At 32.3% G+C, this 144,179-nt stretch overlaps 7 protein-coding genes and 1 pseudogene across 20 annotated transcripts; 5 read left to right on the forward strand and 3 right to left on the reverse strand.

Annotated features, from left to right (window-relative positions):
• The first annotated feature begins 1,789 nt into the window (after positions 1-1,789).
• On the forward strand, positions 1,790-4,118 carry LOC102624828 (protein NUCLEAR FUSION DEFECTIVE 4). The gene is made up of 2 exons (XM_006468080.4): positions 1,790-3,071; positions 3,544-4,118. The coding sequence occupies exons 1-2, from the start codon at positions 1,873-1,875 to the stop codon at positions 3,968-3,970; spliced, it is 1,626 nt and encodes a 541-aa protein (XP_006468143.1). The 5' UTR covers positions 1,790-1,872; the 3' UTR covers positions 3,971-4,118.
• A 13,778-nt stretch (positions 4,119-17,896) lies between these two features.
• LOC102625111 (putative tRNA pseudouridine synthase) lies at positions 17,897-24,112 on the reverse strand. 3 transcript variants are annotated; one of them, XM_052431514.1, is made up of 8 exons: positions 23,678-24,112; positions 23,545-23,580; positions 22,479-22,591; positions 22,227-22,375; positions 21,637-21,781; positions 19,091-19,561; positions 18,535-18,978; positions 17,897-18,355 (listed from the first exon to the last, which is right to left on the reverse strand). In XM_052431514.1, the coding sequence occupies exons 1-7, from the start codon at positions 23,952-23,954 to the stop codon at positions 18,550-18,552; spliced, it is 1,620 nt and encodes a 539-aa protein (XP_052287474.1). In that variant the 5' UTR covers positions 23,955-24,112; the 3' UTR covers positions 17,897-18,355; positions 18,535-18,549. The 3 variants fall into 3 exon arrangements, with proteins under 3 accessions (XP_052287474.1, XP_052287475.1, XP_006468147.1); XM_052431515.1 differs by having other exon boundaries at positions 17,897-18,406; XM_006468084.4 differs by having other exon boundaries at positions 17,897-18,978.
• Positions 24,113-28,148: 4,036 nt separating this feature from the next.
• Positions 28,149-36,638, forward strand: LOC102625963 (protein TIC110, chloroplastic). The gene is made up of 15 exons (XM_006468085.4): positions 28,149-28,835; positions 28,918-28,977; positions 29,225-29,348; positions 29,445-29,513; positions 29,607-29,705; positions 29,951-30,017; positions 30,443-30,507; positions 30,604-30,698; positions 31,936-32,063; positions 32,143-32,243; positions 33,641-33,857; positions 34,050-34,204; positions 34,867-34,992; positions 35,116-36,090; positions 36,236-36,638. The coding sequence occupies exons 1-15, from the start codon at positions 28,330-28,332 to the stop codon at positions 36,476-36,478; spliced, it is 3,030 nt and encodes a 1,009-aa protein (XP_006468148.1). The 5' UTR covers positions 28,149-28,329; the 3' UTR covers positions 36,479-36,638.
• Positions 36,639-62,226: 25,588 nt separating this feature from the next.
• Positions 62,227-64,794, forward strand: LOC102626253 (cationic peroxidase 1-like). The gene is made up of 4 exons (XM_025095460.2): positions 62,227-62,352; positions 63,021-63,212; positions 63,631-63,796; positions 64,340-64,794. Exons 1-4 carry the CDS (start codon positions 62,305-62,307, stop codon positions 64,723-64,725), a joined length of 792 nt encoding a protein of 263 aa, XP_024951228.2. The 5' UTR covers positions 62,227-62,304; the 3' UTR covers positions 64,726-64,794.
• A 3,460-nt stretch (positions 64,795-68,254) lies between these two features.
• On the reverse strand, positions 68,255-70,142 carry LOC102626547 (peroxidase P7-like). The gene is made up of 3 exons (XM_006468087.4): positions 69,922-70,142; positions 69,542-69,736; positions 68,255-68,914 (listed from the first exon to the last, which is right to left on the reverse strand). Exons 1-3 carry the CDS (start codon positions 70,129-70,131, stop codon positions 68,360-68,362), a joined length of 960 nt encoding a protein of 319 aa, XP_006468150.2. The 5' UTR covers positions 70,132-70,142; the 3' UTR covers positions 68,255-68,359.
• Positions 70,143-85,086: 14,944 nt separating this feature from the next.
• On the forward strand, positions 85,087-87,638 carry LOC102627897 (cationic peroxidase 1-like; annotated as a pseudogene).
• A 3,993-nt stretch (positions 87,639-91,631) lies between these two features.
• On the reverse strand, positions 91,632-93,517 carry LOC102627605 (peroxidase P7-like). The gene is made up of 3 exons (XM_006468091.4): positions 93,299-93,517; positions 92,919-93,113; positions 91,632-92,291 (listed from the first exon to the last, which is right to left on the reverse strand). The coding sequence occupies exons 1-3, from the start codon at positions 93,506-93,508 to the stop codon at positions 91,737-91,739; spliced, it is 960 nt and encodes a 319-aa protein (XP_006468154.3). The 5' UTR covers positions 93,509-93,517; the 3' UTR covers positions 91,632-91,736.
• A 4,066-nt stretch (positions 93,518-97,583) lies between these two features.
• On the forward strand, positions 97,584-109,868 carry LOC102626844 (uncharacterized). 12 transcript variants are annotated; one of them, XR_008050657.1, is made up of 9 exons: positions 97,732-97,904; positions 98,165-100,638; positions 100,730-101,029; positions 101,118-101,205; positions 107,547-107,610; positions 107,892-107,997; positions 108,137-108,678; positions 108,778-108,957; positions 109,256-109,868. XR_008050657.1 is itself a non-coding variant. In XM_052431498.1 (6 exons), the coding sequence occupies exons 3-6, from the start codon at positions 100,034-100,036 to the stop codon at positions 102,045-102,047; spliced, it is 1,749 nt and encodes a 582-aa protein (XP_052287458.1). In that variant the 5' UTR covers positions 97,737-97,904; positions 98,165-98,252; positions 98,359-100,033; the 3' UTR covers positions 102,048-107,540. The 12 variants fall into 12 exon arrangements, 5 of the variants coding, with proteins under 5 accessions (XP_052287459.1, XP_052287461.1, XP_052287458.1 ...); XR_008050661.1 differs by having other exon boundaries at positions 108,137-108,382; positions 108,466-108,957; XR_008050658.1 differs by having other exon boundaries at positions 107,892-108,041; positions 108,466-108,957.
• The last annotated feature ends 34,311 nt before the right edge of the window (positions 109,869-144,179 follow it).

Raw genomic sequence — 144,179 nt, forward strand, 5'->3', positions numbered from 1 at the left:
ACTGAATCAAATTCAAATTTGTTTGGAATAAAAATCAACACACAAACAGTAAGAATCTACCAAAAGTGTATATTTCTCTTTTTGTTACGGAGATGTAACAAATCAGTGATCCATATTTTTTTTTTGTTATTTTTCTTTTTCTTAAAAGTAAAAGAGTGCGGAAAAATCTAAATAATTTATTATTATTTTTTTTGTAATCTTGTATCTCTTTTACAATTCGAATTGAGATGACCCAAAAGAATTGTCTAAGAAGAAGCAGTCAAGTAAATCCTTAGAAGCAGATTCTTTCCTTTTGCGTAGATGAATTGAACAAAAACTTCTCAATTAAACGAATTGGTAGGGATTTGATGTGTTGTTATATTACATGTTAATGCAAGCAACTGATCAAAACATTAATGTTATCAAGGTATATTAATAGGATTTTATTATTATAAGATTGTTGTAACATTCCCTCTTTTTGGATTCTCGATACGTGTTTTTTTTTTAATTATTATAAAATCATAAATATACATATGACAAGAATCAACGAGTATTTGACTTATTTTTGTTTATATTATGCATTAATTTGTGATAATTCATAAGCTTTTAATTAATAAGCACGAACTGGTTGGGATTTGGTGATGCATTATATTATGCATTAATGCATGCATGCAGTTGATCAAAACATTAATGCTGTCAAGGTAAAGGGTGGTGGTCGACATAAAACCACATTTTATGCGCACAGCCACATTAATTAATTTTTTTTTTTTTTGTCTTAACCATGAGGTATTCTGAGAATGGCCCCAACTGTAAGAGACACTTTTAAGTCCGTACCACAACCCAAACTAGAAGTTCCCGCTCAAACCGAGAGGCACATGTTCTCCCAACACATGCGACTTCTCTGCGACTCAAACTAGAAGTCCCCGCTCAAACCGGGAGGCACATGTTCTCCCAACACATGCGACTTCTCTGCGACTCGAACTAGGGAACCAGTCAAGCCACTTAAGGGGACTCCATTGCTAGTGGAACCAACACTTTATTGGTAGCCACATTAATTAATATGTCAATTTTTAAACATAAAATTTTATTTAATTCCCCAATTTTTTTTTGTTTTGTTTTTTTTTTCCTTTCTCTTGAGAAAACAGAACAGAACTTGTGGTATGTGTCATTGTCCATGGCCAACGTTTCTGACTCTCTTTCACACAACTCTACTTCTTCCCTTTCAATTCACTAAACACATGCACATAACTATCGAGATCCAATTTATATCTAACGACGAGATCTCAACAATTCGTAGAGCCGTAACAACTTTTCACATTTTCACCTCTTAGGATCTGGGTTAATTATTTAATTAGTCTTCAAATCGAGAATATTTAATAGATTTAAAGAAACATACAACGGGGATATTATGGATAATTGACTCAAACCCTGGAGATCATGATAGTATTTAGCTTAATAGAACTTATTTAAATCACTCTCTTAATATTTTGAGAAAGTTTTACATAATATGTATGGCCACGTATATTTGATTCTTACCATATGTACTTGTTAGCCAATCAAGTCAGAATTTACATTTGATTGGAAAGAATCTATTATATATATAGAGAGAGAATAATAATCTCCTATGAGACAGTACTCATCTAACTGTGAGCGACACTGTCACGTAGTCTTGTCTAATAAGTCCACGATCTTAATATTGTTTTCAAACTACATATGAACACACAAGAACTTCCCCACAAGCTCGTAAATAAAGAAAATAAATTAATTCACTATTTTTTTTAAAATTTTTTAAAGTCCTTTATAAGAGACGCCCTGGCAAACAGAATTGATTAAGCCCAACGGCCAAGACAAGGCAGTAGTGCATGTACACACTGTAAAATTCTCTTGGCCATTATGCCTCTAAACAGCAACATTCTTCAATGGCTTAGCCTTGTGGGGGCGATATGGCTTCAATCCATAAACGGAACCAACTCCAACTTCCCTGCTTACTCCTCTCAACTCAAGCAACTCCTCTCCCTCTCCCAGCTCCAACTCAACAACCTCGCCTTCGCTTCCGACGCCGGGAAACTCTTCGGTTGGATCTCCGGCGTCGCCTCCGTCTACTTGCCCCTCTGGCTTGTCCTCCTCATCGGTTCCACTCTCGGCTTGATCGGCTACGGCTTGCAATACCTCTTCCTAACGCACACCATTTCCCATCTCTCTTATGCCCATATTTTTTTGCTCACTGTTTTAGCCGGCAACAGCATCTGTTGGATCAACACCGTCTGTTACGTAGTCACTATTAAAAATTTCCCATTTGATCGCCAAGTCGCCGTGGGGATCACGTCTAGTTACCTGGGGTTGAGTGCAAAACTTTACACTAGTGCTGTTAACGCTATAGAAACTTCATCGCCAAACAAAAGGGCTAAACTGTATCTCCTTTTCAACTCTATATTCCCTTTACTAGCTTGCGTTGTTACATCACCGGTTGTGAGAGAGATTGGTGATCATGTACAAGAATCATCATCGTCATCTAGAAGAAGAACGAGAGGTGGGTTTGTTTTCATGTTTGTTGTAACAATAGTCACCGGATGCTACGCCGTCTTGGGAAGCTTGGACTTGTCCAAGTTGAAGACTCTACTGCCACCGGTTAAGAATTTGATTGGTATTGTCATTTGCTTATTAGCACCACTAGTGATTCCATTAGGGGAGAAAATTAGATGTTTTGTTGAGGATAAAAGGTTGATAAATAGAGTTAAAAGGGTGCATAATTCGACCAGTATTGAGGAAGTTTCATCAAGATTGGAGAATGGGGTGGCGACGAAAGAAGAGGTGGATCATCAACTGAGAGATGATGATAGTGATGGGATTTATCATGGGTTGGGTGCAAAGGAAGAAATTGGAGCCATGCTGATGCTACAAAGAGTTGATTTTTGGTTGTATTTTTTTGTTTATTTCTCTGGTGCAACACTTGGCCTCGTGTTCTTGAACAACTTGGGACAAATCGCTGAGTCCCGTGGCTGCTCCGGAACTTCTTCTCTTGTCTCCTTATCCTCTTCATTTGGTTTCTTCGGCCGCCTCATCCCGTCGCTTTTCGGTTACTTTTTCTCAAGGTAAATTAATCAACTTATATCTCTTTTATCTCCCTATTTTTCATAGGCAAAACAGCCGCGACGCCCTGTGGTTTGATTAAGTGATTTGAAAAACACTCTATTGTTATAAAAACAAATGGTTATACAGTCTTAAGTTTTAATTTCTTTAAGATTTAAAAAAAAAATCACACTGACACATGTTAAAATTTGTTCAAAAAAGAGATCCGAATGATCATATGTAGAAACAAGAGGGTATCTATATCCATATCCCTATATAAACCACCACGAAGTGACTAATGAATGTACTTTTCCATTCTTTTCTCATTAGGATTTTTCTTTTGCTTTTTTTTTTTTAATTTATTTAGTGGTCTAATCAAATGGTTGCATCTACTACCGAGAGGTGTTTAATGGGAAAAAAAAAAGCATGTACATGAATATCCATTTGACTTTTGCGCAAGCAAACTTTTAATTTATCTTTTATCTTTTTTTACAGGAGTAAGCACATGATTCCAAGTCCAGCTTCAATAGGAGCATTAATGGCACCAATGGCAGGAGCTTTTATGCTACTTCTCAACGAAACCAACGTAGCTCTGTACACAAGCACTGCCATTATAGGTGTATGCAGCGGAGCAATTACTTCGATATCGGTGGCCACAACAACCGAGCTGTTTGGGACCAAGAATTTCAGCGTGAATCACAACATTGTTGTTGCAAATATTCCAATTGGGTCCTTTCTTTTTGGGTATTTAGCAGCACTTGTTTATCACAAAGAAGGCCATAATGCACACAATGGCAAATGCATGGGAATGGCTTGCTACAGAAGCACTTTTATTTTATGGGGTTCTTTTTGTCTTTTTGGTACATTTCTAGCTTTGATATTATACGCTCGTACACGAAAATTCTATTCACAAAGACATTAAGCCAAAAAAAATACAAAATACAAAATGAATAGAGTCTCGTATATAGAGATTACTTTTTATCACGTTTATGGCACTAAATTAAATATGTAAATGTATTATTGTATGAGAATGTACATGTCAGCAGTGATGTGATTAAGAGGGCAGCAAATACTTGATGTGATTTTGATTATGGAAGTGCCGTGTGGCTCGTGGCTTGTGGCTCGTGGCTTAATAACTAACAACCACAAATTGAGTATCTCTGTGTGGTATATATATGGGATCACGCGAAGCAAATTTGTACTCTTTGATTCTCGAATCTGATAATAAGTGTGTCCTTTTAAGTTATATTTAATATAACTTACAATTATATAAAATATTCATTACTCCATCCGATTCTATTATTTTATTACTCTTTTTTTTACTGAAACTCTAGTTACAAATTGTAATAAATGAAATTTAAGAAAGTCTAATTTTATATAAATCTTCAAGATCTGAACTCTGTTAAAATTTAAAAAATTATTAAATTATAACAGTATAATAATATAATACTATTAAATCATATATTTTAATATATATTTCAATATCCTAGATCTTATTAGTGACACACACACATATGCAAAGTAGACAGTACTCTTGATTCTTGAATACGATGATAATTGTGTGTGAAGAGGGGGGGGGGGGGGGGAGGTCACTGTCATACTTCAATCTTATTAAAGACGAGAAGGAGGGCGATATGATTTTGATGTTGAGTTCACACATCTGACGTCATGATATGCTCATGATGACTAATGTTGTGTCAAATGGGTATTGCACATGTAGTAGGAAAAATTTATATCACATTTTTTTTAAGTATGTTAAACACGTGTTGTTACTAAATTACATTAAATATTACAATTAATATTTATAATTATACTACATAATTGGAACTCTCGTTATACATTGACCCACTAAAATATTTACCCAAATTTTTTAAAGAGTGTGGCTATATGGACTCTGAAAATTACTTTGAACACTCATATTTTTATAAAAAAAAATTATTACAAAAATACCCATGATATAAATTACTATTAAGGACACTTTATTATGAGCACATATAATATTATTACTTTGGACACTCATTTAGGGCACTACAATTAATGTTTAATTTTCTTACTATTTTAAATCTTAAGTTTTTTCTTCCAAATATCTTAAATAAATATTTATAAAGGAAACTTAATATGTGAAGATTTTAACTTTAATGAGGTATGTGTGATCCTTTTAATTTTCTAATTTACAGCACAAATAATCTACCTTGTTCTTCCCCTTCCAGATGGTTAGGTAAGTGAATTGATTGCCGTATGAATTTTATGGAGTTGAGTATAACGGGATGTTCAAATATTGAAATTCATATTGAAGTATAATGTTATGGCTAGCATGCGTCTTTGTGTTCAAGTATTGAAATTTAGTTTTGAAGTACAATGTTATGGCTACCAGGTCCTAAATTCAACTATTGAAATTCAATTTTGGAATATAATATTATGGCTAGCATGTGTCTCGTTTGTGGGTCCTAAAACTACACAAAATAGATTCTTAATTTCTAGCGGAAGAGTGTGTTCTTATGTGCATGTGGCGTGTGTATTCTTTTGATGAACAGACAATGATCATTACTTTAAAATATTTTATAATTTGTTATGATGAACGGCCGTAGTATTTACAATTCATCTTACGATTTACTTTAAAATAAATTATGTGGCGTCTATATTCTTTTACAATTTACTTTAAAATATTTTACAATTTACTATGAAATATTCAGTTGATGAACAGGCGTCTGTATACTATAATTCGTGGAGGACATGGCTTCAACTCAAATTTTCAATGTTAATTCAGAATGCGTAATGGATTATACTAATGAATTCATCAATCATAAGGTGAGTCTCATTTTACAATTCATATGTCTAATGTTCATTTGTTAATATTTATTTATTTATTTTATATGTAGATATTTAAAAGTAAGGAAGAGTTAATTCATTGGACTCGTGAAGTTGGGAGGAAAAATGGTTTTGTAATCGTGATCAAGAGATCTAATTCTGGTAATGGTGCTCAAAAACCAAGGATCACCTTTTGTTGTGAGAGAAGTGGACAATATAGAAACACGAGAACAAATGAAGAGAATAAAAAAGAAAAGCAACCAAGGACTACTGGCACTAAGAGATGTGGATGTCCCTTTACATTAAATGGTAATAAGTTGGACACTGATGATGATTAGGTATTAAAAGTAGTATATGGAGTACATAATCATCCAGCTACTAAGCATCTTGAGGGGCATTCTTATGCAGGAAGATTGTCAAAAGAAGAGACTTTGTTGTTAATTGATATGTCCACGAGTATGGTGCGTCCAAAAGATATTTTATTGACATTGAAAAAGAAAAGTCCCAACAATGTCTCAACAATAAAGAATATTTATAATGCACGTCAAAGGTATAAGGTAGCAGAGATGGGTGGGAGATCACAAATAAGTTATTAAGTAAGTTATCTGAACACAAATATATTGAGTGGCATAGAAGCTTTGATAATACTAATATTGTCAAAGACTTATTTTGGGCGCATCCTGTCAGTATAGACTTGTTGCATGCATATCCATGTGTCTTGTTGATGGATTGCACTTACAAGTGTAATATATATAATATTCCCCTACTGCAAATTGTGGAAGTGAAATCTACTGAGATGACATTTCCTGGTGCTTTAGCTTATCTTGAATTTGAGCGAGAAGACAACTACACATGGGCATTGACTAGATTAAAAAGTATATTGGATGATAGTGCTATGCCTAGAGTCATTCTTAGTGATAGAGACTTAGCTTTAATTAATGCCATTGAAAGAGTATTTCCCAATGCAAAACATTTGTTATGTAGATGGCATATAAAAAAAAATGTAATTGCAAAGTGCAAGAAATTGTTCGTAACAAAAGAGATATGGGAGAAGTTTATGATGAGTTGGAATGTATTGGTATTTTCTTCCAGTGAGGTGAATTTATTACTCGCCTCAATGCTCTACAGCAAGATTTTATATCCTATCCACAAGCAATCGAGTATGTGACATCTACATGGTTGGATAAATATAAGGAAAATTTTGTTTCAGCATGGACAGACAAGATCATGCATTTCGGAAACTTAACAACAAATAGGTATAATTTTATTTTCATGCACCACTTCATAGTTAGCTTATCAATTTAAAATTAATATATATTAATAAATTTTTAATTTTTATTACGAGGGTGGAAAGTGCACATTCGAGACTTAAAAAGGATCTTGGCACGAGTCAAGGTAATTTTGAGACATCTTGGACAAAGATCCATTCTTTATTAGAGTTATTACACACGAACATCAAAGCTTCATTTGAAAAAAGTTTGACAATAGTACAACATCAATTCAAACCTCCTGAATTTAAAGAGCTTCGAGGCTTTATTTCTATAGCTGCATTGCAAATGGTGTTAACTGAGTCAAAGCATGTTAATTCCATTGGTATTGATGTGTCTGCGTGTGGTTGTACAATTCGCAGTACACATCGTTTACCTTGTGCTCATGAGATTGCAGAATATAAAAGGGAAAGTTAACATATACCTTTAGAATATATTGATTCACATTGGAAGAAACTTGACTTGATTCGTAATCATAATAAGAGAAAGGCAGAGGTGAGTTACCGACCGATATTTTACTTGATTGCCAAACGCTTTAATGAGAATGATGATGATACGAAGTTATATATTCTACAAAAGTTGACAGAAATTGCTAATCCTTAGTCTACATCTCTTATAGAACCAGAAGCTAAGAAAAATACACGTGGTTGACCAAATTCAAAAGCTAATGCATCGACCCGTCGTGACCCATCTTCTTTTGAGATTGTTTTATTTGGAAAAGAAATTTGTTCGCCTACAATTGTATTCATGAGACCTATAGTGAAAGTTAATGGAAATAAGCAACCAAAGCAAAAGGTATTATTTTAATTGTATTAGAATTATTATATATATTAGCAAAAGGTATTGTTTTAATTGTATTAGAATTATATATACACACACGCACATACACTTATTTTTTAACTATAGTTTGTATTTTCACATTTTTTTTCCTCACATTTGTTGCTAGGTGTATAAAAAAAAAATCGCTCAAGTCAAATCCATTTGTTAATGAATTTCCAATTGCATTACAATCATACATTCATCATATTAAAGATGCCGCACCTGATGGTAATTGTGGGTTTAGAGCGATAGCCGACTTAATGGGTTTTGGTGAGAATGGATGGTTACAAGTGAGGAAAGATATGCTAAATGAGTTGCATTTGCATATGGAGCATTATAGCCATTTATATGGGACATATGAGAGAGTCAATAAATTAATTCATGCAATATCATATTTTGAGAACTGTCCAGGATCTGACAAATGGATGGCAATGCCTGACATGGGACATCTTATTGCATCAGCCTACAACATTGTGGTATTCCACTTATCGATGAAGCAATGCCTTACCTTCCTTCCTCTTAGGTCTAACCCAATACCTACAGATTTTCATAAAGAGATTGCTATTGGTTTTGTAAATAACAATCATTTTGTAGAGGTATTTTTTTAATATTTTTTTATTTTTGTGTTGAATTTAATAAACAATTCTACTAATTGAAATTAATCAAACATATGTAGGTGTTCTTGTTACCAGGCCATCCCATCCCCCCTGTAGCAATCAATTGGCAAAGATTTCACAGTTTTTGTGCCAAAGGATGGGAGACGATATATAATCATCGCATACAACATTTCAAGGAAATAATTGGTGGCGACGTAGCTACAAAAGAAGTAATAATAGATGTTGACAGCAATTATCAATAGATAATTCTTTTTGGATGATTAATTCTTTTTTGTATGACTATGATTTGGCCAAAGGATATATTGTTTAATTGATTTATTTGTTTGAGTGTATATAGCATTTTCATGAGTGTGTAGAGTAATTAAGATGATTAATTTAAAAAGGATTAAGTGAGGGCTTTTTTGGCATTTTAAAGAGTGTACAAAGTATAATTTATTTTCTTAAAATTAATAGATGAGTGTACATAGTAATAGAGTGTTCAAAGTAATTTTTAGAGTGCATATAGCCCCGCCTTTCTTTAAACCCTCTCTAATATTTGAGGGGTGCCTACTTCACTCACATTTCGTAAGGGGGAGATTGTCTCCACTCAATTGGTGAACAATTGAGAAAGAACTGAAACTAATCTCCATAATGTTCTTATGGAAGCTCGAACCCGTGCACTCACTATTATAAGTGCAAGGCTTCTCCCATTGGACCAAAAGCCAATTGATTATCACATTTTTAAATTAAATGAGTAAACGAAAACTGTAAATTCTAATTTGTACAATTTTTGAGTATATAATGTGATTAATTGAATAAGTCACATGCTCTATATGCTTTATTTTTCATTATTTATATCTTTATTCAACTAATCTTTTCTTATACCATGACAATTTGTGTAAAATAGTAATTAATTGCTATCAATATTTTATTTAATTTAAAAAATTAAAGTGTTTTACAAAACAATTGAGACACGTTTTGATGATCAATTGACAACATTTTGGTAATCAATTTATCATTCTTGTATATTTTGAAGGATAAAGTACATCTCATCCTAGGGATGACAAAAATCCCCACGGGTACGGGTACCCTCGGGAATTTTTCCCATTCGGAGAGGGTATGAAGATAATCTCATACCCAATTTCTTATTTGGGGAGGGGACGGGGATGAGGTGGAATCTCCATCTCCTACCCATTTTCCCATTTTATTTTTAATTTTATTTTTATTTTTTAAAATTACTAGTAAATAAATAATAAATTTTGAATTATAAAATTATAAATGTTGGTAAAAATAACAAATATCAAAATATTTATATTATAACAAATATTAAACTTTTAAGACTAATTAACTAATTAAAGTTCTAAATTTTTATTTAGGACATTAAAAAGATCGGGTAGATTCTATTAGCCTAAAAATTTGTTTTAATTTTAATATTCATTAAATATTTTAAACTTAAATCTATTTTTTTATTTATTTTTAGATGTTATAATTGCCCACAACGAATCACAATTTTAATATCTAATCTAATCTAATTTAATATTTGCTCTTGATTTACTTCGACTTAATTATTGTACTGTAAAGGGAATAGTCCACATTTATAAAGTGCCCACACCACCATTGAAAAAGTTAATTTTGAATCTAAATTTGATTTTATTTGTAACAATTTTGTATTAGAATATTAATTTGTTCATGATAGTTTGTAAAAGAAGTTTGTATCCTTTGCATGTTGCATTACTTACTAATTTAATGTATGTGACTTTTGTAATGGATATTAATGTAAAATATATTTCAAACTTTAATTTTATTTGAGTTTTTTATTTTAATATGATTAACTTAAAATCGAAAATAAAAAAATATATTAGTTATTCGGGGATCGGGGATCCTCGGGAATCCTCGAGGATCCCCTGTTATTATTCGGGGAGGGGATGAAGATTCTCTGAAGTAATTCTGACGGAAACGGAGAGGAGACGGGGACATACGCAAAATATTGAGGATGAGTACGAAGAGATTGGTCCCCTCCCCTCTCCTCCCCATTGCCATCCCTATCTCATCCTAAAAATTCAATCTTGATAAATAATTAACCCTTTATCTTTTAAAAAAATGGACAATCAAAGTGATTCTCGGTAAATTAATTTTTATTTAAAGATTCGAGCATTACTTTCCTCATAATGATTAAACCAAATTAAGTGGCTTGGGTAGACTTTTTATACGTTAGCTTTGAGCCTCACGAACCATCGGCTTAGGTACAGGCTTTTTTTTGGTTGATTCCCAGTCAAGAACAATCTTATATGCTCTGTTTGTGTGAAAGTGTGTACCATGTCATTTTTATTGATGTAAATGGAAGGATTTAGGCAGTCTAATTATTGGTACACCTAGCGATATGATATAAAACTATGTATGCCGATAGAATAAATGTAACGAATAGACTGCACTTTAACTATTCAATAAAAAGTATCCACTTATTAAGTTCAGTTTTTAATCATTTTTTTTTAATTATAAAGAGATTGTCAAATTAATATATATCTTTTACGCTTTTACTGTTTTCATAATGATCAATAACTTTTTATAATAGTATAATTTTACAATATTATCTTTATTTTTAAATATATTTTATTCATATTTATTATAAATTAAATAAATCATATAAATAGAAATTTAAATAAAAAATTTTAATGCTAAAAATAAGCAATATATATGTTACAGTGTGAATAAAAAATTAACAACAAAATATTTTCTTATATTTTTATTATTTTTTAACTATTTTTTATAATAATAAATATTTTATATTTTTTAAATAAATTATCAAATAAATGACTCATTTACTCCTCTCTTTTTTTAAAATTTTGATGTTAAGAAAATATTTGAATATTATGTAAATAGTGTGAGAATAAATAATATATATTAATTTCAATAAATGATGAAGTAACAATCTCTCTTTCCTACTATATATTGATAAGACGTAGTAGTGATCCTTGCTATGTATTGAATTTGATTAACATTTTAGAATAAAATCGTGGTCTTCATTATGACAAGCACTCATTACATTTGTGTTTAAAAGAGTAATGAATCCAAGGAGGCAAAAATATCGCCATAGGGTAACACTTCGTTATCATGAAATAAAATATATCAATATCATAATGTCAAATCAATCTATTGGCAACTAAGTGTGCGAAATCCTTCCTTTGGTGTGATATGCAGATAAAATATTTTAACTCTTTTTTTATTTTTTGGTTCTTCCGTGATGTTGAAGTTTGTACATAAATTAAAATTATTTAATTTACGTGTTAAAAATTGTATTTCTCTTTAATAGCGTGTTTGACCAAATACGAGATTAAAAATTTTCAAAAACTCACAATTCTACATTATAGGAAAGTGTTAATATATATCCTCACTTTTTTTTTAAAGGAAAGTTCAGGAAATTCTCTGTGGTAAGGTGTGGGTGCGATGGTTATAACATCGAAATAAATAAATTAATTTTCTTATGAAATCAATGATTAATGGATTTGATCATGCTCATAAGCAAAACTGGTCTTTACCCTAAAGCACAACTAAGATGTAGAAAATTAATTGGAGAAATTAATTGGGCAAAACGGAATATAATAATTCATTATTAAGGTAGGTGATTCAAAAATTTGACATTTAATCATTCTAATTATACAAATGATTAGTTAACTTAAAATATGTATATACATATTACAATTAAAATTTAATTAAATTGAAATACACTTGCTGATAATCATTAATGTTCGGCCTGATCACGACAAATTTAGATCTAATACTATGTTGAACTGTGCTCAATTTATAATAATCTTTTGCCACATGTGCATATATAGTAATATATGGTTAAAGTTAATTAATTTAATATTTTTATTAAAAAACAATCAATTGTATCTTTTTTAAAAGTTAAAAAAAAGATCCGCTCAATATTGAATCCAAATCTAATCACAAAACCATATCTCAATTATTTCAATTCAAAGTATTAGATTATTTAACATTTGCCATATACGGTCACTCCAGCCTTATTAATGCTCTCTTCATGTATTTGAAAATTTTGAGAAAATTTGATCCTAATTAATCCTCTCTTTTTTTTTAAAAGAAAAGAATTATTAACGTTTTAATGGAAACTTCGTGCAAATTAACAATTATTGAAGCACAGTCCAAATGTTTGAGTTCATTGTAAGTCAAATTAGACTCACTTTTTGTCACTTACGTGTCAAATCTATTTAAGTGATATAGTTAAGGAGATGGTTATCAAAGCCATGACCTAAACTTCATGCGAGCAAACAAATATCAATCCAGTCATTCGGTTAACCCCTCATGAGTAACTAACTGTTATTTTATTTTTGTGAACATTTCTGCTTTATAATTTTTCTATAAGATAGATGTAGGGGTAGGCGCGATTCGGTTCGGTTCGGTTCGATTTTTTACTAAATTTTTCATAATCGTTCGATTACGATTATTTTAAAATCATAATCGCGATTAATCAAATTACCGAAATAATCAAATACTCGATTAATTGAAATAATTCGATTCGATTCGATTATTTCGATTATGGGCCTATTTTGGGCTTTTTAAAATTGAAATAATTTGATCTCAAAGGTATTTTTCTTTTTTTCCCATCATCAACCTCCACCTCTTACACTTCCTCCTCATCATAATTTTCCATTCTACACAAACACATGCAATAACATTAATCAGCCTTTTTTTTCCCCAATCCAACAATCCCAACTCGCTTACCTCCCAGCTGAAATTGGCAATCACCAATCATAAACTTCAATTTCAAAAGCAGTAATACACATCAGCACCTCATTCATAATATTAATCATAACCTTTACATCTTGTTTTCTCATAGTCAAGAAAAGAGGAAAAATAGAAAAACGAAAAGAAACATAGCAAAAATTTAAAAGCAAAAGGTAGCATCCATGAGATCCCAATCATAACTAGTACATTATGAATTCCAAAAGAGGATAATTGATTATGCATATATTTTCTCATCACAGTCCTGTTCGGCAAACAAAAATAGATAGATTGGATTCCCTTCCAATTTGATATATTGATGCTTTGATATGATACCATTTAACTCAGTTTTCATTTTTCAAATTACATAAGATTTAATAATAGTCGTAGTTATTCACTTATTCTTTTCAAAAAAACCAAAATTTACAAGTTTTTGCGAAAGGGAAAAAAAAAATAGATCTCCTGCTAAAAGATACTAATATTCAGTTGACGCTATCGAAGCTTGTACCAACGTCCTGAAGCTTGTACCAAGTGTATACCAAGAAGCATACCCAATTTAGTTGTTTTTAATGCATAAGAAGCAGTATTAATAACTTTCTAGTCAAACCTAGTACGAATTCAAAACCACATTCGTTTTCCAACACTTGCTCCCACCAAGTCAAACCCAGTACGAATTCATGTCTAATTACCTTTTCACGCCAGCAGTAGCTCAAGTTCTCTGCAAAAACAGCTCAAGCTCAAGTAGCTCAATCTACCAGCAGCAGCTCACAACAGCAGTCAGATGGCAGCAGGGGAGCACCGTGACGGCAACAACAGTTGATAGTAGGTGACAGCGGTAGGTGACAGTGGCAGCGGGGACGAGAGTCGGCGATGAGCAGCGGTAGCAAATCAGATTCGTGAAGGATGAGCAGCAGCAGCAGCAGCGGGGACGAGATTCCAGCGGTGAAGGGGCTGCGGCTTTGGTTTTCGGCTGAAGAGTGAAGTCTGTGAAGATCAGAAGATGAGAAGAATCAAGAATGTGTTAAATTAGGGATTGTGTAAAATTCAATTTGCGTTCGGTACTTCAGTTTTTTCCTGTGGTCGGTTCAGTTTTTTGGTTTAAAAAAAAAAAGGGAAAATCGAACCGACTGATTTTACTATTTATGTTAAATTATTATTTTGATTTTTTGGATGTAAAAAAACTCTAAAAAAACCAAACAAACGGTTCGGTTTGATTTTTTATTAATCAGCTTTTTTTGCCCACCCCTAAATAGATGGATGGTGAGCAAAGTCCAAGTGAATATTCAACCCATATATTTTTTTAAAATAAAAAATATTATTTGAACATTAATAAAATAATAAAATAACATAAACAACAACACTGTAGTATCATTTTGTATGTTATAATATTACTGTTACATGAAAAATATTCATATTTTTATTTTTATGTTATTTTATTATGGTGATCTTCCTAAATTTAAATTTTATTAATTAATAAAATAAAACTTCCTTTTGAGCACATTTCTCTTTTACATTTTCACGAGGAAAAAAAAAGTTCAACAATTTCTATCCGACCGCATCCCATGACGTGTAAGAATTTGAACCAAAAATGTGGTTTAAAAAAATAATGTGACACGGCACTATGATTATTTTCTAACCTTCCATTCTAGCTACATCGATTTTGTGGGACTTTTCTTGAGCCCACACAACAAATGAACGGCGGAGAATTGTTAATGCTACTACTATCGTTAAACCTCAATATTTATTGGAGGCTTTGCTGTAAAATTATGAATTTTTTAGTGTCTTATGTAGCTATATCTACCCCTTTATAAACTTTTCAAGATTCTCCCTTAATCAGATTGTGTATTGAGTAAAAATTCTAAGTCTTACGTAGTAGTTAATTAAAAAAAATCAAATCTTACTTATATATTATCATTAAAAAATACATAATAAAAAATTATTAAAAATTTAGCAGAGCACAAATGCCGAGAGAATTGTATTCTTTTATAAACAACAATTGTTTGTTGATTTATTATTAATTGATCATAAAAGAAAAGAAAAGAAAAGAAAGACGGGAAGGAGTACGATGATGCCACATAGACATACTACCGAATTAATAATAGTTGATTAACAAAATTATTACCTTAAATGGAATTTATTTTAGCAGCTTAATTAATGCCTTGTTAGGAACGATAGATGAAAAATTAAATTCGGTCAACACAGACGCGCGTCCTTGATACATATGCTAATAAGCTTTTGTCATCCTAAATTTTGAACTTTTTTTAATTTTTTTATTAAAAAAAGAGAATCCTATTATTGTTTTAATTTATAATATATTATTTTTCAAAAAAAAAAAAAACAAACAAGCTTAAAAGATTAAAGAAATGAACAAGTAGATAGTGTCATATTGAGGCCACATTCAAAAATTGCATGAGCGATTCTCTACCACATAGATAAAAAAAAAATAGTAGCTTACAATTAATTAATTGTACCTTTAATCTGGACATTGAACCTTTCAAGAGGGTATATTGATTGTTGATGGGTCCATTAAATGAATGAGTTCCATGTTGCATCTCTATCTGGGATTGCTAGCTATCTAGGTGAAGGTTACCAAATTAATTTTTGATCGTCTTCCATACGTAGCAAATAGATTTTGATGGCTAATTAATTGTGGGTCCCCTAAATGGGGTTGAAGTTGGGAAATAAGAATACGCTTGAGATTGAGGTTGGACAGCTGTACAATATCAAAATCTTTGGTAAACACTAACTGATGTATCTTATAAGTTATATTGATATGATTTTTTATTTGTATAATGAAAAATCTATTATATCTTTAATAATTTTATCAAAATTATTATTTAAAAATTATATTTACTACATATTATTAATTTTTATTTGATAATTATAGTTTTTTTTTTCACAGCAAGTGTAACTTGAAAGTTACACCACTTTAATCACAAACGAGACCTAAATTAAGGTAATCTATGAATACATTTACTGTATATAATAACAACTTTGTTTAACATTAACTATACGATATATAATTTTTTAAGACTTTAATAAAATCTAAGATCTTAAATTAGATAAGTACTCCATATATATATATATATATATATATATGAGTCTTGCTTCCGCAGTAGTGATCTAGGCATTCTCAAATGTTTGCCATCTTGTGTCCAGGATCGCAACAAAACACGTGACATCTTTTCCATCCAGGAATAATGGTTGTAATCCTATCCCATGCCTTACGTCGAATGGTTTGACTTCAATTGGCCTTGTGTACTTGTGGTTGTAGAAGCCTTCTCCACTTGTTGAACTGGTCTTATTTATAGCCGTAGACTCTTTTGTTTCCCTTGGATTTCTCTATCAACAGTGCTCCCCAATAATGGTCACTAGCATCTGTTTGTAAGATGAGCTGTCCATTGTCAGGTATCTTCAATGGCGGAAGTGACTGACACTTTTGTTTTAGTTCCATCACACCTTCTATCTTATGGCCTGCGCTTGGCAATAGGCCAATTCAAGCTTGAGCTTGGTCAAGATCTAGCCTAACACTGACTCACACACACACACACACACACACACACACACACACACACACACACACATACATGGGCTACTTCTATCTTATCAGAGCGCTCACTAATACCTTCTATCTTATGGCCTGCGCTTGGCAATAGGCCAATTCAAGCTTGAGCTTGGTCAAGATCTAGCCTAACACTGACTAAAATGAAGCACCTTGTTCTTTAAAAAGCTCGACCCTTCAAACTAAGGGTCATGTTTGGGAGCTGATGATAATTTTTTTTTACATTTTTTTAATGTTTAGATTCTTTTTTAGAATAAGACTCTAATGCTTCATTTTTCTTATTAATAATTTTGTATTATTATTGTTCCATTTTTACAATAAATTTGGTTGCAAAGAATTTAATAAATTATTTTTTATTTAGCTTTGACAACAATACTACATGCAACAATATAATCAAATTAACAAATTAAATAAATTAAATATAAAATACTAAATTAATACATAATAGAGGTAACTGTTAGTAGATTTTGAGTTGTGATCACACGTGTCGTGAAAGTATTTTAAGTGTTTCATTCTTCTAATTTTAAAAGTTAATTTAAATGTAATCAGAGTGTAATCGATTGACCCGAATGTAATCAAACTTGATCCTTAAGCCTTGACTCAACTCTTGACCCCTTAAATTCAGATTAATTGAGCTAAGGACTGGGGTCAATTCTTTTTGCCAACCTACCATAACCTATAAATAAACATTTCAAAATTGATTTTCATCAGGACAGTGAAGTAGCGTGGACAAATTTTATTTACCAAAAATAATTTCAGCTTTTTACTTGAGCATTTTCATTTAATTTTTGTGTCTAATGCACTCATTTAACGCAATTTTATTGATGAAAAATGAAATCTTTGTCCTAACGGTTTGTAATTTATTCAAAGTCTATGGGGCACAAATAAAAAATTTTACCATAAGGCAAATAAAAAATTCACTTGAAATTATAAAAACAATGTTGTTAAAAAAATTATACTCGGTGTAGACACCATAATACAATTACACCATCGAACTACTAATGAAGAATAGTTACACCTTGTGTCTGTAAATGCAACAACAATTAATAAGATTAAAAAATAGGAACACATGCTCGATTTGCACATTTCAATATAATTAATTCTCTCCCTAACTGGAACTCACTTATGAAGGATAATCTCGATAAATTTTTAATCATAAATATCAGTAGAATTCTAATTATAAAATATCAACGTATAAAAATTAAAAGGAAAAAAAAAACTCCCTTTCGAACGTTTTCTCGGCCTCCAGATTCTGTTAGATTTTCTGCCCTTAATTAATTAGAACTTAAGAAATAATAATAACTGTACAAATGCCATCAAGCTTATTAAGATTACAACAACATTCTTAACTAACCATCAATCATCAGCTAAACCCATATTGCATGAATCACACGAAGCACAGGTAGCAAAAATGGCACTGTTGTGGCAACTCCAAGTCGAATTAGCAGATGTACCGTGCTGTCAATTATCAATGACTAAATGAAAGAAGAAGTTAGCTCACCAAATTTTGCCCCAGTCTGCGAGCAACAAGTGAGGGAGCAACTTATTACACGAAATAGGGGTTTCGCCTAATTCAACAATAGTCAGAACATAGAGCTGTAAACTGCTATTCAATTCATTTTTTGCATGTGTTGGTCAAAGAAGAAAAATCAGAGGTAATCAAACAAAATAAAAGCCAATTGAGGGAGCAACTTACCAGTTTTTCATTGAGTTATACAGTTATGGCTGATTCAACAATGGTTTTACCTTCAAACCTTTTTTCCTTCCACAACTGCCAAGCGTTTCGGACTTCATCCAGCTGCTCATTTGGAATGCTTGTGAACTTCTCCAAATTCTCAATCCATTCCGTCCATGGAGATTTTGTTGCATCCAAGAATTTTGAAACTTCAGGAAGCATCACAGATGTGTAGAACTCATCAACCATCTTCAGGATTTCCTCTGATTCAACCATTGTCTGCATTTCCGGTCTGGTCACACCAGGCCTTGTTCTCACAGAAAAACTGTTTGCCCTCAAAAACAAAACTTCAGATGGAGCCAAGGGTAGGACAATGCGAGAGTGCTTTGCCAGAGATAATGTCAGAATATCTCTTGGGAGTAACTTGCGCTTCACTGCCACAGCAGTCCCAACCATTTTGCGGATCTGGTGAGCACTTATACATCAGCATTAAGGTCAGAGATTAATGGTCAAACGAATAGTTAAAAGTACAGACTATGAAATCATATTTACTAAAGCAATTCTTGAATAAGCTTGCCTGATGCAACATGAAGGATTCTCCCGATATGGAAATTTCAACATAACCAAATCCAAGTGATTTCTCCAGCTTCCCACAAGAACAGCTAAAAATCTTTCGGAAGTGGGATGCACTTAGTTTATCTGCCTCATCAGTTTCATACAACCATCTTGCACGAATGACTGAACTCGAGTTTTGATCTTTCAAACCATTAGCATGCTGATTGCAGCAGTCTTCTTGGTGCACTCCAGACACCATAGAATTTTGATTTGCTTTCTCATCATCTGATGAAATTTCTCCTCCAATCCCTAAATCTTCTTCTCCATCACTTTCTTCAACCTTAGAAAACCCATCTTCTTCTCCCTCACTTTCTTCAACCCTAGAGAACACTGCATCCTTCGATGCTTTTGCTCTTTTTGACACACATCCAGTCTTATGGGGTTTTCTCCTGTACTTGGATCGTTCTGTATAATTATGGAAAGGATGTTCTCCCTATTCAAAGGGTTAACCCCAAACAAAAAAAAAAGAAAAAAGAACAAGCCAGCTTCAGCTGCATGAAACCGATTGTAAAGTTACCACCCAACCCAAAAGCTTTAACAGTGAACCAACTAAAAACATAGCTTTTCATAATTAAAATTTCTATGCTAGGAAGAATTGAATATAAGACAACTTTGCTAACTTAGCTTTAATACCATGTAGAACAAGCTTAGAGTTGAAATGCTTATGCTTCTAAACACAAAAGCAACAAAGAACATGCATAAGTTAGTGAAAGCCAGCATCCTAACAGGGCTTTTAAAGATGGAAATGTGAGAAATCTACTGAATCAACAACAAATACGACACTTATGTTTGGAGCACAAAAGTTATTGTTTATCTCAAAAACTGTGAATAACCAAATGTCCGAATCACGTCAGAAAATCTGAACCTGAAATACCTGCTACAACCACCATTGAAATTCTGTCAACGATATAAAGAAAGATTCCAGAGCGAATTTTGATTCGACGTAATTGGATAATGCTAGGCCTACTGGGATCTTATACGAATCAGTTATGGTAGTCTAAAGTGACTGGCCAAAAAGGTCTTGACTGTTTAGTTCCATGAGCCATTGTTGTCTCTGGTTAACATTTTCGAGAAATCTGTTTCCGCTGTATTAAAACTATATGTAGGCATGAAAGTTATTCTTTGAGCCATGAATGAAACAATTAAAAAAAAGTTCAGCTTTCTAAACTATGTGACTGTAAGATGCAAATCATGCAACGTGTGATGCCAACGGATAAATTAAGACTCTATTTGCGGTTGTGGTTTGGCAGCAAAGCTGCTTTTGATGCAAAGCAGATTTTACCCCACACTCCCACAGCTGTTGATGAAACACCTAAATTAGCCTTAATAATTTATAAAAATAATTACTTTTTATTTATTTTATTATTATTTCTACTTATTATAGAAATAAATTATTAAACACTAAACCCAAAAGCAACAGCTATCACTAGCGTCCACCACAGACCATTGCCACCCACTGGTTGTACATATCCCTTGAAGTTACTGTTGGTACCGTTGAAATCATCATCTCATTTACAAAACGGTATAAACATCATAAGCGATTGATAATCATTCACCGGCAAATGGCGATATAAGCGTTGGTCACCATATAAAGCCACCTTTAACCACAACAATATGTACTACACTGCCCCTACAGATTTAAAAAGTAGATGCTGCTTAGTAGAAGGTGTTGCTTTCTCACTCGCTGTCATCAAACTGCAGCATGATTGGTTGTTTGACTTTGTATCCCCATTTCTCAGCAAACGAGTCCTCAAAGATTGATAATATTCATATCATTGTGGTAAGAGAGAGATAAGGTTCCAACAGTACCAACAATGACTTCAGCAAACATCTGTAACCAACAGCAAGTGGCGAAAACGGCGTCCCACTATGGTCAGTGTTAAAATTTTATTTTTTAGTAATTAATTTAAATTAATTATCTATTTTATAAAAATCAAAATATTAATGCTGAATATTAAAATTAAAGAAGAATATTGTGCATTGTACAAATTATGATATTTAATAAATAATATGAATATTGTGCATAACATAAATTTTTTGATATATAATAAATATAATAATATAAATTGTTTTTGAAGTTGCAAAATTTACCAACTTCAAAAGCTGTGTTTACCAAACACCTATCGACACAACTTGTGCTTTCTTTTCATAGCACCATGAACCTGAATGGAACCTAAGTGACTAAGTGTGATGCCTAAATCATCATCCTTTATATACAACTTATTTGACAACATCCTCTATACCTTAATTAGTAGCCACATTCAGTCCTGAATTCTTTTCAAATCTTCCATTCTACACGTATTCCTACTCATAAATCTCTAACCAATCACAGAAAAAGAAAAAATTGTAATTTTGTCCCACATCAATATGCTCCTATAGCATAGGCTGAGATTCATGATGCCATTTCAAATCTTCAAGAAAGCAACTTAGTCAAGTAGCAGCCAGAAATAATTTAAAAAATTAGAGACGATGAGCAGAAAAAATGAGTAGAAGACTATAATGCCACACCTCGAATTCATTTAATATAGCATTAAAGTCTGATATATGACTATCGATTTCAGCTGCTGTAAGCTGACTATTGATTCCAATGACCTCAGCAGGAAGAAGGTATGAATATTTCCGGAGATTACACTCCCTTCTAGGATCAAAGCTCCTAAAAGGAGATACCACAAAATTGAATATTAGTAACAACAGCTTAGACCAGTGAAATTAGTATTCATAAAAAAATCAGTAGACTTATCAGAAGTCTTTGTTCAGAGAAAAAATGCATAGATGGGTTAAGATCTAAGACCAATCAAAACAACATCGTCCTTTGTCTAACAAACTATTAAAACGTTTTGGATCATTGGAGTTTTCTTTATGGTCTTTTGTTGCATGGGAAAAACTTTTTGTAAGCTTAGAATCATGAAAAAGGAAAATTGTCAATCTGGAACTTATAAAAGGTCAATAATGAAGATAACTAATAACTGAGAAAAAAAAAAAACAAGGGAATAAGGAAGTTTCATGCACATAATTATAACTACATAATCAGAGAAGAAGAAGAAAAGAATTCATTCGGTTTGGAAATCATAAGTAAAACAACAAACTCAAGGTCTCACCTCTGTGAAGGTAAAATGCTGAAAACTTTGATATTTCTTGGAAGATGAGCATTAACGCGTTTAGCAAGATCAATGCCATAGGGGTCATCCTTCCATGCATCTGGAGGAATTTCCATTTTGAGGCATATCATGGTTGCCAAGGAGTGAACCTATATTATTTTGCACAATGATTTGAAACCAAGAACAATAAGAAAATGGTACATTCCAAGGCACATGCAATAAGGGAACATTCCAAATCCAAATGTAACTCACTCCTTTATCTGTTCGGCTACTTCTAGCCCACGCAATTTTCTGCAAATTTCCGTAGTTACTCTCACGGATCCCACCAGCCTTAAAAACTGCAGTTTCCAATTCCCCTTCAATAGCTACATTCCAAAAATGCAATGCTTTAACAAGATCCATCGATGCTAGTGGACCCAAACACATGACATGATCAATGCCTTCAAAAGAAGTTTACTTTCTACCATAACAGTTCACTTAAGAAAACCAGTCTTCAAAACTCAAAATAACTAATTGTATCATCTCATCATTAGAAAATGCAAGAAACCAATGGGATTATAAGATCTGGATCAGTGTTTTTGTCTTTTTGCGCATAAGGACATAGTTTACCCATTTGTTCAAAAAGCTCCCTGCCCCTACTGCAATGACTGAAATCAAAATTCAATATAACAGGAATAATTTGGTCATTTCAGCAATGCTGAGAGACTTTTTGGGTAAAAATCGACATGTATGCCCTTTATCTTGTAAAACACAAGGAATATAAAAAAAAAAAAAAGATACACAAATTTAATTCAGAAATTTACCAATTAAGTGTCTTATATAGAATCATTGTCAAAATTAGCTATATAACAAAATTTCTTACTATAATAGCGACATACAGTCAACTTGAACTAAATTATCCTTAAAACAAACCAACCAAACCCAACCAACTTGCAACTCTCCATTGCCTGCATGAAGTGAGGAACTCTTGCGGACAATGGAAACCATTGCCCGCGTGACATGCGGGTGATGGCTACTATCGCCCGGAGATCATCACCCACCAAAGTTGAATAACTCTTGCCCAGCTCTTGCAGGCGTCGCCCCACACCACACCTTGGGTGATGGCAACCATCGCCTGTGTCAAAAAGATTTGGTTGGATTGTTTTAAGGGCATTTTGGTACAGATTGGCTGTATGTGACTACTATAGTAGAAATTATGTTATATGGCTAGTTTTGATAATGTATTCATGAAAATGACTAGATAAGTAAAATTTTCAATTTAATTAATGCTCGAACATTTTCAAAATCAAATAAAGAGTTAAATATTGAAGAAGCTTACTGGATAACGAATGCTCATCTCGCTGCATTTGCAGACCTGAAATGCAACAATAATAATAATAATAACAACGATAAAAAGAGACCACTTTTATTCAAAATCCAAAATTAAAATAGAAAAGATGAAATTTATTGACCTCTGTAATCGGTGCCAACGTAACCGACGCGCAAGGCGACTTTCTTTTTGCGGACAGGTTCCCATTTGTCGTCGGAGGAGTTTGGAGTGGGACGAGTCAAAGTATGAGAAACGGACGGTGAAGATTTAGATGAAGATGAAGCGGGACAGCGGTAGCAAGATAAAGGTAGGAGATTGACGGCTGAGATTTTATTTGAGAATCCGACGGTGGAAAGTGTTGAAGTTATGCTCCTGGCAGACCACGGAGAGTGCAGGAGTCGAAGTGGGTAGATGGCCATGGAGTTTTAGAACGAGGGCAATTTTGTTAATTTGATTGGATATGTTTTACATACGTATTACGTCTGGATGTTTCTATCGAGTGCCGACTGCCGAGTGCGGGAGCGCGAAAGAGTAAGACTGCCACATGAATAGCCACGGTCGGGTTGGCGCTCGACCCATTTCAGTGAAAAGCTCAACGCAACCCGATTCGAAGTTTAAATTTTAACCGATGCGGTGCCCATTAAAATTTATCATTATGGTAAAAAAGTGATAAAATTTAATAGTTGATGCATCGTTTGTAATATGCCCATCACTATTCAATTTCATTTTCATTGAATCAATTGTATAATTTTCTAAAATATATTAATTGATTTTCTGAAAAAAGAATTTTAGCAATGCTGTTGGACGATAAAATTTTCACAACAAAAACATACCAAGTTCTGTATAATTAACTATCGTAAGATCAAATTTCCAACCTATTTTTTCTCTCTCTCTCTACTTTTCAATTTTATGCTGTCAAAAGAGAGCTCTCTATTGTTTTTTTCTTAGTGGTACTTTCTTATAGTCTTTTCCTTTTTATTTTGTACCTTATTCTGTCCTTTGACTATGTGAAATAGGTATTTTCATGGAGTTAGATCCATGTAGACAACGATTTGTGGTGGCTGTAGTTTTTTATTGTTGTTGTTTGACATTAAGGTTTTTTTTTTTTTTTAAAAAGATTAGAGCTTCCAAGCTTGAAAATGTGGAAAGATAAAACATGTAGATTGGTCACCAATAGAGATCTACTACCTCTATTAGTTGGTAGAGCTAATGCTAGAGGCAAAGTCTCTCAAAGGGCTAAGAAATATTGTTAGTGCTAGTTACTTTAATTTAAGAGTATTATTATAGGTACAAATTCTTGTATATATTTATTTTGTATAAACTGATGTGACATGATATAATTGGTTGAATTAAATATCTTTTGACCCACATGATTTATTTTTATTATTTTATATTTTCATTCAACCAATGAATTAATGTCAAATCAGTTTTTACAAGATAAGTTTGTATAAAAATTTGTGGCTATATCATAACTCTTAATTTAATATATTGTGTGCATGTTTAATGGAGATATTTGTTTTTGGTATTTAATTGCTCAGTTGTTAGTATTTTAACCATTTGTGTATTGCTAATTGCTCAATCTCTAAAATTTTCTTTTCTTATTTCCCTTGTTAAAAGTATGGAAAAGCTATTCAGAGAGCGACTATCCAAGCGGCGGATGGACCTTTCTCAATTTGCTTACTTTTTTGGTTTTGGATATGGAACCGATGTTGTTTGTTGCCAATGAAGAAATTTGATCTACTTTTTTTAAAAGTATAAATTGTGATTTCCCCCCCTTTTAAAGATCATTTAATTGTTTTCTCACAAGAAATTTATAAAAGATTTGTACCTTGCAAAGTGAAAGAGTTTACGAAGATAAAAATTATTTTTACTTTTTAATAATTTTGTACATTGACAAAATTGAAATTATTATAAAGTGATTAATGAGTCTACTGAGATAAAATAAGACAGTCAAATATCACTACTCTTTTTTTTTATTATTATTGAAATTGAATTCTCCGTACGTGCCGCCTACACTTGCTTTGACACCACATGACTCGTATGACAAATGGGGATATGTTGCATCGGCCCAATACAGGATGCTGGGATGTTGGCCATCTTGAGAGTTAACAAACAATAAACATTAATCTATGAGGGGCTATTTTTTTTTTTATTTGAAAATAATTTTACATGATTGTAAAATAGAGCTTCTATCATTTTTGTTTTCAGAAGAAAGAAATTGCAGTAATACAAACTTGTACAACACAACAATAATGATTATATTGACCTTAACTGTTTTTTAAACCTTAATTTTAATGATAACAAACAATATGGTAATGATTCATTAGTTCTTAAAGGTCAAAAGTTATTCATGTGAGATCAAGCTCAAAGAAATTTGTGCTCATCAAGTCAAGGCTCAAATGTGAAGAACACTAAATTAGGTGATGTTTCACTTTCATAGTTCTTGTAAAACTAGTTTGGCTACATTCATGCATGGTTAAGCATTTAAAAGCTTAAGTTAATAATGATCGTGACATTCAAATGTATCTTTTTTTTTTCCATAAGCTATGTTTTCTATATTTGAAGAAAAATGGAAGAAAAATGTTTTATCAAAATGAATTGAGTATATAGATTGATTTGAAAAAGTCTAGAAAAGTTTTGATGTGTGGAAAAGTACGAAAAATTTATGCGATCTTAATGCTATTTCTAAAAATCTAAAAAAGGACCTATATAATAAAGTTTCAAAAGTTTTTAGGTACTTTTGTAATTATTAAAAAGTTTAGGTCAAAATATGAATAATGAGAAAAGCCCAAAGCGGTTAAGTAGTTTGCTTTCTAGAGGCAAATCAGCATGCCGATTTCGTGCTGATTTTGAATTTTATGTTCTTAATTGCTAGTTTTTGCTTAAATTTATATAAACGAATTTTTGTAACTATTAGAATGTGGGTTAAGCACAACAATTTCTCTATTCTCTCAACTATAAAATACTATTGAGTTTTCACTTGCTTTCATTCATAATCATATACAAACTTGCTTTAGATTTGAATATCTACTCTTGTCATGAGTATATTATTTGTAAAATTTATTTCTTTCATATTGAGTGAGTGTTGTGAGGCACTTGAGTGTAAGAGGTGTGGGATATAAACCTCTGATGATTTGTTAAGGTATATTGACATCGTGAAAACAACTGTAATATTTGGAGTCTCATGATATAAGTGTATGTTCTTTTTTACCTTGTCTTTTAATTTACTTGATTGTAATTATTGTTGTTGTTGAGTGGTGGTAAAAAATAATTACTTGATTGTCTTTTATTTACTTGATTGTAAAAAATAATTATTTTTTTATTTCTTTTTATTTAATCGGTAGAATTATGCCACATCCATTTATATAAATAGTTTATTTGAAAAGTTGGTGCATCAATAATACTCTTACTCAATTGTAAGAGCTCACAAACAAAACCATGCATATGTCTAGTACTAGGTACTTTCTCATCTTATTCTTAAAAGTTAAATGATTGAGTACTCTAATGCGTATTGTAAAGAATAATTTTTTTTCAAATATTGAGAAATAAATTTTATTTATTTTATATCTTAAGGGTGCATTTCGGATAGCTGCATTGTCAGAACATAGTTGCTCCACTCAATACAACTACCCTAAGGCACTTTAAATATTTAAATTGGGTCATTATCTAGTCTTGAGGAGGATGGCAATGGATATTTCCTAATCGGGTTTATCATTACCAAACCCACATCCACAAAAAAGTTAAATTATCAATCCCACCCACAACTTGTTGCGAGTTTTTAGTTTTTTTTTTAAAATCTATTAGTTGCGGATTTTAACAATTACTAAATTCACATGTAACCTATAACGAGTTTTGCCTGCACCCTACAGCGGCCATAGTAGCAACATATTTATTTCAAATCATAACACCATATCTAGAATCATAATACCACATCCAAAATATTAAATTTATCTAATTATTTTTATAAAATATACTTTTTCTAATGCATACAAATATGCAATTAAATCTACATAGGTTATGCTTGAGTTTTTTTATTAGATTTGTAGCTAAGTTTAGGTAGATTTTTAGCCAAATCTGACAAATTTAAGACATACTAATTTCGATTAATATGTCATACGTACTATGAAGAGAACGATATGAATCAAGCTAGCAACAAAAATTATGTATTTTTATAATTAAATACTTTTATAATTAAGAAGATTAGGTTAGGTCTCGAGCAACAAATGGCTATTAATAACTTGGTCTATGAATTTTTGTAATTAAATATTTTTTAATGTAATTTTAAACAATAAAATTATCTACGGCAGATGATTTTTAAATGGAAGGACTTAGATAAATTTGTGGGCAAATACTATGTTACAATTAATGTAACATACACACTCAACAACAACCACACAAATTATGTGGGCCCATAATTTGTGTGGTTGTTGTTGAGTGTGTATGTTACATTAATTGTAACATAGGGGCTCCCTAAATTTGTGGGTTTATGAGTACCGTTACAATCCCGTCTCGAGTAGACTAAAAATCTGGAGAGAAATTTAGCCTATATAAACTGACTTCAAATAAAACGGTCCAAAACTTGCAAAGGCCCAAAACGGCAGATGATTTTGTCCTCTTCTTGACACCACGCTATCTCATTATTTCAACTCTCCCTTCCTATGTTCCTCTTCTTTTTCTTCTTCCTTTATTTCTTCGTTAAACCCTATTACCCCTACACAAACACGCACACACTCACTCCCACTCCCTCTCTCATCTCACCAAAACGACATCGTCAGAGGGAGGCAGCCAGCAATCATGAACAACTCTTCTCTCCTAACAACCCCCACTTCAAACCGACCCCTTCTCTTCTCCCCCTTCCTCAACCCTTCTCCTCTCCCTAAACGCCGCCGTTTCAAAGTCTCCTTCCCGCGGAACCGCTCCGCTGCCACGTCAGCATCTGCATCAGCTGAAGCAACACCAACAGCAACTCCATCTGATAATATTTGGGGACCGAGGAAAGAACTGCAGGGCATACAGCCTGTCGTGGATAAGCTCTCGCCGCCTGTAAGACTTGCCACGTCGGCAGTCGTCATCGCCGGGGCTGTATTTGCTGGGTTTAAGTTAGGGTCTAAGTATGGCGGTGGGTCCCGCAATGTGGCAATTGGTGGGGCTGTCATTCTGGGAGCTGCCGGTGGGGCAATGGCCTATGCCATGAACGCGGCCGTCCCTGAAGTTGCGGCCAAGCGGTTACATGATTACGTGGCCGATTGTAATGATCCTGGTGCTGTGAAGAGAGAGGACATTGAAGCAATTGCGAGCAAGTTGGTTTTTAAATTAATTTTTTTTCTTATAATTACTATTATTTCTTATTACTTATTCTTATTTAAATGTTTAATTTTTCAGATATGGCGTGAGCAAACAAGATGAGGCGTTTAATGCAGAGCTTTCTGAAATATACTGCCGGTAAATGATGAAGAAAAGTTTAATTAGTCATCAAACATTGGATTAAAGCTTTTTGAACCATTGGATTATTTTCAATAACATGAGCAACTATAAGGCCTCAAGAGTAGTGTTCGATATATGTATGTGTCTGAATTATAATTTACAAAATTGATGTGAAATGGGAAATTAATTTCTATTCATTCATCTATTTCTATCGATTATATACATTTGATATGGTTCACTTAAAGACCTTCAATTTCTCCTTTAGGTTTGTGACTTCAGTCCTTCCTCCCGGAGGTGAAGATCTTAGAGGTGATGAAGTTGATAAAATTGTTCAGTTTAAGAAAGCTTTAGGTATTGATGATCCAGATGCAGCTGCCATGCATGTAGAGGTAATCTAATATTTAATTATCTGGAAACACAATCTTAAGAATCCGTATGCATGTGGTATACAATCTTAAACTGTTGTTTTGCTTATTGGTTTGTAGATTGGACGAAGAATTTTCAGGCAAAGGCTTGAAGTTGGAGATCGTGATGGTGACATGGAACAACGTTGGGTAATTAACTTATAATTTTGCTAGTGTAAATCTTTGTCTATGATTTTAGTTAAGATATGGAGCTTGACCATTATTAGTGACTCTCCAGTGCAGGCATTTCAGAAGCTAATATATGTTTCCACTCTTGTCTTTGGGGAAGCATCATCATTCCTTTTACCTTGGAAGCGTGTTTTTAAGGTCACCGATTCACAGGTATTCTTTGGTCTATTATGCTTGCTTGTCTCTCTTCTGTTATTGAATTCAATGCCATAGGGTCAGAAACATAGTCGGTTTTGCCCATTAAAGTTATTAAAAGTTCCACCAATTCACAGGTATTCTTTGTTCTATTATGCTTGTCTATTTTTTGTTATCAAATTCATTGCCATAGGGTCAGAAATATATTCATTTTTGCCCATTAAATTTTTTAAAAGTTCCAACATGTATTTTTCTCCTTCTAGGTTGAGATTGCCATCCGTGATAACGCCAAGCGCTTGTATGCTTCTAAGCTAAAATCGGTTGGCAGAGGTAAATGCATAATCTTGTTAAGGTCTCCATCAGTGAATGTTAATACTTCCTTAATACTTCATGAGGAAAAAGGTTTTGATAAGCGATATTTTTTTTTTTAATTTATGTCTGAGAGGATGTATTGTTAGTCACCTTTTTGGTTTTTAACATAAAATGATTTGTTTGATTATGTTGTATTGTAAACTCTTATCAAACTGATAACCCATTTATATTTAACGCTACCAGGGTTGGTTAGGCCATGTATTTTAATAAATTACGAGTTCAATTCTCTAGACTTTTTTACAAACAACTTGTAAATGAATTATTTTCTATGCTTTTCGTATTCTGTTCATTCTGGTCCTCATAAAATGCCCAAGTTAAATATATTTCCTAACACTTGGATACATAATGTATGCTAACAAAGTTTGAAAAATATTTGCTTACAGATGTTGATGCAGAGCATATTGTTAGACTAAGAGAAGAACAGCTTTCGTATCGTCTTTCCGATGCTGTACGATTTTATCTTCTTCACAGCTTATTACTTTTAATTGACTCCTTCTGGTAACTGGTCTATAACTCTAGTGTATGTGATGTGTTTTATTTTCAGCTTGCTGAAGATTTGTTTAGGGAGCATACACGAAAATTGGTTGAGGAGAATATTGTAACTGCACTCAGTATACTGAAGTCCAGAACAAGAGTAGTGTATGACTACTAATCATTTGGCTTTACTTGTGCTCATATATAATATCATTGTGTTGTCAAGCCTATTTGGTCGTCCTTTTCTTCTTTAAGCAGTTGTTTAGAGTCTTCTTGTATTGGTGAGTCTAAACAGTAAGGTATAATTGGTATTTTGTGTTTATGTAGTATTTGGATAACTTTATTACAAAATTTGAGACAGCACAAACTTTTTTGTAGTTAGTTGTGTGAAGGGAACACACAAACACAACGCGATTATTAAAGGGAAACACTTCTGGTAACTGTGTTAAGTTAGTATTTTTAGCCGCCGGCCCAACAAGTTCAGCTTGTTTAGAAATGTTGAACTGCCTTAATCTGTTTTCAATTCACGAGTTCAGCATGCTTAACAATTTTAGACAATTACAACATGTGTACATATTGACAATTTCAACATGCTTAACAGTTTTAGACAAATCCAACACGTGTAACACATTTTGACAATTTTAGTGCACAGTAGCTTGTTTTCTGCAATAATTTTTCCAGTACCTTACAAAACTAATTAACCAATAGTATATCAAATTTCAGCCTTTCTGCTCTTGGAAAAAATTTTGAGACTTGAAGGTAGGGTTAAGGCTTCTATGTTATGGGATTGTGCAGTTATGGCTATATTTTGGGTCCTATAGATTGCAAGAAACGTAAGAATTTTTCAGAACAAAGTGATGGAAGATTACATGTTTGTTAGGGACACAGTTAAATTCTGGGCTCTCTATGGGCTTCTTTATTTCGATTAATTGGGAAGCAACTATGGTGTAAGTTCATTAGTTAGAATTTTTTATCTTATAGGATTTGCAGTTCTAGGGCTTCATGATTTTTGACTTCTATGGACTTATTGTCCTTCCTCTATGTAGATTTTTACATCTAGTATACTTATTTTGTTCCTGAGCTACATACATACATACAGTGTATCGAATTTTATATATTGCTAATACACTTTATAAAGTCATTAACTGATTTGTGATACAAGCAGGCTGAGGGCCCTAATCCTAAACTAGATAAGATTATTAGTTTTGCTCAGGTCAATCTTAAACCACGAACTTCTTATTATGTTCATGTGCCATATCTCCATATATATAATAGGATGCTCATAGTTTTGCACATGAATAAGCATTGGGAGTAGCTTTATCCATGACTTGTGAATTTAGAGTTTCCTTGATAATTCATCCATTACATTTACAGTAACTAATATTGTAATCTGAATTTTCAGAAAGGGAGTTGCACAAGTTGTTGAAGAGCTAGATAAGGTGCTGGCTTTTAATAATTTGCTGATTTCTTTAAAGCAGCATCCGAATGCAGATCGCTTTGCCCGTGGGGTTGGTCCGGTGTCTTTAGTAGGTAAGAACCTTTTTCTATTTGATTCAATTTAGGGCTTGCAATATTCTTTTTATGGTACTAATATAAATTTTTGGTTTAGGTGGTGAGTTTGATGGTGACAGAAAGATGGATGACTTGAAGCTGCTTTACAGAGCGTATGTAACAGATTCTTTATCTGGTGGCCGCATGGAAGAAAGCAAGGTGAACATAAACATTTTTTATTTTCCTCAGTATTTTCTACTTACACTGACATTTTTTCTTTACAATTTTTTCTAAATAGCATTTAATTGGGTCTTGTAGGGTATATTGAAATGTACTTAAAGCAAGTGGTCCTCATACTTTTTGTATAGAATCCATGTTTTGGTTGTCACCTGATTTTAGCTAAGCATGCAATGTTTGCCTTCTACACTGAAAGTTTGGCAGATAGAGTTACTCTTTTTTATTGTGTTTTTCTGCTTGGTTGGTGATATAATTTCCAGCAGCTGAGAAACAACTCAAGAAAGAACAGCTATTTGTTTAGCAATTCTGTACATTGTGGATTAGGTTTGCAGAGTTAGATGGATTATGCTCCATAACCGGAGCAATAAGTGCTTAATTGCTTAATAATTTCTAGAGGATGATTGATCGTTGTTCATAGTTGTGGTGGTTGCTTTACAGGGATCTCCTTTTTGATGGCTAGCTCGGTAGTGAACGAGCCTTGTGTTTGTTGTACCCCAAAATTCCAGTCTCCCAGCTGCTCCGGGAAGACTTCTTATACCTTTTTACTGTTTGAGCTTTCAGTCTGTTGATCAGATCTTATATATTATGTCGTTTGTTGTCGTCAACTAGAGGATAGAAAGGATAAGATAAAGGAAGAAACCCGATTAAAAGTTTTATTGTGCATTTTATCTCTGAATTTTGGAAGGATTTTATTTAGCAGTCCAAGCCAAGACATGTCATTTAGTTCACCTTATTCATGTCCGTGTATTACTTTGGGAATTTATCCCTTGTATTACGTTGGGGCTTGATCTCTTGTAATCTCATTATTGAGCGTTCCCCTCTTCCACCAAGCTAGTTACCATATCAGATCATAAACATCAGTTGTATGCAATACCAAATGCTGTCCTGTTATAACTCAGCTCCATATCAACTAAGCCTCACTGCAAACAATCTCCAAATAGACGTTTTAGGTTCTAAACTGTTGGGGTTGCGCGGCCTCAAAGAATTGTTCCCCAGGTGTGCAACCTGTTCCAGTATATCCATTAGGCCATACTTCTTTCAATCAAGTCTGTAGCTAAAAGTTATGATCATATCTTATTAATGGGTTTCTCTCTGTGCGTCGTATAAACAAAGAATCAGTAAGGTGTGTGTTTGTTGCATGTCTCTGCAAAACAAGCATTCATAACAGATAGATTGCTTATAAACATAAATTACTTCATGAACTTCATTTGACATCTGGGAGCCCTTGTGGTAGGACAGACAAGGGATTTTTTTTTTTTTGACATCAATGCATTTATTTTTATTGGCAGTGTTAAGATGTTTTTCTTGCTATTGGATTTTGTTTCTAATTAGTTACTCATCACTTTTTATTCCTTTCATTTTTCTTTCCTTTTTGTTAGCTTGCTGCTTTGAATCAATTGAGGAACATATTTGGTTTGGGCAAACGGGAATCAGAGGCCATTATAGTTGACGTCACTTCAAAGGTATACCGTAAAAGACTTGGCCAAGCTGTTTCTGGTGGTGCTTTAGAAGCAGCAGATAGCAAAGCATCTTTCCTTCAAAGTCTTTGTGAGGAATTGCACTTTGATCCTCAAAAGGCCAGCGAGATCCATGAAGGTAATAATTAGTGCCATCAATGTCCTTAAAAACTGTTATAGAGCAAATCTGAGTTGTAACCTTTTCGGTAAGGTGGGGCAGGAGGAAGCAAAGAATTCAGACTTTTTTGTTTCTATTTTTTCTTTTTTCTCCTTTGCCAATTGAAAAATTTGTTGCGTTTAGATGTGTCTGATATGTCTACTTTGTTTGCAGAAATTTACAGGCAAAAGCTTCAGCAGTGTGTAGCTGATGGTGAGCTAAATGATGAGGATGTTGCTGCTTTGTTGAGGTTACGGGTCATGCTTTGCGTTCCTCAACAAACTGTTGAAGCAGCACACTCCGACATTTGTGGCAGTTTGTTTGAAAAGGTTGCATGGTTTCTTTTTATATTCCTTTGTCGTATGAGAATCCTGGTGACAGTACAAGAGTTTTTCTTGGTCTGTTTAGATATATTTTTGGGCTTAAAGATTGACTACTTGGTAAAGCTTGTCTCTGGTAGTTTCAAATGGAATAGCTTATAGGTGGAGAAATTGAATCATCTCATGGTTAGATAATGGGCCAGTGTTGGTTAAACACTCATCCTTTATATAAATTATGCTAGTTGCAGATGGTTAGCGGTGTGTCCTTCCATTTTTAAGATTAAATCAGTTAGTTATCAGCGCCTAGTCTTGTCAGAAGGTAAAAGGTCATAGAGAAAAATTCCACTCCGTAGAGAAGTTATACCAATGTGCTTTTTTACAAAATGCTAATTATTGTGCACTGTCTGGTCTTTTAATGTCCTATGTTTATCAATTACCATCACAATATTTTCCTTAGTTTGGGTTATTGATCAAGTCTCATCATCACATATTTAGTTTGAGGTCGTAAATATCACAGACTTTAAAAGTTTCAGGTTTTCCATATTAGTGGAAAGATGTTGTGTTAAAATTTGCATTTGCATTTTTATTAGTCCTTGGACTTTCATATTCCTGCTATTTATGCTGCTGTTAGATAAATTTTATCATGCTAATTATTTAGTTGCCTTTTCCAGGTTGTGAAAGATGCAATTTCTTCTGGTGTTGAAGGTTATGATGGTGAGGTTAAGAAAGCAGTGAGAAAGGCTGCACATGGCTTGCGATTAACGAGGGAGGCTGCCATGTCTATTGCTAGCAAGGCAGTAAGTATCTCTTCTGCCATGTGGTGTGATTAAAATGAAAAATGTTCACATTTAACATTTTCCTACCTTTAAAAAAAAAGGGTTCCTACTTTGTTATTTATTCTTCAACTTATATATGCACAGGTCAGACGGATTTTTGTAATCTATATAAAACGAGCCCGGGCAGCTGAGAACCGCACTGAGGCTGCAAAAGAACTTAAGAAGCTGATAACTTTCAACACCTTGGTTGTGACTGAATTGGTGGCAGATATTAAGGGAGAATCTTCTGATACCTCTGAAGAAGAGCCGATTAAAGAGGAAGAAAAGCAAACTGATGAGGATGAGGAAGAATGGGAGTCCCTTGAGACACTTAAGAAAATTACTCCTAGCAAGGAACTTGCTGAAAAGATGGGGAAGCCTGGACAGACAGAGATAAATCTCAAAGATGACCTTCCTGAGAGAGATCGAACTGATCTTTACAAGACATACTTGCTTTATTGTCTAACAGGAGAAGTCACAAAGATCCCTTTTGGTGCCTCGATCACCACAAAGAAGGATGATTCAGAGTATGTTCTGCTAAGTCAGCTTGGTGGGATTCTGGGTTTGACAACTAAGGAGATTGTGGATGTCCATAGGGGCCTGGCAGAGCAGGCATTTAGGCAACAAGCTGAGGTGATATTAGCTGATGGGCAATTGACTAAGGCTAGGATTGAGCAGCTTAATGAGGTTCAGAAGCAAGTTGGTTTGCCTTCAGAGTATGCACAGAAAATAATTAAAAACATAACCACCACAAAAATGGCAGCTGCTATAGAAACAGCAGTAGCTCAGGGGAAGCTAAATATAAAGCAGATAAGAGAACTCAAGGAAGCTAGTGTTGATTTAGACAACATGATCTCTGAAAGTTTACGAGAGAATCTCTTTAAGAAGACAGTGGATGAAATTTTCTCATCGGGCACTGGAGAGTTTGATGCGGAGGAAGTTTATGAGAAAATTCCTGCTGACCTCAGCATTAATGCTGAGAAGGCTAGAAGGGTTGTTCATGAGCTTGCACGAAATAGATTATCAAACTCCCTGATTCAGGCTGTGTCACTGCTGAGACAGAAGAATCGACAAGGAGTGGTATGGATGTGGTTTATAATCTTGTTATTTTGCTTGTTTCAACTGAAAAATGGTTCCATTTATGTATATGTACATGACGTATGCACAAATACCTAGTTCTGAGGGGCTTGATTCTGCCTTTTTTTTCTTTTTTTTTTCCAAATAGGTTTCCTCGCTAAATGATTTGCTGGCTTGTGACAAAGCTGTGCCAGCTGAGCCGTTGTCTTGGGAATTGCCAGATGAGCTAGCTGATCTATTCAATATATACATGAAGAGCAACCCTGCACCCGAAAAACTGACTCGCTTGCAGTATCTGCTGGGTATAAGTGATTCAACAGCTGCTGCTCTACGAGAAATGGGAGATTCACTACTCTCTGCCGGAGCAGAGGAGGAAAATTTTGTATTCTAATTGTTATATGATTTGATGAAATAGGTTTTAGACGCACTGAAGGATTAACCGGTTGGCTTATTTTTACATCACTCTTTTTCATCAGATTGGAGAGGAAAATATCACTGTAAGATTATTGGAGAAACTGTTGATGTGATATTAGATGGTGAAATTTTGAATAGCCATTAGCGTACCATTAATTATTATCCCTTGTTGGCAGGTTTTGGGGAAATAATAGTTTTTCTCAACTAAAAATATTTTGCAGGATAAATGTTCTCTCTTTAGAGAACAATAGCCAAAAAGTACCATTTTAAAATTTTAATGGATGTTTAAAAACAGGCAGAGTGTATGGAATAAACTTGATGTATGTAATTCTTAATTAATTTGAATGAGTAAATGCATGGAACATGTGATGTTATAATGCAAATCAAATTAGTAAAAGAAAAAAAAAATTATATATTAATATTTGACTTGTCTTCAGGTTCCACATCCTCCCTTTAGTTTTATGGTGAGCAAATGTTACGGGCTATATAAGATGCATTATCAGTCCATATTCTAGCTTCTCTCTTTTCATTCACTCTTTAATGGTTTATATTTCCTGCTTGTGCTATTAGAGTGGCAATTTTTGACACTTGTTAACTCTACATTAGCATGATATAAATAAACAGGATTTATGCCACTTTTTAATAACTGTTTTGACTTCAGGATCAGAGTTCTTGACAATAATTTATTTATGACCCAATAAACAATATAATTAATCATATTATAATGACTTATTTTTTATTCAATAGAATTGTGATATACTCAATAAATTGAGGAAAATTTATTAAAAATATAGAATGAAGTATCCACCAACAGCAAAAGGGAGGCCAAAACAACCAAACCCAAATTTAATTAAACAATTGAAATCAATTGAAAGGTGTGAAAATATTCATTTATAAAAAATACTGTAATTGACATAACTCACTTTATAATTAAGTCATCAAAATACTGAGTAGAATTACGATTTTAATTTACACAATGGATTCAACAATAATTCAATAATAATATAACACTCAAGTAATAATACGAATTCAAATCAGTTGAAATGTAACACGTGTGATTGGATTTAAAAGTTATGAAGTTCAATTATATTTAATTAATTAAAGAACATGATGCAATGCAATCAACAACCACAAAAACATTAAATTTGAAAGTACAACATAACGAATTCAATTAGAATTTGATAGGAATACGATAATGACAAACTTTTTATGGCTAGCGGGATTTTCACCTTCCCACTTGTTGCCTCTAGTTAGAATGGATTTGAGTGGGTTGTTACTGAATATTGACTTCAAATGTGGCGTGGTCTATGAACCCGGCTTCCGTGAGAGTTTAGGAGTAAGGTGGCTCTTAGGGGTACAGAGAAGAGCTCGTCTTTTCCATTTCCAACTTATAAACAAATAATAAAATCTCAGATCGGAGAGACACAGAGAAGAGAACAAGAGAAGGGGCAGAGAAACAGAGTGAAGAAGAAGAGAGCATTGTCCAAGTTGAAGGTAGCAAAGTTAGGGTATTACATTTCTAGATCAGTTTATCAGCTGTCTTGTCCCGGTTCAACACGGTTTATAAGAGAATAGAAATTAGAGAGACAAAGATGAAATTATAAATCCACTTTGCACATTAGCAAGCAATAATTCATTTATTTATTCTTTTTAGAAATTAGACGAAATAAATTAAATTAAAACATACCAAGTCAAGGTCCTGATTCTGTGCTCCAGCGATGGGTCCTCCTACTCCACACTTGTCAACCTAATAATAAATTAAATGTCAATAAATAAATAATTAGTAATTTATTTACAACTTACATATCAATACTTACAGAACTCTGTCCAGATTTTAATCCTCACTAATATTGTACTTGAGTAAAAGAGAAGACTACCTTTACTTAATTATATAATATAATTAAGAAATAAAATACTTCAAAATGCTGCCCTCCAAGCCCTAACCACTCGGCCAAAAGACTGAGTGACTTTCAAGATCCTAATTCTTCTTATTAGTTTTGGGAGGTTTTATATACCCCAATCTTGGTATTCCTACCACAGGAGCATCAACGTCAAATCTAGCAAGTGCCACTCAGATATAGACAGAACCAATATCCAAGCCCTAAGAAATTTTTTTCCCGTACTTTTACACATTATCAACAGATCCTTAGTAGCTTTGCAAGCCATTTATTATTGAGATCCAGCTATGGTGCAACTGTGGTACCATACCACAATTGCTTTAAGCTATTGGATCTCTTCTAATGGTTATATCCAATGGCTGAAAGCAACTGTGGTATGGTACCACAGTTCCACCATAACTAAGTCCCTATTATTGTTACTATTATTTTTTTCCCAATTAAACTGTCTTACAAATGACTTTTCGTTTCACCTTTGTATTTATATTGTAAAGAGTCTTTTAAGTTTTATTCTTCATTCCCAATGTATGAAGAAATAATTTTGTTGTGAGTTGATTAAAAATTTAAAATTAAAAACAATGATGCAACCAGCATACATGATGTGAATGGATTGGTTGAATTAAAGTTTCATAGGGCCACACATAGTGATTTTTATTATTACCTTTATTTTTCAACCAATCCATTAATGTCATGTAAATTATTAACTTAATTTGTACAAAAGAAACTATTTGTCCGAACATATATGGTAGTTTTAATATTCTAAAATGATTAATCATAATGATTCTCATAACTAATTTTATTTTTCAGCTAATCCATTAATGTCATTAAACTTTAAGAATTTAACCTAACAATCAAAGAACCCATGCGGCAGTTTTATTGTTCTAAAATGAGTAATTAATGTCGCATAATTTAATTTGTTGGATTGAATATCCTTTGATTGACATAATTTATTTTTATTTTCATGTAACCAGTTAATTTATACTACCTTACTTTGTTTAAAATAAATTTATACAAAAGCTTTTAGTTTTATCATCACTCGAAATTTTTGCATAATCTCTTTCAATCACATTCAAAGGCCAAATAAATGGCATCATAAGAATTTGCTAATCTCACACATCCCACTCTTGCAAGCAAGTCGATATCGGTTTAATTTATATATTTTCAACACTAAATAATTAGCAATTACACAAGGGTTAAGTTCATATATATCATAAAACTCTCCATAAGATGAGATGTCCAAAAGTCACCTATTAACGTCTTCTAAATTAATAAACTCCATTCTTGATTTTATTTAATCAACTTACGTTGAAATTAATATCCTTCCAATCTCACTTTATCGGTCCAGTAGAATTTAAACTTTAAAAAACGGCTAATTTTTACTTAATAATACAATTTTATTCTTAAATACTTTACATTTATTAAAAATATAATTTTATTCTTAAAAAAAATCACATTGTATGGAACCACCGCCAGCCAGCCCACACGGTCACCATTTGACACGAATGGCCAACACAATCTACATGAATGCGAAAAGCTATTGAATAGTTCGAATCCAAACCCTCTTTAATGTTTATGGCTAAAAAATTGACCAATACCAATCTTAATAATTCTGTAGCTTCTTTTTGAATAATAATAGTATTAGAGAAAGATATAATTCCATTGTTCTGAATAAAAAAACTAAATGTAGATTATTATCAATACCGAACTTTATAATTCTCTCTCTCGTTTTTTTTTAAAATAATTCTAACCTCAAGTCACTTACAATTATTGTAAAGACAGTACCATAAAGTTTATGATTTATCCTTTTAGAAAGAATACAAATGTTGGTATTAACGATTTGGTACTTGAAATCTCAACTTGAAAATTTCTTGAAGGGCTCAAAGAAGAAAAGAAACAAATAGTATGCAGAAAGTGGATGTTCGAAATACAAGATCGGACTAGCGACTTTTTGTTGCCAAACCTATATATATATAGTTCTTCTTTAGTGCGGACGCCATTATTTTCTTTTTATCATACAAACATACTTTAAAACAGTGGGATTTAAAAGAATTTATTTTTAACCATTTTAAATAGCATAGTTTTATAGTTCATTTAATAACTAACTCTTTTAAACCGCACGATTTAAAAATATGTCCACATTAAGAAAAATGCGGACGTCCGCACCTGAAAATGATTACACACACACACACACACACGCACAACACACATCTATATATGTATGTAAGTACGTATGTATGTACGTATGTATGTATTTGTATGTGTATATGTATTTATATATGTATGTATGTGGGTGTGTGCGTATGTATATGTTAATTAACTATTTTTTCTCAACTTGGTGTTGGGTATCCTTTTTTCTTTTCATTTCTCAATTACTTTCTGTAGGGAAAAATCCGGTTTTTAAATTTTTATAAAACCTTTTTATGGACCGCTCTCATATAATATATAAGAATACGTAATCTAGAAATCGTACCTTGAAAATCCGAGTTGGCTTTTCCTGCTGAAGTGTTTTAGGCTCCTAGATCACGATCCGCCACCACCACTCCTGTTAGATCACGATCCGTCACCACCACGCTTGTTAGATCACGAACAGTCTCCAATGATCTTCCAGGTTATGACTCAGGTTCGATCTGCACTTGACGTGTGGGCGCCTTTATCACTACCAAAGCAACTAGCACGAGAAAATTTTTCTCTCAACAATAGAGAGAAAAATCTTTTTCTCTGATCTGTAAAAGTGGCTTCTATCTTTTTTCTGTTGAGAAAAATAAGCCTTATATATCTCCCTTTAGTGAAAACCCTAGGCTCCAAATAATGAAAAATCAAAACCCACGTTATTTGCTTTTTCAATAGGGGACCCACCTTGTAAAATAACATAAGGCCCCTTATACAAAAGCTAATTAAATGGAGCCTCCCACTAAATGATATATTTAGGCTTTTGACCCAAATTGCTAGTTATCTTACTTATTAGTCCAGTAGTGGTGCAATCAATTAAATGAGCTAACCCGGGGATCATTTGGGAACATACAATAGTGGCTACAATAATTAGGCATGTAATTAAACTAGCCCAATTATTTAATTCCAAATCTACTCCACTAAAAGATTGGAACTGACTTCCATAATTGTATGCTCGAATAATAATTCGTCTCAAGCCACATTGATTTCTTTACTGCACAATCCTTTGTACCACATCGTTAATTAAATTGATATCTCAACTGTCCAATCAATTTAATAACATCTTATTCCTTGATCCTTACTGGTTTTCTCTAATGATCATTTTCAACATACTAAATATGTTGACACACTCTGGCCAGAGAATTCTATGATCAAGTACCGAAAACCTATCAAGAGATGTGTTGTACAAATTCTATATTGTTAATCCATAACTCCAATACTCATAATTGCTCCCACCAAGATACCGGGTAATCTTGATCACAAGGATGTGTCGTGCCCATAGGTAACTCAAATGAAATAACAATCACAATCATGAAATCATAATTAACTCAAGATTAAGATTACAGTAAAATCAACGCCTATGAGATTTAATAAGTCTGACAGTTATTACAAAGTTAATTAAATCTCATATGTGATCCTATTCAATGTAGTCGTACTACATCAATAAATTCATACATGATTAAGACAAATCATTCAATGAATTTATTACAGTCTATACCTAAATAAAGTGCCCAACTTTATTTATCAACTGCGAACTAAATTTATTTAATCATAAGATAACTTGTATTTATGTCTTCTGTGAATCCACATGGTGATCACATAAATACATATAATATGATTAAATGGACTTTAATACAAATATTAATGCAATTAAGATATTTGAATAAAATACCTCATTTATTTTATTAATCAGAAAAAATTGTTTATTACAATTAAATAAACACATATGCTTTTAAAGAGCATATTTTCCCAACACTTTCTTCATTCATTTGGGAGCTCCTTTTGTATTTGATATTTGTGGATCAAATAATGAGATATCATGCAACAACTTACCATCAATATTTTCCTTGCCAACATCGTAAGCTCCATCCTATTCAACTTCATGTTCTTTGCGAGAATGATTCACCCTATACACTTTTCCCCAATGCATCCCGTAACCCACAATGTACAATATTGAAACATTTCCACTAGATAAGGAGCCTTCCTCACTCAACTTTGTTGATTGATTACATAATTGGTTGAAATGTTGCTCTTTGGATTCACTTTGGATATTACTTGTAGAATTGTAGATTCCAAACTCTTTGCATCCTTATTCATCGCTTCAATATGCAATGAGGTGAAACATTAAAAATGCCAAGATATTGGAGAATACGTATCACATGCCTGCAAAGAAATCCATCATACTTAGACATTTGACATAAATAATTAATTTCACGACTCTTTACTTCTGAATTTACCACAAAAGCTGCATTTTCTCAAAATCTTTAACATCAATGGTTTTTAATGTGTCAACTTCTAGTTTTTGTGATTAGAAACATATTAACACTCCTAAAAATTAAACTTGACATTTCTTCAAAACTTCATGTGTATGTGGGCATTTGTTTCTCAAAGGATGAAGAATATTTTAACACTGTTTCTTATGGCATGTACTGAAACTTGCATAAGCTTCCTTTTCTTGCCTATCTTATAAAGCCACTTTGTACTATTCAACAAATTGTTTTAATGATGTCTTCTTGCTTACATATTTGTAAAAAAAAAAAAAGAGTTGATGCTTTGAGACCATTGGGTTGTAGATAATCCAGCAAAGAATGTACCGCTCATATAAGTAGGCACTCTAAACTTGCGATCTTATTTTAATGATCCTAGGCTTTCATTCCCTTCAAGCTCAAACTCTCCAACCATGAGTTTGTAAACACAATCACTGAATATTCTCATAAAAATACATCTTTCTTTATCATATGGCTAAGCTTTTTAGAAATCTTCCTTAGTATGTGCCGCATACAAAACCAGTGTCATGTATTTGGAAAGACAATAAAAATAGCTGCTTTCATAGCTTTGTCTTGATAAGTTAATATAGCAAGTGTGAATTGAGAAGGAGGTGAAATGGTTCACAAAAAAAGAAGGGCAGTTTAGAATCTAAATAGAGAAGCAAATGGTATTTGAGAGTAAATATGTTTAAAGTGTGGGCAAAATAATACCTTGGTGAATGAATAAGACAAAATTATTATCTGTGGATTTTAATGAAAAGTGAAATTAGACACTTGTCCAATTTTAAGAAAAGCGAATGAATCATTGGACCATTTGTCATAGGAGTGTTCGCGGATCGGATTTTGCGGATTCAACATCAATTCATATCCGATTCATGATTTTACGGGTTATAAATTTTTAATCCAATCCAATCCATGGATTGGTCCATATGTTTGCGGATCGAATGCGGATTTAACCCAATCCATATCCAGATTGGTTTGCAAACTAAAAAATTTTAATTATGTCCTATTTACGAACTAATTAAATAAAAAATTAATATAAAAATAATTTTACTACTGATCAAATTCAAAATTAAATAAGATTTAAATAAATTAATTGTTTAAATAAAGTTAGAAGATACATTCAAAGTTTTAAAATATAATACACCAAAAAGAAAAAACATCTCATTTATTTAGATCAATACATAAAAATTAATTGTTTAGGAAGTTATATTTTTTTATTTTATATTATTATCGAATAAGGTATAATATAGTGTTAATGTAACACTAATGTAACTATATTTTAACTTTTTTATTTATTAGCAAGTATAATGCCATATTTACAAGTTTAATTTTTTTATTTTTTTGTAGATTTACAGATTTTTACGGATTTATAGAAATAAATCCATATCCAATCCACCGACTGCGGATTTTTAAATTTTCAATCCAATCCAATCCAACAATCCATGGATTGGATTTTCACGGATTGGATTTCTACGGATTAGATGGATTGAGCGGATTGGATTGGATTCTGAACACCCCTAATTTGTCCAATTGTAAGAGAAATGACTGAGTCAATACCTAAATAGTCAATAACCACTTGAACTACTGATATTTTGTATATGTTGGAGAATTTGAAGGATAAAACACAAATTTAGATTAAAGAAAGCTTAAGAATATTACAAAAACAATTCATACATTCTCACAAATCACTCTCAAAAGCTTTGTTTTCCTTTTCATGCTTTCTTTTTCTTATACTTAATACATACAACACAAACGACAAGGGTATTTATAGTACCCAAAATTTAATTATAGCCACATACATAAACTAAAAAAATGTTAATCACAACCACTCCTTTATTCTCAACCATCACACTGATTATCAATGTAACTCATTATACTTAACCTATTTCACTAACCACACCAACCTTACCTACCCTCTAAACTCACATAACTTAGAAAGTTCTATGAGATGGGCTAGGCTTTGTGTTTTTTGGACTTGGATTAATAACAAGTTTATGATCCAACACCCCTCTTAAACTTATTTTATAACACCCAATAAAGTTCTCAACTGGAAGAAATCTTCTTGCTTAGTGGCTTAGAAAGAATGTCAGCAATTTGATCATGTGGTTTGACATACTTTGCTCGTATTTCCTTGCTTTTGATGCACTCCCATATATAATGATAACAAATATCGATATGTTTGCTTTGATAATAGAAGATTGGATTCTTGGATAGAGTAATCGCTGACTTGTTATCTATACAAATCTCAATTGTCTTTACTTGCGGCATACCCAACTCCTTCAACAAATTCCTTAGAAAAATTGTATGACAAATAGATAAAGTAGCAGCACATACTCAGCTTCGCAAGTTGAGAGTGTAACAATATGTTGCTTCTCTGATATCCATGTGAAAGCAATGTCTCCCATAAAGAACATAAATCTTGTGGCGGTCTTTCGATCATTTACATCTCCATCTTAATCGCTATTGCGATATCCAACAAGCTTGCAGTCATTAGAAAATGAGTATAACAAGCTGAAATTAACTGTACTTTTGATGTGGCAAATGATTCTTTTTGCAGCATTAAAACCGATGGCCTTTGGATTCTTGATGTATTGACTCACAAGTCCAACAACATAAAAGATATCTAGTCTCGTGCATGTCAAATAATGTAAGCTTATGACCAAACTCTTAAAAAATATTGGATCTACACCTTCGCCTTCATTATGTTTGGATAACTTGACTTTGCATTCCACTGGCATGCTTGTAGGCTTGCAATCATTCATCTTAAACTTCTTCAGAATATATTTTGTATAGCTTTTTCGGAGATAAATATGCATTTTTTCTTTTGCTTGACTTCAATACTGAGGTAATATGCAATCAATCTGATGTCAGTCATCTCGAATTCTTTGATCATCACTCTTTTAAGCTCTTTAAATAAGCTTAGATTAATTCTAATGAAGTTGAAATCATCCACATATAGGCACACAATCAAATGTCTCCATATTTTTCTTTGACGTAGAGAGCATGTTTATATGAGCATTTGGTGAAACTGTTCTCTTGAAAATACTTGTCAATTATGCTATTCCATGTCCTTAGTGCTTACTTTAATCTATAAATAGTTTTCTTCAATCTTAGAACTTTGTCTTCATGTCCTTTCACCACATAGCTTAATGGTTGTTTGATATAAACTTCTTATGTGAGGAACATATTTAAGAAATTAGACTTCACTTCTATTTTTTCTGAGCAGCGAAAAAAATAATAAGTACGATAGTTTCAAGTTAGGCTACAAGAGCAAATATCTCATCATAATCAATGCTAGCTTTTTTACTATAGCCTTTTGCAAGTAGCCTCGCCTTGTGCCTTTCAATTTCTCTTTTGTCATTTATCTTCATCTTGTATACCCATTCACAGCAATTGCATTGTGACCTTTGGGAAGAGTAACAAGTTCCCAAGTGTCATTCTTCACGATAGTTTTGATTTCTTCATCCATTACTTTTCTTTACTTTTCATCTTATATAACTTGTTGGATGGTGATTGGCTCACAATCAACAAAGAGGCAAAAAAGAGTGAGATTGCCAAGTCTTTCAGTTACCTCATAGAGATCTTGAAGACTCCTTGTACATTCTTTGGTTCTTTCATTTAAGAAAAGATGGTGGTGAATCTCAACATGTAGTATATTGGTGAGATAAGTAAAGTAGTTGGCTCTTATTGATCTTCTATTTGTTTTATCCATGTATGATAATCTTTTTCATTAGGCAAAAAGTTGAAATCATCCACATCAGAGCCAAAATCCCATTCTCCTTTCTCATAAAAAATTACATCTCGACTAATCAAAATATTCCTACTATTTTGTAGGATATATAGGATGCTTTTTGCAATTAGTGTTGGCTTTGAGTGTTTGTTTGGGGTGTTTGCTTTTTGCAGTTGGTAGCTTATGTTTCCTAGGAATATTGAGTGGTGGCCCCTGGCTTGGAGTGTTGGTGAGTTGGAGGTGCGGTAGCCAACAACACTGCTTATGTTTGCTTAACAATAGGATTGAAAATTAGGATTCAGTTCGATTTTGGGTGTATTGTATTTATATTTTCTTTTTTTTAACTTATAAAAAAATCAAGCATGATTCCGAGTTTCAGGTTTTTGGTGCCATAACCGGACTTGGACTTAGAAATGTTCAGGTATTGAATTTCAGTACCTAGAATTGTACTTTTTGTATATGCGGTCTGGGCAAAACCCGGACTGGATTAGCCCTGTTCAGGCCAGATCCAGTCCGGGTAGGTTTTATTGCACCCCTGCCCTATACACTTCTTGTTGAAGATCAGTGGATAGGTAGATTGCACATCAATAGCTTCAACCCAAAATTATTTAGATAGTCTCTTACTCTCCATGTCTAAAATGATTATGTTCTTCCTTTCTGCAACAATGTTTTGTTAGGGAGATCTTGGAACTATTAAATGGCATCGGATTTCATTTGCTTCACAAAACTTTATGAGTTCTTTGGAAGTGAACTCTTCTTTTTGATCAAATTTCATAGCTTTAATTTGGTGTCCATTTTCTTTCTCCACTATAGCTTTGAACTTTTTGAAACTTCAAAAACTTCTTACTTCTGCTTTAAAAAATATGTCCAAGTTTTTCTTAAAAAAACAATAATAAAGAGAAGGAAGTAGTTACTTTTACCAAGAGATCTTGGTTTGATTCGTTCGCATAAATCATCATGCATAAGCTTAAATGACTTTTGAGCTTGACTTCTTTAGAACACTCTTTCTAAACTGCTTGCCAAATAAACATCCTTCACAAACTTGATCAGGAGGATTAATTTAAGTTAGGTCTTTCACCATATTTTTCTTTGATAGTAGCTCTAGTCCATTAAAGTTAAGATACTCATATCGAAGATGTCAAATCTACATTGGATCTTTGTGACAAGCTTTGAGACACTTTACAACATCATTTTGAATATTTAAAGGAAATATTATATTCTTCGATATTCTCACCTTTGTAATTAGGTTTCCTTTGTCATTTCTTAGAAAAAAAGACTATAATCTTTTAAGTGAATATCGTAATCTTTTTCCAAAAGTTGACCGGAATAGAGGATGTCGCTTTTCATATTGAACACATAGTCAACATTTGAAATTAATTGGTGGCCGCATCTTTTGCACGAAAAAAAAATGTTACCTCTGCCCTTTGTTAGTACTTTTAAATCATCTCTAAAAACAATATTACCATTCACAAATTCATTTAGTTCCACAAACATACTTTTGTTTTTACTCAGATGATTGATAACACCTATGTCAAGATACCATGTATTTTCTTGACTTCCCCTAGTGTCATTGTGTGCTAGAAAAAATGTACCATATTTGCAATTCTTCTCTTCAACATAATTTACTCTATTATCAATTCTAGTACTTGGAGCTCTCTATTCTGAAGCATAATGCCCAAACTTTTGACAATTATAGCATTGTACTTGGGATTTGTCATGCCTTGATCTTGGATTGCCTTTACGTTGTCCTCTGCTTGAGCTTTCTCCTTTTCCACAATTGAAGTTGTTAAAATTCCATTCTCATCTATGATTACAACCTCTGCCTTGTCCTTGACCTTTGTTTCGGACATAATGACTTCTCTCATTTCAGAGCTTTATTCTTTCTTTTTTTGGAATGTTTTTCATCTTGAGAAGCTGTTCTTCAATTCCTTACTTCTTTTTTAGTTTTTCTTCGTAGGCTTGTAACCTTCCTTGAAGTTGTTTGATCGTTATAGCCTCTAAATCTTTTATTTCCTCGATTCTCACAACAATATGGTCAAACTTTGAGTCTACTGATCGAAGTATCTTTTCAATGATCCTTGCTCTTATACTTGTTCACCATTTCTTTTTAATTCATTGGAAAATGTCACAACCTGAGTAAAATAGTCAAAAATCGACTCGGAAGCCTTCATGTGTAAGAACTCAAATTCTCCTTGTAGTGCTTGGAGACGAACCTTCTTAACTTGTTTTGTTCCTTTATAAGAGGTCTCTAACTTCTCCTATGCTTCATTTGAGGAGGTTGCACCAACAATCTTTTTAAAAGCATCTTCATCTAATGATTGAAAGGTGAGATACTTTACTTTGTTCTAATTCGTTTTCAAATCTTTTAAATTCTCCTTTTGTGCCACAGTTAAAGTGGCTTCATTTTGTAGTAAAGTATTTCCATGACTTTTCATATATCATGTACACCCAATAGAGCCTTCATTTTAATACTCTAATTGTCAAACTTGCTTTCTTTCAATTGTGGCACTTAGAATGAGATAATGCCACTATTTGCCACAATTTAAAAATTGTGTGAGAATTTACAAATTTTGAATGCGTAAATGAGTTCAAAACGTTGAAAAACCTTAAGAGGGACTCATATCAGCTTTCGATCAATGGTCAACATTAATCAACGACTGATCAACAGTCAATGGTCAGCTCAGTTCACTTGGCTTGGCTCGATTTGGCTCAACTTATCCCGGTTGGACTTGATTCCGTGTGGATCAATGCGTTTAGATTGGTTTAACTCGGTTAATCAACTCAGTTTTAGGACAATAAACTTTTGGTAGTGATTACATGTGCGTTCATACCCCGATTGGGAGGATTTTTGCAGCATCGCATTCCTCTCATTGAGTTCTTTGATTTGATATGCTATACTGCTATTTTAAGCATTGATTACTAGCTCTGATACTAGTTTGTTGGAGAATTTGAAGGATAAAAGATAAATTTTGATTAAAGAAAGCTCATGAACATTACAAGAACAATTCACATGCTCTTACAAATCACTCTCAAAAGCTTTGTTTTATTTCTTATACTTCTTCTTCTTAGACTTGATACACACAACTGAAATGACAAGGGTTTATAGTACCCAAAACTTAATTATAACCACACACATAAACTAAAAAAAATTAATCACAACCCCTCTTTTATTGTCAACCATCACACTAATTATCAACCTAACTCATTCCAATTCACCTATTTCACCAATCCACACTAACCTTGCCTACCACCTAAGCTCACCTAACTTAGAAAATTCTATGGGATGTGCTAGGCTTTGTGTTTTTTGGACTTGGATGAAAAATAAGTTATGATCAAACAATATATGGGCATGTTTAATTTGGGTATAGTTTTAAACACAATTTTGAACACAAATTTTTAACCATTAGACTAAAGTTAACTTCATCGAATGATTAATACTAAAATAACATACAATTTTTTAATTCTAAAAATTAATTAATTAGATTTTGGCCCACAAAAAAATTAATACTAAACAATAAACGTGAAATACACCTCTCTCTCCTCTTTTTCATTTAATTTTATTTTTTTAACTAAATTATTTCATTCAAAGATTAAAATTACACTTGATTTGGGAAGGAAGATCTCCAAACTAAATTTCAAGCAACTAAAAATTAAAAAGCCACTTTAGCTTAGATAACAAATGACATGAGCATGCAAGCTACAGGCTCTTGGGATGAACTGAATTTTAAATCAGCCATTACTCTTAATTTCTTCTTGAAATGTCCAACAACACCCAAACGATTTCCTTTGCCTAACATTTTGTTCACGACATTCATGCATTTCTTTCTTTAAGTTATGCACTCATCTTTCTTTCATCTCCTTCAATCCTCTCTCTTCTCTTTGTAAATGAATTTTCTATTCTAATGGTTTTTGGATGGATGTTATTACTGCAAGTTAAAGTACATACAATAACACTTCTCTGCATTTTTTCTTTGTTAGCTAGTAAATCGAAACAATGGTTATCTATCCTTTGCTAATTCTCTTTAAATTATAAAGTAACAAAATTTCAAGCATGATAAATGAAAAAAAAGTAGAAACGATTCCTACATTTTCTTTTTTTCCCCATATTTATAGTTGTTTTAGTAATCAAATTTATCTAGAAAATATTTTCTCTTATGGCTATTTGGCGTAATCTTTAGTTCACTGGCAATTTTTACAGAGAGAAATGCACGGTGATATAGAGGTGAGTGAAACATATTTTACTTTTACTATTAAAATTTAATAATGTTGGGAAATAGACTCACATAAGCAACTGCAAATTAAGTGGGCAAAAAACTATTTCCCTCTTTTGTAATTAAAAAAGGATGTGTACCACAAATAAATAGGTAAAAAATAATCTAACACAATCCAAAGCTATTAAGTGGGAAAAAAACTATTTTCATCTTTTTTGATTAAAATAGGATGTGTACCACAAATAAATAGGTAAAAAATAATCTAACATAATCCAAAGCATTAAATCAACCACAAGAGACATACATTTTTACATGAAAACCTAAAACGAAAAGAATCATGAGACCGTAATCCGATATAATCTTCGATTATATTAATGAGATTACAACACAAAATTCTTTTCTAGATAACACTAGAGGGTAATAACATAAAATATCTTAATAATCTTGGCTTACAGTAACAACCTAATATTTGTCTTTCTAATAAGTGAATATCTCAAATAACAACTAATGATAGGATAAAACAAAAATCAAGATTAGTAGGGTTGTAGAGGGTGATGCCATGAACTTATCCTCTAAATTTGGGAGAAAACAGAGTTAAAATCGCATTCTGATCGTCCAATCAAAAATTGAAATGCAAGCCCCCAAATTCTAAAATCATGCCACTGTCTCTTTCTTTCTTTCTCACCATTTTCACGCACAAAATTTGATGCCGCTTGCTTCCGCTCATTTATATAATGTGAAATATAAGTGTGCAACCCAAGAGGGGGGTGAATTGGAAATTTAAAAATTATCCTAGCAAATCCACACAACAAGCAATCTAATTTCTTAATAAAAATTAAAAGCAATAAGTTCAAGAAAAGCACAATAATCAAAGAGTAAGGGAGAAGAGAAACAAACACACGAATTTTTACGTGGTTCGGCAATCCCCGCCTACGTCCACGCCTCCAAGCGATCCAAGCTTGAGGATTCCACTATCCAAGCCTTTCCAAGGCTTCAACGATTACAATTGACTTCGAGGTGTCAATAAACCTTTACAACAAAGAGATTATCTCCCAATCTCTTCACTCAAGTGTCTCACACACTCAAACTCTTACAATTGAGATGAATAAATGAAGGTTACAATGAAACTAACTCAATGAGTAGATATTCAAAAATGAAGAACAAGAAAAGATTCAATGTTTGTATTTCGCAAGTTTGAAGGCTCAAGATATCACGTGTGCTTTTTGTTTTTGCTTGTTGGAGAGCTTCAAAATGAGTTGGATTTGAGTTCTTATAGTTTGAGCTCAAAAACTAGCCGTTACTCACATTCCAGGCGTATCCGGTTTGCCGTTTATGGAATTCGGTAAGCCGGATTTATGTTACCGTTAAGGTAAAAATTTGAATTTTGCCTATCCGGCTTGCCAGTTACGAAATCCGGTAAGCCGTTTTCGTTCTGGATGCTTACTGCCCGTATCCGGATTTCTGATTTTCAGAATCTGGATGGTCGCTTGCTACAGTAACCTGCTACAGTGAAATTTTTCCTAAATTTTTAGTTTGACCCCAAAACTTTATAAAAACTGTAGTATGACCTAAAAAGTTATGCAACTTTGCAAATAGGTCCAATTTCAGAATTTCTAAGTAATGCTTCGTTAATCCCAAAACTTTCTAAAATTATAATATCACCTAAACTTTGTGAAATTATAGAATGACCCAAAATATTTAAATAGTTTCAAATAGGTCTAAATCTGAAATTTAAAACACTATCGAAGATTTTAAAATTACTTTCATTTTAGTCCAAAATGCTTTAATTCCATAACATCATTTTCTTATTATAAAAGCACAATTCATAAATCTTTGCTTAATAAATACATGTGGTTTGTTATCATCAAAATCAATATTTATAGCCATATAGGCTAACATAATGTTTTCAAAACCTAATTTCAATGAAAATTTCAACTAGCCCCTTTAATTTTTTTAATCGCTTATAAAGCTTTGGTCTTGGGCTAACCAAATGAGATGGACCAAACAAATAATGTGGGATGCAATTGAATCTATTAGTTATTGCAAAAGACTTGCTAAACTCTTTCTTCAAATTGTCATTTTTACTAGTATCCTGACCAACAATCAACACGTCATCCATATAAAGTAGAAGAATGATAAAATCATTATCGCCAAAGTTCTTTATAAAAATACAATGATAATAAATTGTCTCGTTAAAACCATAATTCTCCATGAATGAATCAAACTTCTTGTACCACTGTCTTGGTGCCTGTTTTAAGCCGTACAAATTTTTTTTCAACTTGCACATAAGTTCTTCTTTGCCTTTGACAATGAACCCTTCAAGCTGCTCCATGTATATAGAAGACATCTTCACCACAAGAGAAAATATTTCTTCAAAATCAACACATTTCTATTGACTAAAACCCTTCATAACTAATCTAACCTTGTACTGCTGTTGCGAGTTATTTATAGCCTTCAACCTGTAAATCCATTTGTTCTTCAATGCATTCTTTCCCTTAGGCGGTTTCACTAAGTCATAAGTGTGGTTCTCATTCAAAGATTTCATCTAATTTTGCATGACTTTAACCTACTCACTTTTATGCTGATGAGACATGACTTCTTCAAAACAATTTGGCTTCCTTCTATATGTAAACATAACATATTTGTGTAGAGGATATCTAGTGGAAGGTTTCCATTCTCTAGAGGATCTTTTCAATTCTAGCTCAAATGGTAGTGTATGTAGTTCAAAAAGGTGCATGCTCAACTAGTTCTGCTAGATCATCATTGTTATCCTTTTCAGCTCCTCTGTGATCATCATGAGCTACAAGTGGAGAAATTGAAGTTGGAATAATAGGAATCTCTAGAGATGATTGAGATTCATCACTTTTCTTATCATCACCAACTATCTGATGTTCAAGAAACATAACATCTCTACTTCTGATCAATTTTTTGCCACTGGATCCCATAATATATACCCAAATTCTTCATGTCCATAGCCTAAGAAAATGCATTCCTTGTGTAACATCCCAGTCCGAATTCCAAGGGCAAATCTGTCAACAACTCACATATGAATTAAAAAAACTCTTTACAACCGATAAAATTCGAGCCTCAAATACAAAAGCTAGCGGAATAACTTAAAAATTTAGCCATACCATATACCATCTTCAACTTCTCACTCATCACGAATCAATCTTGACTTCTGAAAACTGAATTACAATAAACTGTAATGAGTACAAAACTTAGTAAGCAAATTAGTTTTTTCTTATACCAAAATACATACATACTTATATATAATGCAAATGGATGATATGTCATGATCTTTTGGAAATATTGTAAACAAATTCATAAAAATCTCTTTTTGTCTTTTTGAAACTTTCTCATTTCTTTCAATAAAATACATATTCTGCAATTGTGGTACTTTGTACTGTGTGTGGCAGTTTGCATCATGTGTGACACTTTGTGACGCTTTGGCCCTCAAGAGGTGGTCCCGACTAGTTTAAAGAGGTGGCCCCTGTATAGTCTCAAGAGGTGGCCCCCAAAGTAAAATCTAATAAATCAGAAATTCCGTTTGCTAAAATCCATTTTTTCATTCATAGAAAACTTAATGCATTTTCATGCTTATGCCAATAAATCATCACACATTCATATGCCTATGTACATAATCACGCCTAACACATAACAACACATCACATAAACACATGGGCAGAGATATGTAAACCCATATTCATACATATCAAAATAGGTTTTTTTCACACAAGTCAAACATATATATTATTTATTGTGATTCGTTTTGAAGTCAAGTTTACTCTTGGCATCCTCATGTAACAAATGCGTATTGATATCATCAATCTAAAATCATCAATAAATTTCTCAGAAGATATAAACAAATCTCAATAATAAACTCTAATGTCCTCAAATATCTCAATTTAAACATCTCATAAGCTCAACCTCAAATGTCCTCAATAATTGGCATTCAAAACAGAACTGTCCATGTTCTCCGATTTTTAATAAATTATTCCCTTACTAGAAAAATCTCAAATTTTACAGACCATATACGAACATATTGAAAATTATTTGATAAAAATTTCATAACTTGATTTCTTTCAAAACTATTGAAAATAATTGACGTTTCAGACATCATCAATATTGTCAAACAAGTTTCTGTTTTAAACACACTTGCTCTAAAAATACAATAAACTTTATTGCTTTATCCTAAAATCATGAAAATTTACAGAATCACACTAGACATATACAAAAATCACTAATCTAAATTTCATAATTTTTGAAGACATCTAGCTATGGTAAAAATAAATCGTAATTCATGTTCTTCACTGAAATCAGAAATTTCTAGGTTTTCAGATTTGAACTTGAAAAATCGTAATTAATTGAAATCTTATTCGATTAACTTGAAAAAAGTGTCAAAACATTCTAGACGATTATAGTTTAACATATCCAAAAATCGTAATCAAAATCAATTTGTACAAATTACTATGATTTTCGTAATAATTCACTATCAGCATATTTCTGCAAAATCTTAGGTTTCTACTTTTATTGCAATCATGCTTTTCCACAACAAATTAATAGAAACTAAGAATTAAAACTTACCTCCAAATCCAAATCTTCTCTTAACAATACCCAATTCAAATTATGCAACTAGATCTCATGTGTTGCTCATGGCAGAACAAAGAAGATGACTTTCCTCTTCTCTTTTTCTTTTCTTTTCTCTCCATCTCTCTCTCTTTTTTTTTTCTTAGTCGATTTCTCTTTCTCCCTCTCTCCTAATGGAAAAGACATTTTGTTCTATTTATACTAGGGTAAAAATATTACTAAAAACTAAAAAGACTTAAATACCCTTAGGAGAATTGAGGTATTACACCTTGACTTTATCATCGAGCTTCGATCTCTCATCTTTAGGGATGTGAACATATGCTTTGCAATAAAATACTTTCAAGTGTTTATAAGAAACATATTTCCCAGTCCAAACTCTCTCAGGCACATTACTATCTAATGGAGATAAAGGAGAAAGGTTAATCAAATCAATTGTAATACGCATAGCCTTATCCCAAAAAGATGTAGGAAGCTTGGCATAAGAAAGCATACACCTGATCCTTTCTTTAATTGTTCTATTCATCCTTTCTATAACACCATTCTGCTGTAGGTTTTTGGTATAGTCTTTTCAAATCTGATTCCATAAGATTTGCAATACTATTCAAATGGCCCTCTATGCTCACCACTATTATCTGTCCTGACACATTTTAATTTTCTTCCCGTCCCTCTCTTGACATAAGCATGGAAGAACTTAAACATATCAAGCACCTGGTATTTAGATTTTAAAAGAAAAGCTCACACTTTTCTACAACATGCGTAAATAAAAGTCACAAAATAAAGTGCACCTCCTATTGATCTACTTTGTATCATACAAATATCAGTGTAAATCAAATCAAGTATTTGTGACTTTCTAAATGGAGAAAAGTTTTAAAATGCTATTCTCTGTGCCTTTCTAATTAAGCAATGAACACGAGTCTTGAGAGATATACTTGCAAAGCTACGTAGAAATCCTTTTCTTGCAAGAGTCTCTAACCTTTTCTCACCAATATAACCAAGCCTTTTGTACCATGTCTCAATGTCAAAATCTTTTACAGCTACATTCACATCTTCTTTCTTGATCTTGGCTTCTATTACATAAAGAGTGTTTACTTTCCTCTCTTAGCTAACACTAGGGCGCCTTTGGTGAGCTTCCATTTTCATTCACCTAATTAGTTAGTATAACCATCATCATTAAGCACGTCTATAGAGATTAAATTAAGGCGAATATCTGGTACATGTCAGACATCTTTAAGCAACAACTTAGATGCTCATAATCTTAGATGCCCCCTTATTTCCCATCCGAATATGATCATAATCATAATTAACATAGGATGGGAAGTAATCATGATGTGCAGTAATATAAAACGAAGTACCCGAATCAATCACCTAATCACTAGTATGATAAGTGAGATTTACTGAGCTCTCATCATAAACAATACCTATATCACCATTAACTATGGCTGTAGTGTTCTAATTGTCATTCTTCTAAGCATCAACATTTTCTTTTGCCTGTTCTCTTTTCCATAATCTGCACTCCTTTTTAACGTGACCCATCTTTTGACAATGAAAGCACTTCATGTTTCTCTTCTGGAACTTAGATCTTTCTCTACGGTTATCATTGTTCTGCTGGTGGGATTTCTATTTTGACTTCTCCCCCACCTTTCTTGCTTTTCTGAAACAATTGTATCTGACTCAGAAAGAATTGCTTCAACACTTTTTCTTTCAGATTCTTCATTTTTTATCCTATCTGTAACCATATCCAATGCTTGTAACTCATCATCTAAAATAATTTTCATAGTAGTCAACTGATCAACTAAATCTTGAAACCCACTAGTGTGTTCTGTTATACTGCACCCTCCTTATATTTCAAGTTAACAAGCATTTTCATCAAATTAGTTTTATTTTGTGGTCTCGACTGCTCAAAATCGTCTCTCATTTTCTCCAAAGCACATCGACCCTGGATTCATTCGCAACATCGTGGTACACACTTTGATCAGTCCATGATCTAATAGTACCTACAACCTTGTGGTTTAATTGAGCCAATTTCTTATCATCTAAATCGGCGGGTCTAGCTTTTTCGTCTTTAATGGGTTCATGTAAGTCTTTCATATATAGTAAGTCTTCCATTCTAGACTTCCAAATACCATAATTTCATGATTTTAATTTAATCATGTATGTCGAAGACTCCTCCATTTCAACCACACAAGTAATGAAATAACACAAAACTTGATGCTCTGATACTACTATATTGGGAAAGAGACTTACACAAGCAGCTACAAATTAAGTGGAAACAAAAACTATTTCCTTCTTTGTGTGATTAAAATAGGATGTACACTACAAATAAATAGGTAGAAAATAATCTAACACAATCCAAAAGCAATAAATCAACCACAAGAGGCATGGAGTTTTACGTGGAAAACCCAAAACGGAAAAAATCACGGGATCGTAGTTCGATATAATCTTCCACTATATTAATGAGATTACAATAAAAAATTCTTCTTTAGATAACACTAGATGCTAATAACATTAACAATCTTAACAATCCTGGCTTATAATAGCAACTTAATATTTGTCTCTCTAATAAGTTGGTATTTCAAATAACAACCAACGAGAGGATAAAACAAAAATTAAGACTATTAGGATTATAGAGGGCAATACCAAGAACTTACCCTCCAAATTTGGGAGAAAATGAAGTTAAAATCACATTTCGATCATCCACTCAAAGATTGAAATGCAAGCCCCAAATTCTGAAAGGACACCATTGTCTATTTCTTTCTCTCTCATCATTTTCAAGCACAAAAGTTGCTGCTGCTTGCTTTTGCTCCTTTATATAATGTTTTCAAAACCTAATTTTAATGAAAATTTTGTCTAGCCCCTTTAAGTTTTCTTTAATCGCTTAACTACTCAAACTTGTAAAACTTTGGGCTTCGGCCATCCAAATGAGATGGACCCAACAAATAATGTGGGACACATGTGAATTAATTAGTTATTAGAATTACAAACCTACACATAGTTTTATATGTATATATGGTCCTTGATGAAGTTGAATTTCTAGAACATTGGGTATTTTCTTTTATTGTATAATATTTTTGTATATTGCTCTTTTGTGTAGGCATTCAAATACAAGAGGCTGTTGCTGGACTATTGTAGCTAGAGATGTGGAGTATTGTCATTGATGTTGAGAATGAGTGGATGCTTGATTTTTAGCTACTATCTTTCCCTTAAATGTGATTCAAGTTATTTGAAAATCTTGCCAAAAAATGGCAATATAATTATAATTGAAATGTAAATAAATGATGAGATTGATGAAAAAACTGTCACAAGCACGTGGGATGAGGTATGTTCAGATTCTATTCAAGTTCCCAATGGACTCGTCATAAAAACTCGAGTAAAAAAATTCAAAGAAGCACTTAATAGGTTGATTGAAGCAACTTGGGCTTAATTAAATTCGTAGAGGCCCATTGAAGGAATCACACATGATAAATGTATTATTCAGGCTCTTTAAGTTTCTAAATAATCACTTCCATGAAATAGGAAGTTGGTTTGCACATTATGGCTGGAAGATATATTGTTTTCCTTTTTCAGATACTTCCCCATTTGGAAAATATACTACTTTACTTTTTGAATACTTTCTCATTTTTTGAGGAGGCTAGTGGAGAAACCAATTAGTTTATTTCTCTTTTAATTATCGACTTTCCATTTTAATTGATGTAAGACATTTAAGACAATTAGGATTATTATTTGATTTAGATTCTTTACTATTTACTTAGAATAGAATTCTGATTTGATTTACATTCTTTCCTTATTTGTTCAAATTATGGGACAGAAAATTATTGTTTATATAATTTAAATTCTTAAATTAGTTTCCTCTAATATTTTAATGTATATAAGTGAATAAAATTTAAAAGCATGAACGAACTAAAGTAAATAAAAAATGGCAAGGAAATAGATTTTGAATTGCTGGGTTTTGATTATATTTTGACATAAAAAAGAAAAAAAAAGCATTGCATTTGTGTGAGATAAACATAATAGGAATGTGAAAAAGAAATTGTGTAACTTTGGGTACTTTATACATTTAACGACAGAAAAATGACATAGGTGCCATTTTATAAATTTTAAGATGGTAATTAGAATATTTATAAATTTTGTATAATGTTTTTTATAATGCCTGGTAAAAATTTAGTTCATTGTTACTAAATTTTAATGAACTAAAATTTTCATTAATAAGCTAAATAAATAGAGAAGAACGTAAAATATTCCTTTGCATAGAATTCGAATGAGAGATTAACAGTTCCCTTATTGAAATCAACATATACCACTTACCATCTCTATTGTTTTCATAATAGTCCATAACCCCTTAACATATAATTTTACTATATTACTCATATTTTCAAATATACTTTTATTGATATTAATTATAAATTACATAAATCATATAAGTGGAAATTGAAATAAAAAAATTTAAGTACTAAAAATAAGAAATATATTTTCAGTGTGAATTAAAAATTAATAATAAGATATTTTTCTTATACCTTTTGTTATTCTAATTTTTTCTTATAATAAATATATTTTATTTAAAAAAGGACACCTACCCCCCAATTTTTTTTCTATATACTAACACCTTCTTTTGACTATAATACCCTTTGTAGATAATAATTAAAAAATTAACCTTAAATTTTTTTAAAAATGAACATATTTTAAGCTTTTTAATTTTCTAATAGACTAATAATATTAGAATTTTTTAATTTATAAACAAGTTTTAAAATGTAGACTATTATATTTATTATAGTAATATATTTTTATTTATTATAATTTAAATAAATCGTTGGATTAAATAAATTTTATAATTAATGCAATATATCTCATATATTAATAATATTAAAATTATTTTATATAATATTGAAAATAATTTAAAGTTTTATATATTTATTTTAATATTATGATCCTATTTATTATAAAATTTAGTTTAATATAATATAAGATTGTAAAGTATTAAAAAACTTTTTTAAATGTTGAAATTATCTTAAAATATATATATTGTTACATTTATTTTGATATTATATTTATATTTATTTAAAACATTGGAGTCAATATTTTTAAGTTAACAAAGCCAATGGGTGTTGCAGTTAAAAGGGAATAATGGTATCCTTTATTAAAAACTAAGGGGTTTACATGACTATTTCCCCAAAACCATGAGGTGTATGTATTGTTTTCCCTTATATTTATTAGAAAACACTGGAGTCAATCTTTTTGAGTTAACAGAGTTAAAGAATATTATAGTCAAAAGGGGGTAATGATATCTGTTATTGAAAACTTTGGGATTTACATGACCATTTTCTCAAATTTGGGGTGTAGGTGTTATTTTTCCTTTAATTTATAATAAATATAAATAAAAGTGTATTTGAAAATAAGGATAATATACTAAAATTATGATGTCAAGGAGGTTATTGAACTATGATAAAAAAATAAAAGTTAAATAGTAGATATTAACTTTAAAAAGGAAAAACTAATAATCTCCTATTCGAATTCTATGTAAAATAATCAAGATTGTAACCATCACAAAGCTTGATGCATGGTTGAGAACGGAATTTGCTTACTTGTTTATTTATTTATTAAAACATAAGAAACAGAATCAAATAACATTATTAAGCCAATTGTCATTTGTCAAAAAGAAATGTTGTTGGGGCTGGGTCTCGGTAGGATGGGATGTGACGCAATTCAAAAGTATTCAAAGGGAAACGAAATAAACAATAAATTGATCCCCTGGGCCTGGTGTTGCCACCAGTCAGTAATTCGCCGATTTAATATCAAGATTATTATGAAAGTTTAAGACTTTGTATTCAAGATTGATATGAACGTTTAAGACTTTGTATCTTGCTTTCAACTATATTAATTAATTCTTGTTTTGGATAGTCCTCTTAAGTTGCATTACAAGTAGTTCGAAGATTCTAAAGTTTGGGAGATTTGCAACAACATCCATGTATAGAACTATGTTTATTGGCAAAGATTAAGAAATCTAATTTGAACCGAGTTTTTGACTTGATAGATTCCTTGTGACCATTTTGTTCACACGCTTACCAACCGCCATTAAGTTTTTCAGACGATGACAAATCCTCTTATATATTTTTGACTTCTAATATAGTTTGGGCACCCAACATTATCTTGTAATTTATAAAACAAAATGCAAGACTTCAATCAATTTACTCAAAATGTTAAAATACAGTCTTCTATAATACAACCCAATAATCTTTTCCCTGACATTTCTCAAGTTTTTGCTAGATTTCCTAAGCTTTATGATGCCTTTTCCGAGTTGCTTCAAAAAATTAAAATCTGATTTAAAACTTGAGATGTGCAATAATTATTTGTAAAATATAACGAAAGTTTGGTTAGATGATAGATATTTCTTATTTTTGTGCTCATATTTTAGAAATTAAACTAATTCATAATTGTTACATAAGACTTTATAGTTAATTATTAAATTTTAAACTATGCAATGTTATATACCCATGTACTAAAAGATATCGAAATTTTTATTTACATGACTTTAGTGAGCTGCATTTGAGAATATTAACGGATCGATATAAGATGGTGGGGAGTTTCCAACTCTCAATGAATGCATGCATCCATTATTTTTAATAGTTTCTAATAAAAAATTAGCAAAATCTTTTTTCTTTTGACCTAGAACCAATAATTCATCCTCTATATAAGAGCATCTGATTTATCACATATCATTCACCAAGCACAAAAACACAAGCTCTGCTGAATTACTTTGGTGTCTCCTTGAGTAGTTTTTGATAATGTCATCTCACTCACATCTTTATGGAACTTGCTTCATCATGTTTTTGTTGTTATCTAAACTGGCCTTTGCACAATTATCCTCAAATCACTATGATAATACTTGCCCAAAAGCCCTCTCTACCATCAAGTCTATAGTGCACAATGCAGTGGTAAAGGAGCATCGAATGGGAGCTTCTTTGCTTCGTCTCCATTTCCACGATTGTTTTGTTAATGCACGTTCTATCTCTCCCTCTCTCTTTCTTTTCACTTTCAACGAAAGCGATTTGCAATTGCAAACTTGCATGCATGCATCCACCCAAAACGCATAATAGAGTTTCATTTACGCATTATCATAGTAATGCTTGAGTGACAAACTTTCTTTGTATATGTTATTTAATTTGTACATAGTGAGGTGCTAAAACAGTATTAATTAGTAGAATAATAACTCAAAATAATCTCTTTTCATTAGCTATTTTTGTTGAGGTAAATGCTCCTTATAATTTAGATCAAGTCCCAAATATTTTCAAAATTAAAATTTTCCAAAAAGTCCAGTTGTCTGTTTGTTTATGTTAAAATTTACTTAATTATCATCTATTTTTCACCTGTTATATGTTAGATTTATTTGAATTTTAAGTTATATATCATGCAAAAATACTACTTTACTCTTAAATATTAAATCGGATTGCTACAATAGTAACAACATACGTGTATTACGGTAACTTTTTTTTAGGGATGAACTGAATAATTAGCTCAAACCACATATAAAACTGAAGGAAATTTACTATTAATACATTTTTGTTATCAATATGGTTATATTACAATTTGATTAGTTGGGCATATGATAGTGTATTACGGTAACTTTTTTTTTATAATTAAATTTCGTTTATGCCTCAATTTGCAGGGTTGTGATGCATCAGTTCTATTAGATGACACTTCAAGTTTTACTGGTGAGAAATCAGCCAGCGCCAATGCGAATTCAATAAGAGGCTTCGAAGTGATCGATTCAGTTAAATCTAAAGTTGAGAGTCTCTGCCCTGGTGTTGTTTCTTGTGCAGACATCTTAGCTGTTGCTGCTCGAGATTCCGTTGTTGCTGTAAGTGAAGTGAAAATTGCATTAACGACTACTTGAGATTATTGTCACCTAATAGTAATAACTGCAGGCCCAAAATCTTAGCACTTTTCTTTATTATTATTGTTGGATCCTTATCATCGACTTAGGCTTAATTTTGGTTAAACGGTTTCTCTAACACAATTAAATTCAATTCTCTCAACTTATAAACTCATTCAATTTCTTGATTCACTTTTAAGCTCGTCTTTTGGTACATCCAAAACCTTTTTCTTTTTCCCTTTTTTTTCTTTTTTCCTAATCTTAGCCTACAAACATTTCACATAAGGAAGCACATGAAACCCTATCTTATCAGCTTAAACTTTTGGCTAAGCAGTTATTAACAGTATAATGGAATTTTATTTATCAAAATTAATTAATTAATCAGATATTCTTTTTTGTTCAGTTCGGGGGGCCTTCATGGACAGTTCAATTAGGTAGAAGAGATTCGACAACGGCAAGTTCCAGTGCAGTAAATACTAATATTCCATCCCCTCTCATGGATCTTAATGACCTTATTTCTAACTTTGCAAAGAAAGGACTCAGTGCTAAAGAAATGGTGGCCCTCTCAGGTAATAAAATTATTATTAGATTAATAAACTTAGACCTTGTGCTGATCTAAGCTGCACTAATCTTTCAAAATCATATCTCATCACCTGCACAACCAAAAAAGGCCTCTAGTATCAGTGGATGTACGAGTGCATTAATAACATTGTACGCATGGTAGAATTTAGTTACATATATATACCGTGTAGAATGATCAACATAAGATTAGATAAATATTGATATGTATTGAAGATATTATCTCACATCAACTGAGAATAATTACTAGGTTAATAACATAAGTGAGGCAATCCTCAAATCCTAAGCCATTTTCGGAGTATAAGTTAGGCTCATCAGTTTTTTATATGGTATCAGAGTTAGAGTCAATTACGAGTGGGATCACTCTACTTTATCGTGTGATAAGGACTAGCTAGGCAAAAAAATCCGTATTGAGGAGAATATTCCAAGTCAACTATTAACTCAACTAGCTAGCTAGTAGCCATATTCTTTGACGTCTATAATTCTTATTTCGTGTATGATTAATTATATATCAAAATTCTGGTCATATACAGGAGCTCACACAATAGGACAAGCTAGGTGCTTATTGTTTCGACAAAGAATCTACAATGAAACAAACATTGATTCAGAATTTGCAACATCATTAAAATCAAACTGCCCAAGCTCAGGCGGCGATGACAACCTTTCTTCATTAGATGCCACCAGCCCTGTCCTATTTGACAATGGCTATTTCCGGGACTTGGTGAATAACAAAGGTGTCTTTCATTCAGACCAGCAGCTCTTCAATGGCGGCTCAACTGACTCTCAAGTCACCACTTACAGCACCAACATTGGAACGTTTTATGCAGATTTCGCCAATGCAATGGTCAAAATGGGGAACCTTAGCCCACTTACGGGGACTGATGGGCAGATTCGCACCAACTGCCGCAAAATAAACTGAATTCTATTGGGGCCTTTTTAATTAGCTTTGAACAAAGTCGTTCATTTCTATTTCTTGTTTTCCTATGTCCTGAATATTAAGCGAATAATGATCATGATGATCGTGTTACTAGATTTGGATTAATATTCAGTAAGCATTTTTTAATTTTTCTATTTCTCATAACTACAGATAAAGTGAAATCTGCCATGTGTTGTAATCTTAATACACGTTTCTTAATTGCCAGTTCTTGCAAGAGAATGGCACTTTCATTTCTCTAAAATTTATTTTACTAATTTCTGGATTCATCATAAATTGATCATCTCTTACACCTCTACTAATAAAATTAAACTATTTAATTTATTTGTTATATATATATATATATTCTAAAACAGTGTGTTATTTCTATAACTGTTTTGACACTAGTAACGAACAAAGGTGTTAAAAATTTATGGCAAAATTAAAATCTTAATTATGACCAAAATGTGTCATTCTACCATTTTATAATATTACTCTAATAATAGTTTGTTTGATTTTTGACTAGACATGAAATATGATTCAGATTGATTCATATATATATATATATAGAGAGAGAGAGAGAGAGAGAGAGAGAGAGAGAGAGAGAGAGAGAGAGAGAGAGAGAGAGAGCCAGTTTGAGATTGTTGTGGATGACAAAATAAGTTGCTTCTACTGTATTAATGAAATAAATCATTGAACAAAAAAGTGATTAGGTTTTTGATAAACTATATTATTTCAGTTACTATTAAGTTTCAAAAGCAAAGTATATGAATTTAGTAAAATTTATTATTAAATTGTTCCTCATTTTGTAATTACCATATGTATATGTTTAAGAGTAAGTATAATAAATTTTCTAGAATGTTTTTTAGACACAAAAATTTACATTAAAAAACTCAAATAATTAAAATCCTATGAACCTTATAATATATTATATTAAATATGATAAAGTTCATAGCGTAATACAATAATAAATAACTTAAAATTAAATAAAAAAGTAATATGTAGTTGTAGTAATATGAAAGGGTTTATGATTTTTAGTAGTGTTTATGAAAAAAATATGATACAATTGTCTTTTTATTAAAATAATAAGGTTGTTATAGGAACTTTAAAAGCGTTTGATGACTTATTCAATAAGCTACTATTATGGCTAGTTTGGGATACATGTGACTGATAAAATAAGTTGTTTTTGCTATGTGGATGAAATAAGTTGTTGATTAAAAAAGTAGCTTAGTATTTAATACATTATGTCGTTGTAATTGTTGTTAGTTTGAAAAGTAGAATACAAGTATTTGGTAAATTTTATCATGAAACTGCTGCTTTACTATATAATGACTAAATAGACATAAGTTTAGATTTCCTTCTATTTATATATTAGGGTTTATGAAAAAAATAAGATATAATTATATTTTTATTATGGAAAGGTTATGATAAGGACTTTAAAAAAGTGTTGTGGCTTAAGTTAATAAGTTGCTTACAAAAAGTAACTCTCTACATGCTTTTAGAAATTTCTTTCTATCAAAATGAAAAAAAAAAAACTTAAATAAGCAGTTTTTAAAAAATTAACCAAACATCATTTTTGTCAAAACTTATAAAATATGTTGCTTGTAGAGTTTCAACCTCATTCGCCAATGGGACCTTAAAAAGCAACCTGCTATCTACTTTAAAAACTATTGTTAGAATTGAGAAACTTATAAAATAAATAGTTATAACATCCCACATCATGAGAGAAAGAGTTCCTGGACTAGTTTATACACCTTGGACTCTTCTGGCTAAGTAAACACATTTTAAGTTGTAAAGGCCAATAACAAAATTGGGATCAACTGTGTTCCTAATGCAGACAATATCTACTTGGTTATTGGCCTCAGGCTGTTGCAGTTGGTATCAAAATCGACTAGCGACCCGATGTGTGAATGGATATGATAATGATATGATTTAGTTCCATTTTGTTTTCAATAACCCTCACGAGGATGCGAGGTCCTCAATGGGGGAAGCATGTAATATCCCACATTACTAGTGAGACAATTCCTGAACTAGTTTTATAAGCATTGGGCTCTCTTAACTAAGAAGATGCATTTTGAATTGTAAAGCCAGATAATAAAACCGTGACAAACTTTGTGTCCAAATGAAACAATATCTACTTGGTTGTTGGGTTTGAACTATTGCAATAACTATTAAAAAATTTAACATAAACTAGTTCTATCAAAACTTATGTGATAAGTCTCCTTAACATTTCAACTGCAATTATAAACGTAGCCTTAACAACGAAAAATATGGGTGAGTTTAATTTTGACTTAAACTAAATTCATGTTAGTTTATTTCCATATAAAATATGAACCATCATTTTTTTCCTTTTTAAAACCTTTTTTTCAATGAAATTATAAGGATAAATATGCAAAAACCATGTTTTTAATATATTCTATTCAATAACTAAGAAAAATTTAAAAATAAACATATTATTTAGATTTGTATATTTGGGGTGCATTTAGCACACTATATTGTATAGTATTAGCTTTATTACATTAGCTATATTGCATCATCTTGTACTAAGCTATAATGTAATCCTATATTTAGTGTAGTATGAACTGCATTATGTAACATAAATTTTTTATTTTAATTTATAATAAATTAATAATTTAAGATTTATTTATATTTTCTTATCATTTATATTAAATTTATAATTTAAATTTTTATAATTAAAATGAGCATTTTTCACTCACTGACCACTATAAGCCGTCGCTGGCCATCCTTTTTCAGTATCATTTGAACTTTATTTTGATACAATTAAAGTTCTTTTTATTAGGCTATGCAATGGTGCAATTATTACTGGGAAAGAAATTTTCATTTGCTATAGATATGCATGCAAAGTTTCAGTTTTTAAAATTTTAACCGTAAATTTATGGCAAACGAAAGCTCTTTTTTCGGAAAAATTGCTCAATTGCTTAATTCTAAAACACTAATTTATGCAGTAGCCACCAATGACCGGCAACCGTTGAACTGTTGTCGACGGCAACATAGTTGAGTTTTTAATTTTATTTAATATTATATAATTTATTCAGTTTTTATTATAGAAAATAAAAAAACTAATATGAACAATGTGGTATTACACAAATTGGACCCCTAGGTTTATTTGATGCGGCATTGTTCACAACATGATGCATGTTAATACACCATAAGGTGAACAAGAATATTTACCAAACATGAAATTGAATTACATTAATTAATACAATTCTCTTCTCACAAAAAAAAAACAAGTAATACAATTTCATGTAATGTGGTGTGTCAAACACACCCTCGATATTATACATTTGAATATAACTTTGACGTAAAATAAACTCATGTAAAACTCTTTCCATATAAATTTACCATCATTTTTTTTACCTTATTAAAACCTCATTTCCCTTGCCAATTAATGTAATTGATTATATGAAAAATATGTTTACGAGTAAATATGTTTTTGTATTCAAATATCTTCAAATTTTAGTAAATGCACAATTGTTCAAATTTCACATGAAAAAAAATTAAAAAAAACCGGCAATTAGCTTTTATTATATGTTTCATCATTAACATCACATAGAAAAAAACTTTATTATTAATGGTCAGATCAAGAAATGCAATTCTTGAAACCAGTAAATTACACGTGCTAGTTAACTCTTCTGCAATTCATCCTGATTTCTCCATTATTACCAGTAAGTACGTTCAAGTTACCCATCTTGATCATGGAAGCGCTAAAATCTGATGCAAAAGAAATTGGATTTGTACTGTACTTTCGCACCAGCCGATCACTATCACTGCTATCATTTTTAAAAAGTTGCTGATCAGAATGAAGGAGACCCCTTGATGCTATCAAATCCTTAAAGTACTGATTATCAAATAGTGTAGTTGTTGCATCAAGTGGTTCTGTGTTGAATGTTCCTCCGGTTACTGGGCAATTCTTTTGCTTGGAAGCAGCAAATACTGGATCTATATCTGAGTCATTGTAAATCCTGTTCCGAAATGATGGGCAGCGAGCAAGTCCAATGCTGTGGCCTCCTGAGAGAGCAACTAGGTCTTGGAGATTTAAGCCTTGTGATTGGAAGTTTGAAAGAAGCACAGAGAAGTTTGAAAATGGGGAAGGTAGATTGGCATTTGCATCATTGAAGCTTGCAGTTCTTGCATCTCTTCTTCCTAATTGTACTGGATAACATGGACCTCCTAACTGAAATCACAAAAAGCAATATACTCGTCTCATATATTTGGGATTAAGCCCTGAAGATATTTGTGTAATAGAACTATTAACTGTCAAGTATAAGTTAGTAGATGCTTGACAAACAGATGTTTAGTAAACTTGAGCTACCGTACCTTTAAAGTAAATTAATTGCATTTTAATATAATTATCCAAAACATCTTTATCATAGGCAAGTTTCCGTTAAAATTTAAGTATTTTTCCTTTTTACTTGTTATTTGTATATATAATATAAAAATATTATTTTTCCTTAGAAAAGTTGGGTGTCCATCGTCTATAAAAGCAATAGCAAGGACGTTTTGGGTTTTAAAAGATAGAGATTAACTTTGTAGGTAAACTGAACCCTAGAGACTAAAGGAAAGTTTGCCATTAATAAGCACAAACTCAGTTGTTTTAAGTGTTTTTTAAAATAAATAATTATTTGAAAAAAAAATGTCGATGGATTGGCAAAGCTTAAATCAAAATTTTACGTACATCTCTTAAGATTCAAAACTCAGATGGTCGACAAAATAAACAACAGTTTCAGACATAGAGATAAATACTCCTTAGGATTCTATATGATCATCCACCGATACAAAAATGAGATAAGTGTGTACTCACAAGATTAACTGAATCACGAGCTGCAACGGCTACAATATCTGCACATGAGACCACGTTGCCTTTGCAAGCTGTATTAACTGCTTGTTTTATTTCATCAATCACATCAAATCCCCTGACGGAATTATTATTGGGTATGGCCGTCTTCTCTCCAACGAAGTTGGCTGTGTCGTCTAAAAGCAGTGATCCATCACAACCCTATCCAAAAAACACAAACATAATCACAGCTATAATCACAATTACAAATATCAATTAATTATTAACCATAGTTATAAATATTTTTTAACCTCCTAACTCTTTCGGGATTCGAACTCTACTAACCAGCTAAAAAAAACTGATTGACTCGATTAACCCTGAGGGCCTAAAATCTGAAGTACACTTACATTGACAAAGCAGTCATGGAAGTGTAGACGAAGTAATGATGCTCCCATGCGAGTCTCATTTGTTATGGCATTTCGAACAACTGTTCTTATAGTTGGCAATGCCTGAGGACACATTTTCTCATAAAAATTAGGGGTCAGCTGTGCATTTATTGGGATGATAGCAGCAGCAGCTAACACAAAATACACAACAAAAGATTTAATAGCAGCCATTGTTGGTTATTAAAGCTAGTAGAAATAATGTTTTGTTGAATTGCAAGTGATATGGGGTATTTATAGGTTCGACACTACACCATTAGTTCTCCTGTTTCCATCAATTTATTATTCTTTATTCAAAACGTTTTCCTTGTTTTATTATATATAGAAATGATTTGATTTCGAGCTGTATGCAACAAGTTCCATCGAGTTCGTTTCATTTGCTTTTGCACGTACAATGATGATCACCAACTTGCACAATTTTATTCATAAAGCAATAGATAAACAAAATTTGTGTCCTGGATATAATATGGCTCTTTGACACTTGAAATTTCAGATTTTGTAGTGCTTTGTTACATCGTGAATTAATCAAACAACACAACAAGACCATGTTAACTTACTCATCATAACATGAGTAATAATATACTCATTTGATCATTATTTGTGTTATGGTCACTGATATCTACTTATTACGTACCGCTAAACAACTATACAAAATAGTATGGATTTGGTTAATTAGGGATGTAAATAAGTAATTGATTAAGAGAAGTTTTTTTTAAATTTTTTTTTGAGGAGCATGTACAAATCCAAATTGATTTTTAAGTCAGTACTTCCTCATGATTCAAATTCGGACAGCCTACCAAAGAAGGTATTACTTGAAAATCATCCAATTTGATACACGTAAAAGATTTATTAAGATACATCACAAACTCAACTATGCTAGAACATCTCAATATATATTTAACCTAAATCATAATCGAAATGTAGCACCAATCAGTCAGTTATATCTTGTAAATGCTGTCGATTAAGTTTGATCTTCCATTGTTGCACAGTAGCCAAATATTATTTGATCTCATTATGTGAAAACGGATCTTAACAATTGGTATCATGTTCCAGGGACGGTGGGATGTATGAATGGATTCGGATACTATAAATTAAAAAAACTAGCTATTACTTGAAACAAAATCCGTTGACATTTGACAAATAGCTTTTATATTCATCAGTACATGAATGATTCCTCAGTTGCTTAGAAAAGCGAAATAGAATACATAATTATGTGGCATTTTAGATGAAACCTCTTATTTAATGTGTTGAATTCTTGATGTAAGATTCTAACTATTAGTTAGTGCCTGCACGATCAAACAATAAACAATTAATATTAGGCTTAGTTATTTGAGACCAATCATCACCACGAAACTATCCGTTATAAAAGGAGCTTATTGTCTTGCATGATTGGTGCTAGCGACAAATTGTGATTAAAGTAAAAAGTGATAATAAACTTTCATTCATATTATTCTATGTGGCCCAAATACCCAATTTATTCAGGAATATGGAAAACATAAAACGAACATACAATCAATCATATAATTAACAGATCTCTTCCATATTTTCATAATTAACAGATCTCTTCCATATTTTCTTAGATAAGTCTATTATGTTACTGGTCAGATTTTAACCATCACATTCATATGAGTGGGAGAAATATCTACCATTACACAACAAAATAATTGAGAGAGAAAGAGTAATAGAATCCCAACTTTTCCCTTATACTGAGACACATACCCGTACTTGAGTGCACAGAGGCTAGTGTAAAATCCTAGCGGGATGCAGTGTTATGTGTAAAGACATGTTACCTTGCCGCTCACCTCGATAATTATTTACTAGTTACTTTCCATTTGTTAAGAATCAAGAATTTATAATGTATAAAAGTAATAAAATTAATTCTTTGTTGCCAAATTGAAAGTCAATAAGTGATACATCAATTGTATCCAGCTGGTCATTTGTATGCACGCACTCCTCATTTTTCTTGTATAAGGCACCGAGTCAACTGAATAATTAGCATTGGGTTTAAGTAATTAATTAGCTTTTGTTAACTGTACAACATGCTCTTCAAACCTTAAAAAATTAAGTTTGACCTTTACCTATATAACAACTTAAATTTTTAAGTTAAGGTATGGAAAATGACAGGCATATAATATTATTTAAGATTCCTGTTCGAAAGCTCAAGTAGTACTTGTGTCGTTTAATATTATAATTGAAGATACTTCATCAGTCTTCGAACTGAAAAAGACTATAGGCACACGATTTTGCAGTTGGATCCACATCATGGCCGCCCCATATTACCTTTAATTATCTTCTTTAGCAGCCTAATCTAGTGCCAGAGGGTTTGTAGCACTCACAGTGGGTCTTTCCCCTCGGTGAAACTTGAATCTTAGACGTTAAGGTACATGAAAGTCTTGCGTCGTCTATGCACCAAAGGTACCATCAAGCTAATAATAAATTTAAGATTAGCAATAATATTACACTTCCAAAGTATTATTTTAATTTCTAATGATGTAGTATTTGCCCATTGAATAACAAATTTTTAAGAGACTCACATTAGCTTTCGGTCAATGGTCAACATTGATCAACGACTGGTCAATGATCAATGGTTAGCTCAGCTCACTTGGCTTGGCTTGAGTTGGTCTGGCTTGACTTATCTTGGTTGGACTTGATTCGGTGTGGATCAATGTGTTTAGATTGGTTCAACTTGGTGAATCAACTCAGTTTTGGGACATCAAACTTTTGGTAGTGATTACAGGTGCATTCATATTCCGATTGGACTGATTTTTGTAACATCGTGTTCCTCTCGTCGAGCTCTTCGATTTGATATGCTATATTGCTATTTAAAGCACTGATTACTAGCTATGATATCACTTTGTTGGAGAATTCGAAGGATAAAAGATAAATTTTGATTAAAGAAAGCTCAAGAACATTATAAGAACAATTCATACACTCTCACAAATCACTCTCAAAAGCTTTGTTTAAATTTTTATACTTCTTCTTAGATTTGATACACACAACAGAAATGACAAGACTATTTATAGTACCCAAAACTTAATTATAACCAGACACATAAACTAAAAAAATTTAATCACAACTACTATTTTATTCTCAACCATCACACTAATTATCAATCTAACTCATTCCAATTCACATATTTCACCCATCCACACCAACCTTGCCTACCACCTAAGCTCACATAACTTAGAAAATTCTAAGGGATAGGCTAGTCTTTGTGTTTTTTGGACTTGGATGAAAAACAAGTTATGATCCAACAATATACCGGTATGTTTAATTTAGGTATACTTTTAAACACAATTTTGAACACAAATTTTTAACCACTAGATTAAAGTTAAGTTCATCGAATGATTAATACTAAAATAACATACAATTTTTTTATTCTAAAAATTAATTAATTAGACGTAGGCCCACAAAATATTTAACAGTAAACAATAAACGTGTAAACGTGAAATAAGCCTCTCTCTCCCCATATTCATTTAATTTTATTTTTTTAACTAAATTATTTCATTCAAAGATTAAAATTACACTTGATTTGGGAAGGAAGATCTCCAAACTAAATTTCAAGTAACTAAAAATTAAAAAGCCACCTTAGCTTAGCTAACAAATGAAATGAGCATTCAAGCTGCAGGCTCTTGGGATGAACTGAATTTTAAATCAGCCATTTTCCTTAATTTCTTCTTGAAATGTCCAACAACACCCAAAAGATTTCATTTGCCTAACACTGTGTTCACGACATTCACACATTTCTTTCTTTAAGTTATGCACTTATCTTTCTCTCATCTCCTTCAATCCTCTCTCTTCTCTTTGTAAATGAATTTTCTATTCCAATGGTTTTTGGATGGATGTTACTACTACAAGTTAAAGTACATACAATAACACTTCTCTGCATTTTTTCTTTGTTAGCCAGTAAATCGAAACGGTGGTTATCTATCCTTTGCCAATTCTCTTTAAATTATGAAGTAACAAAATTTCAAGCATGATAAATGTAAAAAAGGTAGAAACGGTTCCTACATTTGCTTTTTTTTCCCCCTTATTTATAGTTGTTTTATTAATCAGATTTATCTAGAAAATATTTTCTCTTATGGCTATTTGGCGTAATCTTTAGTTCATTGGCAATTTTTACAGAGAGAAATGCATGGTGATATAGAGGTGAGTGAAACGTATTTTACTTTTACTATTAAAATTTAATAATGTTCGAAAAGGGACTCACACAAGCAACTACAAATTAAGTGAAAAAAAAACTATTTTCCTCTTTTTGTGATTAAAATAGGATGTGTGCCACAAATAAATAGATAGAAAATAATCTAACACAATCCAAAGTAAGAAATCAACCACAAGAGACACATTTATTTTTACATGGAAAGCCTAAAATAGAAAAAATCATGGGACCGTAATCTAATATAATCTTCCACTATATTAATGGAATTACAGTACAAAATTCTTCTCTAGATAACACTAGAGGTTAATAACATCAAGAATTTTAACAATCTTAACAATCTTGGCTTACAGTAACAGTCTAATAAATGTTTTTCTAATAAGTAGGTATCTCAAATAACAACTAATGATAGGATAAAACAAAAATCAAGACTAGTAGGCTTGTAGAGGGTGATGTCAGGAACTTACCCTTCAAATTTGGGAGAAAACAGAGTTAAAATCGCATTCCAATCATCCAATCAAAAATTGAAACATAAGCCCCCAATTTCTAAAGGCACACTACTGTCTCCTTCTTTCTCTCTCACCATTTTCACGCACAAAAGTTGCTGCTGCATGCTTTTGCTCCTTTATATAATGCTTTTAAAACCTAATTTCAATAAAAATTTCAATTAGCTAGCCCCTTTAATTTTTTTTAATCGCTTATAAAGTTTTGGTCTTGGGCTAACTAAATGAGATGGACCCAACAAATAATGTGGGACGCATTTGAATCAATTAGTTATTGTAAAAGGCTTGCTAAACTCTTTCTTCAGATTGTTATTCTTACTAGCATCTTGGTCAACAATCAACATGTCATCCACATCAAGTAAAAGAATGATAAAATCATTATTGCCAAACTTCTTCATAAAAATACAATGATCATAAATTGTCTCGTTAAAATCATGATTCTCTATGAAAGATTCAAACTTCTTATACCACTATCTTGGTGCTTGTTTCAGGCCGTACAAATTTTTTTTTTCAACATGCATGTAAGTTCTTCATTGCCTTTGATATTGAACCCTTCATGTTAATCCATGTATATATAAGATATCTTCACCACAAGAGAAAATATTTCTTCAAAATCAACACATTTCTTCTGACCAAAACCCTTCATAATTAATTTAACCTTATACCATTGTTGCGAGTTATTTCTAGTCTTCCATCTGTAAATCCATTTGTTCTTCAGTGCCCTCTCTTCCTTAGGCGATTTCACAAAGTCATAAGTGTGGTTCTCATTCATGGATTTCATTTCCTCTTGCATGGCTTTAACCTCCTCACTTTTATGTTGGTGGGGCATGACTTCTTCAAAACACTTTGGCTTCCCTTTATCTGTAAGTATAATGTATTTATGTAGAAGATATCTAGTGGAAGGTGGCTGTTCTCTAAAGGATCTTCTCAATTCTGGCTTAACTGGTAGTGTAGGTAGTTCAAAAGGGTGCTTGCTCAACTAGTTATGCTAAAACATCATTGTTAGATTCATCACTTTTCTTTGCATCACCAACTATCTGATCTTCAAGAAACGCAACATTTCTACTTTTGATAAATTTTCTTGCCACTTGATCCCATAACCTGTACCCAAATTCTTAATGTCCATAGCCTAAGAAAATGCATTTCTCAACTTTATCATCAAGCTTTGATCTCTCATCTTTAGGGATGTGAACATATGTTTTGCAACCAAACACTTTAAAGTGTTTATAAGAAACATCTTTTCCAATCCAAACTCTCTCAAGCACATCACCATCTAATGGAGATAAAAGAGAAAAGTTAATCAAATCAATTGCAGTACGCATAGCCTTATCCCAAAAAGATTTAGGAAGTTTAGCATTAGAAAGCATACACCTGATCCTTACTTTAATTGTTCTATTCATTCTTTCTGCAACACCATTCTGCTGTGGGTTTTTGGTATAGTCTTTTCAAGCCTAATTCCATGAGATATGCAATACTTCTCAAATGACCCTCTATACTCACCATTATTATCTGTCTTGACGCATTTTAATTTTCTTCATGTCCCTCTCTCAACATAAGTATGGAAGAACTTAAACGTATCAAGCACCTGGTCTTTAGATTTTAAAACAAAAGCCCATACTTTTCTACAACAATCGTCAATAAAAATCACAAAATAAAGTGCACCTCCTATTGATCTACTTTACATCATTGCAAATATCAATGTGAATTAAATCAAGTATTTGTGATTTTCTAGATGGAGAAAAGCTTTTAGATGATACTCTCTAGGCCTTTCTAATTAAGCAATGAACACGAGTCTTGAGGTATATACTTGCAAAACTGGGTAGAAATCCTTTTCTTGCATGAGTTTCTAGCCATTTCTCACCAATAAAACCAAGCCTTTTGTGCCATATCTTAATGTCAAAATCTTTTACAGCTATATTCACATCTTCTTTCTTGATCTTGGCTTCTATCACATAGAGAGTGTTTATTTTCCTCCCCTTACCTAACACTAGTGCGCCTTTAGTGAGCTTCCATTTTCATTCACTAAATTGGTTTGTATAACTATTATCATTAAGCTTGTCTATAGAGATTAAATTAAGGCGAGTATCTGGTATATGTTGGACATCCTTAATCAATAACTTAGATGCTCACAATCTTAGATGCCACATCATTTCCTATCCGAACATGATCATAATCACTATTAACATAGGATGTGAAGTAATCATGATGTACAGTAACATGAAGCGAAGCACCCAAATCAATCACCCAATCACAGGTATGACAAGTGAGATTCATAGTGCTCTCATCATAAACAATATTTATATCACCATTAACTATGGCCGTAGTGTCCTAATTGTCATTTTTCTGAGCATCACCATTTTCTTTCGCCTATTCTCTTTTCCATAATCTGCACTCCCTTTTAACGTGACCTATCTTTTGACAATAAAAGCACTTCATGTTTCTCTTCTAGGACTTAGATCTTCCTTTAGGGTTATCATTGTTCTGCTGGTGGGAATTTCTGGTTTGGCTTCTCCCCCACATTTCTTGCTTTTCTGAAACAAATGTATTTGACTCAGAAGGAACTGCTTCAACACTCTTTCTTCTCGATTCTTTATTCCTAATCCTATCTGTAACCATGTCTAATGCTTATAACTCATCATCTAAAATAATTTTCATAGTAGTCAACTAATAAACCAGGGCTTGAAACTCACTGGTGTGTTCTGTTATACTGCACCCTCCTTATAATTCAAGTTAACAAGCCTTTTCATCATATTGGCTTTATTTTGTGTTGTCGACTGCTCATAAATCGTCTATCATTTTCTCCAAAGAACATCAACCCTGGATTCCTTCATGACATCGTGGTACACACTCTGATCAATTTATGATCTAATAGTACCCACAACCTTCTGGTTTAATTGAGCCAATTTCTTATCATCTAAATCGGCGGCGGGTCTAGTTTTTTCGTCTTCAATGGGTTCATGGAAGTCTTTCATAAATAGCAAATCTTCCATTCTAGACTTCCAAATACCATAATTCCATGATTTTAATTTAATCATGCATGCCAAAGACTCCTCCATCTTAACCACACAAGTAATGAAATAATGCAAAACTTGATTCTCTGATACCACTCTATTAGGAAAAAAACTCACACAAGCAACTGCATATTAAGTGGAAGCAAAACACTTTCCTTCTTTATGTGATTAAAATAGGATGTGCACCACAAATAAATAGGTAGAAAATAATCTACAAATAAATAGTTAGAAAATAATCTAACACAATCCAAAGAATTAAATCAACCACAAGAGGCATACATTTTTACGTGGAAAACCCAAAATGAGAAAAAACATGAGACTGTAGTTCGATATAATCTTCCATTATATTAATGGGATTACAACACAAAATTCTTCTCTAGATAACAGTAGATGCTAATAACATTAACAATATTAACAATCCTACCTTATAATAACAACCTAATATTTGTCTCTCTAATAATTGTGTATTTCAAATAACAACCAACAAGAGGATATCACAAAAATCAAGACTAGTAGGATTGCAGAAGGCAATACCAAGAGCTTACCCTCCAAATTTGGGAGAAAATGAAGTTAAAATCACGTTTCGATCATCCACTCAAAGATTGAAACGCAAGCCCCAAATTCTAAAAGCATGCCTTTGTCTCTTTCTTTTAATTACCGACTTTCCATTTTAATTGATGTAAGGCATTTAAACCAATTAAAATTCTAATTTGATTTAAATTCTTTCCTATTCACTTAGAATAGAATTATGATTTAATTTACATTCTTTCCTTATTTGTTCAAATTATGGGAAAGAAGATTATTATTTATATAATTTGAATTCTTAAATTAGTTTCCTCTAATATTTTAATATATATAAATGAATAAAATTTAAAAGCATGTACGAACTAAAGAAAGTAAATAAAAAATGGCAAGGAAAGAGATTTTGAATTACCGGGTTTTGATTATATTTTGACATTAAAAAGGAAAAAAGCATTGCATTTGCGTGAGATAAACATAATAGGAATGTGAAAAAGAAATTGTGTAACTTTATGTACTTTATACATTTAAGGACAGAAAAATGGCATAGGTGCCATTTTATAAATTTTAAAATGGTAATTAGAATATTTATAAATTTTGTATAATTGTTTTTTTATAATGCGTGATAAAAATTTAGTTGATTGTTACTAAAAAATTTAGTTGATTGTTACTAAAAAATTTAGTTGATTGTTACTAAATTTTTCATTAATAAGCTAAATAAATAGAGAAGAACGTAAAATATTCTTTTGCATAGAATTCGAATGGGAAATCAACAGTTCCCTTATTGAAATCAACACATACCCTCTCTATTGTTTTCATAATAGCCAATAATCCCCTTAACACATAATTTTACTACATTACTCATATTTTCAAGTGCACTTTTATTAATATTAATTATAAATTACATAAATCATATAAATGGAAACCGAAATAAAAAATTTAAGTACTAAAAATAAGAAATATATTTTTAGTGTGAATAAAAAATTAATAATAAGATATTTTTCTTATACTTTTTGTTATTTTAATTTTTTCTTATAATAAATATATTTTATTTTAAAAAGGAAACCTACCCCCCCTTTTTTTTTCTATATACTAACACCTTCTTTTGACTATAATTCCCTTTGTAGATAATCACTAAAACAATTAACCCTAAAATTTTTTTTAAAAATAAAGATATTTTAAGTTTTTTAATTTTCTAATAGACTAATAATATTAGAATTTTTTAATATATAAAATAAGTTTTAAAATGTAGCCTATTATATTTACTATGGTAATATATTTTTATTTATTATAAAATTTAAATAAATCTTTGGGTTAAATATATTTTATAATTAATAAAATATATCATATATTAATAATATTAAAATTATTTTATATAATATTGAAAATAATTTAAAGTTTTATATATTTATTTTAATATTATGATCCTATTTATCATAAAATTTAGGTTAATATAATATAAGATTGTAAAGTATTAAAAAGCTTTTTTAAATATTGAAATTATCTTAAAATGTATGTGAAGTTACATTTATTTTGATATTATATTTATATTTATTTAAAACATTGGAGTCGATATTTTTAAGTTAATAGAGCTAAAGGATGTTGTAGTTAAAAGGGAATAATTGTGTCCCTTATTAAAAACTAAGGGGGTATGTGTTGTTTTCCCTTATATTTATTATATAATACTGGACTCAATCTTTTTAAGTTAATAGTCAAAGGATATTATAGTCAAAAGGGGTAATGATGTCCGTTATTGAAATCTTTGGGATTTACATGAGCATTTTCTCAAATTTGGGGTGTAGGTGTCATTTTTCCTTTAATTTATAATAAATATAAATAAAAGTGTATTTGAAAATAAGAATAATATAGTAAAATTATGATGTCAAGGAGGTTATTGAACTATGATAAAAAAATAAAAGTTAAATAGTATATATTAATTTTAAAAAGGAAAAACTAATAATCTCCTATTCGAATTCTATGTAAAATAATCAAGATTGTAACCATCACAAAGCTTGATGCATGGTTGAGAACGGAATTTGCTTACTTGTTTATTTATTTATTAAAACATAAGAAACAGAATCAAATAACATTATTAAGCCAATTGTCATTTGTCAAAAAGAAATGTTGTTGGGGGCTGGGTGTAGGTAGGATGGGATGTGACGCAATTCAAAAGTGCTCAAAGAGAAACGAAATAAACAATAAATTGATCCCCTGGCACTACAAGAAAAATGATCTACGATGACAGGTACATGTATGACGGTTCTTAGCCTAAGTCTCTTATTTTACAGAAATATGACAGACTTGTGATAAAAAAATTTTATGTCAATAAAATACGATAAAATTGTGATAAAAATTTGTTCTATCATAATAATAAGACTGATTTGTGATAAATATTTAGATTATCATAAATTAATGACTAGTCTATGATAGTGATTTGACTTAAAATTTTAAAATGATTTTGTCAAAAAAGATAAATCAAAAATGAAAAAAAAAAGAAACGGTGGCGTTTAGAGAAAAAGCAAATAACAATGAATAAACACAAAACACTTCATATCGGTTTTTTTTTCCCAAGTGTTCATCCAAAACTCAAACATCTCTCACCCTCACACGGTTTCACTCTCGTAACAACCTATCGCCTCAAACCCTTACATTAGTAACAGCGTTGATTTTGTCTCATGTCTCGGCATCGATTTGCCTTGTCACCCGCCATCGATTTGGCCATCATTGAGATCCACATGAGAAACCCACTGAACGTGTGCTGCCACCGTTGCATTTCAAAACCCTAACTGAAAACTCACCATTGATTAAGCTCAATTTTTTTATTAACACAGGTAATTATTCTCCTTATTTTCTCTTGCATTTCAATTTAATTAAATTTTTTTGTCAATTTCAACACTAAAGGTGTAGTTCTAAGCACTAAAGGTTTATCTAAAATTTGTTCATTGTGTTGGAAAAATGGAATTTTTCCTTAAAAGTTATGTGCACAAATGTACTAGTTTGTTGAAATGAACGAAATCTGAACCTTTAGAATGATTTCGGTTTTGTTCTTGTGCGGCTAATCACCTTAACATTTTGTCCAGTTTTCAAATTGGGGATCCAATTATTTTCTTCTTAGTTCTTGCGCGGTCGATCTTCTTTGTTGGCCGAGGGCTTTGCACCTATGCTTCCATTGATGTTATCGCAGCCAACACAGTCGATTTGGGTCTTTTAATACTTGATTCTTTGAGGACAAGTAACATGTTTGCTTCATGGACATTTGTTGGAGCAAAGACTTTAGTAGATAATAATGCTACTTCTGAGGTTAGCTTGACTTTGATGCTCTGTTTTTGTATGCATTTAGTTACTGTACAATTTTTGTTGCAAAGGCCTTATTTGCTTAGCTTAGTTTTGCTTACTCAATTAGTTATAATTTTTTGAATTTGGCTGTGGTTTTTTGCAAAATTTCTTTCCAATCCATATTAGTTCACCTTTCTAACCAACTTGGATATAAAGACTGCGTCTATTGGCTGTGGTTTTTTGCAAAATGCCGTTCCAATCCATTTTATATATTATTAATCTTTCATTTGCAATTGGTATCGTATGAATAGCTTCAATATTGAAATTTTAATGAGTTTTTGAAGCTAGCTGTAGGATGTGCAGGAATTTATTTTACCTTTTTGACCAGCCTGGATATATTATTAAAACTCTATCTATTAGATATGCTTTTTGCAACTTTTCTTTTCAATTCCTATGATTTACTTATCAATCTATGCTCCAGAGCCTTATGCCAAGAATGGTTTTGCATTTTAATCATATTTCCTGCTACTCAATGTGATGATTTTATTTTTCACTTGGTGGACAGAGAGTTGGGTTTTACCTTTTCATTTTCTATTAGCAAACATCAATAGCATCATGAGATCTTATACAATGGACTAAGGGCTGCTCTACAGATGATATGGTTAATCGTACTTTCTCTACTTCTGTTTTGTAGCATTTTAATAATGATCCTACAACTAGATAATTGTAGTTGTAGCTTCCAGACTTGTTGATTGTCCAAAATAAGTGTTAACTGCATTGATAGTTTGTCATTCTTGCATACAAATAGACACTTTAGGTATCATATAAAGCTGCAAAAATTAAGGGTTGCGAGGAATTGTTTGATGCAATTTTCAGATGTTTCATTGTAGTATATTTGCATATTTTCATCCATCAAATTTTTTATTCAATAATATGATATACTTTTATCAGATCATTGTAAACATATGAAAAAGTCACCTTTCACAATGATAGTAACCTTTTTGCTCTGTTTTAGAATTACTTTGATTTCCCTATATTACTTTTGATTTGCATATCAGCATCTTAAAATTTGTTGCTATTCTAGTCTTATACTTAAGTAGTCAACATACACATAAATACTTTCATTACTAAAGAAATTTAGTTTAGTCTGCGCCTTTGCTTATAGTTAGCAGTCAAATCTTTCATCTGATTTGCAGTGTTTCATTCTCCATTCAAGCACGTAGGAGTTAAGATTGCTTGAAAAGCTTTCCATGAGGAAAGGCGTGAACTTCATTTCTTTGATGAATTTACTAATTTACTTTTATCATTTGCTTACACTTAGAATTAATTATATCATACATTGCCTCAAAATCACTTTAGGTACTCAAGTCTTATTTTCAAAACACCAAAATCTCACTCAATTCTTTTTCATGCAGCCTTATATACTTACACTTTTGTTTAGACCTTATGGAATTCTTATAATTGATATGACAACCTCTACTATGTATTACTTGGATTCAATAGTTAGTGTAGCACACGTGCATGCAATTAGAGCGGCCAGCTGCATGTTTGCTTGCTTCACTGATATCTTTGGATTTTGATTGTGCTTAAAGCCAAACCAAAAGTTGTGCATATCATAAAAGAAGCTCCATCGCATCACATCAGTGAGCTTTCAAAAAAGTCTGTGGTAATTGCAAGAGAGATGTTTTAAGATCATTTTCCCCACCATGTTTTGATGATGTTATATTTACTTGTGCAGTTACCTAGCTTGTCACACTTGCTATGTTGGAATTTGATGAAGATGGTGGGTATTGCTGGAGTTGGCCATCTTTTTTCTTTGATGCAAAAACATGTCCTGAGTATTGGTGCATCTTTGCACGATTTTAGCTTCTTCTTAGATTGGTATTTGTTGTATGCTTCACTAAAATTGCTAGAATGAATTTTTTTTTTTTGGTATGATCAGTGTTGTTGGCTTTGTTGTGTTGCTGGAAACAGACTGATCATGGTTCATTAGTCTCAAAACAGCTAGCCTTCTACATGTTGCTGAAATTTGGTTTTTATGTTGTTACAATACTCTTCTATTTATGTTGGACTTGTCATTTGTATTTGGTTAAATTATGTTTGTTGACAATTATCGATAATTATTCAGTGTTATTCATTTCATTTTCTTTGTTAGTGAATTTTTAATTGCGATATTCATTTTAACAATCGAATTAATTAACTAAATTATGAAATTTTAATTTCTAAATCAATTGCAAGATTTTTATTAAAATGACAAGCATTTCATGGTAGTAACAAAATAGCCATTTTTATTAATTATAAATTTAATTTCAGAATTAATTGTAAAAAAAATTCAATTAGTTATAATTTTCATTTTTGCGCCAAATTTAAGATTTTCCGCTAAAAATTTAAAATATAGCATGCGAAATGAAAAAAAGGGGTCAAATTAAAAATTATTATATTTCCTTTTAAATAAAGTTATGATAGTTGTGTGACTGGTTATATCCATCACAGGTTGTGACGGGTATTGTTCTATCATCAATTCTTGACGCTGGCTACAATGACGGTATGAACAACCGTCATCCACCCCCTACTATGACAGTTTTACCTGTCATAGTAGATCCGTTTTCTTGTAGTGTGGGCCTGGTGTTGCCACCAGTCAGTAATTCGCCGATTTAATATCAAGATTATTATGAAAGTTTAAGACTTTGTATTCAAGATTGATATGAACGTTTGAGACGTTGTATCTTGCTTTCAACTATATTAATTAATTCTTTTTTGGGGTAGTGCTCTTAAGTTGCATTACAAGTAGTTGGAAGATTCTAAAGTTTGGGACATTTGCAAAAACATCCATGTATAGAACTATGTTTATCTGCAAAGATTAAGAAATCTAATTTGAACCGAGTTTTTGACTTGATAGATTCCTTGTGACCATTTTGTTCACACACTTACCAACCGCCATTAAGTTTTTCAGACGATGACAAATCCTCTTTTATATTTTTGACTTCTAATATAGTTTGGGCACCCAACATTATCTTGTAATTTATAAAACAAAATGCAAGACTTCAATCAATTTACTCAAAATGTTAAAATACAGTCTTCTATAATACAACCCAATAATCTTTTCCCCGACATTTCTCAAGATTTTGCTAGATTTCCTAAGCTTTATGATGCCTTTTCTGAGTTGCTTCAAAAAATTAAAATCTGATTTAAAACTTGAGATGTGCAATAATTATTTGTAAAATATAACGAAAGTTTGGTTAGTTGATAGTTATTTCTTATTTTTGTGCTCATATTTTAGAAATTAAACTAATTCATAATTGTTACATAAGACTTTATAGTTAATTATTAAATTTTAAACTATACAATGTTATATACCCATGTACTAAAGATATCGAAATTTTTATTTACATGACTTTAGATGGTGGGGATCGATATAAGATGGTGGGGAGTTTCCAACTCTCAATGAATGCATCCATTATTTTTAATAGTTTCTAATAAAAAATTAGCAAAATCTTTTTTCTTTTGACCTAGAACCAATAATTCATCCTCCATATAAGAGCATCTGATTTATCACATATCATTCACCAAGCACAAAAACACAAGCTCTGCTGAATTACTTTGGTGTCTCCTTGAGTACTTTTTGATAATGTCGTCTCACTCACATCTTTATGGAACTTGCTTCATCATGTTTTTGTTGTTATCTAAACTGGCCTTTGCACAATTATCCTCAAATCACTATGATAATACTTGCCCAAAAGCCCTATCTACCATCAAGTCTATAGTACACAATGCAGTGGTAAAGGAGCATCGAATGGGAGCTTCTTTGCTTCGTCTCCATTTCCACGATTGTTTTGTTAATGCACGTTCTATCTCTCCCTCTCTCTTTCTTTTCACTTTCAACGAAAGCGATTTGCAATTGCAAACTTGCATGCATGCATCCGCCCAAAACGCATAATAGAGTTTCATTTACGCATTATCATAGTAATGCTTGAGTGACAAACTTTCTTTGTATATGTTATTTAATTTGTACATAGTGAGGTGCTAAAACAGTATTAATTAGTAGAATCATGACTCAAAATAATCTCTTTTCATTAGCTATTTTTGTTAAGGTAAATGCTCCTTATAATTTACATCAAGTCCAAAATATTTTCAAAATTACAATTTTCCAAAAAGTCCAGTTGTCTGTTTGTTTATGTTAAAATTTACTTAATTTTCATCTATTTTTCACCTATTGTATGTTAGATTTATTTGAATTTTAAGTTATATATCATGCGAAAATACTACTTTACTCTTAAAAATTAAATTTGATTGCTACGATAGTAACAACATAGGTGTTTTAGATAATTTTATAAATATAGGGATGAACTGAATAATTAGCTCAAACCACATATAAAACTGAAGGAAATTTATTATTAATACATTTTTGTTATCAATATGGTTATCTTACAATTTGATTAGTTGGGCATATGATAGTGTATTATGGTAACTTTTATTTTTAATTAAATTTCGTTTATGCCTCAATTTGCAGGGTTGTGATGCATCAGTTCTATTAGATGACACTTCAAGTTTTACTGGTGAGAAATCAGCCAACGCCAATGCGAATTCAATACGAGGCTTTGAAGCGATCGATTCAGTTAAATCTAAAGTTTAGAGTCTCTGCCCTGGTGTTGTTTCTTGCGCAGACATCTTAGCTGTTGCTGCTCGAGATTCCGTTGTTGCTGTAAGTGAAGCGAAAATTGCATTAATGACTACTTGAGATTATTGTCACCTAATAGTAATAACTGCAGGCCCAAAATCTTAGCACTTTTCTTTATTATTATTGTTGGATTCTTATCATCGACTTAGGCTTAATTTTGGTTAAACGGTTTCTCTAACACAATTAAATTCAATTCTCTCAACTTATAAGCTCATTCAATTTCTTGATTCACTTTTAAGCTCTTGTCTTTTGGTACATCCAAAACCTTTTTCTTTTTCCTTTTTTTTCCCCTAATCTTTAGCCTACAAACATTTCACATAGGGAAGCATATGAAACCCTATCTTATCAGCTTAAACTTTTGGCCAAGCAGTTATTATTAGTATAATGGAATTTTATTTATCAAAATTAATTAATTAATTAATCAGATATTCATTTTTGTTCTGTTCGGGGGGCCTTCATGGACAGTTCAATTAGGTAGAAGAGATTCGACAACGGCAAGTTCCAGTGCAGTAAATACTAATATTCCATCCCCTCTTATGGATCTTAATGACCTTATTTCTAACTTTGCAAAGAAAGGATTCAGTGCTAAAGAAATGGTGGCCCTCTCAGGTAATAACATTATTATTAGATTAATAAACTTAGACCTAGTGCTGATCTAAGCTGCACTAATCTTTCAAAATCATATCTCATCACCTGCACGACCAAAAAAGGCCTCTAGTATCAGCGGATCTACGAGTGCGTTAATAACATTGTACGCATGGTAGAATTTAGTTACATGTATATACCTTGTAGAATGATCAACATAAGATTAGATAAATACTGATATGTATTGAAGATATTATCTCACATCAACTGAGAATAATTACTAGGTTAATAATATAAGTGAGGCAATTCTCAATTCTTAAGCTAGTTTTTGAGTTTAAGTTAGCTCATGGGTTTTTTATATACTATTAGAGTTAGAGTCACCTACGAGTGGGCTCACTCTACTTTATCACGTGACAAGGACTAGCTAGACAAAAGAATCGGTACTGATGAGAATATCCCAAGTCAACTATTAACACAACTAGCTAGATAGCAGCCATATTCTTTAATTTCTATAATTCTTATTTCGTGTATGATTAATTATATATCAAAATTCTGGTCGTATACAGGAGCTCACACAATAGGACAAGCTAGGTGCTTATTGTTTCGAGAAAGAATCTACAATGAAACAAACATTGATTCAGAATTTGCAACATCTTTAAAATCAAACTGTCCAAGTTCAGGCGGCGATGACAACCTTTCTCAATTAGATGCCACCAGCTCTGTTCTATTTGACAATGGCTATTTCCAGGACTTGGTGAATAACAAAGGTGTCTTTCATTCAGACCAGCAGGCTCTTCAATGGCGGCTCAACTGACTCTCAAGTCACCACTTACAGCACCATCATTGGAACGTTTTATGCAGATTTCGCCAATGCAATGGTCAAAATGGGGAACCTTAGCCCACTGACGGGGACTGATGGGCAGATTTGCACCAACTGCCGCAAAATAAACTGAATTCTATTGGGGCCTTATTAATTAGCTTTGAACAAAGTCGTTCATTTCTATTTCTTTTTTTCCTATGTCCTGAATATTAAGCGAATAATGATCATGATGATCGTGTTACTAGATTTGGATTAATATTCAGTAAGCATTTTCTTTAATTTTTCTATTTCTCATAACTACAGATAAAGTGAAATCTGCTGTGTTGTAATCTTAATACACGTTTCTTAATTGCTAGTTCTTGCAAGAGAATGACACTTTCATTTCTCTAAAATTTATTTTACTAATTTATGGATTCATCATAGATTGATGATCTCTTACACCTCTACAAATAAAATTAAACTATTTAATTTATTTGTTATAAATAAGATGATCCCACCAACCCCAAAGGCTGGTTGGTGGGATCATCTTCTCACTAATCAGCAACAATTAGAAATTCTAAATTCCATTCAAGTCGATGAAAATGGTGTCCCTATTCTTGATGAGTTCAACAATCCAATTCAGGATGCTGTTGCTACTCTAATTTTAACCATTTCCCTCCATTTTATTGGTGACCCTTCACACCTTCGTGATAAAAACGCTGAGTTACTACATAATTTAAGATGTAGGAAACTTAGTGAATTTCAAAGTTACAAAACCTCTTTTTTCACCAGACTATTTCTAAGGGATGATGCAAATCATGTAATCTGGAAAGAAAAATTTCTTGCTATATATATATATTATTTCTATAATTGTTTTGAAACTAGTAACGAACAAAGGTGTTAAAAATTTATGGCAAAATTAAAATTTTAATTATGACCAAAATGTGTCATTCTACCATTTTATAATATTACTCTAATAATAGTTTGTTTGATTTCTGACTGGACATGAAATATGATTCAGATTGATTCATATATATATATATATAGAGAGAGAGAGAGAGAGAGAGAGAGAGAGAGAGAGAGAGAGAGAGATAGCCAGTTTGAGATTGTTGTGGGTGACAAAATAAGTTGCTTCTAATGTATTAATGAAATAAATTATTGAACAAAAAAGTGATTAGGTTTTTGATAAACTGTATTATTTTAGTTACTATTAAGTTTCAAAAGCAGATTATATGAATTTAGTAAAATTTGTTATTAAATTGTTCCTCATTTTATAATTACCATATGTATGTGTTTAAGAGTAAGTATAATAAATTTTCTAGAATGTTTTTTAGACACAAAAATTTAAATTAAGAAACTCAAATAATTAAAATCTTATGAACCTTGTAAAATATTATATTAAATATGATAAAGTTCATTGCGTAATACAATAATAAATAACTTAAAATTAAATAAAAAGTAATATGTAGTTGTGGTAATATGAAAGGGTTTATGATTTTTAGTAGTGTTTATGAAAAAATATGACATAGTCGTCTTTTTATTAAAATAATAAGGTTGTTATAGAAATTTTAAAAGTGTTTGATGACTTAGTCAATAAGCTGCTATTACGACCAGTTTAGGATACTTGTGACTAATAAAATAAGTTGTTTTTGCTATGTGGATGAAATAAGTTGTTGATTAAAAAAATAGATTAGTATTTGATAAATTATGTCGCTGCAATTGCTGTTAGTTTGAAAAGTATAGTACAAGTATTTGGTAAATTTTATCATGAAATTGCTGTTTTACTATATAATGACTAAATAGACATAAGTTTAGATTTCCTTCTATTTATATATTAGGGTTTATGAAAAAAAAAGACATAATTATATTTTTATTATGGTAAGGTTATGATAAGGACTTTAAAAAGGTGTTGTGGCTTAAGTTAATAAGTTGCTTACAAAAAGTAACTCTCTACATGCTTTTGGAAATTTCTTTCTATCAAAATGAAAAAAAAAACTTAAATAAGCAGTTTTTAAAAAATTGACCAAACATCATTTTTGTCAAAATTTATAAAATATGCTGCTTGTAGAGTTTCTACCTCATTCGTCAATGGGACCTTAAAAAGCAACCTGCTTTCTACTTTAAAAACTATTATTAGAAACGAGAAACTTATAAAATAAATAGTTGCAACATCCCACATTGCAAAAGAAAGAGTTCTTGGACTAGTTTATACACCTTGGACTCTCCTAACTAAGTAAACACGTTTTAAGTTGTAAAACCCAACAACAAAACTGGGATCAACTGTGTTCCTAATGCAGACAATATCTACTTGGTTATTGGCCTCAGGCTGTTGCAGTTGGTATCGAAACTGACTCACGACCCGATGTGTGAATGGATATGATAATGATATGATTTAGTTCCATTCTGTTTCCAATAACCCTCACGAGGATGCGAGGTCCTGAATGGGGGAAGCATGTAATATCCCACATTACTAGTGAGACAATTCCTGAACTAGTTTATAAGTATTGAGCTCTCTTAATTAAAAAAATGCATTTTGAATTGTAAAGCTAGATAATAAAACCGCGACAGACTTTGCGTCTAAATGAAACAATATCTACTTGGTTGTTGGGCTTGAACTATTACAATAACTATTAAAAAATTTAGCATAAACTAGTTCTATCAAAACTTATGTGATAAGTCTCCTTAACATTTCAACTGCAATCATAAAGGTAGCCTTAACAATGAAAAATATGGGTGAGTTTAATTTTGACTTAAACTAAATTCATGGTAATTTATGTCCATATAAAATATGATCCATCATGTTTTTCCTTTTTAAAACTTTTTTTCAAAGAAATTATAAGGATAAATATGCAAACACCATGTTTTTAATATATTCTATTCAATAACTAAGAAAAATTTAAAAATAAACATTTATATTTAGATTTGTATATTTGGGGTGCATTTAGCACATTATATTGTATAGTATTAGCTTTATTACATTAGCTATATTGCATCATCTTGTACTAAGGTATAATATAATCCTATATTTAGTGTAATATGGACTGCATTATGTAACATAAATTTTTTATTTTAATTTATATTAAATTAATAATTTAAGATTTATTTATATTTTCTTATCATTTATATTAAATTAATAATTTAAATTTTTATAATTAAAATGAGCATTTTTGACCCATCGACCACTATAAGCAGTTGCTGGCCATCCTTCTTCAGTATCATTTGAACTTTATTTTGATACAATTAAAATTCTTATTATCAGGCTATGCAATGGTGCAACTATTACTGGGAAAGAAATTTTCATTTGCTATAGATATGCAGGCAAAGTTTCAGTTTTCAAAATTTTAACCGTAAATTTAAGGCAAACGAAAGCTCTTTTGTCGGCAAAATTGCACCATTGCTTAATTCTAAAACACTAATTTATGCAGCAGCCACCAACGACCGGCAACCGTTGAACTGTTGTCGATGGCAACACAGTTGAGTTTTTAATTTTATTTAATATTATATATTTTTATTCAGTTTTTATTTTAGAAAAAAAAACTAATATGAACAACGTGGTATTACACAAATCAGACCCCTAGGTTTATTTGATGCGGCATTGTTCGCAACATGATGTATTTTAATACACCATAATGTGAACAAGAATATTTACCAAGCATGAAATTTAATTACATTAATCAATACAATTCTCTTCTCACAAAAAAAAAAAAAGGTAATACAATCCCATGTAATGTGGTGTGCCAAACACACCCTCGATATTGTACATTTGAGTATAACTTTGACTTAAACTAAGAGAAAATTATGGTACAATAGTGGTACCGTGCCACTGTTGCATCCAATGTTGGATCCCAATGGATCCGTCTATCCAAGTGAATCCAACGGCTGGATGCAACGGTGGTTCCGTACCACCGTTGCACCGTAGCCGGACCCCTTAAACTAAGTTCATGTAAAACTCTTTCCATATAAATTAACCATCATTTTTTTACCTTATTAAAAATTTAAAACCTCATTTCCCTTGCCAATTAATGTAATTGATTATATGAAAAATATGTTTACGAATAAATATGTTTTTGTATTCAAATATCTTCAAATTTTAGTAAATGCACAATTGTTCAAATTTCACATGAAAAAAAATTAAAAACACCGGCAATTAGATTTTATTATATGTTTCATCATTAACATCACATAGAAACCAACTTTATTATTAATGGTCAGATCAAGAAATGCAATTCTTGAAACCAGTAAATTACACGTGCTAGTTAACTCTTCGGCAATTCATCCTGATTTCTCCATTATTACCAGTAAGTACGTTCAAGTTACCCATCTTGATCATGGAAGCACTAAAATCTGATGCAAAAGAAATTGGATTTGTACTGTACTTTCGCACCAGCCGATCACTATCACTGCTATCATTTTTAAAAAGTTGCTGATCAGAATGAAGGAGACCCCTTGATGCTATCAAATCCTTAAAGTACTGATTATCAAATAGTGTAGTTGTTGCATCAAGTGGTTCTGTGTTGAATGTTCCTCCGGTTACTGGGCAATTCTTTTGCTTGGAAGCAGCAAATACTGGATCTATATCTGAGTCATTGTAAATCCTGTTCCGAAATGATGGGCAGCGAGCAAGTCCAATGCTGTGGCCTCCTGAGAGAGCAACTAGGTCTTGGAGATTTAAGCCTTGTGATTGGAAGCTTGAAAGAAGCACAGAGAAGTTTGAAAATGGGGAAGGTAGATTGGCATTTGCATCATTGAAGCTTGCAGTTCTTGCATCTCTTCTTCCTAATTGTACTGGATAACATGGACCTCCTAACTGAAATCACAAAAAGCAATATACTCGTCTCATATATTTGGGATTAAGCCCTGAAGATATTTGTGTAATAGAACTATTAACTGTCAAGTATAAGTTAGTAGATGCTTGACAAACAGATGTTTAGTAAACTTGAGCTACCGTACCTTTAAAGCAAATTAATTGCATTTTAATATAATTATCCAAAACATCTTTATCATAGGCAAGTTTCCGTTAAAATTTAAGTATTTTTCCTTTTTACTTGTTATTTGTATATATAATATAAAAATATTATTTTTCCTTAGAAAAGTTGGGTGTCCATCGTCTATAAAAGCAATAGCAAGGACGTTTTGGGTTTTAAAAGATAGAGATTAACTTTGTAAGTAAACTGAACCCTAGAGACTAAAGGAAAGTTTGCCATTAATAAGCACAAACTCAGTTGTTTTAAGTGTTTTTTAAAATAAATAATTATTTGAAAAAAAAATGTCGATGGATTGGCAAAGCTTAAATCAAAATTTTACGTACATCTCTTAAGATTCAAAACTCAGATGGTCGACAAAATAAACAATAGTTTCAGACATAGAGATAAATACTCCTTAGGATTCTATATGATCATCCACCGATACAAAAATGAGATAAGTGTGTACTCACAAGATTAACTGAATCACGAGCTGCAACGGCTACAATATCTGCACATGAGACCACGTTGCCTTTGCAAGCTGTATTAACTGCTTGTTTTATTTCATCAATCACATCAAATCCCCTGACGGAATTATTATTGGGTATGGCCGTCTTCTCTCCAACGAAGTTGGCTGTGTCGTCTAAAAGCAGTGATCCATCACAACCCTATCCAAAAAACACAAACATAATTACAGCTATAATCATAATTACAAATATCAATTAATTATTAACCATAGTTATAAATGTTTTTTAACCTCCTAACTCTTTCGGGGTTCGAACTCTACTAACCAGCTAAAAAAAACTGATTGACTCGATTAACCCTGAGGGCCTAAAATCTAAAGTACACTTACATTGACAAAGCAGTCATGGAAGTGTAGACGAAGTAATGATGCTCCCATGCGAGTCTCATTTGTTATGGCATTTCGAACAACTGTTCTTATAGTTGGCAATGCCTGAGGACACATTTTTTCATAAAAATTAGGAGTCAGCTGTGCATTTATTGGGATGATAGCAGCAGCAGCTAACACAAAATACACAACAAAAGATTTAATAGCAGCCATTGTTGGTTATTAAAGCTAGTAGAAATAATGTTTTGTTGAATTGCAAGTGATATGGGGTATTTATAGGTTCGACACTACACCATTAGTTCCCCTGTTTCCATCAATTTATTATTCTTTATTCAAAACGTTTTCCTTGTATTATTATATATAGAAATGATTTGATTTCGAGCTGTATGCAACAAGTTCCATCGAGTTCGTTTCATTTGCTTTTGCACGTACAATGATGATCACCAACTTGCACAATTTTATTCATAAAGCAATAGATAAACAAAATTTGTGTCCTGGATATAATATGGCTCTTTGACACTACAGTTTTCAGCGATGGAAGTGCGAGGGACTTGAAATTTCAGATTTTGTAGTGCTTCGTTACATCGTGAATTAATCAAACAACACAACAACACCATGTTAACTTACTCATCATAACATGAGTAATAATACTCATTAGATCATTATTTGTGTTATGGTCACTGATATCTACTTTTTTTTTTTTTTTTTTTTTTTTTTTTTTTTTTTTTTACGGAGGGTGTACAAATCCAAATTGATTTTTAAGTCAGTACTTCCTCATGATTCAAATTTGGACAGCCTACCAAAGAAGGTATTACTTGAAAATCATCCAATTTGATACACGTAAAAGATTTATTAAGATACATCACCAACTCAACTATGCTAGAACATCTCAATATATATTTAACTTAAATCATAATCGAAATGTAGCACCAATCAGTCAGTTATATCTTGTAAATGATGTCGATTAAGTTTGATCTTCCATTGTTGCACAGTAGCCAAATATTATTTGATCTCATTATGTGAAAACGGATCTTAACAATTGGTATCATGTTCCAGGGACGGTGGGATGTATGAATGGATCCAAATTAATTGAATTAAAAATATTCCACAATGTGTAAAGAATGTACGTTACAAGTTCAGAGTCGGATACTATAAATTAAAAAACTAGCTATTACTTGAAACAAAATCCGTTGACATTTGACAAATAGCTTTTATATTCATCATTACATGAATGATTCCTCAGTTGCTTCGAAAAGCGAAATATAATACATAATTATGTGAAATTTTAGATGAAACCTCTTATTTAATGTGTTGAATTCTTGATATAAGATTCTAACTATTAGTTAGTGCCTGCACGATCAAACAATAAACAATTAATATTAGACTTAATTATTTGAGACCAATCATCACCACGAAACTATCCGTTATAAAAGGAGCTTATTCTCTTGCATGATTGGTGCTAGCGACAAATTGTGATAAAAGTAAAAAGTGATAATAAACTTTCATTCATATTATTCTATGTTGCCCAAATACCCAATTTATTCAGGAATATGGAAAACATAAAACGAACATACAATCAATCATATAATTAACAGATCTCTTCCATATTTTCTTAGATAAGTCTATTATGTTACTGGTCAGATTTTAACCATCACATTCATATGAGTGGGAGAAATATCTACCATTACACAACAAAATAATTGAGAGAGAAAGAGTTATAGAATCCCAACTTTTCCCTTATACTGAGACACATACCCGTACTTGAGTGCACAGGGGCTAGGGTAAAATCCTAGCGGGATGCAGTGTTATGTGTAAAGACATGTTACCTTGCCGCTCACCTCGATAATTATTTACTAGTTGCTTTCCATTTGTTACGAATCAAGAATTTATAATGTCTAAAAGTAATAAAATTAATTCTTTGTTGCCAAATTGAAAGTCAATAAGTGATACATCAATTGTATCCAGCTGGTCATTTGTATGCACGCACTCCTCATTTTTCTTGTATAAGGCACCGAGTCAACTGAATAATTAGCATTGGGTTTAAGTAATTAATTAGCTTTTGTTAACTGTACAACATGCTCTTCAAACCTTAAAAAATTAAGTTTGACCTTTACCTATATAACAACTTAAATTTTTAAGTTAAGGTATGGAAAATGACAGGCATATAATATTATTTAAGATTCCTGTTCGAATGCTCAAGTAGTACTTGTGTCGTTTAATATTATAATTGAAGATACTTCATCAGTCTTCGAACTGAAAAAGACTATAGGCACACGATTTTCAGTTGGATCCACATCATGGCCGCCCCATATTACCTTTAATTATGTCCTTTAGCAGCCTAATCTAGTGCCAGAGGGTTTGTAGCACTCACAGTGGGTCTTTCCCCTCGGTGAAACTTGAATCTTAGACGTTAAGGTACATGAAAGTCTTGCGTCGTCTATGCACCAAAGGTACCATCAAGTTAATAATAAATTTAAGATTAACAATAGTATTACACTTCCAAAGTATTATTTTATTTTATTTTTTTATTTCTAATGATGTAGTATTTGCCCATTGAATAACAAATTTTTATAACCATGAGCGAAAAAGTTTAGTATAAAATATAACTTGAGAAGTATAGTGTTACTGAATTAAATTTAAGTTGCAAACTCCTAACCAGTTGCACAATCAATTCAAAAAGAAAAATAGTTGCACAATTAATGAATGGAAGAGCAAGTATACGTTACCATAAGATATCAACACTAAAGACGTAAATAATTAACTGTTTGGGCAATTCTCTGTATAAATTTTTCGTTGTAACAGTTCTAAATAAGTTATGCTGTCATACAAGCCTCTCTCCATCTTGAGATAGGATTGAATCTAGTGATTACTTTTATATTAAATTTGTACTAAATAGGGCAAAGTGTAGTCTTCATTGGCCGTATCCAACATGTCAATGTGTAGCTCAAATGGCAGGCAAAAATCAGGAAGCTAGAGCGCTGTGTCGCGGGCCGCTCAAATTCCTTAGCGAAGGAGGTTAAATTGGCGTGCCAAGACACTTAGGTGCGCTCAGTAAAGGATCGCCCAAAGGCAGAGTACACTAAATAGTAGGGTGCGCTCAATAGTGGACCGCTTCATAAATTAGCGAGACGTGGTGTGCTCAGTAGTGGGCAACCCAACACCACAAGAAAATACAACATTGGCTACAAATTCTATTGCAACAAAATTTACTTTATTGCTAAAATTCATATCTTGCAACAAAAATTAGTCTTTATCGCTATGGCTAAACAGATTTTGTTCTTCTTAATGATGTGGAATAGGCAAGAAAATTAGAATATATGGCAACAAAATATTTTCTTGCCCTATGCTATGATTGGCAACAAAAGTGTTCTTGTTGCCTAACAAGCTTAATGAAAGCAAAATATGTTTCGTTGCTCAAGTTTTTCCACACAAACACTTGAATCAGTTGCAACAAATGAAATATTGCAAAAAGTTGTGATTAGCGAGAAAATTTGTTTTGTGCTCTCAGAGTTTTTTGCAACGAGATTAATTTTGTTGCGCAAAGGTTAACAAAAATATTAAATTTTCCAATATTGCTAATAGCAGATTGTTGCACTAAAGTTCCATATGATGTTCAATAACTATTATGTGGCACCATTATATCCTCACGTTTCACTATAATTAGTATAGTATTTCTTGTTTGGCAACCATATTCCTCTTTTGACACATCTTGATAAATTGTTAAATTATTTTAATTATTATTCCAAATTTACTTTTTAGGTAATAAGGTTTATAATAATATTTTATACAAAATTTAAAATGATGACATTAAATCTAAGAAAAATGATGGTTTACTTGTTTAAAAAAGATATCAATGATAATAACATATAAAAATTATGATTAGTAATAATATTGATCATAATAATGAATTGAAGTATGAATAATGATCGTAGTAGTGTTTTATTGCACTATCATTCATTACAAGCAAGAGGAAATTAAATGAATGAAGAATCATTACTAATTACATCAATTTTATTGGACAACTAAATAAATTACTTAGTGGGGTGTGTGTGTATTCGCAAGTTGGTAAATTGGATTAATTCAATTTTTCTAGTAAGTATAATTTATTAGAGGATCAAAAAGGTCTTCAATAAATTATTATTGGAAAATACTGAAACTAATATTAAAAAAAATCAACTAACAACTTGAAAGTGTATTATTGAATATTGATTCAACACAACACTTAACTAGCTATATATGAAGGTTGGGGAGATTTCTATAAATTAAAAAATTAAAAAATTAAAAAATTAAAAAATTAAAAAATTAAAAAATTAAAAAAATAACATGTAGGCTAAAATTAATAAATGAAAATATAAAGATAATATAAAAGAGAACATGACTTTGTGGGAGGCTTTTTATTTCCGCGCCCTTTATTTAATAAACCGCGCGCTAACCGAAGTAAAGTTTCCGTCACCAATTTTTTTTAATTAAAATATTGCTTCTAGAATATTTCCACTTTACTCTCACTTGTTTCTTTCGCCCAGCCATGGAGTTATTCTCTCTGCCCAAGCTTTAAGCCACTAAAGAGTTTGTACTTGGAAGGCACCACTCAAGACAACGATTTCTTCAAGTAAATTTAGTATTATTTTATATATTGGCCTGCTGAGTTTGATTTTGTTTAGTGGGTTTTGCTTTAATTATTTATTAAGTGGGTCTTTGTTTCAATTTTTAATTTGTTAAATTAAAGTTAATGGATTATTTTAATGTCTATTTTCCGTTAATTGATCTAAAGAATTATTATATACTGCAATAATAAAATAATACTTGAGGATTATATTCTTTCTCAAACTTTTGTCAATAGTTTTTTGAATTTTTAACTCTATTTCACAGGTGAGTTAATTGTTTGGGAGTTTCTTCTTTGCTGAGAACAAAAACTTGAAGAAAGAACTGAATTCTAATTATTACCTTCAGCTTTCAGGTACAATTCATTTTTTTTTAAAGAATTGTCCACATTATTGTGTAAAATTATTTTATTTTATTTTTGTTTTTGTTCCCTACATATATTAATTTATAGTATCTAGCAGTGAACAATGGATAGGAGTTGGATGCATTTGCGAAATAAATTATGTAAAGAATACTTAGATGGTATCAAGTCTTTTATGAAGGCTGCTGAGCAATGTGCAAATGAGAATAATCTTGTTCATTGTCCATGTAAAGAATGTCAAAATGCATTCTTCAAGTCGTTGCATATTGTCAAAGCCCACTTAAAAAGATATGGCATTGCAGCAAGCTATACAAAATGGGTTTTTCATGGTGAAGAACCTGAGTTTGTGGACAATAGTCAAATGAATGTAGGATCTATGCCCAGTAATAAGAGTGCCTTTACATTTGACAATGAAGAGGATGATGCTGAAATGTATAATTTAATTCATGATATGTGGGAGCCAATGTCAATGGATGCAGTCACTTCGGAGACAAATATTGAAGAGAATGTTGACATGATACACGATGATAATAGAGAATTTAGAATGTGCGCAAGATTGTTAGAAAAGGCTGGAAAAAGTTTATTTCCTGGTTCTAAGTTATCTGCTTTGAGTTTTATTGTCAAGCTAATGCATATAAAAGTTCTTAATAAATTGAGCAACAAAGCAATAGATATGATTCTCCAATTGTTGAAAGAGGCATTCCCAGAAGGCACAACACTACCAAGTACTACTTATGATGCAAAAAAAATGTTGAAGTACTTGGGCTTAGGGTATGAAGTCATACATGCATGTAAGTATGATTGTGCTTTATTTTGGAAAGAATATGGGACATTAGAGAAGTGTCCATACTGTGGTGAACCGAGGTACAAGTTTGAAGGCAGTAAAAAGAAAGTACCGCTGAAAGTGTTACGTTATTTCCCTTTAAAACCAAGATTACAAAGATTATTTATATCTAGGCATACAGCACGGGATATGAGGTGGCATCAAGAGAAGAGAGTTGTTAAGGAAGGTATTTTAAGACATCCTGCTGATGGGGAAGCATGGAAAGAATTTGATAGGTTGTATCCTTGGTTCGTACAAGAGCCTCGTAATGTCAGGATGGGTCTTGCAACAGATGGCTTTAATCCTTTTGGTAACATGCATAATTCTTATAGTATGTGGCCAATTATACTTGTGCCATATAATTTACCACCATGGAAATGCATGAAAGATCCATTCATGATGATGTCGCTACTCATCCCAAGACCAAAAGCACCAGGTAGGGATATTGATGTTTACATAAGGCCGTTAATAGATGAATTAAAAGAGTTATGGAATCATGGTGTTGAAACCTTTGATGCATCCACTAGACAAACTTTTCATATGCATGCTGCAGTGATGTGGACTATTAATGATTTTCCTGCATATGGAAATTTATCTGGATGGAGCACTAAAGGTTATAAAGCTTGCCCGGTTTGTAATGTAGAAACATCTTCACGAAAGTTAAATAGTAAGATATGCTACATGGGTCATCGCTGATATTTGCTACATGGTCATTCATGGAGAGCTAGTAGAGAACATGATGGTGATTTTGAATTTGATCCAACACCTAAGGAGTATTTAGGAGATGACATTCTAAGGCAATTGGAGAAGATAAATAAAGGTAGACCTGGAAAAAATGAAAATAACAAAGATAGAAAGTGAAAACGTAGTGCAAGTGATTTAAATTGGACAAAAAAGAGCATATTTTTTGAGTTGGAATATTGGTCCAAGTTGAAAATAAGACATATTTTGGATGTTATGCATATTGAAAAAAAATATATGTGATAGTTTAGTTGGAACTTTGTTGAATATTGAGGGGAAAACTAATGATACTGTTAAAGCAAGGCTTGACTTGGAGGACTTGAAGATAAAGAAAGAGTTGCATCTAAAACAAGAAGGAAACAAACTTTTAAAACCTCATGCTTTATATACACTGACTTTAAATGAAAAAAGAGAATTTTGTCAATTTCTTAAGTCAGTGAAGTTTCCAGATGGGTATGCTGCAAATATATCTAATTGTGTTAGCATCAAGGATGCAAAAATATCAGGTTTAAAAAGCCATGATTGTCATGTTTTGTTACAACAAATCCTTCCAATTGGAATACGTCCATATTTACGGAAAGATATTTGCTCAGCCATTATTGAACTTTGTAACTTTTTCAGACAATTGTGTGCAAAAACACTATATAAGAGTGAGTTGGATAAATTAGAGGAGGGGATTGTATTGATACTTTGCAAGCTTGAACGAATTTTCCCACCCGCATTCTTTGACATAATGGTGCATTTAGCTGTGCACTTACCACGTGAAGCAAAATATGCCGGTCCTGTTGCATTAAGATGGATGTACCCGATTGAAAGGTAATCACATTATTTGATTATAATATTTTTATTATATTTACATTACATTCACAAGTCACTTTTTTAAATTTAATCATTTGTTGTCAAACAGGGCTTTAGGTCGGTATAAGAGCTATGTAAAGAATAAAGCTCGACTTGAAGGATCGATTGCCGAGGCCTATATCATAAATGAATCGTTGTCTTTTTGTTCATTATATTTAGATTCTATTGAAACCAAATTTAATTGTGTTGAGCGAAATGATGATGGTGGACAAAGAGTTGGAGGACTTTCAGTCTTCTCTCAGAATGTTCGACCTTTTGGTAAAGCTCAGATTGAGTTATCACAACAAGAGATCGACATTGCACATTGGTATGTTTTGAACAACAGTGATGAAGTCCAGGAATACCTAGAGTAAGCATAAAATATATTAGTCATTTTATTTAATTTATATAAATATATTTATATATAACATATCATAATATATCTGTTGAAATTATAGTGAGCACAAACGGTTATTACAAAGAGAAAGTGGTGCTAATTTAAATAAAAGACAGCAATTACTTTTTCCCAAGTGGCTTGCAGCACATGTAAGTAATTCTAGCTGTCAAATTAATTAGTTATTCTTTTAACTCTATTATAACAAGCTTATAATAAATTAGTTTATGTTTTATAGATGAGACAATTACGGGATGAGGGATCTTCAACAATAAATGATGAACTGTATGCTTTAGCTTGTGGACCAGATGTTAGAGTTTTTAGTTATTCTGGTTGTATTATGAATGGAGTGCGATTTCTTGTCACAAGTCGAGATGAGCATCGTACTACTCAAAATAATGGAGTAATGGTGCCAGGGGAGCTTGACAATGAAGAAATTGACTTTTATGGTGCACTCAGTAATGTTATAGAATTAATATATCCCCTTGGATGGCGAGTAGTTCTATTTAAGTGTGATTGGTTTGGCACTAATCTTAAGAAAAAAAGAATTAATCGTGATTTCCACCTTACTTCTATCAATATAACCCGAACTTGGTATAAAGAAGATCCTTTTGTGCTGGCTATTCAAGCACAACAAGTTTCTTATACCGATGATCCAAAGTTAGGAGTGGGTTGGAAGGTTGTAGAAAAGGTGCAGCATAGGGGTTTGTGGGATGTTCAAGAGAAAGAAAGGTTAAATGAAGATGAAAATGGAAGGTGGAGTGCAAATGAGCAAGTGTATCAGCAGAATGAGTCATCTGACTTTGTTATTTCTGTACAACTTGAACATCCTAATGCACAATTGTATAATAGAAATGATGTTGCTCCGCAAGTAATTTCATTAAATGTGTATGTTGAAAAGGCAAGAGATCATGATGCAAATGATTTCAAACTTGTTGAAGAGGGAGATGAAGATGAAACAATGGAGGAATATTTCTCTGGTAGTGAAGAATAGTTAAATAAGAATTATGATGATAGTGATATTGACTTTTAATCGCATGTTTAATGCTTTGTTATAATAATACCTAGCAACAGATCTAAAGGCTCATAGATAATACTAGATCTGGATCCCAGAAATAGTATTCTGATTGGATGGAGGGAGAAGAGAAGATACAACTAAGGGCAGAGATCCGGTCTCTTTGCCTTAGAGGAACGTAGCATTGTACATAAATTTAAATTGCAGAAATTTAAACAGAATTTAAACATACATTTGAAACTTGAAACTTTAAATTACTTTAAACCAGTAGGAAATAGGATCGAAGGATGGATATGAATTAAGCAAAATTCATTAATTTTAAACTTCAATTTGCAATTTATAAATAAGAATTTAATTAGGTACATGGCGTTGTTACCAGATCGATGCAATACTTAATCTGCCTTTGAGACCAGATCTGACTTAGAACAGATCAATATCTCGCACGTTCTGTTTTCCAGCCGATATACCAATTTAATCTAAAAATGTTTTAATTATGTGATTTTAAAGCAGACCTAGCAACAGATCTAAAGGCTCATAGATAATACTAGATTTGGATCTCAGAAATAGTATTCTGATTGGATGGAGGGAGAAGAGAAGATACAACTAAGGGCAGAGATCCGGTCTCTTTGTCTTAGAGGAACGTAGCAGTGTATATTAATTTATTGGTTTACTAACTTTTATATTCTAACTCTTATTCTAAGTCTTTTATTTCTTCTTTACAATGTTGTTCCAATTCCATATTCATTTGAATTGGACGGGTTTGGTAGGTATTTGTTTTTCATCAAAAGAGTTTTCATAAGGCAAATCTACTAAATGTTGCTTTCTGTTCCACAAAAGCAGAGGGTAGATCCGCACATATTTCATTTTCAATGAGGTCTTTAAAATCAGAAATTTTTCTTTTTACAAATTCATTTTGTAATTGGTTTTCGATTCTTTGTAAACTCAAATCCTTTTTTAAACAAATCAGGTCATTTTGTTTTGACTTGAGAAGTACATTGATTTGGTTATGATAAACAGAACAAGCTTTAACAATATTCAAATTTCTTGTTTTAGGTTTCTCAATGAAAGGGAAAACAAGTTTTTTGGTTTTTGCTTTAAAGGATATACTATCGTAGTTGACAGTATATGGAGTAATGAGATTGGTGAAAAGAGTTCCTAATATCACAGTGTGATGGATATCATTTGTTAAAAGAAAGGAAGTCCTAAATTCAAAACCATTATTATGCACCGAGGCATTAACTTTATATTTCACTTTCAATTTTGAATTATTGGCGGCTGAGAGTTTTTTATTTGTCTTTTCATGAAATCTCTTAAGAACAATGTCTTCTTTTAAACAATTTAAATCGGCACCAGTATCAAAAAGGGCAATAGTGTCAATTTCAAAATCTTTAGGAAGTATTAAAGTAATTTTAATCAAGTATTTTCTTGTGGTGATTTGTTTTAAAACAAACAGAAAATCATTGGGTATAGATTCAATGTTTTCAACGTTTTGTTCATTATCACCATCAGATTCAACTTCTTTTTCTGAATTATCTTCAAGTTGTTTTTGTAGGAGGAGTTAAATGGTTTCAGAATCATTTTTTTGTTTTTCTTTTAGTTCTTTTATCTTGAGTTTGATTTCTTTTATCTCCTTTTGAAGATCTTGGATATTAGGAGTTATAGTTCTCTTTGTTTTCGTTTTGTCCAAAATCTCAGTAAGATCATAAGTGTTCTTTTTAATTAGTGGGGCTTTGGAAGTTTATGTTTTATTAAGTTCTAGGGTTCTTAAGAGTTTATCAAGGTATTCTTTTTGGAGATTTGGATCAGAAATATGTTTAACTAATTCAAGAAAAGTTTCTTGTTCTTTAGTCAAGACATTAATCTTCTTTAAATAAGATTTGGTGTTTGAATCACTATCACTGGATACAGATGTATCCGAGTCAATTAGCTCATCAACCTGTAGAGGTTCACTATCTCCCGTCATGGAAAACTCAGAGTCAGAAGACTCTACAAGTAGAGGGGCTACTTTAGAAAGTGTTTCTTCATCAAGGCCAAGCTCGTGGAGCTTTCTGTTAACTCTGCAAAATTTTGTAGTGTGACCTTTCCTTCCACATTTTAAACACGTGGCTTCTTTGTAGTTAAAAGAGGTTTTTTGTTTGGGTCTGAAGTCCTTCTTTTTAGAGAAGTTAGGCCTCTTATAAGGCCTTGAGGGTTTCTTATAAGAAGGTTCTCTAAACTCTTGGAAGGATTTCCTATGGCTTTTGGACTTGTAATGTTTTTCGTAAGGTTTTGAAAAACACTTACCATTACAATCCTTTGAAGCGGAAGCTTTAAAGGGATCATAATTGAATTGTTTACAGAAACTGCCTAATTCTTGCTTAGACTTTCTAAGCTCCCATTTTAAACGTTTCTATAGTTTCAAGTCTTGGCAAATCTTTAAACCTTCCTTGTTAATAAAATTGACAAGTTCACCGTAGGTGAGCTCATCATAAGGGATTCGGTTGTCATAGAGGGTTTTTATGGAATTCTTAACCTTTTCTCCTAATAGGGTAGGTAAACCTGTAAGGAATTTTTTCTTCCAAGTTATATGATTTGCATCATCCCTAAGGAAGAGTTTGGTAAAGAATGTGGTTTTGTAGCTTTGGAATTCACTAAGTTTCCTACATCTCAAGTTATGTAGCAACTCAGCATTCTTATCTCTTAGGTGTGAAGGATCACCTATGAAATGAAGGGATATAGTCAGAATCAGGGTAGTAATAGTATCCTGAATTGGACTATTAAACTCATCGAGGATGAGGGCTCCATTCTCATCTTTTTGAATAGAATCAAGGATATCTAATTGTTGCTGTTTGGTGAGAAGGTGATCCCACCAACCTTTAAGTTGACCTGTAAAACCAGCTATGAGAATTTCTGCAATGGCTTTGTCAGACGTTCCCGACTGGGTTTTATAAGCATTGGCTGCCATGGTCATTTGTTGCAACAATCCTAGAATATTGTATTCAGACATACCATCAATATTCCATTCATAGACAGAGGATGCATTAAATCGAGATTGGTTTAATGCAACAGGCTTGTTGTCTATGGTCAGGTCAGGTGGAGACTTGACAGTAGGTAGGGCTATTCCTAATGAATTTTTTTGGCTTTAGAAACAGGTTCTTCTTTAAATGCTTCCATATCAGAAGAGGCTATAGAAACATTGTCTTGTTCTAGTACACCAATCTTGCTAGATTAGGCACTATCAGGGGCTATTTGGATTTTACTAGATGAGGAAGAAGAAGCTTATATTCTATCTAGTTGTTCTTTAATGGCTTTAGCAAAATCTGATTTTGACTCTTGTACAAGCTTTTGACTAGTTTTCGAAACCTGAAAAGGTTTGAAAATAGGCTCTTTAAGTTTTTTGTCTGAATCCGATTTTGATGTAACAGGAGAAACGGCTATGGTTGACTTCTGGAATTGGTTTTCTATCCTAGTCAACTGTTTTCCTATCGTATTTAGATTAGCATTACAGAAATTATTCTGTTGGATAATGCTATCTAAATCTGCTTCTGGATCTTTATGGATTTTATAAGGTGAGGCTTTATTCTCAACAGGAGGCTCACCATGTTCAATGGTCAGACTCCTAAGAGGTGGATGCTCAGATTCTATGATTCTACCGCTATCAGAAAGATTCCATTAAGTGGTTTTCTTGCGAACAGTAATGGGGTTTGATTCTTTAAAAGGATATGAAATGTTGTTATCTGAAGCATACATCTCAAACCAATCAAAAAACAATATATGAACTTTATGCAAATTTACAAACTCATAATAAACTTGTTGGATTTCCTTTCTTTGGTTTAAGAAATGTTTAAAAAACTAAAGTCTTTTTTCTTTATTGGAATTAGAATAAAAATTATTGTGAAGAAGAGTTTTATCTAATTCAAAATCTTTTTCTATAACATTAATTACATTTTCTGTGATGACAGAAAATGTAGGAGAAGTTGGAGGAGAAGGTTCTTTCTCTTCCTGTTGTTTTTTATGTTGTCGGCTAGTGTAAATAGGATGAGGAACACTAGTTGTATAGTCGACAGAATGTATGGAAGAACTAGGTATATCCGAAGTGGAAAACCTAGGTTGACTTTGTACTTGTTGAAAAGGGAGATTTATAATAGAAGGAATTTTTGAAAATCTCATTTCTAAAGTAGGAATACTCGTACTTGAGTCTTTGTCGGAGAATCTGGATGATGTAGATCTCCTAAATGATAATTTGACTTTACCATCAGAATACTGAGTCACATTTTGTAACTCTGTATTAGACTCAAGTTGTTTTGGAATCACTGGAGCAGTGGCTCCTTCAAGAATCCATTCGTCTGGAAGATTGATATCTTTCCACTGAATTGGTTTTGGAATAACGGTGTTGGCTTTAGACAGGTCAGTCTGCAAGAGAAGAGTTTTATCTTTTTCTGACTGAAATTTATGTTGCGTGCTAAACGCAGAAATCATGGCTTTGTAAGAAATTTTATAGATTAATGCAACTGGGATAGATCCCTCAATCATGTGATAATTATGGGTCTTGATTTGCAAAATCATGCTTTTTAGAATGTTCTTGTCTTTTAGAGAAATTGTTATGTTTGGGTAACAATTGAATGAAATGGGACCTTTACAAAGACTTAATTCTATACTACTTAGTAAAGAATCATCAAAAGAGATGAATCGCCCATCTCTTAGGACAGCCAGTATGGAGGTATTAAGGCCTTCTTTTGTTAAGGGTTTTATACCAACTTGTATTAATCTGATATGAACGTAATTAAAATTCTTATCTTTTAATTTCTTTAAGGAGTGTTCTGAAAATAGATGAATAGTTTCAAAAGGCTTTGAAAGGGTTATGTCTCTTTCTTCAGTTTTTATAACATAATCATTTTTTAAAAAATCAATAATACAGTAGGAAATTTAAATATTAAATAATCACATGTGTAATATGAAATTTAATTTCATATTAAATAATAATACAGTAGCAGTGTATATAAATTTAAATTGCAGAAATTTAAACAGAATTTAAACATACATTTGAAACTTTAAACTTTAAATTAATTTAAACCAATAAATTAATTTCATATTAAATAATAATTTTAAACTTCAATTTGCAATTTATAAATAAGAATTTAATTAGGTACGTGGCGTTGTTACCAGATCGATGCAGAACTTAATCTGCCTTTGAGACCAGATCTGACTTAGAACAGATCAATATCTCGCACGTTCTGTTTTCCAGCTGATATACCAATTTAATCTAAAAATGTTTTAATTATGTGATTTTATAGCAGACTTAGCAACAGATCTAAAGGCTCATAGATAATACTAGATCTGGATCCCAGAAATAGTATTCTGATTGGATGGAAGGAGAAGAAAAGATACAACTAAGGGCAGAGATCCGGTCTCTTTGTCTTAGAGGAACGTAGCAGTGTATATTAATTTATTGGTTTACTAACTTTTATATTCTAACTCTTATATCTTTCTTTCATGCAGTTAAGTATTCTTAAGGGATTCTTGAGCAATCAAACTGACTTGTCCTTTCACTCCTTCATGCACGGTTGTCTTTTAGCTTACTTTTATCTTTTTTGTTTTGTTCATATTATACTCTCTTGTTTAGTTTTAGTTAGTTCTTGTTTAAAAATGTGAATTAATGGTTAAAATTTTGATAAGTGCGTATAAGATATTGTGAAGAATACAAGTGGTTGTTATTAATTGAATATGAAAATTTTATTCAAATATCTTTCATGTTATAATTTCTTTGACAAAATTATAGTTATCTTGATTTATTTTTATGTTGATTATTAATAAACTCTAATGTATATTTTTAATAATTACTAGATGGGTCCTGGACATAGAGTTACCAAACGTGTAAGAGCAGAAACTGTTGTCGCATCCACAATTCCCCAGTTTCAGCCTGTTATGCCCAGCCAAGAGTTTGTGCAAGGTGCTGTTACAACTCTAGAATTTGGTATTTAAAGAGTTTAATTGGTAGGATTTTTTTTAAAATATAACATACAATATTTTATTTCTTATATCAATACACGTTATATATATATATATATATATATATATATATATAATAGATATTCAGCCAATAAAGAAAAGAACACGTGGCCCCTCACGTGGGAAAAAAACAGATGACATTGTGCAATTATCTGGAAAGATAAAACTACATCTCTCCCGAGACTAATAGGCCAGTAGGTCATAAGTACTCTTCCATGTTGTCAAGTGAGTGTGGATATTTGGTTAGAAGGTTTGCACTTCTTCAACATGAGGAATGGAGCAAGATTCCAGAATTAGAAAAGCAGGTTTTGTTTGAACGACTATTAGTAAGTACTTATGATTCTTAATATTCTTCATCTGTCATTTTTTTAAATTATAAACTGAGATATCTTTGTTTTCCTAAATTCAGTCAAAGTTTGAGATTGATTTGAACTTACCACATGTTCGTCGATGTGTGAATAACATTATGGGTGGGAGATATCGTGATATGAGACATTGGATGTATGATCATTACTTGGATTATCCATCCTTTGAAGAGGCACTTAAGCATTCATATCCAAGCATATGTCCAGATGATTGGGCTTGGCTTTGTCATAACATTTACAATTCTGCAAGTTTCCAGGTCCAATGATATTTATATTATGAACTTTAAATTGTCCAACTAGTTGTCAATATGCTTGTATATGTATCTTATTTTCTACTGTTATTTTTTTTAATGTAGACTCAATCTACCAAAAACAAAACTAATCGTGCTAAGCTCCCATATGTCCATTGTGGGGGATCAAGACCTTTTGTTAATTATCTTGAGGATGACATGGTTGATGGTGAAATAGAATTATTTCGCGTCACTCATTTCAGCAAGAAAAAAGGTTGGGTGAATGAGGTGGCACACTTAAACCATGTAAGATGCTTTGTTGGAAATAAAATTTTTAATTTTATTATTTCTTATCACCTACATACTGTTGATGAAAGTTTACTCATTGAGTTTTTTTTCTTAATTTTTTTTCATGCTCCAATTAACTTTATTATTTGAAATATCAAATAATTAGATTTATAAGTATAACATCAAGTTTCTTTTTTTTTTTCAATTTATGCCTTAATACAAATTAATTCCATGACCAATGGATTAAATTTCAACTATTTAATTAATGAAATTCTTTTTTTTCTTCCTTCATTTACTAACGAAGCTTTATGTATAGGACCAAATGGTAGAGATATAACAACAACAACAAACCGATCCTAAAGAAGCAAAACCACTAACTCAAAGGGAAATATGCATTGAAGTACTTGGAAAGAAATCAAGCTATTTTCGAGGACTTGGCAACGGACCACGCCCAACTTCAAACCATGGTATTGATACTTCTGAGGTTGACAGATTGCATGGTATTATATCTTCACAACAAAGTAGATTGGATTCACAAGATGTTGAGCTTCAAGAGCAAAAGAAGACTATTGATCAATTGGAGTCCAGATTGTCCCAATTTGAGGGTATGATGCAGCAATTTTTTTCTTCTCAAAGATTCGCTTTTCGCTTTACAGATTCAGCTACTCAATGATTACTCATTTCAATGGTGTCCTTAGAGTATCTTGAACTTGTTGGTATTTTGAATTGGTCATCCTTTGATCTTTTTGGTTACTGTTGGTGCATGTCATATCTTTAAGTAGTTGGAGTTTGGAGTAGCTGTAATTAGAGATCGTTTATAATTTTTACTCATTACATTTTTGGGATAGATGACAATCCACTTTTGTATTTGACTATCATATGTGATTCTTAAAGTCAGTTTTGTATATATATATAGCTTGGATACTGAATGGGCCTATAACTTTTAAATTAGTTCAATGACATTAATGATTTTTTTGTTAGATTTCTCAACATATATTTCTAGTTTATTATTGTCATGGTGGGGAAAAAAAATGGTATCTTTCCCAACGAACTTGGTTTGCTTCCTTTTATACCATGATATTATTAAAAAAATTGTAGTATTTTTTAATGACAAAATTGATTTGTTTCTAAAAATATTTAAATATTTATTGCAAATTTGTAAAATATTCAACATAAAGAAACAAAGTAGTTTTGTTGCCTAAAATGATCTTAGCTAACAAACACCTTTGTTGGTACGCGTTTTTTTATGAAATGTACTTTATTTCTTCGCAACAAATTAGTTTTGTAGTAAATAACTATATAGAAACAAAATAATTTTGTTGTGTAAAACTGTTTAGCGCAACAAAAATGTTTGTTGCCAAATTATTCTCTAAACAAATTGAAGACTCATTCACAGCGAATCGGTTTTGTTGTGAAAGGAAGTTTGAGGCGAGAAATGTTTTGATATGTTGTTAAACATAGAGGGCGACAGTGCTAGGCTGACGATCGGGCCGACAAACTTGTTTTTGTAGCAATAACCTATGGCAACAAAATTGGCACTTTAGGCAACAAAATCTTTTTGTTGCAAAAAGCCATTTCTGTTGTGGTGCAAGATTAAGCCTAAATCCGCGAGTCCAAGTGAACAAGCCCGACTAAATTCTAGAATTCTCTACAACACCCTACATTTGCAATTATCTAAATAATTCTACACTTGTATATTGCTAGACCTCTCTAGAACTTAGTAGATTTTTAGGCAAGTTGCGCAAGTTGCGTGGAAGGCTCTACCAAGGCAAGCCTCCCTATTAATAGGGCATGGCAACACCACACCATACAACAATACACCACACACCAAGCACAAGCACCTCAAGCATACTTGTAAATCTCTCATTCGAATAATAAAATTCTCCTTAGCTATATTACTCTTTCTTCTCTCTAGCTTTCTCGCAATTATCTTTGCTTAGCTAGCTTGAGAAGTTTTATAGGTTTATTTAACAATTTCTGTGAGAAAAGTTATCTAAGTGCCGCATGAGTTGCAGCACAAAGCAATCTTCCCGTGACAGCTGACTCTAAAGCTATTGCTCGCTTTAGCTTTTCAATTGCTAGTCCATTTTTATAATATGTACTTCTAAATGAACTAGTAGTAGTAGTTAGCTAGCCTAGGAAACGGCAGAAAAAAAAAACTTCAATAATAAATTCCCCTATTATATAAGTCTACCACTACTGATTGAAGGGATGGTTCCTGTTAGGGATAATACTCCACATCAAACAAAGGATGATTATTAACTATACGATTGGTATTCAATTTCTCAGGGAACAACTTTTTGCCATATGTCCCTATTTTAAAAATAAGAAGGATTTATCTCGGATTACGCAACATTTGGAATAAGGCTCTTGGGGAATTCATAAGGAAAATGAGGATGGGAGGAGAAATTAGAACTAATTTGGCTATGGAATCCATTGTCTAAGGAAAACATGCCCAAAATCATAAAGGGTAAGGAAGTATGCACATATGGAATAAATATGTATGTTTTTCCATAACAAAATCTATTTCCATGTGTATAGATAATGATGGGTAACATAGCGTCATCTATAAATAGAAGCTTGCTTCTAAAAAAAGAGGTCTTCTACTTTTGAGGACACTGTTCACCTTTAGAAGAAGAAAATTGATGATCTTATTCTTCTTCTTTTCTCAAACTTAAACAAACCCTAACTTAGGTGTTGAAGTGTTTTTGTCAAGTACTCACCCTATTAGATCAAGGCAACTGATCACGACAAGCTCTTAACACACTACAAATACATGTGAAGGTAAAATCATAACCCCTTCAATATATAAAATTTGGTGACCCTCAATTCTGAACCTAGTTTTCGAACAAGAGTTAGGTCCATAGCCTTCTATAATTGTAATATGCCTTTCATCATCATGGCAAGATATATCAACCCAAAAGTTGAGGTGACTTGTGTTTTAACAAAATTTAAAGCTAATTAATATTTCTTACGAAGTTTAAAATTTATTCAAAGTGAAATTTTAAATTATGACGTAAACCCAAATGTAATGACTAAAGAGGTAATCATTAATGGTTAATCAAAACCAGATCAAAATATTTACTAACGTTAAACTTGGAGTGTGAGTGATGAATGACTTCATTGCTTCTAAAGCTTTGGTTGAGTGATTTTCTCAAACAATTTTTATTTAGTTCGTAGTGTGTGATTATATTGATTAATAACTTCATTCTGTTTGGGATCAGACTCTACCTGTTAAAATAATATTAAAAAATAATCAATAGCTCAAACTCAAATGAAAGCTTGCACGACCCATAGGTATATTATTGGACTCAATTGAAAGCTTACACTACAGAGTTCAAGCAATTCAACTTTGAGTTACCATTGAAAATACAAAAGAAATTCACACTATATAAAAAATCCTAATAAATTACAGAAACAAACAAATAGCAGAAGTGAATGCTCAGAACATAAATAGATTAATTAATCTAACATAATTTGTGGAATCTCATTCCTATGAGGAAGAACAGCCATGAGAATTGCCACAATTATTAAGAACATAACAAACGTCTTGATTTCCTTCAAGCTTTTAGACTTAATAAACTTCTTCTGATTTTCAACAATTGGCTTGCGATACTCATCTTCAACAGCAGCCTTCTGAATTTTCTTCCCATCATCATTAGTTTCATGATGTTTCTTTTTAGTACTCTTCTTAGCCTTAGCCTTAGCTTTACTAGCCTTATTAGCCGCTGGTTTATGATCAATCTTGCTTATTGCCTTAATCTCTTTTTCATCAACATTGTGATTGTGTTCTTGATGATGATCTTCAAGAAACGAGATTGCCCAATTGAGCTGTCCGTTTCTTGATAGCATCGTATAGTATCCTCGCCTTCTTCTCTTGCTCCATCACCCTGGCCTTTTCTACCAGCCTCGATATGTCAGCATTGTCTATTACTTCACTCAGTAGACCAAACGAGTTTCCGTTGTACGCATCAATCGCCATCACTAATCCTAACCTTGATGACAACCCTAGCTACTTTATTATGTTTTATTTGCTTGTAGAACCAAAAGTAGTTTTGTTTCTTTGCGTATATGAATGGGTAACAATGTATATAAAGCATGTGGGTATTTATAGTATTAATGTCATTTGAAGCTTTGATAGTCAATCCGAATCTTATATGTACAAGGTTATTGCATGATTGAATACTCCTTGTCCCTTTTGGTTTCCATTATGCATGCATGCTGATACATCTTGATTTAATTCGTATCTAGTTATTAAATCCTTCTTCCAAACGAAATCCAGTTTTGGTTTTAATGTAATTCCTTTCCGTCTTTTGCATGTAGTTTATTTACATAAAAAAAAGTTAAAACTAAAATTAGGAAATTTTTATTATACAAAAAAAGCAAGGTCCTCAATTAATGAAATTGTTTAACTTATAACTTAAAGGTAAACTTCAATTCATTTCTAGATAGAATCAAAATAACAATCTTCAATTTATCCTCTAAAATTGTGAAAATTTTAACTTATCCTTTTTTTTTTTGTTTAGAAGATGATGACAAATGATTTCGTATTGATGATTTTTATTTTTATTAATCTCTTAATGGTAAATAGAGATAAATTGATATTTTTAGATTTTCAGAGCGTAAATTTGAGATTATCATTCAAAGTAGAAGTAAACTGAAGTTTACCCATAATTTGATGCAAAAGCGGCTTTAGCGCTACACAAACTAGGTGGTCGCCTGGGACCCATCTTTAGGAAGGCTACAAATTTTGGATTTTTGAGTATCTATTTATTAATCAATAATAATAATTATTCTAAAATTCTTTTTTTAAAAAATACCTATATATTATGGGAAAATCTAGTTTTTAGACATCTCCCTATTATTACTCCAATATCTCTATATTTGATAAAGTAATATTAAAAAAATGATTTTTATGGTATAATAATGATTTTAACCATTTGAACTTTATCTTGTTAATAATTACAAGAAAAAAATCAACACTTTCCCTTTCCAAAAATAATTATTCGATTAAAATTATTAATGTTAGATTTAAAATTATTAGTATTCTATTAACTCTATTTAAAACCTCAAAACTAATAGATGTTGAATCAACAATACTCACCTAAAAATTGTTTTTGCTTCGTTTCTTCAAATAAAATTTTTCTGATCTTCTCTACAAAATTTATTGCCATCATCTAACCATCGTATTCACCTCAACTAGTCAACTTTGTATGTGCTATCATTCTAATTATTTTATTTTAAATTAATATTATTCTTATTTCTTAAATTTATTGTGTTTTTCATAAATGTTGATAGTTGAATAAGATTTAATAAACATGGGAGCTTAGGTAATGTTCTTTAGAAATAAATAGATATCCTTTTATTATTATTTTTTTAGATCTTGTATTCTTGTTGATAATTGTTGAAATTAAAGATATTTTGAAGGATAGCTAAATCTTGAGCTATTTAATATTCCTTTGAGAGTCATGTTGTTCAATATAGAAAGGCCTCCAAAAAAAAAGTTTGTGTTACCCTCCAAACTATTAGAGCTTTAATGTTATTTTTAACCCAACACTCTTAATTTTTTAATTGTATTGTAATTGTTGTGTGTGAAGCAAATCTAGAAAATTAAAACGACATAAGACCTTGTGTTTAGAAGCTGGATTCACTTAAGCCAAACGACATTAATTCGTGTGTTTTGATGAGTATATATAACACTCTTTAGAACAACATATAAGCTTGCCGTTTAGCCTTAAGTCAAGCATGTGAAAATCATGTGCTTGTCTACAACTAACTTGGTTCGTTAAAATGCCATTAAAGCACATGGAACTAAAGTGCGTTGCTGGGACTTTCTGGGTTCGTTATTAAGCTGTTATGAAATAGTTGATTCTGTTGCAACAGATTCAAGAGTGTAGAGAGTTGTTTAGAGAGAGAAGGCTGGCACAAATAGACAGTCTAGATCTTGAATTGAGGTTCATTGCATTGCTCTGTAAATCATCTTGAGAATCAATTAAAGTTGATCATATTTGCCCTCCTGTGGATGTAAGCTAGAGAAATCTAGTTGAACCACGTTAAATCTCTCTTGTTCCTTGTTCTTTCTAATTCTTTTGTTTTCTTAATTGTGTTTGGTTAATCATCACCAATTTTGTTGATTAAACTTAGTTAGAATTTGCAGTTGTCAATCTTGAAGCATCTTGGTGAATTTGGTTTGTGATATTGGGCAGGATCTAAGGTCGTTTGTGCTGTTTTATAGTACCTTAGGTCCTACAATTGGTATCAGAGCTAGACCCCAGTAGTACAAGTAGTGTCAGAGCTAGACCCTAGTAGCACAAGTGGTGTCAGATCTTGGTCTTCAAACTAGATACAAGTATGGCGTCAATAAAGATTGATCTGGAGAAATTCACTGGAAAGAATAATTTCAACATGTTGAAGGTTAAGATGGAAGTTTTGGCTGTAAAATAGGGGTTAGGTGATGCAATTGAACCTATCACCAAGAAGGAAGAGAAATGTGCATTATCCTCAAAGGCACCTGAAGTGGCTGCCGAGAGAGACAAGAAAGCCAGAAGCACAATTATATTGAGTCATGCTGACTCTGTTATAAGGGAGGTTGCCAAGGAAAAGACAGTCGCTGATCTGTGAGCTAAATTTAAAAAGATATATATGACAAAGTCTTTGGCTAATAGATTGTACATCAAAAGGAGAATATTCACTTTCAATATGGCTGAGGGGTTGTCTCTTGATGATCATATCGATGAATTTAACAAAGTTTGTGATACTCTTGAAACCATTGATGAGGGGCTGGATGATGAAGGAAAAGCCTTGCTTCTGGTAAGTTCTCTTCCTCAGTCATATTCCAATTTTGTTGATGCCCTTATGTATGGAAGACAAACTTTTTCTTTAAATGAGGTGAAGGCTGCTTTGAATACAAAAGGGTTACAAGAAAAATATGGAAATATGATGAATGCTAAAGGGTTATTAGTAAAGAGAAAGATTAACAAAAATGATGGAAATAAGAAAAAACTAGGGAAAGACATGTTTAAATCTCAAAACTTGAAATGATTTCAATGTCACAAGGAAGACCATTTTAAGAAAGACAGCAAAAGAATAAGAACAAGAAAAAAGAGAAAAATGGTAATGTAGCTACTGTTGAAGAAGAGGGTTATGAATTTGCTGGTGTATGTGTGGCTACTGAGGATCTCCAGAGAGGTAAATGGATACTTGATTATGGTTGCACTTTTCATATGTGCCCATTTAAAAGTTACTTCTCTGATTACCTTGACATAAATGGGGGAAAAATAATGATGGGAAAAAAATGCCGTATGTAGAGTCAAAGGCATGGGGAATATGAGTCTTAGACTGCATGATGGGACAATTTGGGAGCTTAGAGAGGTCAGACATGTTCCGACTTGAAAAGGAACTTGATCTCACTAGGATTGATTGATTAGATTGGGTTTAACATTAAGCTTGAATCTGGTAGCTTGTTGATTATGAAGGGTTCTAAGATAGTTATGAAATGTTAAAAAAGAATGGAGTGTATGTCCCAGATGGAAAGGCAATTACAGGCATGTCTAGTGTGATTGTTGGCTCTGGTAGGGAAAACACTAGACTGTGGCATCTAAGATTGGGGCATGGTAGTGTCGTTAGGGTGCACCAAATTTAAAACGTTGCTACTAGTAAAAATAATTAGTACAGAACGAGAAAGGATCGATCCCACAGAGACTATGCTAGTTATATTTATTATCAACTCTAAAACAAGATTTAAAATAAAATAATAATATAAATAATTAATATAAATTAATCTAACTAAAGAAAATGCTAATTATAAATACAAAAGGGGGTTTTATGAATTTTAACTAAATGGCAAGAAATTAAGAAATTAAAACTACGAAAATAATAATTTAATAAAAAAACTCTAATTAAAGGTGAAAGAAATAATAATGATAAAAACTTTGGTTAAATGATTATTCACCACGACCAAACATGCACATAATATATCAATTCTATCACCAATTTATATTGAAACTATCAACCGTAGACAACAACAAGCTCTGTTCGTCTCAATCTTTTCTTAGTGTGTCATTAGGCAAAACAAACTCTTCACCTAATCTCTAACCATTAAATAATTTAAAACAAGCTCTGTAAATTTAAGATAATGGAAGCGTTAAGTAGAGAAAGATATTAAGTTGATCTAGGCAACAAACACACGAGCTCGGATTATTTAACCTATGTTATGTTCTCCAATTGAAATCACTGATTCCAACCTGCTACTTATGATTAAAATCTCAAGACAATTACAGATCAAGAATTTTAATTTAGCAATAGAATTTATTCAAGTCCTATTTAATTGGCCACTCAAACAAGACGAGAATAAAATCATAAACATTAATTATAGAAGAATATAAACAATCTCAATTAAATAAATGAAATGATAGAATTTAAATTTAATTGCATAGCATGTTTAGGGTTTTGAATTCACCATCAACCAAATAGAAATTTTAGCCTAATATAATTAAATTGGGAATAAAAGAGGTAACAAAACCAGACATAGAGATTAATTCAAACGGTTGCCTCCTCTATTGTTTTTCTTCTCCTTTGCGGCTGCAAATTCTTTTGTATGTGTGGCTGCTGAAAAAAAAAATCCCCCTTGTGTTGCTTCCGCTTGGCCCTTATATAATGCTTCAATTGTGGCTTTTAAATTCTTGCATGGAAAGAATTAAATCCAAGCCAAAACCGCCACTTTCATAACGTGCTTGCCATTTAAATTGTCATGCAAAATATTTGCTTCCTTTTTCATCTTCATTCACAAACTCTTTTGTTTGGCCATGCTTAAAGCCAAAAGGCTTTATTCTTTTCTTCCTTTCACGTGCTGGATGGCAATCTCCTTTTTTTCAATTTTAGCTCCATGTGATGGCTTACCTTGTAATTGGCTTGGCTTCCTTTTTGACTTTTATTTTCCAATTTTAGCTCCATGTGCAAAATTAATTTTGCTAAGCTTTAATTGGAAAATATTCGTTATTTCTTTAATTCTTGATCCCGTGTACTTTTATCTCCCAATTTTCAATTCTTTTCCTATTCTGATTCTCTCAATCATATTTCTTTCTTGAATGCTCCAATTTAATTTCTCTTTAATCCCGGAAAATACCTAAAATAACAAAATAAAAAAAAACTAAGATAAAAATTAACACAATAAAAATATAATTTACTAAATAAAAATTAACTAAAATAACTAAAATATTTAAGACCAAAACAAGAAAAAGATGGAGAAATTAATAGCAAAATATATGAAAAATATGCACTTATCAAATTCCCCCACACTTACCCTTTGCTCGTCCTCGAGCAAACCTAGAACAAAAATAAAATAAAAAGAAAACCTAAACTAATCCACTTTCGTAGGAAATCACAATTGCATTTAGCGTATGCAACAAGCCTTTAAACCTCTAGGTGGCCCTAGTGGACGAGTTATCATCTCGTGAGGGCTTCAACGATGATACCCACAAACATCATTTTTTTTTAATAGTAGAAAAAGAACAAAAGACTTTAAAATAAAACTAGCCTCAAAGATTGCATAAGTGATATAGCTCAAATAAAATTTCAAATATTATCGAAGTTCTAACTTCAATTCAATAGTCAATCCCATCTCTCTTTTGATTCTCCTAGTGTGTGTGTGAATCAATTCGATCAAAATCCATTCCTAAAATCTTCAATATCAACAACCTTTGCCTCGAACAGAGAAAAGAGTAGGTCAAACTAATCTTATCATCTTGATCTCTGAATTTTCTTTTTTCACAGGCATTTGTGTGCCTTTTTTTTTTTTTTTTATACTCAAGAGCTTTCACTCTACCCCTTAAGGTAACCTTCTTCTCATGGTAGAATATCCTATATATACTAGTGGTACATAGGCCCAAATTACTCAAGGATAGCTTCACTCTTAAGGGTTATAGGTAGCTATTTCTGACTATGGTGCCTGTGTATACTACATTGTATTGTGGATAGGGATGGCAAAATGTCGGGTCGGGCTCGGGCTTGGCCAAGCCCGAGCCCGACCCGATCAAAAAAATTTAAAGCCCGACCCTAAAAAAGCCCGAACACTATTTAGTTAGGGTCGGGCCGAGCCCGGCCCGAATCGGGCCAACATCGGGTCGGGCCCAACCCGACCCTACCGAAATAATTAACCCCACAATTTAATTTTCATTTTCCACCACCATTTCAATCAATTCGGCAATTACTCAACCATTTCAAACCCAATCTAATCCACTTTCCACAACTATTTCAACCTCACACACAAATCAATTCCAAAATCCAACATGAAAAACACACAATGTAATAAAATAAAAAACACACAATGTAATTTCACAACTATTTTACCCATACACAATTCAATTCAAGAACACAACATAAAAAATAAAAAATAAAAAACTCATGTCTTATATAAATAAAAATACATTGCAATTAAATTAAAAACACACAATATAATTTCACAACCATTTTAGTCATACACAATTCAATTCAACAACACAACATAAAAAAAAAAAAACTCATGTCTTATACAAATAAAAATACAATGCAATTAAATTAAAAACACACAATGTGTGATGTTGTGTGTGTGTGTTAACTTGTGTTAGTTTTTTTTTTTTTAAATAGGGTCGGGTCGGGTCGGGCCGGCATTAAGCCCTACCCTAACCTTAAATTTGTTCGGGCCTTAAAATCTTGGCCCTAACCCGACCCTAAACTTAAAAATTCGGGCCAAAGCCCTAAAAATTAGGGTCGGGTCAATCGGGCCAAAAATCGGGTCGGGCTAAATTGCCAAGCCTAATTGTGGAGATAAGAATCAAGACAAACAATCATTTACTCAATCTATAATTCTCAACTCAGGCTGCATCAATCTCAAATTCTAAGTCAAAATTATGAAATAATTGATATTAGTGCTCATGGTTTAAAGAATCTCAATTAAGAGGAAGTCAACACAAGAATCAAGTTTAAACTAAGGTAATATTCAACTTTTCTAAGAACCATATTCATTGTCAATCAAATTCTTATCATTGGTAAATTTTCAAAACAATGTTGTTGTTTTTTTTTTTTTTAGAAAAAGAAAAAGACAAAGCAACAAAAACTAAGTTCGAAATCCACCCCCTACACTTAATTCTTACATTGTCCTCAATCTAAGCCTAAGCTAACAAAAGAAAGAATTAAACACGGGGAAATGAGATGAGACACACAAACAGAAACAAACAACATTCAACACAGAGTGGATAAAGTAAATGAAAATGAAAGGGAGAAAGATCAAATCTGTTATGGCGTGCTCTCAAAATCTTTTCTCCAGCCATTGGGTTGCCTCCCAATGAGCGCTTGATTTATTGTCCTCAGCCTGACATGGTTCTCAAGTTTTACTCATCAACGTACACAAGTTCATAAAGTGGAGCCTCATTTACATTGAGTGTCTGAAAGTTTTCATAGTAAGGCTTCAACCTATGACCATTAACCTTGAACTCTTTACCTGTTTTTAAGCTCCTGATCTCAACAGCACCATAGGGAAAACAAAAGGCCCAACCCATCGAGAACGTAACTTACTTAGAAACAACTTAAGGTGAGAATGGAATAATAAAACTTTTTGTCCAACTTCAAAATAACTTAAGGTGAGAATGGAATAGCAAAACTTTTTTGTCCAACTTCAAAATTATTTCTCAAGATCTGCTTATCATGAAAAGCCTTAGTCTTTTCCTTATATATTCGTGAACTCTCATAAGCATCATTTTGAATTTCCTCTAATTCTTGCAATTGGAGCTTTCTGTGTTGGCCGGCGGCGTCCAGTTCCATGTTACATTGTTTCAAAGCCCACCATGCTTTATGTTCAAGTTCCACTAGAAGATGACAATGCTTACCATATACCAACCTGTAGGGTGACATACCAATAGGCATTTTGTATGAGGTCCTATATACCCAAAGTGCATCATCAAGCCGTAAGCTCCAATCATTTCTATTTGGATTAATTGTCTTTTCAAGGATTGATTTCACTTCTCTATTAGACACCTCAGCTTGCCCACTAGTTTGTGGATGGTAGGATGTAGACACCTTGTGAGTGATGTTGTATTTTCGAAATAGGGCTTCTACTGGCCTGTTATAAAAGTGAGTGCCTCTATCGCTGATAATTGCCTTCGGCGTTTCAAACCTTGCAAAAATGTTACATTTTATAAAATCTACCACAACTTTAGAATCGTCAGTTCGGGTGGCTTTTGCTTCTACCCATTTTGAAACATAATCAACCATAAGAACAATATAGAGATTACCAAACGATGAAGAAAATGGTCATATAAAATCGATGCCCCAAACATAAAAAATCTCAACTATAAGAATGGAAGATTATGGTATTTGATTTCTAGGTTCCAAATGACCTGTTCTCTGACAACGATCACAAGATTTGCAAAATAAATATGCATCCTTAAATAGTGATGGAAAAAAAAAACCGCTTGCAAGTACCTTAAGGGCTGTTCTCTTTGGTTCAAAATGTCCTCCACAAGCAAAAGTATGACAAAAGGTGAGAATAGAAGTAAATTCAGTTTAGAGTACACACCTTCTAATAACTTAATCAGAACAATGCTTCCAGAAGTATGGCTCATCCCACACATAGTACTTGGCATCACTCTTGATCTTGGCCATTTGTACACGGGTTAGCTCTTCCGGTACTGTCTTGGTAACCAAGTAATTGACAATATCTGCATACCAAGGAGTAACTGTACCTACCTATAATAACTGCTCATCTGGAAAGTTCTCATGCAATGGAAGTGCATCTTCGTTATATATAAGTCGACTCAAGTGATTTGCCACAAAATTCTCAGAACCTCTCTTATCTAGAATCTTTAAATCAAATTCTTGCAACAGAAGTATCCATCGAATAAGGCGCGGTTTGGCATCCTTTTTGGTGAGCAAGTACCTAATAACTGCATGGTCATAGTAAACAATTACCTTAGATCCAATCAAATAAAAACGAAATTTCTCTAAGGCAAAGATAACTGCTTAAAGTTCTCTCCGTGGTGGAGTAGTTGAGTTGTGCATCATTCAATGTACGGGAGGCATAATAGATGACATGAGGAAGCTTGCCCACACGCTGGCCCAACACGGCTCCAACAACATAGTCACTGGCATCGCACATAATCTCAAATGGTAAATCCCAGTTTGGTGGTTGAATCACAGCGGTCGATGTCAAAACCTCTTTTAACTTCTTAAAAGCTCTTTGGCACTCTTTATTAAAGTCAAATGTGGCATCCTTTTAAAGTAAGTTGCAGAGGGGTAATGTTATCTTGGAGAAGTCCTTTATAAACCTACGATAGAAACCTATATGACTAAGAAAATAATGAACATCCCTCACGCTAGTGGGAGGTAATAAGGATCGAATAAGATCTATATTAGATTTATCAACTTCAATTCTCTCTTCAAAAATAACATGACCTAGTACAATACCTTGATTCACCATAAAATGACATTTTTCCCAATTAAGCACAATGTTAGTGTCAATGCATCATTTAAGAACAAATGTCAGGTTATCTAAACATATGTCGAAAGAATCACCATAAACCTTAAAATCATCCATAAATACCTCAATGATGTTCTCCACAAAATCAGAAAAAATACTCATCATACACCTTTGGAAAGTGGCAGGAGCGTTACAGAGACCAAACGACATGCGTCGTAAGCAAATGTTCTGAAGGGGCATGTGAATGTCGTTTTCTCTTGGTCTTACGGAGTGATAACGATCTGATTATAATCTGAGTAACCATCAAGAAAACAATAACGAGAGTAAGCACTTAACCTTTCAAGAATTTGATCAATGAATGGCAGAGGAAAATGATCATTGCGAGTGGCTGCATTCAGTTTATGATAGTCAATGCAAACTCTCCACCCAGTTTGAACTCTTGTTGGCACAAGCTCATTTTCTTCATTCTTGACCACTGTGATGCCTGATTATTTTGGAACTACCTGCACATGACTCACCCATTTACTGTCAGAAATAGGATAAATAATCCCTACATTAAGGAGTTTCAGTATCTCTTTTTTTACGACTTCCATCATTGGCGGATTAAGGCGGCGTTGTGCATCTCTCGTTGGTTTAGACCCTTCCTCTAGTAAAATGCGATGCATACACATGGAATGACTAATTCTCTTAATATTGGCAATGGTCCAGCCAATCGCCGTTTTATGATTCCGAAGCACCTTAATTAACTTTTCTTGTTGATCTAAAGTGAGGGTTTTAACAATTATGACTGGAAGTGTTTCATTTTCACCTAAGTAAATATATTGCAGGTGCTCTGGGAGTGGGTTAAGTTCTAAGGTAGGTGCCTGCATAACTGAAGGTAAACGTTTCTTGTTTAATAAAGGTAATTCAATGTAAGAAACATTATACCCATTGGTGTGTAATAGGACTGCTCTATCTAAGATCGCCATAGCTTCCTCAACCTCACAATCCAACTTTATCAAATTTGTCTGTTCTTTAGAATCATCTTTCGTTAGACTTTTGCGTATGAAAATTTCAAAACTGTCATTACCGGATAACTCAAAGAAATCTTGTACCAAAGTATTAATATCATCTATGGCAAAGACAGAATTTACATCACTAGGATACCTCATTGCCTCAAAGATATTGAAGCAGATCATTTCACCATCGAATTCCATTGTGGGGGTTCCATCATGAACATCAATCTTGGTTCAGGTTGTCTTAAGGAATGGTCGCCCCAACAGAATAGGAGTGGGATTGGGCGATGACTCATCATTCATTTCAAGGATATAAAAATTAGCTGGAAATACCAATTCATTAACCTGCACAAGAACATCTTCCACAACCCCCTTCGGGTAAGCATTAGATCTGTCAGCCAATTGAATAATTATACCAGTTTCTTCCATTGGACCTAAATTTAAGGAGTTATAAATTGAATATGGCATAACATTAATTGAGGCCCCTAAATCTAGTATACATCTTTCGAATATGATATTGCCAATAGTGCATGGGATAGTAAAAGTACCTGGATCCTTGCACTTAGAAGGAAGTTTTCTTTGAAGTATAGTAGAAACATTCTCTCCTACACTTACCTTTTTGTTACCACTCAAATTTCGTTTATTGCTACATAATTCCTTCAAAAACTTTGCATAACGCGACACTTGTTTAATAACATCAAGTAGAGGAATATTTACCTCTACTTTACGAAAGGTCTCAAGGATCTCCTTTTCTTGCTCCTCTTTCTTGGATTGTTTAAACCTACTAGGAAATGGTGGAGGAATGTAAAGGGTCTTAATTTGAGGTAAGGGGGTACTTACTTGGCCAGATAGGTCGACTGGCAATGCAGAGTGGGAATCGTCTTTCCTTGTTAAAGGAAGAGGCTCGAGAGAGGGATTAGTCACAGAGTACAATGATGTTGTGGACACTTTTAATGGCTTAGTTAATAATGGTTCCAATTGCTTTTCGTTTCTAAGAGACATAGCACTAGCATTCTCCTTTAGATTAATTTCTGGTTGAGAAAGTAACTTTCCTGAAGTTCTAGTCTCCATCCTACTCATAGATGTGGCCAGTTGGCCAATTTAATTCTCTAAATGTTGGAGCTGTGTCTGGGTAGTTTGTTGGAACTACATAAAGTTAGTAGCGAGAGCTTTTACAAGATTTTCCAAAGACGTACCTTGCTTTTGAGGAGGTGGAGGTGGAGGTGGACGAACTTGGTAAGGTTGTTGCACCCGATGTTGGGGGTAGCTGGGTGGTCGAGATAGTGCCACATTAGAAATGCCTTGTTGTTGGTTCCCATACCTAAAATTAAGATGATCCTTCTACCCTTCACTATAAAAATTAGAATAGGGGTCATACCTTTGTCTTAGTTGGCCTAGGAACCCTTCAACTGCGTTGGCCTGCTAATGTGAACTTTCTTGGAGAGTAGGGCACATATCAGTCGCATCTCCGACCATGGAACAGACGCCACATGGTCTCACCTGTTGCCCTAGGGCTAATTGTTGCACCAAAGAAGTAAGATTTGAAACTTGCTGTTCTAAGAAAGTAGTACTTACCTCATTGACTCGCTTAGGTGGTGTCAGTAGATCGTTCCTGGTGTTGAACTGTTGGGAATTAGCAGCCATATTAGTAGTGAGATTTCGGGCTGCTTCTGGTATCTTATCCACGAGTGCTCCTCCACTAGCAGCATCAATCATGCTCCTATCCATAAGCAGTAGACCCTTATATAAGTATTGAATAAAGAGTTGATCACTTATCTGATGGTGGGGGCAGCTGGCACATAGCTTTTTGAATCGTTCCCAATAGTCATAAAGTGACTCTCCATTATATTATCGGATTCCACAAATTTCTTTTTGAATGCTGCCAGCTTTTGATGCTGGGAAGTATTTCTCCAAAAATAGCCGACGCATCTCATTCCATGTAGTGACAGTACTGGACGGAAGATAGTACAACCATTCCTTAGTTGAATCTGCCAAAGAGAATGAGAAGGCCATTAGCTTAACTTGCTCTTTAGAAACTCCGGTTGGTTTCATTGTGGAGCAGACCACATGGAACTCCTTCAAGTGCTTATTTGGGTCATCTCCTGCAAGACCATGAAAAGTAGGAAGAAGATGAATCATCCCAGACTTGAGTTCAAAGTTTACCTGAGGGTTTGGATTCTCAATGCATAAGGGTTGCTGGTCCAAGTTAGGAATTGCCAACTCTTTAAGTGTTCGGTTGTTGTTCTGAGCCATTGGTTCGGGTTATGGGCTGCTTGGCTCTGTCTTCGAGAGTGGAATGTGGATGGCAAAATCGAGTTCTGAATACGATGAGGTTGCTCTAAGTTGTTCGAGTTTCAATTGAATGTCCTCTGTGCTCATGAAAATCTAAATATAGAACAAAAAATAACTAGTTAAAATAAAATAAATAAATAAATTGAGAAAAGAAATAAAAAATAAAAATAATAAAATAAAATGAGTGGTAATAAACAAACTAGACGCTAGTCCCCGGCAACGGCGCCAAATATTTGGTAGTGTCGTTAGGGTACACCAAATTTAAAACCTTACTACTAGTATAAATAATTAGAACAGAACGAGTAAGGATCGATCCCACAGAGACTATGCTAGTTATATTTATTATCAACTCTAAAGCAAGACTTAAAATAAAATAATAATAGAAATAATTAATATAAATTAATCTAACTAAAGAAAATGCTAATTATAAATAAAAAGGGGGGTTTTATGAATTTTAACTAAATGGCAAGAAATAAAGAAATTAAAATTACGAAAATAATAATTTAATAAAAAAACTCTAATTAAAGGTGAAAGAAATAATTATTATAAAAACTTTAGTTAAAGGATCATTCGCCACGACCAAACATGCACATAATATATCAATTCTATCATCAATTTATATTGAAACTATCAACCGTAGACATCAACAAGTTTTGTTCGTCTCAATCTTTCTTTAGTGTGTCGTTAGGCAAAACAAGCTCTTCACCTAATCTCTAACCATTAAATAATTTAAAACAAGCTCTTTAAATTTAAGATAATGGAAGCGTTAAGTAGAGAAAGATATTAGGTTGATCTAGGCAATAAATACACAAGCTCGGATTATTTAACCTAGGTTATGTTCTCCAATTGAAATCACTAATTCTAACCTGCTACTTATGATTAAAATCTCTAGACAATTAAGGATCAAGAATTTTAATTTAGCAATAGAATTTATTCAAGTCCTATCTAATTGACCACTCAAACAAGACAAGAATCAAATCATAAACATTAATTATAGAAGAACATAAACAATCTCAATTAAATAAATTAAATAATAGAATTTAAATTTAATTGCATAGCATGTTTAGGGTTTTGAATTCACCTTCAACCAAATAGAAAATTTAGCCTAACATAATTAAATTGGGAATAAAAGAGTTAATAAAACCAGACATAGAGATTAATTCAAACGGCTGCCTCCTCTATTGTTTTTCTTCTCCTTTGCGGCTGCAAATTCTTTTGTATGTGTGGCTGCCAAAAAACAAAATCCCCCTTATATTGCTTCCGCTTGGCCCTTATATAATGCTTCAATTGTGGCTTTTAAATCCTTGCATGGAAATAATTAAATCCAAGCTAAAACTGCCACTTTCATAACGTGCTTGCCATTTAAATTGTCATGCAAAATATTTGCTTCCTTTTTCGTCTTCATTCACAAACTCTTTTGATTGGCCATGCTTAAAGCCAAAAGTCTTTATTCTTTTCGTCCTCTCACGTGTTGGATGGCAATCTCCTTTTTTCCAATTTTAGCTCCATGTGATGGCTTAGCTTGTAATTGGTTTGGCTTTCTTTTTTACTTCCATTTTCCAATTTTAGCTCCATGTGCAAAATTAATTTTGCTAAGCTCTAATTGGAAAATATTCTTTATTTCTTTAATTCTTGATCTCTTGTGCACTTTTGTCTCCCAATTTTCAATTCTTTTCCTATTCTGATTCTCTCAATCAGATTTCTTTCCTGAATGCTCTGATTTAATTTCTCTTTAATCCTAGAAATTACCTAAAATAACAAAATAAAAAAAACTAAGATAAAAATTAACACAAAAAATATAATTTACTAAATTAAAAATTAACTAAAATAACTAGAATATTTAAGACCAAAACAAGAAAAAGATGGAGAAATTAATAGCAAAATATATGAAAATGCACTTATCCGGGCATATTAGTGTTACGGGGTTAAAAGAGCTTGGGAAATAAGGAGTTCTGGGAAAAGATAAGATAAAAGAGTTAGATTTTTGTGAAGATTGTGTCTTGGGAAATATACAAGAAACAATTTTAAAAAATCAGCAAGCAAAACTCTTGGCATCCTAGATTATATACACTCTGATCTTTGGGGACCTGCACAAACTAATTCATTAGGTAGGAACAATTATTTTCTATTAGTGATTGATGATTATTCAAGGAGGGTTTGGGTTTATGTATTGAAACATAAGGATCAGGTGTTTAGTAAGTTCAAAGAATGGAAAACCTTAGTTGAAAATCAGACCAAAAAAAAAAAAGGTAAAGAAACTGATAACAAATAATGGGCTTGAGTTCTGCAATCAATAATTTGATAGCTATTATGCAAATGAGGGGATATCAAGGCATAAAACAGTTAGGTTAACACCTTAGCAAAATGGATTAGTAGAAAGAATGAATAGGACCTTGATGGATAAGGTGAGGTGCATGCTGGTTCAGGCTCAACTTCCCAAAAGTTTATGGGCTGAAACGTTATTAATAACATGTTATCTGGTGAATTTGAGTCCTTCTGTTGCTATGGATTTTAAGACTCCATTTGAGATGTAGCATGGGAAACCAGCAAGTTATGACAATCTTAAAGTGTTTGGATGCCCTGCTTATGCACATGTCAATCAAGGGAAGCTAGCACTAAGGGCACTCAAAGGTCAGTTCTTAGGCTATCCTGATGGAGTTAAAGGATATAAACTATGGTATATCGATCTAGATCCTCCAAGGTGTATAATAAGCAGAGATGTGGTGTTTAATGAAAAGGTTATTTTGGAGACCAGGAAGAATACTGTGGATAAAGCTAAAAAACTTCAAGAACAGAACAAGGTTTAGTTTGAAGTGGAGCAATCTAATTCAAAAACATATGAGGAAGATGGAAATTCATATCAAGACAGTGAAGATCATGAAGAGTGTAGTGATACTCAGCCACAATCTCAAAGACAGAGTCAAGTACAAGGTTATCAGTTGGCAAAAGACGGAGAAAAAAGGCAAACAAGACCACCACAGAGATATGGATATGCTGATCTAATAGCATATACACTTGCAGCGTCCCATGATATTGATGCAGATGAACCAAAGAGCTATGCAAAAGCAATACAAAGTTCATATGATTCAGACTGGCAGAAAGCTATGGATGAAGAGATAGCCTCCCTTCAAAATAATAACACCCAGATATTGGTTAAGAAGCTTGGTAACAGAAGAACAGTGGGTTGTAAGTGGATTTTTCAGAATTAAAAAAGGTCTTACAGCTAGTAAAGAGGTGTTCTCCCCTGTGGTTAGACATGCTTTCATAAGGGTGCTGTTAGCATTAACTGCAGTCCATGACATAAAACTTGATGTCAAGATTGCATTCCTACATGAAAGGTTACAAGAAAAAATCTTTATGACTTAACCTGAGGGTTATGTGGATTTTGAGAAACCATATCATGTTTTCTTGTTAAAAAGGTCACTGTATGGGTTCAAGAAATCTCCAAGGCAATGGTATCTCATGTTTGATGAGTTCATACTGTCACATGAATACCTGAGATGTAGTTTTGATTGTTGTGTATATTACAAGCTGATAAACTCAAGTTTCTACAAATATCTATTACTATATGTAGATGACATGCTAATTGCCTACAAATCAAGAGAGGAAATTGAAGATTTAAAGAATATGCTGAATTTTGAATTTGATATGAAGGATTTAGGGCCAGCAAAGAAGATATTAGGTATGGACATCAAGAGGGATAGAAGCAAAGGTATTGTGTTCCTTTCTCATGGAAAATATCTAAAAAAAAGTATTGGAAACCTTTAGAATGACCTCCTATAAACCTGTGATGACTCCATTGTCTGCATATTTTAAGCTCTCTTGTTAGCAATGTCCAAAAATAGATGAAGAAAAGTTAGAAATGGCTAAGATCCTTTATGAAAATGTTGTTGGCTGCATGATGTATGCCATGGTTCTAACTAGGCCATATATCTCTTATGCTCTTAATGTAGTAAGCAGATATATTGTCTCACCTAGAAAAGAACATTAGAGGGTTGTAAAATGGGTGATGAGATACCTAAGTGGTACCCTGGACCATGAGCTGGTGTATAAAAGATCAGAATGCAAGTCTAGAAGGATATGTGGATTTGTTGATTATGATTTTGTAGGGGACTTAGACAGAAAAGGTCTCTCATAGGGTACATGTATATATTGGATGGTTGCTTAATCAATTGGAAGGCAAGTCTTCAAGATGTTGTTGCATTGTCAACAATAGAGGCTGAATATACAATAGCCACTGAAGCAGTTAAGGAAGCCTTGTGGCTGAAAGGCTTGATTTTAGAACTTGGGGTGAATCAGAAGACTGTAGAGGTGTACCATGATAGTTCAAGTGCTATTTATCTGAGTAAAAACCCACCTCATCATGAAAAAAAAAAACAAAACACATTGATATTAAGCTGCATTTCATAAGAAATGTAGTCTCCATGGGTGTGGTTAGGATAGTGAAGCTACAGATAGACATAAACCCTACCGACATGTTAACAAAGGTAGTCATTACAGCAAAGTTCAAGGTTTGCTTGGACATAGCTGGACTTGGCTGCTACTAAATTACTCAGGATTAGAGGGAAACGATCAGGGGTGATTTGTTTCAAGGTAGAGAATTGTTGTGTGTGAAGCAAATCCAGAAAATTAAAACAACATAAAACCTTCTGTTTAGAAGCTGGATTCACTTAAGCCAAATGACATTAATTCGTGTGTTTTGATGAGTATATATAACACTCTTCAGAACGACATATAAGCTTGCCTTTTAGCCTTAAGTTAAGCATGTGAAAATCATGTTCTTGTCTACAGCTAACTTGGTTCGTTAAAATGCCATTAAAGCACATGGAACTCAAGTGCGTTGCTGGGACTTTCTGGGTTCGTTATTAAGCTGTTATGAAATAGTTGATCCTGTTGCAATAGATTCAAGAGTGTAGAGAGTTGTTTAGAAAGAGAAGGCTGGTATAAATAGATAGTTTAGATCTTGAATTAAGGTTCATTGCATTGCTCTGTAAATCATCTTGAGAATCAATTAAAGTTGATCATATTTTCCCTCCTCTGGATGTAAGCTAAAGAAATCTAGCTGAACCACGTTAAATCTCTCTTGTTCCTTGTTCTTTCTAATTCTTCTATTTTCTTAATTGTGTTTGGTTAATCATCACCAATTTTGTTGATTAAACTTAGTTAGATTTTGCAGTTATCAATCTTGAAGCATCTTGGTGAATTTGATTTGTGATCTTAGCAGGATCTAAGGCTGCTTGTGCTGATTTATAGCACCTTAGGTGCTACAGTAATTAATCATTATTTTGTTAAAAGTTTTTAAATCATTTTAAATTTATATATATCTTCATTACAATCTACAAACATATTATAACTTATGGTTCACTAGGACTCTAAATACATATATTTATTGTACAACCCAAAAATCTAACTAGATTTACTTAAAAAATTAGGGGTTGTTTGTTTTTTTAACCTAATGACTTAATTGATTTAATTTCAATTAGTTAAATTATTAAGTCCATTTGTTTTTTTTAAGTTAATAAAAATTTTCAGTTATTAAGTCATTAATTCCATTTGTTTTTTCCAACTTAATAGAAAGTTTTGGTCATTAAATGATTAAGTTATTAGGTCAATTTTTTTTAACCTTTTACTTAATCCAAAAATTCTAAATGATATCATTAAAAGATATTGTCCAAAATATCCATATCTAATTAATTAATTTTTATCCTTGCCTAAATAAAATTTAATATTTAGCATTATTACTCATCTCTATAACTTGTGGTAATATAGTGGTTGACTATTATTATTTTTATGTTTTTATTTTCTTTCAAATTAGCATTATTTATCATCATAATTTTTTATGAATATTTTTTATATAAAAACATCATCAACTATAATAAAATTCATGCAGTAATGCGTGTGGTGGCCCAATCTCAACTGATTACAAACTGAACTGCATGAAATTATAAAGAAATCTAGGAGAAATGGGATAATAGGAAAATAGTGAGCTTGTAGCTCAACGCACACACACATCAAATAGTACCTAAGAGAAACAATTGTGATACTTACTGGATCATCATCGTGTGAGCAGAGCAGGGAAAACCTATCGATATGCGGTGAAATTTAACTACATCACACAACTAGAGCAATCTAACTTTCAATAAGCATGCGTAGAGCACTTAACAAGAAGAGTACACATATAGTGACTGACAATCACATCTCATGACTCAATAAATCATACAATGTGTATACATATAATAATAATAGGATAATAAATCATACTATTAAACATAAATGCTTCACATAATACATAATAGGAATAATAGAAATCCACTCATAGATCTATTTTACTCTGGGGCTTGTTAGGGCTCCTGTGGGATCATGGATAATTAAATTTCTCCTAAACATAAGGTGTTAGAACTAATATAAAAACCAATACATGTAATGTAAATGATATGAGAAAATAAATCAATCATATACAAACCATCATATGAAGTGCCAAAATCAACTATCTCTGAATTGAGGAATAAATAAAATTTTATGTCACCAAAACAAGAAAGATAGCCATATCTATCTAAACTAGATACAGATACCAAGTTTTCCAAGCTCATAAATGCTAAAAGATTAACTTTCTTGCATTCAGTAAACAATTATTAGCTCAAATATGGGCAAAATCATAAAACCTAAAAGTGGGTATGAAAGCATTTAAGCTTGATACCCTCATGTTTTGTATGAAAATAAACGACTATGGCTCTGATACTAATGTTGAATAATTTTAAGCTTTAAACCTATATGATCTGCAAATTTGTCCAACACATGCTTTAAGAGAGAAGGGAAAGAATTTAATCACTTTGATTTGCTATGGATGATGCTTTGTTGTTGAGCTATTGCACAGCCCCTAACCTGTTCTTGTTTCTATGAATATAAACTGCCATTCCACACACACACACAAACACTTATTTATGAGAGAAATAGATGAGAATTTTCTACATTCATGCCAAATACAAACAGATTGTATGATGGCCTTCATCTCCTCCAAAGTGTCTATAGGTCTTTCACGATTTCGTCTCCTACTTAAAACAAGCTGATCCCACTAAATAATAGTATAATCAGTAAATTCAACAACAGTTAGTTTTACCTTTTTCTCCTCCGAGTAGTTATGGCAATCAAATACTAGCTCCACTTTTTTTCCCACTCCAAATAAGTTTATGGATTATTTTTACCTTGAGAAGAAGGAATTTTCAGTTTGATACTCCCCAAGTCATGATCTATACATCTTGCCCTTCTATAATCTCTTCCACGCCTGTCAACGGTGGCCTGGTCATCAAAATTATCTAGGTCATCTCCATCTTCTTCTCCCATGGCAGTACGCCCTTGATTACCTCTTACATTGAGAGTTATTGGTTGTTGCCACCTTTTTAGATTGGAAATGGCAGTGTCTTGCCTTTCCAATTTGTCACGGATCTCTCCAAACATTAAATTCATGCGCTCAAATTGTTGTTGCATGGCTTTGAGCATGATTGATTGGTCTATAGCTTCCTGATCTTTTGATATATTTGTGATGTGAAAAGAATGTTAGCAAAAAAACCTCACAACACTCTCTTACGTGTTTCACTCAATTTTATGTCACTCAATTCTCGTGTTTAGCACACAAATTGGCTTTTATCCTCTAATGATCTCACAAACTTTTACCTTTTACCACACTTGATTCTCTCTTTTAGTTCTTTATTGAACCAAATAAACAAAATCAAGAAAAACCTAGGTGGCACACCAAATATGACAAACCAGCACACTAAACAAAGAAAAAGAATTAAGAGGACACAGAGAGCGACAAATGAAATTAAAGAAAAGAAAACAAGCAAGCAAATGAACACAATTGGTATTATGTGTAAACAATTTTAACGAAAATGAATAACTAAAATTCAATTTGATGAAAGTAGGAAGCCTGGAATCCTTTTGCAATCTTTTTTTTGCTGTATTTTTTCTTTTTTTTAATAATCAAAATAAATAAGACATTCAAACCTGATTAGAAACTAGCTTTGATACCAAATGATGCGAATCTCACAAGAAACTTTGAAACCTACACTTAATTTGAAGTTTCAACTTCTCAAGAAAGTTCTAAACAAATTTATGACAAACAAAACAGTGACTTAATGGTTAAGAAAATATAAACCAAAGGCATAGAGAATGATATTGACACCACACTCAAGATGTAGATGAGAAGGTGAATGATAAGTTTAGATTTGGAGCGCCACAAGAATGCAAATTTTTGATAAGTTCATTAGTTTTTAAAAGAACTAAAGAAACAATAATCTTCCAAATTCAAATAACATTAATCTCTAATTGTCTTACATAGTAAGATTGCTGAGTTCAAATAGGCTAATAGAAACCCAGGATCCTAAAAATACAAATGGAAATATTGAAACAACCCTTCAAGCATAGGCTTGTCAAATGATGCTTTAAAAGTCTTCACCAACCCACCATTATTAATGCTAGTCATTGACAAACTTAATGCCAGCCCACCATTATTGATGATAGATTTACCTAACACATTGACAAACTTGAAAAAAAAAAGAAATGAATAAAATTGAATAAACAAATGAGTGGTTGAAATTCCTAAGCCTGAAATAAATTGGTCATAACACCTTCTAGAGAACTCTAAATCTAGCTATGTAAATTGCATTGGAAAGTTAGCTTAATTATCTTTTTAATGATCTATGGCTTGCATATTAGTTTTAGCCCAATCAATGCCAATTTCATTCCGAATTTACCCTTTTTGCATTTGACCCAAATTGTGCATTTGGCTGCCCAACAACTTGAATAATGCCCACAATGTCTTGTCTTCTCTCCAAACCCAATTCATAATGTCTTGTATCTTGTACATTTTCTCACTTTTTAATGGTGATTTCTAATTTCACTTGTAAGCTCAAAGATTTGTTGTGCTAAAGAATCAATTATGTCAACTAAAAAACATGAATTTATTTGTTGTGCTAAAGAATCAATTATGTCAGCTAAAAAACATGAATTTAAATCACTTGGATACGTCATAGCATCAAAAATATTAAAATGGATAACCTCTCCATCAAACTCCACAATTAGAGTTCTATTATACAAATCATATTAGTCCTGGTTATTTTCATGAATGGTTTTCTAGAAGTAATAGAGTTGGAATAGGAGATCCACCATCCTCTGTATCAAGAATATAGAAATCAGTGAGGAAAACATCTTCCAAAAATCCTTTTAGATAAGCATTAGATCTATCAGCAAGTTAAACAATAACACTAGTTTTTCTAAGTTCACCCAAGTTTAAAGCAGCATAAATAAGAAAAGGCATGATATTAATAGATGAACCTAAGTCTAACATAGCTCATTTAAACTTGGCGTTACCAATTATGCATAGAATGGTGAAACTTCTTAGACTTTCACAATTCGATGGAAGCTTTCTTTTCAAAAGAGCATACATATCTCCTCCACTTTTATTCCCTTATTACCTTTGAGCTTGCATTTTTTGGTGCATGACTCTTTGAGGAACTTTGCATAGTGTGATACTTGTTCAATAGCCTGCAATAAAAGTATGTTAACTTGTATTTTACGAAGGGTTTTTAAAATATATCTTTCATGCTCCTCTTTCTTGGATTTTTCATCCTAGGGTTTTTTAAATCTACTAGGAAAATGTAACAAAGGAACATTAGAAGAAATAAGAACCTTAGAAGTTACCTTAGGTACTAAACTCTTCATAGTAGAATATGTGGCTTTATTTTTCTCAATAACTAAATCATCTTATTGTTTTGTCTTATTCGCGGCTAATTTTCCTCTTTTTGATGTTTCATTAAATTTTTACCACTCCTTAAAGCCACAAAATTAGCATTCTCTCTTGTGTTGGATCGTAGTTTGGGATGATGCTTTCTAAATCTTGTGCTTTTAATCTGCCCACTACACTAGCCAATTGGTTGAATTATGTCTCTAAATTCTTGATGTTGTCATTTCTTTTTGTTGAAATGCCAAAGAACTGATAGCCAAATATTTAACCAAATCTTTAAGGTATGTTCTTTAATTATAGGAAACAGGCTGCAGCCTAGAATAATAAGGTTGTTGCCTTGGTTCAATGAAACCTAGTGGATGATTAAGGTTACTATTAGGACTAGCTTATTGTTGATTTTCCAAATAACTAAAGTTTGGATGATCTCTCCATCTTGGATAGTAGGTGTTGGAAAAAAGATCGTACTTTTGCTTTGTCAAACATGTTGCTCTAATACCCACGTATAATATTGGTTTGCTCTAAAGTACTATCTTGCAAAAAAGGACACATATTTGTTGGATGACCTACCAAAAAGTATAATCCATAAGACTTCTACTGTTGAATGTTACCACTAGCTAATTGGTGAACTAATTAAAGTGAGTTTATCAAGTTTTTATCCAATATTTGATAAACTATAAACTGTATCACTTAAAACCCTAGCCTTAAATGTTATCATTATTGAGTATAGATATAAGCAAGGGTCATTCTCATAGAGTGTTACTCCTAATTAAAAAGTTATTAACATGAAACACACAAACTGTCTACCAACAAAGACTAAATTAAAAACCCTAGTTAGACTTAACGAAATCAGTTCAAGCTTTACAAATTGAACCTCACAAAGATAAGTGAGACCCTGCACTCAATGAGGTCATTTTGCTAAGGATAATTTTAATTTAGACATTTTGCTAAGGATCATTCTAATTTAGATTCAAACAACCAACTTAATTGATGCGCACCCGCAAATGAAACTTTGAAACCCACACTTAATTTGATGTTTCAGCTTCCCAAAAAAGTTCTAAACAGATTTAAGCGAAACAAAAACCTTGACCCAATGTTTAAGAAAACATGAACCAGAGGTATAGAGAAGAATATTCATGCCACATTCAAGATTTAGATGAGAAGGTGCGTGATAAGTCTATTTTAGAATGCCACAAGAATGTAAATTCTTGATAAGTTCACTAGTTCTCAAAAGAACGAAAGAAAGAATGATATTTTAAATTCAAAATAACATTCATCTCTAATTGTCTTACATAACAAGGTTGTTGAGTTTAAATAGGCTAATAAAACCCAAGATCCTAAAAATACAAATGGAAACATTGGACCCTTGAAGCATAGGTTTGTTAATGGATGCTTCAAAAGTCTTCACCAACCCACCATTATTAATGCTAGTCATTGACAAACTTAATGCTAGCCTACCATAATTATTGCTAGTCATTGACAAACTTAATACTAGCCCACCATCATTGATAGTAGACTTACCTAACACATTGACAAACTTGAAACAAAACAAAGAAATGAAGTTGAATAAACAAAGGAGTGGTTGGAATTCTTAAGCCTGAAATAAATTGGTCATAACACCTTCTAGAGAACTCCAAATGCAGCACTGTAAATTACATTAGAAAGTTAACTTAATTATCTTTTCAACGGTACATAGCTTGCTAATAGTTCCAACTCAATCAATACTAGTTTTATTCCGAACTTACCCTTTTTACATTTGACCCAAATTGTGTGTTTGGCTACCCAACAACTTGAATAATGCCCATAATGCTTTGTCCTCTCTTCAAGCCCAATTCATCATGTCTTGCCTATTAAATTGCATTTTTAGTCCATATTTTCTTAATTGATCCATTTAAAACAACTTGCATCTTTTTGGCTCCATCTCTTGTAATTGTGCCTCCATGAATGTGCAAAGGATCACTTGAAACTTTAATGGTATTCTTTTGTGACATACTATTTAAGCAACCCAAGAAGGGGGTGAATTGGGTTACAAAATGTTATACAAAGCAAACCACACAACAATTTAAATCTATTTCCTTAATAAGAACAAAAACAATAAATTTAATTAAGAAAAATAATAAAAGAGTAAGGGAAGAGAAATCAAACACTTGATTTTTACGTGGTTCGACTAACCGTGCTAATAAGTGAATATTTTTCATATATTTTACTATTAATTTCTCCATCTTTTACTTGTTTTGGTCTTAAATATTTTAGTTATTTTAGTTAATTTTTAATTTAATAAATTATATTTTTATTGTGTTAATTTTTATCTTAGTTTTTTTTATTTTGTTATTTTAGGTATATTTTGGGATTAAAGAGAAATTAAATCAGAGTATTCAGGAAAGAAATTTGATTGAAAGAATCAGAATAAGAAAAGAATTGAAGATTGAGAGACAAAAGTGCACAAAAGATCAAGAATTTGAAAGAATTAAAGAAATAAAGAATATTTTCCAATTAGCTTGTACAGACCAAGAAAAATTAATCTTGCACATGGAGCTAAAATTGGAAAAAGGAAGCCAAGCCAATTACAAGCTAAGCCATTACATGAAAGCTAAAATTGTAAAAAGGAAATTGTCAAAGTGACTAGCACATGAAAGGAAGGAGAATAAAGCCCTTTTGCTTTAGGAAATCATGGGCAAATCATTATTGGCTTATTAATTGAAGCATGAAAGTGGCGGTTTGGCTTGGATTTAATTCTTCCTATAAAAGCCACAATTGAAGCATATTATAAAAGGGCCAAGCGGAAGCAACACAAGGGGGGCTTTTTTGGCAACCACACATACAAAACAATTTGCAGCTGCAAAGGAGAAGAAAAAAGATCGGCGGCCGAAAGGAATTAAAGAAAAAGGCAGCCGCTTGAATTAATCTCCATGATTGGTTTTTATTTCACTATTGTTTTATCTTTTCCATTATTGTCTTTAATAAATTTATTTTATCATTATTTCTTTTTCTTTTTACTATTTTCTTTTCAACTCATGAGCCATGTGCTTTACGCGTTATTTGACACTGACATGCCACCTCATACACAGTTATGACCCACTGTCACGAAGATTCTTAAATATGACTTTTTGTTAAGCACTCACAAATTGTTTTTGAGAAATATTCCAATGGCAGCTACTCCCAATAGACAATTCAAGAACATTTGTGTGCTTTCTGGATTTACCTATGGCAAACATAAAGAGTTCGTTGATGCAGCCATAGATCTTGGTCGAAGCATAGCAGAGAGAAAATTACACTTGGTGTATGGAGGAGGTAACCGAGGGTTATCAAAATTGGTCTCAGAAGCTGCTTTTGTCAGAGGAAGCCAAGTGTTAGGCATCATCCCAAGAGTCCTAAAACCTTTGGGCAGTTTGTCTGACTCACTGACTGGAGAAGAGTTAGTCGTCTCAGGTATGCCAGAAAGAATAACTGAAATGCTTAATCATGCTGATGCTTTTATTTTCCTTTCAGGAGATCTTGCAACACTAGAGGCACTTATCACACTAGCATCTTGGGCCCATCTGCACATTCACCATAAACCCATTGGTTTGTTAAATGTCAATAACTTTTATGATGGCTTCATCGCATTTTCTTAACCATGCAATAAAAAACTATTTCATTTCTTCCAATGCGAAAAAGCTTTTTATTTGTGCTCACACTGCTAATGAGTTACTTGATCTGTTACAAGCTTATAGACCAGAGCCAGGCCCCTGGACCTTTGTGTTGGAGCGTCCAAATAATGACGGTAACAGTAGCCGCAATAAGAAGTAAAAATTAGATTTAACTCTCCGCTTGTAAATATTTTCTTCTGTGTTGCACCACCCAGGTGATGTCTTCTAAACTCTACTTCTTTCCTTTAAAACATTGAGGACAATGTTTCGTTCTAGTTGGGGGGAGGGAATAGTTGACAATTGTGGAATTTTGGTTAAGTTTTTACTGATTTTTTGTTGTAAAGACTAACTGTTGCTAACTTTTTATGTTAAGATGGTTGAATATGGAGTGTAGTGACTCTAGAAATGCATCTTCATCGTTTGAAAAAAAAACAAAAAAGAATTTTAAAAAAATAAAAAAAAAATTATTTTCTTCCTCTTTTTAATTTCTCCTTCATAAATATACATTTTTAAATTTTTGAGTCAAAGATGGCTAAATATGGAGTGTAGTACCTCTAGAAACGCATCTTCTTAGTTAAAAAAAAAAATCGTTTTCTTTTTAAGTGTAACTTTTCTAATTAGTTTTTCTGCATCATTTTCACATTTCCGCATGCATATTTTCCTTTCACGTTTAGAATAGGTTGGGGGGTAGGATGTTGTTTGAAAAAAAAAATATGTGATTTGTTTTAGCATTGGATGACATGATTAATTTCAAATTTTAGTATTTGTATTATATTTGGTCTTAAGTGATGTTATGCTATGTTTGCTACTTTACATGTTGATGTCGGAGACAAATATGAGTTGCTTGAAGGAATGAACATGTCATAATAAGTACCAAGTGAGTTTTTGAGCCTATCATTTTTCTTGGAGAGTAACCCTTTTGCCCATTCTTTATACAGCTTAGCAGTTTATTATTGTATACACGATCTCTAGATTTCTTTTGAGTTAACCCTTAAAAAAAAATTGTAAAATTAAAAAAAAAGAAGAAAAAAAAATGTGTGTTGCTATATTTGGAGGCCCATCTAATTAGTAGATATGGAAGGTTATTTAGAGCTCTAAAAGACGATGTAAAGGCCATTTTTGATCCGTTTGAGCCTTTCTAGCCATCCATTTTGTGAAATATCCATAGTTAACCATTTTGAGCCTTTTAAAAAAAAAGAAAAAAAAAGCCTTTTATTTGTTAAACTTATCATCTTGACCCACTCCGATTTGGAGTATTACCCGATGTCTTATAAGTTCCATCACCTATTTATGTTTGAGAAAAATGTAAATAATTATTTTGTTCAATGACGTTGTGCCAAACAAAAGCAAAAAAAAAAAATTGTTTCAAAAAAAAAGAAGAAAAAAAATAACAATAATAGGTGAAATCCACCTTGCAACTTCTAAAAAAAAAAAAATTCCTCTGCATTTTTCTCAAATATACACTTTGTTTTCCTTATTTCCCTTCTTTGTTAACCATGTCCCTAGCCTACGTTACGTCCTAATAAAAGTCCATCTTGATTTTAGGGAACTATAGTCTGAAGTAGAAGCTAGTTATATGGGCCAAAAAATGTAGTGATGCATAATAAAAAAAAGATAAATAAAGTGGGTTGACTAGCATTTTTGTTTGACTTGAGATCGTATTATTTATAAGCTGAGGGCATATTTCTTTCATCTTGGTGAGAGCATGTGATATCATTTTTTTATTATTATTTTCTCTCAATTATCATTCATTGGAGTGACTATTTTTATTGGGTTTAATTTCTTTGTGAGAGTGTAACTACTTCCGGTGAGATTTTGGGGTTTGACATGTCGTTCTTGAAGGTAGCTATGACAAAGTCTACTAGGCTGATTCATGTGGATGGTTGATGTGGGTGTGATGTTTCTTTAGACTTGAGATAATGCTTATACTTTTATTTGATTACTATCATTAGTCTAATTGAATAAACATGAGTGTTAAAATATATATATATATATATATATATTATTTTAGATTTAAATTTTTTTTTCGCTTTATTTACTAGGGACTAGCAATAAGCTGGTTGGGGGGTGTGTTGAGTGTTAGAAAATGTATATTTATAAAGGAGAAAATCGTCATTTTACACTTCAAGTTTAACTAACACCTTTACTTTTATGTATTTAACCTTCTTTTGATTTAATTCCGTGTGTTTTATTTTAATTAAGTATTTTATGTATTTTAGGGGCATCATAGTCATTTCACAATAAATGAGAGATCAAACGGCAAAACGGACATCATTTTTGAACTCAGGATGGTCGAAAACCTTAGGAGGAGCATAAAAGGAAAAATGGCACTATTCACATGTACGATATTATTCACGTGTATGCTACTGTCTACGTTACTGTTCACGACACTGTTCACATAGACGGATTGATGACGTGGCATTGACCGATGATGTGGCATTGACTGATGAGGTGTCACGATCCTGTTGGACTAAAATTCTTATGTACTGTTGATGGTGACGTGGCAGCATATCAATGGACCAAAAATCTCGCGTACGGTACATGCATCACACAGGATTATTTTCAACCAAACCGCGTCACTGTTCAACCCAGGTCAAACTGTGTTACTGTTCATCCGCGTGGTCAAACCGCGTACTGTTGACTGATGATGTGGCGCAATCCTGATCGTCCAAACTGTTTTGAATCGATGGTCATGATTTACTCCATGTATCTATAAAAAGGGGGCCTCCCCCCCTAATTTGATAGCTCTGAATCTATTTTTGGGATCCATTTTCTGTAATTCCCTCTCCATCTTGTATTTTCTATGTATTTTAATAAATTTCTATTTTGCCCCTAGTTCAATTATGAGTAGCTAATTTTCTTTCAAGCTTGGGTTGAAGGTGAAGTCTCAATATGTGTCATGGGCTTTATTTGGTAAATTTATTTTCTTTTCCCCTCTAATTTTTGTGGATGATTTGACTTTTCGTCTACAAATAATATTAATCTTGTCTAGTACCGCCTTGGTTTTACCGGCCCTCTAGTACAAGGTTATTATTATTTGGCACGATAAGCCCCTAGCACCATATTGATTAGAGCGTAGTTCATGAGGTGTGGATTCCCCCCTCATGATTTAATTGACATTAATAAGGATTATTTAGCCCATGATGCATGTTGATACGGATCCAGATACCCAAGTACGTCATCTCAATAGATTTCTCTTCAATTTATTCTCGCCATTTCAATTCCAATTTTAGGATAATCCAAATAATTTTCACCACAAATCCAACCACCCTCATACAAAATTAATTCTACATATAATTAAAATCTACCTCCTCGTGGGATCAACACTCGTCACCATTAATCTATTCTACAATAGATTCGTGCACTTGCGAGTTCAATAAAATTTGCACAACAGTGGGATCGATCCTTACTCGCTCTATACCAATTATTTATACTAGTAATAAGGTTTTAAATTTGGAGCGCCCTAACGACACTGCCACATGCCTACGTCCATGCCTCCAAGCTCACCGAGCTTGAGGATTCCACTAAGCAAGCCTCCAAGGCTTCAATCACTCTTACAATTGACTTCTAAGATATCAATAACCTTTACAACAAGAGATTATCCCTAATCTCTTAACCCAAGTGTATCCCAACACTTTACAACCTCTCAATTTAATTTTCAAAAAGATTACACAATAAATCTCACACACAATATATTTGATTACGAATGAAATTCTAAAGTGTGAGTGAATGAGATGTATATAAGAATTTAAAGCTCAAAGAAAGTTGTATGCTCTATAATTTGCTCAATGAAAACATTGTGATAAGTCTTTGTTTAAATTTAATTGAGCTTATTTATAGTTGGAGCTGAAATATAGTCGTTGTTGACTTTTTGGGCAAAAATGGATCACCATTAACCATTATTGGTTAACCGTTAACCGATAATGGTTAACGGTGATCCGTTTTGACTGGTCCAAGTAACCGTTGAGCTGAAATTCAAATAATCAGTTGACCGTTTTCCACTATCGATTTGCCATTAATTTTCAGAGACCTGCAAAATAAATTTGTGCTAACCGTTCTTGCTAAACGGTTGAAGATTAGTATGGAATGACATTCTGAAAATTATCAGTTAGCCGTTTGATATAAATGGTTCACCGTTTAATTCAGTAGCCTCCCCAGCTTGTTGTGCAAATTTTAATGTACTCGCAAGCGCACGAATCTATTGTAGTATAGATCTATGGTGACGAGTGTCGATCCCACGAGGAGGTGGATTTTAATTGTGTAGAATTAATTTTGTAAATGGGTGATTGGATTTATGGTGGAAATGATTTGGAATATGCTAAAACTTAAATTAAAATGGCGAGAATAAATTCTAAAATTGGTATTGAAATGGCGAGAATAAATTGACGAGAATTATATTGAAATGACGTACTTGGGTATCTGGATCCGTATCAACATGCATCATGGGCTAAATAATCTGTATTAATGCCAATTAAATCATGAGGGGGGAATCCACACCTCATGAACCACGCTCTAATCAATATGGTGCTAAGGGCTTATCGTGCCAAATAATAATAACCTTATACTAGAGAGCCGGTGTAACCAAGGCGGTATCTAGACAAGACTATTATTATTTGTCGACGAGAAGTCAAAACATCCACAAAAATTAGAGGGGAAGAGAAAATAAATTTACCAAATTAAGCCCATGACACATGTTAAGACTTCACCTTCAACCCAAGCTTGAAAGAAAATTAGCCACTCATAATTGAACTAGGGGCAAAATGGGAATTTATTAAAATACGAAGAAAATACAAGATGGAGAAGGAATTACAGAAAATGGATCCCAAAAATGGATTCAGAGATATCAAATTAGGGGGGAGAGGCCCCCTTTTTATAGATACATGGAGTAAATCATGGCCATCGGATTAAAAACAGTTTGGACGCTCAGGATTGCGCCACGTCATCAGTCAACAGTCCACGGTTTGACCACGCGGATGAACAGTAACACGGTTTGACTCGGATGAACAGTAACGCGGTTTGGTTGAAAATAATCCTGTGTGATGCATGCACCGTACGCGAGATTTTTCGTCCACTGATATGATGCCACGTCACCATCAACAGTACATAAGAATTTTAGTCCAACAGGATTGTGACACCTC

Source organism: Citrus sinensis, chromosome 7 (genome assembly GCF_022201045.2).
Source record: "Citrus sinensis cultivar Valencia sweet orange chromosome 7, DVS_A1.0, whole genome shotgun sequence".
Classification (NCBI taxonomy): domain Eukaryota; kingdom Viridiplantae; phylum Streptophyta; class Magnoliopsida; order Sapindales; family Rutaceae; genus Citrus; species Citrus sinensis.

Bases quoted from the DNA above. Each gene is read 5' to 3' on its own strand.
- LOC102626253 (XM_025095460.2), top strand. From the start codon at position 62,305: ATGGGAGCTTCTTTGCTTCGTCTCCATTTCCACGATTGTTTTGTTAAT. The intron at 62,353-63,020 runs GCACGTTCTATC...CTCAATTTGCAG, and splicing joins TCCACGATTGTTTTGTTAAT to GGTTGTGATGCATCAGTTCT. The intron at 63,213-63,630 runs GTAAGTGAAGTG...TTTTTTGTTCAG, and splicing joins CTCGAGATTCCGTTGTTGCT to TTCGGGGGGCCTTCATGGAC.
- LOC102626547 (XM_006468087.4), bottom strand. From the start codon at position 70,131: ATGGCTGCTATTAAATCTTTTGTTGTGTATTTTGTGTTAGCTGCTGCT. The intron at 69,737-69,921 runs GTAAGTGTACTT...TTTTTTGGATAG, and splicing joins TCCATGACTGCTTTGTCAAT to GGTTGTGATGGATCACTGCT. The intron at 68,915-69,541 runs GTGAGTACACAC...TTGTGATTTCAG, and splicing joins CTCGTGATTCAGTTAATCTT to TTAGGAGGTCCATGTTATCC.
- LOC102625111 (XM_052431514.1), bottom strand. From the start codon at position 23,954: ATGGCCATCTACCCACTTCGACTCCTGCACTCTCCGTGGTCTGCCAGG. The intron at 22,376-22,478 runs GTGAGTTACATT...AAAATAATATAG, and splicing joins GTAGCCGAACAGATAAAGGA to GTTCACTCCTTGGCAACCAT. The intron at 21,782-22,226 runs GTGAGACCTTGA...ATCTCCTTTTAG, and splicing joins AGCATTTTACCTTCACAGAG to GAGCTTTGATCCTAGAAGGG.
- LOC102627605 (XM_006468091.4), bottom strand. From the start codon at position 93,508: ATGGCTGCTATTAAATCTTTTGTTGTGTATTTTGTGTTAGCTGCTGCT. The intron at 93,114-93,298 runs GTAAGTGTACTT...TTTTTTGGATAG, and splicing joins TCCATGACTGCTTTGTCAAT to GGTTGTGATGGATCACTGCT. The intron at 92,292-92,918 runs GTGAGTACACAC...TTGTGATTTCAG, and splicing joins CTCGTGATTCAGTTAATCTT to TTAGGAGGTCCATGTTATCC.
- LOC102626844 (XM_052431497.1), top strand. From the start codon at position 100,034: ATGTTATGCATATTGAAAAAAAATATATGTGATAGTTTAGTTGGAACT. The intron at 100,639-100,729 runs GTAATCACATTA...GTTGTCAAACAG, and splicing joins TGGATGTACCCGATTGAAAG to GGCTTTAGGTCGGTATAAGA. The intron at 101,206-101,291 runs GTAAGTAATTCT...TATGTTTTATAG, and splicing joins CCAAGTGGCTTGCAGCACAT to ATGAGACAATTACGGGATGA.
- LOC102625963 (XM_006468085.4), top strand. From the start codon at position 28,330: ATGAACAACTCTTCTCTCCTAACAACCCCCACTTCAAACCGACCCCTT. The intron at 28,836-28,917 runs GTTGGTTTTTAA...TTAATTTTTCAG, and splicing joins ATTGAAGCAATTGCGAGCAA to ATATGGCGTGAGCAAACAAG. The intron at 29,349-29,444 runs GTAATCTAATAT...ATTGGTTTGTAG, and splicing joins CAGCTGCCATGCATGTAGAG to ATTGGACGAAGAATTTTCAG.
- LOC102624828 (XM_006468080.4), top strand. From the start codon at position 1,873: ATGCCTCTAAACAGCAACATTCTTCAATGGCTTAGCCTTGTGGGGGCG. The intron at 3,072-3,543 runs GTAAATTAATCA...CTTTTTTTACAG, and splicing joins TTCGGTTACTTTTTCTCAAG to GAGTAAGCACATGATTCCAA.